The sequence below is a fragment of the Felis catus genome, chromosome D1 (genome assembly GCF_018350175.1).
Source record: "Felis catus isolate Fca126 chromosome D1, F.catus_Fca126_mat1.0, whole genome shotgun sequence".
NCBI classification, from domain to species: Eukaryota; Metazoa; Chordata; class Mammalia; order Carnivora; family Felidae; genus Felis; species Felis catus.
Window position 1 is genome coordinate 61,282,801 of NC_058377.1, and position 119,884 is coordinate 61,402,684.

At 37.7% G+C, this 119,884-nt stretch overlaps 5 protein-coding genes, 1 long non-coding RNA gene and 4 pseudogenes across 11 annotated transcripts; 2 read left to right on the plus strand and 8 right to left on the minus strand.

Moving 5' to 3' along the window:
- Positions 1–3,387: 3,387 nt before the first annotated feature.
- LOC123380269 lies at positions 3,388–13,379 on the minus strand. Its single transcript, XR_006585799.1, has 3 exons — positions 13,294–13,379; positions 4,613–4,703; positions 3,388–4,236 (listed from the first exon to the last, which is right to left on the minus strand). It is a non-coding gene; the product is annotated as an uncharacterized LOC123380269 (long non-coding RNA).
- A 2,320-nt stretch (positions 13,380–15,699) lies between these two features.
- LOC101089545 (olfactory receptor 52Z1-like) lies at positions 15,700–118,042 on the plus strand. 6 transcript variants are annotated; one of them, XM_045038824.1, is made up of 4 exons: positions 15,700–17,000; positions 65,430–65,521; positions 107,896–108,035; positions 117,049–118,042. In XM_045038824.1, exon 4 carries the CDS (start codon positions 117,077–117,079, stop codon positions 118,031–118,033), a length of 957 nt encoding a protein of 318 aa, XP_044894759.1. In that variant the 5' UTR covers positions 15,700–17,000; positions 65,430–65,521; positions 107,896–108,035; positions 117,049–117,076; the 3' UTR covers positions 118,034–118,042. The 6 variants fall into 6 exon arrangements, with proteins under 6 accessions (XP_044894759.1, XP_019667487.2, XP_044894761.1 ...); XM_045038825.1 differs by lacking the exons at positions 15,700–17,000; positions 65,430–65,521 and adding exons at positions 36,225–36,353; positions 109,015–109,118; XM_019811928.2 differs by lacking the exon at positions 65,430–65,521.
- LOC101087521 lies at positions 21,745–22,676 on the minus strand (annotated as a pseudogene).
- LOC101088026 (olfactory receptor 51V1-like) lies at positions 35,704–36,752 on the minus strand. Its single transcript, XM_003992850.4, has one exon. It carries the CDS (start codon positions 36,663–36,665, stop codon positions 35,724–35,726), a length of 942 nt encoding a protein of 313 aa, XP_003992899.4. The 5' UTR covers positions 36,666–36,752; the 3' UTR covers positions 35,704–35,723.
- LOC101088271 lies at positions 42,441–43,495 on the minus strand (annotated as a pseudogene).
- Positions 51,135–52,076, minus strand: LOC101088517 (annotated as a pseudogene).
- Positions 62,277–66,194, minus strand: LOC101088781 (olfactory receptor 51G2-like). Its single transcript, XM_011286579.4, has 2 exons — positions 66,188–66,194; positions 62,277–63,271 (listed from the first exon to the last, which is right to left on the minus strand). The coding sequence occupies exons 1-2, from the start codon at positions 66,192–66,194 to the stop codon at positions 62,277–62,279; spliced, it is 1,002 nt and encodes a 333-aa protein (XP_011284881.3).
- On the plus strand, positions 77,575–80,416 carry LOC101089041 (olfactory receptor 51I1-like). Its single transcript, XM_019812937.3, has one exon. It carries the CDS (start codon positions 78,096–78,098, stop codon positions 79,050–79,052), a length of 957 nt encoding a protein of 318 aa, XP_019668496.1. The 5' UTR covers positions 77,575–78,095; the 3' UTR covers positions 79,053–80,416.
- Positions 82,738–83,652, minus strand: LOC101089294 (annotated as a pseudogene).
- On the minus strand, positions 99,102–100,055 carry LOC101094129 (olfactory receptor 51A4-like). Its single transcript, XM_003992806.1, has one exon. It carries the CDS (start codon positions 100,053–100,055, stop codon positions 99,102–99,104), a length of 954 nt encoding a protein of 317 aa, XP_003992855.1.
- Positions 118,043–119,884: the final 1,842 nt, after the last annotated feature.

A 119,884-nucleotide genomic window follows, 5' to 3' on the forward strand; every position in this document is an offset into this window, starting at 1 on the left:
TGAATGGTTGTTTTGGAGGTATAACCACAACTTTAATTAGCCTGGTAAGATTGAGGCTTTGCTTCTTTTATCTGGTTGTTTCCCAGCAGTGCCTGGCTTTGCCATGTAGCAGTCACACAGAAAATGTCAGCATATTTAAATAGAAGACATATCACATTTCAGCACAGGGATGGACAATATGGCAGTAATGGTAAAAATAATAATTATATAGATGTATTAATGCTTACCATGTGCTAAGCATTTTCTTAAAACTCATTCTAATCACTTTACATAGATTATCCATTTTAATGGTGACAACTACTATATGAATAACTATTGTTAGTACCTAATTTTACACAGAAGGGAACTCAGGTACTCAAGGACTTTCCCAAGGTCACATCACTAAGGACTATGTAAATCCTGTTTCAAAACAGGATCTAATTGCAGCACCCACAGTATTAACCACTAAACTATGCTAACTTACCTTTTAGATACATGAGTTTTCTAAATCATTGGGAACATAAAAATGCAGATCTTGAATTTCCTCTTAGCACTGTCCACAGTGGTATTCTTAGGTCTTAAGTAAAAACATCATGTCTAGCTTATAGAGATTTAGAGAACATGTGTATACATATATATACCACCTGCATTTTACATAGATATCTATAACAACAATTGAAATCACCTCGGGACCAAGAAGTCTTTTGGGTATTTTACCTGATGCGTGATTGTTTTTGCACCTGAGACCCATAGTTTGTATATGGAGTAGCTGATTAAACAACCTTTCACACTTGTGAAGTTATATTTCCCAATTTTGAAATGCATTGTGTAATTTTCCATCTCAAACCAAGTACCTGAGCAACATCTCTGCACTTTTTTGCTAGTTCAGTATGTAGTCCTTGAGGGATACTATTGCCTGACTATTCTGGAATAAGGATATCTTTTTTGATAAAGACCAACTATTGAGGCTATTTTAATACATGTCCCTACATGGCTCGGTCTCCTTTAGTGAGACATTTTGAGGTTATTCCAAAGGAAAAGCACGTCGGAATATTTGAATGTTTGAAATATTCAAAATAATTGGAATATTTTAAGCATTGAAGATTTAAATGTATATAATTACATATATATATATATATATATATATATATATTACTTATAAAGCAGTTTTAAGTTTATGGAAAAATTAATCAGAAAGTACAGAGTCCACACATAATCCTTTCACTACAACCCACCTGGTTTCTCCTGTTATTAACACATCACATAGGTGTGATCCAACAGTTAAAACTTATAAGCCAATATTGCCACATTTTTGTTAGTTAAAAACAATAGTTACATGAGACCTCACTCCTTAAGGTGTACATTTTATGGTTTTGACCATTTGTCAAATGATGACATGTATCCCCTGTTACGGCATTGTACACCACAGTTTCACTGCTCTACAAATCTCTTCTATTCTACATGTTTACCCATCCTTCCTTCCAAGCCCTTTGACAACCACTGATCGGTCTCTATAGTTTTATTTTTTTCACACTGTCATATAGTTGGAAACATGCAGTATTGGTGCCCTTTCAGATTGGGTTCTTTCCCTTAGCAATAAGCATTTAATTTCCTCTGTGCCTTCTCGTGGCTTAATAACTCATTTATTTTTACTGGTGAATAATATTCCATTGTGTGGAAGTGCTACAGTTTATGCATTAACCTATTGAAGGACATCTTGGTTGCCTTCAAGTTTTGATCATTATAAGTAAAGCTTCTATAAATATGTTGGTACCAGTTTTTGTGTGTAAAATAAGTTTTCACCTCATCTAGGCCAATACAAAGGAGTGTCATCACTGGCACCTATGGTAAGATTATATTTACTTTTGTAAGAGCAGCCAAATTGCCTTCCAAAGCGATTTTAGTGATACAGTAACTCTCAAAACAGATATTCCTCCACCTGCATTTTAAAGGATGGAGGGCAGTCTGACAGGAAAATACTCAAGTGAAATCCACAATATATCAGAAATAAGAGGCTTTTGGGATCAATATTACCATAGTTTATTTGTTCCCAAGGATACATGATCTGGGACCCATTTTCTCCATCTTCTAGCTGGCCATCAACTTGTGTGTCACAAACTGGCCCCATACATTGAGGGCAGGAAAAAAAGAAAGAGGCAGACCACTCTAGACAGATAAGTGGCAGGTTTAATAAGCAAGGGAACTTGCTTATGAGGCTTATCTTGGGTGGCCACAAGATGAGTAACTCCCTACACCAGCCCACCAGAATCTTAAAAGTTCATATAGAGGCCCTCATTGAATTTGGTCATGTATAGCCTCCAGGCAGTCTCAGCAACATGTTACTCTCTCAAGGCTGTGTCCTTGGAACAGGTCCTAGTCAGAAATGGTAGGCAGAATGCATATTCCAAAGACAGTGGAGTGGGCGAGAAGCCAGCAATTGCCTGGGTCTAGCTTGTGGGTTAACAAGCCCTCAAGTTCTCTTGATGACCTCCTTCAAAAATGTGAACACAACATTGATAATAAAACAACTATGTGTTTCATCTTCCTTGAACTACATCTTCCAGAATTATTCTATATCATTTCATTATGTTTCAATAAATATTATGTGTGGTTTATCTATCAAAAAAACCTCCCCTAGATTATTTACAAACATGCCTGAATCCTACATTCTTGTCTTGTGCATTTAGGCATATTTTTATGCAGCTTCCTGAGAAAGGGAAGACTAGAGGAAGAACAAGATTGTGGAGATTGGAGTTCAAGAATTCTAATTTAGAAGTATTAAGTTGAAATTCATATTATATACTATATGGAGATGTCAAGTTGTATGAGTAAAGAAATATAGGGCAGGGATGGTGATATGCACTTGGAAATTATCAGCACATATTATTTGTGGTCATAGGAATAAATGTGGTCATAGAAGGAAAGACTATGAATATGAAGAAGGTAAAGGCAGAACAAGAAATAGGGGCCCTACAGATCAGGAGAAAATGGGAAGATATGTAAGGAGGTAGATAATATGAAGTATCTCCACTGATTCCCTTTTTCCTACCTTCTACATTCATTTCAACAGACAGCTTTATTTATTCTACCTTTAATTGATCTCAAATTTCATTTTTAAGTTTATTTTGAGATTTTGAGAGAGAGTGAAAGAGTGTGCATATGTGTGCATATGTGTGCATGTGTGTGTGTGTGTGTGTGTGTGTGTGTATACATAAGCTGGGGAGGGGCAGAGAGAAAGGGAGAGAGAAAATGCCAAGCAGACTACCCCCTGTCAGTGCAGAGCTGGATGCAGGGCTCGATCTCACAACTGTAAGATCATGACCTGAGTTGAAATCCAGAGTTGGCAGATAAGTGATTAAGCCACACAGGCACCCCCTGAAATATTATTTTGAATTTTTTTATTGTTGATTTCTTCCCCTTCAACAGATGTTTCTCACATCAAGGGCTTTGTCTGCTTTGTTTATTACACTGCCGTTTGTTAGAATATTCCCCTATTACCTAGTGCTACAAAATAGTTGATTTAATGAATGAAAGAGCTGATTTAATGAGTAAATGCAGGAATGTGAAAAAATTCCATGTGCATGGTGGTGGAATAAGAGATCTTAAAACTTCTTTGCAGGGTAGTGTTCAGAGCAATAGATATGTGTAGTTTTGTCTTCCTTTTTTCTATATTTCTGATACATTCCTATCATATTTTCATAAAGAATTGATCTTCATATCTTTTCTTAATCATTATAACAATAAAAATAAGACATATATCTAAGAACTGGAAAATGGCTAAATGAAGTATAAAACATGAAATTAATGAACTGTTTTGCGACCTTTAATATTGTAATTCCAAAAACTGTAGCATTAAAAGCAGTCTTTACTGCATAATATTTTCTCATTGGAAATCAGGAATTAGGTTATGTGCAACCATGTAAAAAATTATTATGTAAAGCCAATGTGATTACCAATTTGAAAGAATTTAGTGTGAGAAACAGATCTGTAAAGTATTTTTGACCAACAAATACACCCCCACTGAAAATAGTTTTATCGTGAGACAAATTCTACTAAAGAAATCATCTGTTTTCTTTCCCTTTTCATGGGCCATTAATAAAAAATAGTGGGAGAATAACTCTGAGGATTTGGTGCTATCTTCTGTTCAAGAGTCTCTGCTCCAGCATAGTTGGGTTCCACAGGGAATGCATGCACAGCTGGGCCACTTTCTTGGCTTCCCTGAGGCAGTTCCAGAACTATTAATATAGTTGTGGTTAGCTGAAAAGGCAGTAGATTATAATAAAGTCAGGTCAGTGGCTTCTGATGATACAGGACAAGTAAGATCAAGGATAACACAACCACTTCAGTGTCTCACTTCATCACTAAAAGTATGGAACATGAGACACCGAACACTTCATCAATGTCAGCAGGGTCAGAGAACAAAATAGCATTGAAGATTCAAATGTTCTCTAAGGCAATAGGAGGGAGGAAATAATGGGATGCTGATTAGTATCTTCTATGAAGGAAATTCCTCATAAAATTGACAAGATGCCATAAAATTGTGGGGTTTTTTGTTTTGTTTGTTTTGTTTATTTGTTTTGTATCTTTCTCCTTAATTCTATCAATGCAGGTCCTGAGTGCCACAACACCTTACCTCTCTTTAGAATTTCCTTTTCTCCAGAAGCTTTACACTATTCCCATCTGATCTTGTCTCTAGGAAAGGCAGGCAACCCAGCTGAGGTTTTCTGAGGATAAATAATGGCAGTGAAAACAAAAGACATGAAAGTAGCAGCCCCTTGACCTCCTATTTAGTCAAATCCTAGGGCAAAGCATAGACATCAACATTGTTATGTACAACAGAATCAAGGATAACCCAAGTTATTTAAAATTTTTTTAATCAAAGATCTGATAGTGAGGAATTCTAGGCTGTGATACAGAAACACCTGGAAAGAGAGGGGTTGTATCAGTTTACTCTCTTTATCCAATTCTGTATCCTCAGGAAGGCTACCCGCATGTCATATCTGCAGTGCATAATTATTGTTGAAGTGAGAAGCAGGGACTTTGTGATCTATTGAAAAAAAGTCAGTTCCTATAGTGCCACAGTGACACAGAGAAAACTATTCCAAGCAAGTATTGTACCATGTGGCTTCTGGGGAAATGGACTAGATGACAATGTCCCAAATAGAATCCAGGCTGCCTGCCTACTTCATGTTCTTACACCTTACTACAAAAAACTCTAAGGGCATCTGAATTGCTCATTCAGGCCCTCATCACTAAGCCTCCAGAAGAAAAAGAACACCAAAGAATGGTGAGACCAAGGGTTGATGAGTATGGAAAGATAATCTACACAAAAGAATACCCTCCTGGCAGCAGAGCTAGTGGGCCAAATAATTCTCTAATGTGAAATGTTATGTGTAATTTCATGGTAAATATTTTAATTGCTACTTTGCATTTGTAAATTTGCTTAATTATCCATTTAGTTTTTCTTAACTTTGACAGAATCTTATCAGATTTTGCCCTGTTTTAAATAGTATGCTCTTATTTTTTTTAACTGTCCTGCCAGATTCCACTTTTTAAAAACTTTCATTGTTTTCTTATTCCTATTTTTCTAGAGATTATTGTTGGTGTTATTTTGAAATTCTCAATTTAATACTTCTTTATTTATTTCTCTTTTTTATCATTTATATAATAAAACCAAAGAAGTCTATGATTTTACTACAAACTAAAAATCGGAATTGGCCATCCAGATGACAATGTTCTCATATTTTACAATTTCATAGGACTGTATTTTGAACTTGATTTACTCTTTCATTGAAGAGCTGCTCTGAAAAGCAAATTTAATTGCACAATGATGGGTGTGCTTTACTTACCCTTTACATACTTCTGTCTCCTTTCTAAACTATTGTATTTGCTGAAGTAAAACTAATATTCAAAATACATATTGAACTGTATATATTCAGCCAATTTCCAATTTCATTACCAAGTAATTTGAGATTTCCTTTTTTGTCTGTTGTCTTATTCATTCTCAGAGAGAAAGATCAGCCTATTCTCAGTAGTTGCTAACTCCAAAATTGAGTGATATATTTATTGTCCCCCCACCCCTCTCTCTCTGCCATCCTCCAGGCTTCAGGAGTATTAATTCTATTAATTCTCTGAGCTGCACTCAAAGCAAGTGTTGAGGAACAGAGCTCTGAGAAGCCATGAAATTTCTATGTATTTCCTATCAAAGATGGACTTTTTTGCTTGATCACCCTTTTGGTCATATTAGACCTGGCATAGAAAGTTTTAAGGTCACTCTTCTAGCTCTCATTCCTTGGAAAAGGAATCTAGAATACATAAAATTAATATTATTTATTAATATATGCTAATTATATGTAGCATAGTGAACAATCAAGTGAAAGTTAAGAAACAATCTCCTGTCCTTTTTATTCTACAGTTTAATTGCCATTTAAATAAATTTTAGAAACATTTCTGGACAAGTGAATGCCACATTGGGATGAAACTATTAAAATTAGTGTTCTGCAGTGATAATTCCAAAGTAATAGCAATTACCTTTGAAGCCACCTTCCCATATTTGAAAAATAATAATATTCTTCTAAGTACCCTGTGACTCAAGGAATTAAAAAAAAAACTTAGGAAGTAGTTTGAAGTGAAATAAAATGAAAATAAAACATCTTAGAATTAGTGAGAAACCACTGATGCATTACATTTTTTTTCAAAAAGGAAAATAATCTTGTTTGTTATACAACTTCTTTCAAACCAAGGGTTGTTCTAAAGAAGTGATATTTTGTTTGTATCTTCCTGGATGTATAACTCCCAATCTCTGATAACAGATTGGTTAGTAATGTTTCAGACTTTTCACTATGTGGAGATGGTATACAAAGGATATGTTTTAGGCAACCACCTTATGCAGAATACATAGAACATTTCTTTTATCAATTAACAGTGTACCATGATGACTTCATCCTTGTGTTTGATAAAACAAGGAGACAGTCGTAGAAAAAAGCTTAGGTCTCAAACAACTACTCCAGCTTCACCTATGTACAAACAAAAGAAGATTCCTTAATATTCTCAGTGGAAGCACTGATGTTTCTGATTGTGAACTTCATTGTGGTTATAATTTTCTCCTAATTTTAAAGGTCCAATATGCTTCAGAACCAAGATTGCTCTTCAGTCCTCAACCCTTCATGCTTCACTGGCTTCCTTACTGCAGAACTACTATCATCCCTCACACTTACTGTGAATTTATGGCTCTGAATTAGCTAGCTTGTGCGGCGACAAGGATGTGCAGAATCTACAACCTGACTGCTGCCTTCCTCACAGGAGGTTTAGATTTCATATTAATCTTATGTTCCTATGTTATCATCCTTTACACTGTCTTTGATCTTCCATCCAAGGCTGCTCGGCTCAAGACCTTGAGCACTTGTGGATCCCATGTGTGTGTGATCTTAGTGGCCTACGCTCTAGCCTTTTTCTCCTTCCTCACTCACAGATTTGGTCACCCTATGGCTCCTCATATTCACATCTTTGTGGCTAACATCTACCTTCTTGTTCCACCCATGGTGAACCCAATGATCTCTATGGTGTAAGAACCAAGAGGCTCAGAGATCGATTCCTCCAGACTTTTGCTTCTCACAAATTCTGAAGCAAGCAACTCCCAACTCTTCCCTTAAGAAGTTTCTTTGGCTTATGGAAAAAAAAAAGAAAAAGAAAAGAAAAAGAATGAACTTCTTTCTAGAATTCTGAATTCCTACATCTTCCATTTTTAATATTCAAAGTATTAGTTTAAATTGACTAGATTTTGTTTTCCTCAGATAATTTGCCAAGGAGATGGTTGACTTAGATTACTTATTCTTAATATATTTGCATGACAGTGCAATATCTCCACTATTATTTGTTCCTATATGCTATGTTTGCTCCCAGGAGACTATCCAATCGTTCAGTCTTATTGCCTTTGTCAGAGGTGTTTTTTTATTGACTCATTATCTCTTATTTTCAGTAAGAAGCTGTAAATTTGTATATATGAGTTAATGGGATTGTTTGTATCTCCTGAACTGTAAGTCTGAAAGCATTTTAAATATGTAATCTTGGAAGTTGGGATGGTTCTAGCAAAATATTTTTTCAACACATAAATGAGGAAACTGTCACGATATGCTTTCCAGAGGCCTTCCTGAAATCTTTTTGAGACATATTCTTACTTTACTCTAGCTAAAATCTTTCTAAAATTTCTAAATAACATTTCCCACATACACTCCTCCAAAAATCTTAATGGTATGCAGAATTGTCCTACCATTTTTTCTTTTTCTCTTCCCTCAGTGTGGTTCAAGTTGACTCAGTTGATACTTTGAATATATCTATAGGGGTGCCTGGGTGGCTCAGTTGGTTAAGCGTCCAACTTCAGCTCAGGTCATGATCTCGCAATTTGTAAGTTCGAGCCCCATGTCGGGCTCTGTGCTGACAGCTCAGAGCCTGGAGCTTGCTTCAGATTCTGTGTCTGCCCCTCTCTCTGCCCCTCCCATGCTCATGCTATGTCTCTCTCTGTCTCAAAGTAATTAATAAATGTTTAAAAAAAGATTTAAAAAAAGGTATTTATAGCTCCCTCTCCCATTCTTTGATGGCCTTGCATATTCTAATTCTATATGCTCCCAATCTATAATATAAAATAGATAAATACTCTTTTCTGGCATTTCCTTATAATTCATCTTTCTAGTTACTCTTGATTGCAATATTGCCCCTTCATTTTCCTTTTTGGAAGTTCAATGATTCACATTTGTATGGAATATCAGGTAGGATAAGTCACTGTGGGTATATAATATAAAGATTATGGTTTCTCTAAGATCTATATTATTCCTAATAATGTCCAAAATAGTTTTGTCATTAGACCCTAGTAGCATATTTTATCAAGTTCTTCTGCAGCTAGAGTACCTCTCTCAATGTGAAGTTATTCAGGATCATGAGAGTTTTTCCCTTGGTTGTTTTATTTCTTTTTTCCAAACAAGTGGGTTGTCAGGTGTCGGGAACTACATGACCACTTTTTGTTGGCTGACATGTGATTTTGTACCTTCTCCTTTGAAAGTACCGTTAACTGTTTGCTCATATTTCTGATTGTCTAAATGTATTTTATTGTCCTATACATCACACTGTCTTGGTGCAGATGGAATATCTTAGCATATGGAAAATTCTAAGACAGGCAATAAATGGTCCCGTTTAAGACAACTACTCTCAAGTCATACTGCTCAGTTTTGAATCCTAAAACTACAATCTGTGTTGCCCCTCAGGTTATGGCGCTTCTTTGCCTCAGTTTCCTTAGAGGCAAAATGGAGATATTGACTGTAGCAATTTCAGAAAATAATTCTGACATTTAAAAAAAATTCCCTGCATGCGATTAGGTTCCCCTGGTGTTAACTTATGAGGAGCTTGAAAAGTTAAAGCATAGAATTAAAAACAATTATCCAGCAGCAATGTTTAAATTGGAATCCAGAACAGTAAACTGAAGATAATTTGACCATTTTGGTGTCTGTTTTTATTCATTTTGATGAAAAATGCTAAAAATTTGAGTGAGCATAGAAAAGAAAAGGCTTCAAGAAATAGGAAAAGAGCGCTTAGAAAAGCTGGACTGATATTCTCAGAATCATCTTCCTCATCATGTTTTCACTGAGTATACACAGGCCTACTTCAGATGCAAGTCATGACTTTGGTTCATGGTCCCACTCTCCCTGGTAAAGTTGTGTGTTTTTTTTTCTTTTTGAGTGTGAATTTTGGTAATATTTAAGAAGCAGCTTCAATTACTTCTAGATCAATAGCAACACTTATTCTGCAGTAGTCAGGAGCCTAGGTTACCCATCACACAATAGGTCAACCAGTTTCTCAATTAAAGATTCATTCAAAGAATGCACACCAGAATTCCATTCTGCTGCAGGCACAATAGTAAGTGCTGAGGATTCAGTAATAAACAAGGCTGATATGAAGCAGATATAATTGCTTCATATAATGTGTTTCTGATGGGGAGGGGGCATTTGGGAAATTGCATAAAATTATTTAACATGTAAGTTGAGCAAAGAATTTCACATTCTGATAATGCGATAAAAAATGGATGCAGTGCTCTGAGAAAACACAGAATGAGGACTACTTTAGATAGTGTGATCAGATTATCTATAAGCAGAGATCTGAAATATAATGGCAACAGTTTTGAAAAGGTGGGGAAGGAAAATTTCACGCAAAGGAAAGAGTAAGTAAAAAATCCTGGAGGCAGAGAGAAAAGCTCAAGTTGTTTAAGGACAATTAGAAAAACAGTCTTAGGAACAACATAGACAAAGGAGAGAATCTTAACAATGCATTTGGAGAAGGCCCCACAAACCAAACACACTAATCATAATCCTTAGGAACACAGAATTGTATGTCCGTGCTGGGGGCCACTGATATAATGGAGAAAGACAGTGAAATGAGACAGCAAAGTGACCATTACTAAGCACTAGTTTATTGTAAACCTGGAAAGTTGGAGGACCTCCTTAGAAGAATGCAATTGACCCTCATTTACCACACGGGAGAGAGAAGAGAACATTTAAGAGTAGAGAAGCTCCAGGGAAGATACAATTCTTAAAACTCATAAGCCTTCTATGTCAAGTTCAGGGTCATATTTGGGAAAGAGTGGAACACTGAAATACAGAATGGAGATATTTGAGGAGGCATACCTGAAACTTTTGATAACTCAACTTAAAAAACAAAAGAAAACAAAATGACAATGACAACAATTGGAAGAATGAACTAAAAGTCAGTTTAGGGGGTGTCTGTGTGGCTCAGTGAGTTAAGTGTCCAACTCTTGATTTTGGCTCAGGTCACGATCTCACGGTTCCTGAGACTGAGCTCCACATTGGGCTCTGCACTGTCAGTACTTGGGATTCTCTCTCTCCCCTCTCTCTGCCCCTTCCCCACTCTCTCAATCTCTCTCAAAATAAATAAATAAACATTATTTTTAAAAAGTCAGTTTGTAAAAAGCTTATGGATAATGAAGCAATCCCCTATTACAGAAGATTTAACTTCTTTGCAAAAACCTGGGAAATGGTGCTAATATTGGCTACTTTGGCCCTTGGAAGCTTCGAATAATGATGTTCCACACTGAAAGAAATAAAAATGTTAGAAAGCCATCTTACATGATACATAAATGTATGAAAATGCTCAGAGAGAGGGCATGTTAGAATAAGCAGATTCTAAAATGCCAATAAACCACTAACCAATTATGTTCCATGGAAGATACTAGAGAAAGTTTTATTAAGTGAAGCCAGAATGCATGCAGAAGAGAGGTGCCAGCTTCACTGAGAAGTCCAATGATGACTGGCCTCCATACACTAGATGAAAGGTAGCAGGTTCTGTTATAGAATTGGGAAGTAGAAGATACAAAAATAAAATGAGCAGGTGGCAGTACTTAGTCATTTGAAACAAGGTGTGGGATTTTTTTTTTTTTTTTTTTTTGTAATGAATGTCAAGACCAGTGTAACGGCCAAGGAGCCTGATGCAGAAAGAGACATGGAGATGCTTAATACAGTATGACATAACTAGGCTGATATATGTATTTCTCAAACTATACAACCAAAAGAAACCAAAGACAGGTCATCAGGAGACTGAGGGCAGCTACTTCAAGATAAATGTCACCATAATTTGCTCAGTTTCTAACATGAGGCAGTTTCCAGATCCAGAATCCACTGACTAATTGATATGCACTAACCAAGAGGAAGAATATTGCAATAGTGTCGCAAGTACATTTGGAAATACATGTCCCAGTTTTCTACAAAGATGCAAAGATATCACAAAGACTTGTGTTCTGCATTGACATAATCTCAGATTCAAAGCATCATGATAAACTCTTATAATGAGAGCAAATGGAGGAAAGTTTAAAATAGAAGCCTGTTGCAACTTTGACTCACAGCAGATTAGCAAAATTGAATCATTATTTGCATGCTTCCCAAAAGTGTAATTGTACAGGACATACATAACCCTTAACAGAAACTGCCACTCATTCTTAGCCAAAGTATAAGAGTTATTATAGAAGAGAAAGTTAAGGAGGAGACTTTGCAACTGCCTTTACCCCCCTCCAGATAGTAAATAAAACAATATTGCTTCTTTTGGGGAACGGCAGAGATTAATACAACCATTAAAAAACCTAAGCATTACAGGGGTGCCTGGGTGGCTCATTTGGTTAAGCATCTTACTCTAGATTTCAGCTCAGGTCTTGATCTCAAGGTTGGAAGTTCAAGCCCTATGTTGGACTCCATGCTAGGTATGGAGCCTCCTTAAAAAAAATTAAAGGTTGCAGAGCCATTTACCCCTTTCATATCCTCATTTAATTCACCAATCTGGCTCCTACACAAGTATAACATAGCTATTAGTATTGTCCCCGTTTAAGCAAACATAAAAGTTGGACAATGGGTTAGTGGACTATTGAAAACACAAGCAATTAATGGCACCAATTGCAACTGTTGTGCCAGAAGTTGGCTTTTGTTGGATTTCTCAGATACATGATATGTAGATATTGATATCACAGATGTATTATTTTTCAGTTCTATCAGGAAGAAAATTCATTAAGAAATCACACTCACATGGAAAATAATATCACATAAATACAATCATGCCAGGATTTTCAATTCTCCTAATGCCCTGATATAGTTCAATAATCCATACATTCTGGAGAATGTCCTCTTGGTTCATTTTAATAAGACTAGTTGAGCCATAAGTGAAGAGTTTGTCGGAGGTCTTAATAAAACAGGTGTTCCAAAGAGTGGGAAATAAACCTTCTGAATATTAAGTGGCCTATCCCAATAGCAAGGTTTTTGTTTTGTTTTGTTTTGTTTTGTTTTGTTTTGTTTTGTTTTGTTTAGAGGCTGTCTCAGACATGTTCCAAAATGAAGAATGAATGTTTGCATCTTACACCTTTCACCACAAAAATGAAGCACAATTCATGGTGTACTTTCTCATGTACTAGAGACAACATATTTCACACGTGGAATGACATCTGCAAAACCATCTATAAGTCACACAAAACACTTTAACCTTCAGTTAGGTTCAACGCAAGAAAGAGTTAGGAAGCAGGTCTTGGCCGCAGGGTACGCAGCCCAACGGTTTTGGCCATGGGCCTATAAGTCTCTATGCTATTAGAATATGAGCGGTGGAAAGATACCAGGTGTAAATTATGGTTAATTCCAAAAAAAGAAAAAAAGAGAAAAGAAAAGAATCACATTGCAGACCTCTGTAATATTGAGAAAAGCCATGTCATGTGCAGAAAAAAATATACATCATTAAAACTAACAAAACCCAGTAGCAGCGGCAGTTTCTGAAGCCAACCTGAGTTTCCAGGGACAGGGCATCCTCCCCTGAGAAGAATAGAGGACTCCACTCAGGTGCTTCTTCCGGCCCCAGGCCAACAGAATTTACCGAGGCGGGAGGGGCGAGAGCGCTTCCAGTCTGGCCAATCACATATCCTCAGCCTGGGATTGAGGGGTGGAGTCAGGTGTTCGGGCGAATGATTGGCTGGGAAATGGTCCTCTCCACCAATGGGAGGGGCGGCAGAAGGAGGGGCGAGGCCTGACTGCCTTAGCGCTTCCTGGAAGTCTCTGGCTGGAAAGATTCCAGAGGCAGGGAAGGGGTGCCTGGAAACAGCGGAGAGACAGCGGTGGCGGTGCAGTCCCGGATCCTGCAGGCAAGTGAGGGTGGATTGAGGGATCTCGAAGCCAAGAATCGGGTCCTCTCTGTCCACTCTGAGGCAAGCCCTTCTTGGCCGACCCTGCTATCCCCGGCTGACCGCGTGGCCCTGTCTCCCTGTGTGGGCCGGTGTTGGATGTAGCCCTGGTCCTCATCCCTGGCCCTCAGCGTCTGACCCAGTGAGAAGCCCCAGGAAGGCGGGAAGTTGGAAGGAAGTAAGGCAGAGAGGGACGAAAAAGAAATGGGACTCAGTTTTATAGCAAGGCAGGTTTCCTGTAGCTGTCTTGGAAAGTAGCCCGGGGCTATAGCACAGGTTCACAATTGTTTTGTGCCATGAGTCAAACTGCAGGCCCCGTGAAGCTAGGCATTGGTGAAGTCCAAGTTGTCCTAGTGCAAGAAACACTCATGTTTAGGGGGAAAATAGTTCCCTTTTATTCTTGAGCCACTCCTTTTCTGGCTCTGGCCTTGTCTGTGTTGTCACTCTCTTGTCCTTACCTGTTGCACTCACCCCCACCGTTTCCTTTCACGTCTGTGCCAGCCTCCTGTCTCTCCAGAAACTCTTTCTGGCCACCATTCTTAGAGCTGTTTCTCCTGCCAGGAGCCTCCTGTTGTTCCCTTTCCCGACCCTACTTCATTGTCTATAATCCCCAGTAAAGGGAGGAGGAGTCCCGGGAGAGTTGACGGTGTTTGGACTCTCCTTTTAGTAGTGTATGAAAGGATTTCCCCCAAAGCAGTCCTTTGATGAGCTATTCCCCCCAGCTATGGCCCCTTTTATTTCCACAGGCCTTGGGCTATCAGCTTGCTTTCCAAGACCTTCCTTACACTCTCTCAGCAAAGATACAATGTTGCAGTATTTATGTTGAGGGTCAATAAGGAAACTTACTATGCTATGTTCATGCAAGGCATTGAACATCTCTAAAACAGGTGATAGAAAATGGGCACCAAGGAGGATAAGCAGTATGAGTTGCATGTTCCTGCCCCCAAATGAGGTGTTAGTGTGCCAGCACACCCTCAGTCCTGGGCATGGTGGGGATCTGCTCTCTGAAGCCATCCTGAGGAGAAGTGGTTGAGCTTTGGGAGCTACATGCCTGAGGCCTGTGAGCTCCAACTCTGTTCGTGGTCTTTCCCTGTGGTTCACAGTCTAGCAAGGACCTAGCATGTGCAGCAGCATTTACTGCAGGCAACATTCTCCAACCTGCAAGAGACCACCTGCCCTTCCTACTCATCCCATCCAACTGGGATCTTCTTCCTCTAGTTTGCTGTACTTTAGATACCATTAGGATTTACCAGGTTTCAGTGAGTTCTACTACCGAGGCTGATGCATTTTTAGGAATCTTAGATGAGTTGGCAAAGTTTCATGTTTAAATATGTTAATTACTGGACAGTGTAGAGAATGGGTTAGACGGGATATGGGTTGCTGGGATCCTTGTTCACTTTTTCATGGTTTTTTTTTTTTTTTTTTTTTTTTTTAGTAGTAGAGAAACAAGGTTTCTAGCTTATGTTTTCCCTTACCCACTTATTGAAATATATATTTTTTATGTTTATCTCCTTTGAGAGAGGAGAGAGGACTCGCATGAGTGAGGGAGGGCCAGAGAGAGAAGAAGAGAGAGAGAATCTCAAACAGGTTCTGTACTGTCAGTGCAAAGCCCAGTGCAGGGCTGGAATCCATGAACTGTGAGATCATGACCAAGATTTCAACATTCAGCATGGCTTGACATGAACCATGAGATCATGTCAAGGTTTCAGTATTCAACCAACCGAGTCACCCAGGCACCCGTTAATGAAATAATGTATTAAATATGTTCCTTTGTCTTCCCTCCACAATAAGTCACTGAGAGCCTTAAGAAGGTATTTCGCCTGTAATATCAAGGAGGAAATTCTCTCTTCCCATGTACTTTATTTTGGAAACAGACACTATTTTCTTATTCATCTAAAGAAACTTCTGAGCTTATCTGGAAATGAATATAAATAGTAATTCTTAGGCAAATAAAAACAAACAAAAAATTAACAATTTTTTTTGTTGTTATTTTACTTGACCCTGGTAGGTACAGAGATACAGAACACCAGCCCATGAAACAAAATGTGACTATTTGGCCAGACTACCTATGATTCCCCAAATTCTGTGAGATCAAGAAAATTATGTGGTCCATCCCAGTTCATTATAAGATGGGAATCATTTACCTTGGATCAGGGACAAGTGGGCCAGAAGACACAAGCACAAGCCAGTGTTCCAGGTCGCCACATCGACTATCACTCCTAATACCTCCACTTCTCCCTCAAGTCACATCTGTTGTCCGATAATAGTTACTTATGACCGGCTAAAGGAGAAAGAAATACGTCTAGACTGATTGAGTAAAACAGACTGCCTCTACACTACAGTAGCACTCAGGAGTGTCCTTGGCAGATAAAAGTGAAGGGAAACGCACCTGAGATTTGGAACTTCCAGCAAAAGCAAATGTGCCCAATAGTTACAGCTTCAGGAGGTGTACCCGATCATCCTTTGGTGTTTAAAAAGAAGTGACCTGCGGTAAGAATATATGTAGACTCCCAGAAATTTATGAAAGACTAATTGTTCAGGAGGTTGGACAGAGAAGTAATGAAACACTGGAGGAAAGTGTTCTGTAGAAGAGACATACATCTGACCCAAAGCAGAGGACACCCGCGTGAACGTGTTTGTGTTTACAGTTAATGTCCACCGGAGAGCTTCAAGCATGGAAGGAGGAAGCAGAATGGTGTGGCCAGAAGTCATCCTCTGTCATCGGTCACCCTCAGTGTTGGAACGAGTGTGAAACGTATGCAGTAGACATGAGGGTAGAGATGGAAGTTGTGCATGAATCCAACTGTGTGGGTCCCCACACACCAGGGCTACTGTCATCGTTGCTGCTGAATGTGCAGCCTTCCAGAAACAGAGCTGATGTGGACACCAACCAGCCACTTAGTGTCAGGTTAATTACAATGGACCTCTTTTGCCCTGAAAGAGTCAGCAATTCATCATGATTGGAGTTGATTGTATTCAGTCAGTTACTTTATGGAATTGCCTTCTCTGTTTTTAGGACCTCAGCAAACAAAAGTAACTGAAGGTTTACAAAGCAATTGATCCTCCCAGATAGGATCTCATCCAACTTTGTAGCCTGGAGGTGCAGCTCTGGGCTAGTGGTCATGGCACCTGTTAGTCTTCTTACATATCACATGACCCAGAAGCTGTAGGCCTACAAGCAATGGAACAGCCTTGGAAGGTGCTGCTGAATTGCTAGTTAGGAGGTGATACCAGCGGAGATTGGATGGCTTCCTCCAGGAGACGGCAAATGCCCTAAATCAGCGGATGGAGGTCTGCAGTGCCCCCAGATCAGGTAGGATTTTTTTTTGCTTTTGAACGAAACGTTCTTTTCTTGCCTCAAAATATCCTTTTCTTTGCTCCGAATATGCGGTCACATAAGAGGCAGAATCAGGCACTTGTGAAGTTACATTTTATTAATTTCAAAAATGGTTTCATTCTTAGCCATATCTTGATATGCTAAATATACTAATGATCTCAAAAGTCATACTTTTAGGTTTAATTATTAAATCTACCTTGTAAAACTTCTAAATAACTGTTTCTAAAGTTATTTTTATTGTTTTGGTTTCATCTATTTTGATCAGCATTTGTTCCTTCTCTAGCTTTTAACGTCTTGAAATCTGGTATTGTATTTTTATTTCTTCTTTTAAAAAAAGTTTAGGTACTTAAGACCATAATTCTGATGGGGAAAAATATATCTAATTGAAAGCCATATATATTCATATGTCAATTTCAGTTTCATGAAACACATTAATTGATCTTTGCTTTTCCAAATATATGAGGAAGCAGACTCCAAGCTCTGACCTGTCAACACAGAGCCCGATTCAGAGCTCAGCCCGTGAACTGGGAGATCATGACCTGAGCCAAAGTCAGATGCTTAACGGACTGAGCCACCCAGGCACCCCGGGAATTTTATTTTTTAATAGATATGTAGAGAAAAGAAAACATACCTGGTTTGGGCACTAATCTAATAAAAATTTACTCATTAGTTTCAGCATGTTTCTGTGTAAAAATAATGAACTCTATAATGGAGAAACGGGTGTGATATTCATAACTCTTTGCTTAAGAACTAATAGTCCTTTGAGACTTAATTTCTTCTTATCTAAATTGGGAATGATAAACCATATCTATTTGGGGCCATATTTAAGCAAGATAATGAATCTAAAGCACTTAGCAAAGTGAGCTACTACATCTTAGGCACTTAGCAAACACAATGCAGCTTTGTGTTTTCTAACCCTCCCCTATATTCTAGCAAGCTGTGTTTCTTTGTCCTGGGGCTTGGTAACCTCATAGCAGGCAGTTAAGTCAAGGCATGTGCTTCAGATTCTGTGTCTCCCCCACTCTCTGTTCTTCTATTGCTTGCACTCTGTCTCTCTCTTTCAAAAAAATAAATAAAAACTTAAAAATTTCAGAAAAAAAGGGGTGCCTGGGTGGCCTGTAGGCCAAGCATCAGACTTTGGTTCAGGTCATGATCTTGCAGTTCGTGAGTTCAAGTCCTGCATCGGGTCTGTGCTGTCAGCCTAGGGCCTGGAGCCTGCCTCGGATTCTGTGTGTGTGTGTCTCTCTGGCCCTCTTCTGCTCACACTTTGTCTCTCTCTCTTTCTTTCTCTCTCTGTAAAAAATAAATAAACATAAAAAAAAAAGAAGGCAGGGCAGTAGTGGACTTTGTAAAAGGGCAAATGATGACCCTACTATGGAAAGAGATCTTTGCCAGGGTATTTGGAAGAACCTCAGATAGAAGAAGCTTGCCTTTGCGAACTATGCACAATTTGGCCTTGACCACAAACCATCTCAGAGGCTTTTATTTGTTGGTTGAGGTGATGATCCCAGTTACTGTGTTCATTCAGAGCAGAGCAAAAGGAAAAGGTTCCTTTGCTTTTGACACTTAATTCCAAGGTATTTTCCAAATTCAATTTAATGTAACATTAATAATGTAGTGATTTTGCCCATTTTTTAAAAATATTGTTTAAGTTTATTTATTGTTGAGGGAGATAGTGCAAGTGGGGGAGGGGCAGAGAGAGAGAGAGAGAGAGAGAGAGAGAGAGAGAGAGAGAGAGAGAGAATTCCAAGCCGGTCCTGCACTGTCAGTGTGCAACCTGATGCAGGGCTCGAACCCACAACTGTGAGATCATGACCTGAGCCAAAATCAGGAGTCTGATGCTTAACCTAGTGAGACATCCAGGCGCCCCTGATTTTGCCCATTTTATTCACATTGCTCTATCCCAGTGTTTTTACTGTGTCTGGTAGTAAGAGGTGAATAAATATTGAATGAGAGTTATTAATTTGCATAATATAAAATGAATTAGTTTCTCCTTTCTTTGGAGATCTTGCAGTAAAGGTCATGTAGAACAATTTTACATCTGAAGAAAGACATAGCACAAGTTCAATTTTAATGAAATTCAGGATGAGTTCTTACCATTGCTATTGGAGAATTAATAGAATTTGTTCAGTGGTAGGTATCTTTATTTACAATCAGATTGTTAATCTTTTAGGAAATTGGCTTTTTGAATTATTGATTCTATAGCACAGTATATATAGACACACTTCCTCTTCCAGATTTTCTTATACTTTATTGTTTGGCCTTTTGGATTAAAATTGAAAATAAATCTGCAGTCTAATTTTTGTATATGGTGTGATGTTGGCATTAAGATACACTTAGGAGTATTTTTTCTCCATACAAATATCCAGTTTACTCAACAACATATGTTAAAAATAGAGAACATTATTCTCTATTGCACTGTGTGGCACTTTGACATATCTAGACAATTGTCCATTCTAGATTTCGTGTTTATCACATTGGCCATTTTCAGAATCTTTGCATCAATACCACTTTGACAAAATGGATACAGACTTTTGTGTGAAGCACAGTGAAGCCTAGTAGGAGTACAGAGGTTGGCTTTAGTCATTTGAGGACCTGGAGGTATATTACAGAGTAAGGGAATAACTATGTACAAAACAAATGTCCTCATACTGAAAACACAGAACACTTGCTTCAGTTAAAAATCTCCTAAGGACATGACATAATTTATATTAGTGTGTCTGTTCTTCTTAGTTGCTACAACTCATCAGGGGTCTTTATTGGCATCCTCTGTGCAACCTCTGTTTGAGAAGTTCAGAGAAGATAGAATTTACACCTAGGACTAAGTGTTTCTTTATGGGGAGTCATGGAACATTCTGGCTAACATGATTATCTTCAATTTGCTTATATTACTGTTGTAAAGTTAATTGCATTTCAAAGGGATTTTTGGAGATATGATAATGTTCTACAACCCTTTGAACACTGACCAGAGTTATAGATTGACCTGGCAAAGTGGCTGGCTTAGAGGAAGAAATCAGATGAATAAATTTAGGGAAAGAACATTCCAGTTCTAGAGGGTTAAAGCATCCATCTCATGTTCAGGTTCTACTGTGAGAGTACTAGGAAAAAAGATAACTTGATTAGGCAGTTAAAGCAAGTGATTATCTGGTTGCAGCAGTAATGACAGCTTTATTGTTCACGAGTCAGTACTGAGCAGTACTGTGCACCATGGTATGTAGATCTGCAGTTGGACAGCTGACTCCGCTGTTTAATTGGGAAAGATGGCTTGGGCACAGTTTCCCTCACCTGTTACTACTCACATCTAAGGACCCAAATTCAAAGAATGGATTATGACAGGTAGAATGAAAGTAAATTTGAACTGAGACTTACCCTCTCCACTTATGGACCATAAAAAGGTACTAGACACGGGACGCCTGGGTGGCTCAGTCGGTTAAGCTTCCGACTTCAGCTCAAATCGTGATCTCACGGTTTGTGAGTTTGAGCCCCGCGTCGGGCTCTGTGCTGACAACTCAGAGCCTGGAACCTGCTTCAGATTCTGTCTCCTTCTCTCTCTGCCCCTCCCCCACTTGTGCTCTGTCTCTCTCTGTCTCTCAAAAATAAACAAATGTAAAAAAAAATTTAAATGTTACTGGACATATCTGAGATAATGTGAGTGATAATGCCATTGGGGTGAATGATGATTACTGGCCAAACCAAGCCACATCACCTGGCTAACATTGGGAAGATGTACCTGCAAGTCCATATACCAAAAGGCCAACAGGTTTTGGATTTATTAATACTAGATTAGTGTGAGGTTCCCTGCCAGGAGATGGGACAAATATTAAAGCTAAATGTCAGATCACAATGCTAGTCAGGGATGTAGGAAACGAAACTGAGCACTTAGTGCTGCAGTGACTTAGAAACAGCTCAATGGCAGAGCTGTGGGTTGTCACTCACTCCACTAGAGCTCCAGCTCACGGAGAATCACCTAGGAACTTCTGTATATCTGTCTGAGGGCTGCAGTTTTGGTAGAACAGCCAGACTCCTTGGCCAGATGCAACAATGATGGTGCCATTTTGACCTGGGTGGTGTTCTAGAGGCAACAAGGGTAATGTCAGAGTCATCACTGTGCAGTTGGATAGCAGCTTTTATAGTGGTGACTGTTACACCAGGATATCTATCCTAGAGCCTAACCAGCATTCTCTGCTTTTATCTGGTAAGGGATATTGGAAATGGCGGCCTACAAAGCTCCCCAAAATGAGAGACACTGACTTGGCACGTTTAAAGTTAAAGCTGGGAAGTTATGAATGACGGTTTCTTACTTTGTTACTGGAAGATGACTGAGCTTTAGGGAAAAATGTCAGTAACTGTGACATGCAGCGAAAGCAGGAGTTGAAGAGAAACCTCAAGCTTAAAATGCAAATATCCCAAAAGATGTAAGTTCAAAAATCAGTAAGCTTTCGTATCAAGAAGTGAAAGAATGGCAAGTTAAGTAAATAAAAGGAAGAATGTGATAAAGTTAAAACTAGAGTTAAAATGAATGAATAGAGCTAATATCAGTCTTAACCTAAAGATATTTTATTTCATTCTAGCTACGGTTTACGAAATTAAATGTCTTTAAGTGTGCACGTATTGAAGTGAAGCTCCCAACAATGACCACAGAGTTCAACCTGTCTCCATGTTTATGAGGCAGAAGCATTTTCTCCATTAACTATTTCTCCACTGTTAACCATTTAATAGTTTATTGCTGGGATTGATGATTCAGAAAAAAAATCTCTGCCACACACTTACGAATCACCTTATTTTTTATACCATAGACAACAGGGTTGAGTGTAGGTGGTACAAGGAGGTACATGGTAGACAGGAGAATGTGGGTAGGGGGAGCTACATGTCCAAAATGGTGGCTAACGAAGGAGAAGGAGGCAAGAATATAAAACTCAAGGAAAATAAAAATATGAGTTTTACATGTATTAAATACTTTGAGCCATGCCTTCTATTGATGCAGATGAAAAATGGCTTGGAAAATAAGGGTATGGGAATTGAGGGAAAAATCATGTAAAATCCCAGAATTGTAAAACCAGAAAGAGACCACATGTTTTATTGACTCAGATGTCCTCTGCAGCTATCTTGACCATGACTATGTTCTCACAGTAAGAGTGGGCAGTTACAGTGGGAAGGAAAAGACGTAGTCTTTTGATTAAAATTGTAACATGCCAATGAGCACTATTGCCCGAATTGCCACAGCCAGCAACATAGTGACCAGGACGATAGGTGTGAGGATGGATGTGTGCCTTAGCAGATCACAGATGGCAACATAGCTGTCAAAGGCTATGGCCAACAGGATGCCAGATCTCATGCCCTGCTAGGTATGGATGGGAAAACACACACACACACACACACACACACACACACACACACACACACACATGCACACACACACCTGGGCTAAGCAAGTGTCAAAAGCCTTGGAGCACTAGCCAAACTAGAAGATGGCCACCATCTCGGGAGCAATGGTTACACAGAGCCCTACATCTGTGGTTTCCCAGGCCTGCCAAGAAAATGTCCATGGGCTGACACAGGCTGTGTTTTTCCAGGATGATGATCAGTAAAATGATGTTTTTCAGGAGAGCCACCAGGCAGAATGCAAAGAAACCCCAACCCGAAATTGCACATACTGTAGTCCAGTGATACCAATCAGCATCAGTATTGTGGGTTCCAGATATGGCAGATGCCATGGAAGTTGTGATCTTTCTCTTCACCAGTAATTCTCATACCTAGAGAAAGAGAATGGGAATGGGAATGGGAAAGGACACAGACCTATCATTCAGAGACATCGAGCATTGAAGAAATAAGTTCAGTGCTTTGGATGACAGTTTGGCCAGATTATTTAGAGGTTTTATGCTATATGGCAAGACAGAAGAAGCAAACAGTCCTACAGAACTTCTGTTAGAGTCACATGTGAACAGCAGAAAGTATCAGGATTTCTGATGTATTCTTTGTGGAAATAGAAACCATGAGTTTGAGAACACTGATATTTGCATTTCCCATGATCTCTAGGCTGGGCTGTTTGAAACACCATCAGTAGGCTTTCCTTCTCTATTTACTTTTAGATGCCTGAGATTTTTCTCTCTTAGCTTCTGTCATTTCTTACAACTCACATTCATAACTATTAGCAATATCCTCCACACATTCCATCATCTCTCCCACCACATACAGACATCAAAGGCATTTTTTTCATAATATTTACTGCCTTAATCCATATCTTGTGTCTATTTTGACTACATTATTCTCATTAATATTGTAGCAGGATCACAAGCAAAGAGAGCTTAGTGCCCCCTATTAATTATTTTTCATTAATGTAAGAATTACTGCACTAAAAGTTCCTATGATACCTCCACACATGTGCTTTAAGTGACGATGAAACAGCTCTTTGTATGACTGTTTTCAAGAGACTGCCTCAGAGAGAAAGAGAGACTTCCCCTGCTATATGTAAAAGGCTCTATTTTCCAGGGTGTATGGATGTGACCAGTTCAAAGGAAATCTCTTTGTGGGACTGATTTCAATCAGTGTTTTGACATGGAAAGACTGGACTAAAATGTGACCTAGTTTAAAAATAAGAGAATGATTAATGAAACACACACTATTGGGAAATAAAAATGAATTTCTTAAATGTGAAATCTGGTTCCTATTGAAGAGAGCTCAGATCAATGCTGTAAAAAGTATAAAACCAGGGAGATGTAAGATTAGCTCATTATATTCAAAGTGCTTCAGGATTCAAATAACAGTTAATTATCATAGTATGGTATATAGAATCTTTTTTTTTTTTTCAACGTTTATTTATTTTTGGGACAGAGAGAGACAGAGCATGAACGGGGGAGGGGCAGAGAGAGAGGGAGACCCAGAATCGGAAACAGGCTCCAGGCTCCGAGCCATCAGCCCAGAGCCTGACACGGGGCTCGAACTCACGGACCGCTAGATCGTGACCTGGCTGAAGTCGGACGCTTAACCGACTGCGCCACCCAGGCGCCCCAAAGAATCTTAATACAGAGTCACAGTATAGTGTAAAGTTATTAAGAAGAAAGTAGTATCCCCATTGTGGAAACCAGAAGGAGGTGCAACTTTACCAAGTGCTCTAACGACATGTAACTTGTGGGATGAAAACATGCGCATCCAGCAGTGTGGTATCTCTAAACGGGATAGGCTCTGCTTTTGACTACATACTATCTTATTTTGAGTTGTTACTGTTTTTAAAACATTTCTCTGCATTCTTCTTCTGATTTCCTAAGCCCCTCTGTAAAACACATCCTCCATATTCCACCCTTCCTTCTCCACTCAGCAAATCTCCTTTACACCTAAGTGAACTTAACCCATTCAGAGAATGAACCATCCTTGGCTGCCTTTGAAAACAGACTACCTTCTTCAAATTTCCTCTAAGGGCCACACGTGACCTCCTGTCAAACAATGATTTGTTCAATATTTTTATATGAACACTGAGTGAATGTAAGACAGCTATATGCTCTCCTACCAATCCCCATTGGAGACCCAATGCTGCAGACTCAGGGGTATATAACTTGCTTCCTGGGACCAGGAGTAGTATTGGTTGAGGGTGAAGGGCTCTCGTAAGCTATGTACTCACCCACATGGAGCAACAGAAATGGGGTTCTTCCAGGTCCACAAGATGCCCAAAGGGAATCTACACTTGCAGCAATACGATAGCTGTTTCATGGTCACCTAAAGCACATGTGTGGAGGTATCGTAGGAACTTTTAGTGCAGCAATTCTTACATTAATGAAAAATAATCGATAGAGGGACACTAAGGTCTCTTTGCTTGTGATCCTGCCACAATAGTAATGAGCAGAATTTAGTCAAAATAGACACAAGATATGGATTAAGGCAATAAATATTATGAAAAAATTCCTTTGATGTCTGTATCTGTATGTGGTGGGAGAGATGATGGAATGTGTGGAGGATGTTGCTAATAGTTATGAATGTGAGTTGTAAGAAATGAGAGACACTAAGAGAAAAAATCTCAAAATCTTGATAAATTAGTAGGTCGTAAATAATCATTCAATAACAGGCTGATATTGTAAAGGCAAAGATAAATATACTTAGCTGCACCCACTTGATGATAATGTCTTTATCAGATTATTTATCTAGTAATCAGCAAGCAGTTAAAATCAAGGGTTTCAAATTCTGAGAGATGATCATTACCTCCCCCTGCCCGCCCCCCCCCCCGCGCCACACACACACACACACACACACATTTACCTTTTATAGAATCTTGCCAAAGTAGTTTACATACCACCCACAGTTTACCCATCTGTAAATTAAGTACAGAACCCTTAGTATCAACCTAAGAAGGTGATGTCCTAACCAGTTTATGGATTTCTGACAGTTAAAAAATTTCACACGATTTTGAAAAAATCTTGTAGCAATTATTATTTATAGAATTTGTTTTAATATGGATAAATGAAGCAAGCCCAGTGCACCTGAATTAAATTAAATACAATTCTTATGAGAACAACAAGGACATGAATTTGATGACTCTTAGTTCTCAAAATAACCTAATGCTAACATAAAAGGGATTGGCCCATTCTTAGTTACTGAATAGAAGAGAAAGAAAAGGTTTTTAATAGATCATCTCCAACAAAGGCAAGAGGTCAGAAAGGAGGTCAGGGTATCCTTTGCGCCATCACAGAAAGGACTAAGATGCTGTGTAAATGGATCAGAGATACTGAAGCTTTTTGTGGCTTAAAATTTTCCTATATTTCTCTTTCCTTCTATATCATTCAAACACTCACATCTCCATTGACATAGGTGGTTGGTCGACTCATCCTTTTATATTTTTAGTAAACTTGAGAACCTTAGAGTTAGAAGGCATCCAGGTGACGAGAATCCAGAATCATGAAAAATACTTTGCATGTATCATAAATTATTCAAAGGCCACATGTATAAGAATATGGGATGAAACTATCTGCAAAATTATTTCAAATCTAAATTATATTAGATATACATCAATCTTCCTCACTCCCAATCCTTTTAGTGATGAAAAATTCTAAACACAGAGAATGGAAATAACATGGCAACGGACAGAAAAATGAATGACTAAAGCAGGATTTTAAATGTTAGTCTTATCTGTTCTCTCCTAAAATAGACACCCACTACAAGCCCCTTGTTCACTGCCAGTTCCCAAATGTAGGGGCAGAACCTTACCTGGATAGAGCTGAGGATGATTTGTGTTGTGCATAGGCTAGCTGCATCTTTGTTTCCAGCAAACTTTCCAGCAGCGGTAGATATTAAAGGAAAGGATGCTAGGCCTTCCTGAGTGCCTGAGCTGATCCCAGAGCATCATTACCTTTCTGATTCCCCTAGAGTGTCATTATCCTTCTTCCCACTCTTCCTTCACAGGAATGAGTTGATCTGGCTCCACAACATATGGTCAGAGATTTCTCTGACTTCTAAAAGGAAGAAGTCAGCCTGGAGTAAGAATTGGGAGCTCTCTGATCTTGAATTAAGTTCAGAGAAAGTTGAGCATAAGCTCGCGAGGAGTTAGGTCACTAGAATGTGAGAAATAAAGATTTCATAAGATGTAGCAACAAAGCGTAACTATGTTTTCTATCCTCTGATCTGGCAGGGCATGTAGATGAAGTAGCCTGGTAGATACTCTTGTGCTGATAAATATTATAGTAATCTTGCTCCACCTGCTTCTCCTTTATGTGCTACTGCGATTCTACTGCTATCCTGTTACTCCTATTTCTTCTTCACCTCCTCCTCTTCCTGCTGATCCTCCTACAGAGAATGTTACTCTTGTTGCCTTGTATTTCATAGTAATTTTCAAGTGGACTTTAAGTACTTTGGTTTTCAAGGAAAACATTCTCCAAGCTTTCCCTAGTCATTAAGATATTTAATGAATCATTATTCTCTTCTCTTCTCTTCTCTTCTCTTCTCTTCTCTTCTCTTCTCTTCTCTTCTCTTCTCTTCTCTTCTCCTCTTCTCTTCTCAAAAGAGTGGGCACTAACTTCAATGACACCATTTTTACTGTGTCACAGTAAAACCCCAAGATGAAAAGTTTTATAGGTTATTGTTAGCAATAAGTTACTCCTCTCGGAAAGTTGAGGATGTTTCAAATGTCAGCTGCTCTGATCCGGAGTTTTAGTTCAGTCACTTGACATAGAAAATTATTAATTAACTGATTGCAATATGAATGTGACAAACTTCCTGTCTGTGGCTATCTTGCCACAGATCTGGCTTTTAGATCATAGTGCCCCAAATGCAGGGATTTCCACGTAGGTAACTTTATTCTGAGTGAGGCTCAACTGTCTGACACTCCATTAGTATTAATATTACTCTAACATTATGTTATAAATATTAACTGCATTCTGCAATTCTTTATTATGATGAAAAACTGAATTATTTTCTCTCACATCTGCTTGGTTTTTACCACGTAGACAATGAGGTTCATCATGATGGGAACAAGGGGATACCTGTTGGGCATGGTGACACAGATGTGTGAGGGAAGCCTCCAGCCAACCTGGTACAGAATAGCGACAGTATCATGGTTGTGAAACAGAGGACCACAGAAAAAGGTTGGGGAATACAAGTGTTAAGGCACTTACGCAGCAATCAGAAGACACAATCCTTGGCACAGGTTTCAGGATCAGTATGTAATAAATAAGAATAAGGGAAGAATTGAGTCCCAAGTGGAGAGTATCACCAATAGTTCAAATATGTCATTGATTCTGGTGTTAGAGCAAGGGAGCTTCATGATATTGGGATGCAGGGAATTAGAACAAAACATACATTAGACTGACAGAAGCACAAGCTTCTCAATAGTATAGGGAGGGATATCTCTACTGTATACAGTTCATGTTTGCCCAGTAATGGTCAAACTGACTCTGACCATTAAACTGTTGGTAAAGATGGATAGATGAATAGTGCATTGGATGCGTAATGACCACATAGTGGTCGAGAGTCATTGCCAGAATGACAACATACTGAAAAAAAAAGTGTGAATGAAGAACATTTGGGTGAGGAAAGCAAGGAAGAAACAAGAAAAGCCCAGATAAACAATTTAACCTTACACATAAGAGAACTAGAAAAAAAAAAAAAAAAAAAAGAACAAAGTGCAAGATGAGCAGAAGGATGGAAATAATAAAGACCAGAGTAGAATAAATGATATAGAGACTTAAAAGAAACAGAAAAATTCAAACTAAGAAATAGCTCTTTGAAAAGGTAAATAAAATTGCTAAATTCTTACACAGACCTATCAAGAAAAAAAGAGAAAGGACCCAAATGAAATCATAAGTGAGAGGAGAAAGAACAACTGACATCACAGAAATACAAAGGATTATAAGAGAATGTAATGAAAAACTATATGCCAAAAAATTGGACAACGTATAAGAAATGGATAAATTCCTAGAAGCATGCAATCTTCCAAAACTGAACCAGGTAGAAATAGAAAATCTGAACAGATTACAAGTAATGAAATTGAATCAGTAATCAAAATAACTACTAACAAGTAAAAGTCCAGGACCAGATGGATTCACAAGTGAATTCTACCAAACACTTAAAGAAGAGCTAATACCTATTCTGCTCAAATTGTTCTAAGAACTAGAAGAAGGAAAGCTTCCAAATACATTCTATGAGGCCAGCATTACTCTGATACCAAAACCAAAGACATAACAAAAAACTATAGGCCAATATCCCTGATGAATATAGATTCAAAAATCTTCAACAAAATGTTAGCAAAACACATACAATACATTGAAAAGATCATTCATTATGATCAATTGGGATTTATTCAGGATGGTTCAATATTTACAAATTAATCAGTGTAATACACTACCTCAACAAAAGGAAGGATAAAAATTATATGATCATCTCAATGAATGCCAAAAAAGCATTTGACAACATTCAACATACATTCATGATAAAAATTAACAAAATTATACACTTCAATATAATAAAGACCACATATGAAAAACATACAGTTAACATCATACTCAATGGTGAAAAATTGAGAGCTCTTTCTCCAACATCAGGAACGAAGGATGTCCACTCATAGTTCTGGAAGTCCTAGCCACATCAATTAGACAGTAAAAAGAAATAAAGTGTGTCCATATTGGCAAGAAGAATTTCAGGTGTCACTGTTTGCAGACGACATGATACTATACATAGAAAATCCTACAGACTCCACCAAAAAACTGCTAGAGGTGGTAAATGAATTCAGTAAATTGCAGGATACAAAATTAATACACCAAAATTAGTAGTATTTATACTATATACTAATAATAAAGTAATATACTAATAACAAAGTAGCACAGCGAGAAATTAAGAAAACCACATTATTTATAATAGTACCAAAAGAATAAAATCCTAGGAATAAACTGAACCAAAGAGGTGAGAGGCTTGTACTCTGAAAATTATAAAACACTGGTGAAAGGAATTGACTACACAAAGAAATGGAAAGATATCCCATGCTCATGGATTGGCAGAACTTATTTTTTTAAATGTCCATATTACCCAAAGAAATACACAGATTCAGTTCAATCCCAATCAAAATACCAACAGTATTTTTCATAGAACTAGGACAGATAATCCTAAAATTGGTATGAAACCACAAAACACCCAAAAAGTCAAAGCAATCTTCAGAAAGAAAAGCAAGCTGGAGGTATCACAATTCCAGATTTCAAGATACACTATAAAACTGTAGCAATAAAAGTATATGATACTGGCATACAATAGGCACATAGATCAATTGAATAGAATAGAGAGCCTAGAAACAAATCCATAATGATATGGTCAATTAATCTATAGCAAAGGAGAAAATATATAATGAGGAAAAATAGTCTCTTCAATGAATGGTTCTGGGAAAACTGGGCAGCTACATGTAAAAGAAACTGAACAACTTTGTAACATCACACATAAAAATAAATCCAAAATGAATTAAATGCCTAAATGTGAGACCTGAAACTGTAAAAATCCTAGAACAGGACTTGATCTTTTTTCTAAGGAAAACATGCAGATTGGCCAACAAATGCATGGAAAGATGCTCAGCATCACCAATCCTCAAGAAAATGCAAATTAAAACTATTCCCTTATACCTGTTAGAAAAGCTAAAATCAAAAGGACAAGAAACAATAAGTGTTGGCAAGGATGTGGAGAAAAAGAAGCCCTCATACACTATTGGTGGGATTGTAAATTGGAAAACAGTACAATTGCTTCTCGGCCTTTTGGCTAAGATCAAGTGTGGAAAACTGTACATAGGTTCCTAAAAAAAAAAAAAAATTAAAAACAAAACCATGTAGTCCAATAATTCTATTAGGTATTTACCCAAAGAAAACAAAAACACTGATTTTAAAAGATAAAATCCACCCCTATATTTATTACAGTAGTATTTACCTTAGCCAAGATATGGAAGCAACCTAGCGTCCATTGATAGACAAGTGGATAAGGAAGGGGTAGTATGTATACACAACAGAATGTTACTCAGCCTTAAAAAAAAAAAAAAGGATGAGATTGTGCCATTTGAGACAACATGAATGGACCTAGAGGGTATTATGCTAAGTGAAATAAGTCAGACTGAGAAAGACAAGTACCATGTGATTTCACGCAGATATGGGATCTAAAAATACAACCCAAATGAATAAACAAACCAAAAGCATAATCAGACCCATACATATAGAAAACAAAGTGATGGCTGACAGAGGGGAAGGGGGTAGGGGATGGACAAAATAGGTGAAGCGGAGGGGGAGATACAGGATTCCATTTATGGAATGAGTAAGTTAGGGGGATAAAAGGCACAGGATAAGGAGTATGTAGATGATATTGTAATAGCGTTGTTTGGTGACAGATGGTGGCTACACTTGTGGTGAGCACAGCAGAATGTATAAACTTGTTGAATTGCTGTGTTGTAGAAGTGAAACTAATGTAACACTGTTAACTACAAAATTTTTAAAAATGTGCACCTAGCACCTTGAGGGAAAAATATGGGTTAAATTTTCATTGTGAAAGTGACATTGGTACTGTGTAATGCTCTAGTAAAGCTCTAGGCAGGCAATTGTTACCCCATGGAAGTATTGAGTATATGTCCTCAAACCCTCAACTGTCTGGAGAAGTGGTTTCCTTCTTAAAATAGATGTATCTTATTCTGAGTGTGGGAATCTGACTGTGTAATTAGGAGAAATCTCCTTCATTGACTGATAATTCAGCCTGAGCTGGGTCTCAGTTGATAAAAGAGCAGCCTCAGGGTTTTCCCTGAGAGGAAGTTAGTGGCTGAAGGCAGTGTTCCTCTTTTAGAGAGAACACATCTCTTGAGAAGTGGAAATACTTTCCCAGCAAAGAAACTGCTGCTCCAAAATTTCCATTACTGATTCAGTATTCAATTCCAGTTTCTGTGTCAGGTGCTGCTGTGGAAAAGACTGTCAGTGTCATGAGTATTCTGCAGACTGCTTAATACAGCAGGTTATGCATGAAGGCAGTGTTAAATAAGTTTGAACTTAAAAAGTAAAGAAAGAAAGGAAAGAAAGAAAAAGAAAGAGAAAGGAAGGAAGGAAGGAAGGAAGGAAGGAAGGAAGGAAGGAAGGAAGGAAGGAAAGAAGGAAGGTAGGAGGGAGGGAGGGAATGAGGGAAGGAAGGAAGGAAGATCACGTAAGCATCCATCCAGAGGCCCTCAGCATTGAGGAGATGGTGAAGAGAGACAGAGCCAGATTAGAGGCAGCTAGCATGTCCAGGAAGAGGTACATAGGAACATTTGCCTGCTGGATACCATCATGATGATCACGTTGTCTACCATTGAACAGAAGGGTACGGTGATCCAAATGTGCACAGCCTCCAGTACAAGCCTGCCTGTTATCAAAAAGGTGGAAAATATGGAGTTTGTACTCCTGAGAGGAAACATGACTTCACAGGGCTACCTGACTTGCTTGGAATGAAATGCAGTGTCTGGAGCACAGACTAATATTTCATCTAACATAGGTTTTTTATAATTTAGAAGTAAATATCTGGGTCTTAAATGACTGCTAGTCTTGCTGATGCTTTTCCCTTCAACTCACCCTGATTGTATGGATAATGTAAATAAATCATTTCCTAAGATTATACCTTCTTTAAATCTACACTAAAGGAAGCTGTGTTTATTTTGATTGTTTTCCCCAAAATAACATGGCTCCCGTTATTTTTAAAACTCCATTTTATTAACTTTATTTTAAAATTGGTGTTTTAGGGGTGCCTGGGTGGCTCAGATGGTTAAGTGTCCAACTTTGGCTCAGGTCGTGATCTCCCTGTTGGTGGGTTCGAGCCCTGCATCAGGCTCTGTGCTGACAGATCAGAGCCTGGAGTCTTCTTCGGATTCTGTGTCTCCCTCTCTCACAGCCCCGCCTCTGCTTGCGTTCTGTCTCTCTCTCAAAATAAATAAACACTTAAAAAAATTAAAATTGGTCTTTTAAATATTTTAAAAGACTTTTTGAATAGTTTTAGATTAGAGAAAAATTGAGACTATAATTCCCATATATTCCTCACACTCAGTGAAATTTGCTACATTAATGAACCAGTATGAAAATATTAACTAAAAATTAAAATTACTCCTGGGGCACCTGGATGGCTCAGTCGATTAAGTGTCCGACTTCGGCTCAGGTCATGATCTTATGGTTCGTGGGTTTGAGCCCCACGTCAGGCTCTGTGCTGACAGTTCAGAGCCTGGAGCCTGTTTCGGGTTTTGTGTCTCCCTCTCTCTCTGCCCCTCCCCTGCTCATACTCTGTCTCTCTCTCTCTCTTTCTCTCTCTCAAAAATAAATAAACATTAAAAAATAAAAAAGCACTAAAACATTAAAAAAATACTATGTCTTTACTTTTTACCTAATGTACTTCTTCTCTTCTAGGGTCTCATCCAGGGTAACACATTGTGTTTACTTGCCATGTCTCCTTAGTCTCTTGGCTGTTTCTCACACTTACCTTGTTTTTGTGGACTTGAGTAGTCACGAAGATTAGTGGTTAGGAATATTGTGAAATAGCTCTCAATTGGAACTTGTCTGATTTTGTCCTCATGATGAGAGTGGGGTTGTGGATTTTTTGGAGGATGATTACAGATAAAAGAGATCACTTTTATCACATTGTATGAGGGACTTACATTGTCATCATGTTTTCTGACTGGTGATGTTAACCTTGATCACCCCACTCATGTCAGTTTTGAAGGTTTCTCTGTTGCCACCTTCACACACTGTTCATGGCAAATGTTTCTTTGTTCTTCTAAATTTAAAGAATACTTCTCAGTACTCAGTGTAAGACACTGTCACACAAGTTTGCCACACTTGTTTCCCTCTTTAAAACACTTTTCCAGGGGTGCCTGGGCAGCTCAGTCTGTTGAACGTCCAACTGTTGATTTCGACTTGGGTCATGACCTCATAGTTCATGAAATCCAGGCCCGGGGCAGGCTCTGCATTGACAGCACGGAGCCTACTTGGGATTCTTTTTCTCCCTCTCTCTCTGCTCCTGTCTCTCCTTCTCAAAATAAATAAATAAACATTAAAATTGGGGAGGAGCCTGGGTGGCTCAGTTAAGCATCTGACTCTTGATTTCAGCTCAGGTCATGATCTCAGGGTCCAGGAGTTCGAGCGCCACATAGGGCTCTGCTCTGACAGCGTGGAGCCTGCTTGGGATTCTCTATCTCCCTCTCAAAAACAAATAAATAAACAACAAAAAACAAAACACTTTTCCATTTGGATTCATTGACATCATACTTCCTTAATCCTTTTATTGCTTCCTTTTCAGGCTATTTTTGGGGATTCAACTGCACCCTGTTTTAATGTTCAGGATTTTTATTTAGCATACTTATATTATGTCCTTTACTTACTCAAGTTGTCTGCTCTCATAATCTCAAACACCATGTTTATGACCATGATTTGCAAATTCAGTATCCAGCTCTACTCTTCTCATCTGATACCTGATACCTGTATCAAACCCCAGGCTGGATATCTCTCCTTAAATGTACCTTGGGCGGATCACATACGTAAAAAAGAATATTTCTAACACAAATGCTATTCACCCACACCTTCCTTATAACAGGACATGGCTATAGGATCTCTGTAGTTTCTCATTCCAAAAACCTCAACGTGATTGCCACTTCCATTTCTCTTATCCCTGACAACCACCAACCTTATGACCCCACCCATTAAACACATTTTATATACACTCACTTCTTGCAACTCCTGGAACTGACCCTTGCTCAGTCACTACTCTGTCCTTTTATTGAGACTCTTTTATCTTGTCTTCTGCTGTCAAGTCTTGGCCTTCTCATTACTCGGTACAGGACTAATGTTCTTAACATAAATGATTGATGATTTCACCATTCTAATTGCAATACATTTGTAGTCACATGTTGCCCTAAGGATTAAAACTAAATTACAATCTCATCTTTTCTAACCTCGTATCTGTCTGCTATTCAGTTTTTACAGCTGAATCTCTTAGTCATTTATTCACCTGTTTTTCATACAGTCCGGTGTATTCACAATTTTGTTTTTCTCTTTGTTTTGCCTGAAAATTATTTTTCTTATATTCCTCAGGTAATTTATCATCAATTTTCAAGCCTCAATTACATATTACTTCCTCAGGGGAGTCTTTACTCAAGTCCTTGTATTAGGTTACCATCCCCTGTCAGGCTGCCTGTGCACTCTTCATTTCTGAATAGCATTTCTCAGGATGTTAATGTCAAAGTTTGCTTAATTATTTTTGTCTGTGTCACCTGTTAAACTGAAGGCGAAGTACTGATTTTGCTCTCGACTGTTTTCCTGTACCTGAGCAGTGTCGTGTCTAGCATTGTGTATGTGACAATTGGGAGTACTTACTAAACTCAGTATTTTCAATGGATATTTATCCAAGTTCCAGAGATATCTCAAATGCAGTGTGTTCAACATAGCTTCCACCATCGTATCACATAAGTAATATTCTTTTTTTGTCACCATCTCATTGAACAACACACCATTGACTTGACTTCACAAACCAGAAACTTGAGCATCAACTATGAAACCACTCTGGTCGCCAAGCCATAAACAATTATTAGGTATGCTCATATATCCTAAATATTCTCATACCCCTTATCATATTTCAGTTCTCACAGGCACCATCAGTTCTTAGTTGTGCTTTTGCTATAGTTTCTAAACTGTTCTCTTTAAAGATTTATAAAGAATTTAAAATGCCATGAAGAAATGCTAATGATAGAATGGTACAAAACAATGTAAAATGAAAAGTTTATATGCACTAAGGTCATGTCTTCATGGCATGGACAGACTCTAAGAAATAAACATTTGGAATAGAGGGATTATATATCTTTTAATTCCAAAATTCTTTAATGGGCTTGCAGTAAGTCACTAATGGGGAAAAAAATAATAAAAGTGGGGGAAGACTCAGCATCATAGTTTTAGATGTTCCTCGGGTCACCTCTAGGAATGAAGAAAGTCCAATTTCATTGTGTCCTGTATTTTGATATAATGACCAATTGACAGAATAAACTAAACAATAGTCATGATTCCAAAATTTTAGGTAGACACGTGTCTAAATGGATGGACATGTGTCTAATGCATTAGAAAGCCTCTTGAGTTCTTTAATAATCAGGTATCATAAAAGACCATAAAGTTACGACATTATTATTCAACTTGTAAGTTGTTGCACACATGGGAAGTAGCATTACTCTTCTTAAAACATTCTTGCTGATCAAACCTGAGGGTTTTACTACATTTTCAGGGAACACCACTTCTTCATCCTGCTTCGGATCTGCTGGGTCTTTACACTGTAGATGATTGGATTCATCAGGGGTGGAAAGAGAATATAGATGTTGCCCATGAGGACATGAACCGAAGGGGAGAGATGCTTTCCAAAGCGATGCACCATGGTGAGGCCAGTGATGGGGATGTAAAAGACCAGGACAGCACAGATGTGGGACACACAGGTCTGCAAGGACTTGAGCCTCTCCTCGCGGGATGCAATTGCCAGCACTGTGTGCAAGATGAAAACGTAGGAGATGAGAATCAGCACAGCGTCTAACAACAAGGTACAGATCACCAGAGCCAAGGCATAGAGGCTGTTGAAGCGGATGTCAGAGCAGGCGAGCCGGAGCAGGTCCTGGTGCAGGCAGAAAGAGTGGGAGAGGATGTGAGGGCGGCAGTAATGGAAGAGCTTCAGGCGAATGATGACAGGGAGAATGGACAAAGCTGCCCTCATCAAAATGGCCACCATGAAGTGAATGACTCTACTGTTAGTCAGGAGGGATGTGTATCTCAGAGGATTGCAGATTGCAGTGAAGCGATCAAAGGCCATGGCAAGAAGGACCCCAGACTCTATGGAGGACAGACCATGGATAAAGTAAGTTTGGGCAATGCAAGCATCTTGACTAACTTCTTGGTTGAGCCCCCACAGGACCCCCAGCACCGTGTGCACTGTGGACAGCCCCATGCACAGGTCAGTGAGAGCCAGCATGGCCAGGAAGTAGAACATGGGCTGGTGCAGACTGGGCTCTGTCCGGATCACATGCAGCACCATGCAGTTTCCCAGAAAAACCAAGGCATAGATGGAGGAGAAGGGAATGGAAAACCAGGGATAGTAGTGGTCCAGGCCAGGGAACCCCGTGAGAATGAATATTGAGGTATTGATAATGGAAGCAGAAGAAGCAGGCATGATTATTTGAAGATGATGTTCAAGATGAGATCAATATTTACTGACAGTTTTGTCAAAGTGTCTGCTGTGTGGGAGCAGTTGAGTCTAATACAGGTCCTCACACTGTAGCACAGGTCCTCTACAGTACAGGATGGTCTCACAGGGAAGCTCCTTGGTATCAGGTCTCAGGTTATGGGAGCAAATCAATGTCCTGACTGTTGTGAGCAAATCAGATCATGCCCTTCATTTGCTTTTAGTCCCTCTGAGCCGCTTGCAGGACACACAGCAGGTGACAGTGGCAAAGCCATTGAGAGCATAGGGCTGCTCCTGCTCTGCTGTCCCGAGGAAGCCTCTGCATGCTATCCTGTGGCCAGTGCTTGTGACACAAGGAGTCAGAAGGCTCCGGTTTATGAGGAAGGAATGAGAGGATTGTGTGGGCCGGGTGGACCCAGGCTCCTGGGAGGCACTCTTCCCTCTTGGTGGCTGATGCAAGTGGAAGATTCCACCTGGTCACTGCAGGCTAGTGGCTCTCTGGGATTGAGAGGACTGGGTAAATGGCAGAATTTTCCAGATCTTTGTCAGGGAGAGAGATTCACTGGGTCGACAGAAAATTCAATATCTACTCTGAAGGAGATGGAATGAGGTAAACAATCAGGGAGAAAGGGTGTATCAGTATACCAAATAATTTTGAGTCTCCATATCTATCTGAATCAATAAAAATGTTTATATAAGGCTTATTTATTTCTTCCCCAAATTTCACCTTTATTTTTCACTGAATCCTTAGTAAACATTTCTCCATTTTCTGAGCCCCTCAGAAAGGGTAACAATTGTGAAATATACCTAGAGGACTCTGTATAACATAGACCAGTGATTTTGAGGAAAAAGACTGCCTCAACCTTATCCCAATTGAGGGAAAGGAATACTCTTTGGTCCAGCTGCCTCAGAATTCCTGTCTCATCTAAGGACAACAGGGACCACCATTCAAAGATTGTGCATCCTCAGCCAGAGAGGGCAAAAAAGGAGCCTGGTGGTGGTAGAGGGGGAGGAAGACCACTGTGGAAATCCTTGTGGAGGTCACTCCTCTGAGAAACAGACCCAGTAAAATCTTAGATGCACTAAGATGTAGTCAGAAGATTATTGTATGCTTGCCTTCTCCATCTAAGGTCCCTTATCAGCAACCCAACAGTGGTCCAATAAAATAACATTTGATCACAGCTAAAAGATCTGTAAAATACAGATTTTCTCTAAGGAGGAATATATTGGAAAAATTAATGTCACAAGGGGTATGAAGAATGGGGACAACAGCTTCTCTATAGCTACAATAAACACAGCTCAGCTTCTAGCTGCTACAAACCTTCAGTTTGTAAAACACACATTACCTGCAAAGTACAATCAAGAGAAGTACAATAAAAAGAGGTATGCCTGTATATTGGTCTATATTATCCTTTTCTTGTAATGTCTTTGTCTGGCTTTGGTAGGAGGGTAATGCCGTTTCATAGAATGAGTAATAAAGTGTGCCCTCCTCTTCAGTGTTTGAAGAGTTTGAAAGGATTGGGCAATATAATTTTTAAGAGTATCAAATTCAGTTTCAAACTGACCTCATTACAAATCCCAGTTGTGCCACTTTCTAACAATGTGATCAATTACTAAATATCTCTAAGCTTCAGTTTTCACCTAAGAATAAAAAGTATTAGATTTTCATTATTTGAAAAATATAAGAAATATTTATAAATTACTTAGTATATTTTTGCCATTTATTTAATTGCTCAATAATTGATTAGTTGTCAGAATTTTGTCATGCAATTTATGTGACAGGCAATTCAGAAATATACCACTCATTATTTAATTTGTCACCTCAACAATTTATTCCTAATTTTTTATATTCCAAGCACAGGGAATGAAGCAATGGCCATGTTCTTAATATATCTTCTCTAACCCTTCTGTTCCATCTAATTAAAATTTAAAAATGTATATTTATGTTGAATGTTTTCTCTGTCCATTTAAGCACAATTTGGGTCATTAGTCAACTAAATATGCTTAATTAAGTTTTAAAATAATTGCTTTTTAAATAATTTTTAAAAAAATTTCCAACAAGCAAATATGTCTTCAGTCACCTTACATACTTGCTTTTCTGAGTTTAGTTATTATCCTCAGCTTTCTAATATTTTATGCCTAAGGATGCTTCATGGCTCTTACCATATGAAATTTCACACTTGTCCTGTGCCCATATGAAAGTGGAGGAAAGGAGAAGTATAAAAGTTTTGCAAAGCAACTATTATTTTTTGGGGAAGGTAGCCAGTTTGTCTCAGACTAAAGAGAGAGAAGTATTATCCTCTTGTCTGGTACTTCTGTAGAGCTCCTTTCTGCTCTCATTCTCTATCTGCTTTCTTACAAAGGGTGGCTCATGGCACACCTTCCTGAAGGAAAACTCAAAAAGTCTCAGCAATTGCCTCACTTGGTGAGTTTAGGTAGCTTTTATCAGTGTGCCTTGGGCTCCTTTTGGTACTTTTTTAATGTATTCAGAGACAAAGAGAATATATGCTAATTCTTAATCTACCTGGAGGGAATTATCTGAAAACTTTTTGCAATATACCTTTGAGAGAAATCTAAATATCCGCACCATATAGGTCTACTGTTCTTGTTATAGAGATTTGGGAAGGGAATTTTTATTTCCATACACTCTGACTTCAATTACAGAATGACTGTTACTACATTGTGTTTTCTTATATCTGTCTATCTATCATCTATCTATCTATCTATCTATCTATCTATCTATCTATCTATCAAACAGATCCTTCCTTTCCTCACATGAATCTCACTTCTCTGCCTCCCATTTTCAGTTTCAATAATGACTAATCACCCCAGATCAGAGTCCATGACATGGAAGTGTGCTTTGCTATTGGGTGATTTCCAGTTATAATCAACTATTTGAGCCATGAATATTGTTCCAATGGTCTCCGCATTGTCCAGCTATTTGACTGTAGAAAATTAGTTTCTGAGACTTTTTCTGCATGGCTAAGCAGACACTTAGCTATTGGACCAGCAATGAGGCCCTTAAGGCAGCAAGGGACCATTCTATGGACAGGATTCTGTAATTCAGGGTAGTGTGCTGATAGGAACATATACCCGCATTAGCATGACTACTACTACTTTTGCATTTGAAGTAGTTGAACTGAGCTTACCTTATTTAAACTATCTGTTATGAGCCTTGTGAAGGAACAATCTCTTCACTCCCTTATCCTTCTTGGAGTCCATTAAAAGCTAAATACTTTCTCATTGACTTAATCTTGATTTCTTCAGTGTTTTATTCTCTGGCCACTGCTTATTCTTCCTTCCCTTGAAATCCTTGGGCAATAAAGTCCTTGTCATTGTTTTAGCTATCACCTACATACTAATTATTAACACATCTGTATTTGAAGTTCTGACTCTTCCCTGAGCTCTAGTTCAGAGCTATATATTAAGCTATTTTCTGTACATAATTGTTTAATTACCTGCAGAAAACTCACACTAAACAATGCAGAATAGAACTCTTCATCTTTTTTTTTAATTTATTCACTCTGTGTGTGGGGGGGAGTGCGTTATTTACTTTGTGGGGAGGGGGTGAGACAGAGTACATGGGAGGGGCAGAGAGAGAGGGAAGGAGAGAATCTTAAGCAGGCTCCACTCAATACAGAGCAATGCGGGGCTAGAACTCAACAAACCATGAGATCATGACCTGAATCAAAATCGAGTCCGATGCTTAACTGACTGAGCCACCCAGGTGCCCCTGAACTCTTCATCTTCTCATCCATCTTTATTTATAGTGCCAGTAAAATATGCTATCATCTATGGTGAGGAAGCATAAGGCAAGCTGACACCCTGCAATCCACTCCCCACCCCCAGGTGGGATAAGTGTGATATTCTTCAGGCACTCCTGGCTGCCCAAGAACAAAGGAAATGACAAAAACAAATGGTTAAACTGATAAAGTCTCCATCAGTTTACAAATATTTTAGTAAATTACAAGAAAAAGGCGATCTTATCGATAGCCTAATCTCCGGAATCTCCCTACTGCTAGAGAGAAAAACAACCTTAGCTTGACAATAGCTAGGCCTCCAGTAATCTGTGAGTCTTCTTTAATGGAAATCCCTTTAAGAAACATCCTCTTGGGGCACCTGGTGGCTCAGTCAACTAAGTGTCCCACTTCACATCAGGTCGTGATCTCATGGCTGGGCTTGAGAGTTAGAGCCCTGCCTTGGACTCTGTGCTGACAGCTCAGAGCCTGGAGCCTACTTCAGATTCTGTTATCCCTCTCTCTACCCCTCCCCCACTCACGCACTCTCTCTCTCTCTCTCTCTCTCTCTCTGTTTGTGTCTCTCTCTCAAATAAAATAAACATTAAAAAAAGAAAAGAAACATCCTCTTGACTTCACTTCCTCCAACTCCAGGGTATATAAACAGTCACTCTTCACAACCCCAGTGCGGCTCTTTCTGCCCAAAATTATAATTTTGTTGTTTTGTTTTGTTTTGTGTTGTAACATCCATCCACTTACTACTTCCATCCCCCACTGTATCTCTAAGTTTCCCTCTTAAGCTATTGTCAGTGCAAAAGCTAAAAGGGAAGGTTTTACAAAGTATGCACAAAGAAGTAGCCACAGCATTCAGTACACAGGCTATAGCAATGAAATTCACACGTTTTATTTTCAAAACATCCTTCATTTATAGTTACGTTCAAAACTGATGAGATTTTTAGAAAAAGCCTACAGAGAAGATAATTTTGCTTGAAATTTTTTTCATTCTTGGTATTTAAAAATATGTGTTGAAAAAAATATGTGTTGGTAACTGTGACCAGTTTAAGAGTTAGATAACCTTACCATTCTTGAAATTTCTATTGAGATGAGACAAACAGCAAAATCCTAAAATTCCCTAAAAGCAAAATTAAGAAGTCCTCGTAAGTTTGATTCTCACATATCTGCAATTACATTCATTGCCTGTGAACATTTCACCCTTGCAAATGATACAGGCTGGCTTTGTCAGAGGACTCAGAGAGTGGGTCCCACAGTACCAGCGAAAAGGGTCGTTGGCTTTGCACGGGATAGAAATCAAATGTGAGCCGGTAGGAAGTGAGAACAGTTTATTGAAGACAGAGAGAGTGCAGATACAGACAGAACTTCTGGGAGACTCAAAAAGGAAACGAAAGTGAGTCTCCTTTTTGCTTCGGGTGTGGGTTTTTATTGAGGGCTGTGGTTTGGTGCAAGTGTCTTCTCAGGCATCCGGAGTGCTTAGGAGTACCTTTTTGTAGAGTGCTTTTTGTGGAGTCCTTTTGGTTTGCCTGTTTCACAAATGTAGCTCCCCCCCAATCATTTATTTATTCAGCAAATACTAACCAAGTACCTAATGTATAGGAAAGGGCTACCTTCAGGAAAAAGGATGCAATCTTTAGCAAGAGAGAATGAATGCCTTTCTTCGTGGGGATTATTTTTAGTGGGGATTTTCCAGAATGCTTCTAATATAACTGAATTCCAAATATACCCATCACTCTATTTGTCAAAAATTCTTTCTCCTAAACTCTGAGGCAAAGCCCTCATGTGCATTTTTATGCATTTGTAAAGTTCCTAAGTTGTTCTTTCAAACGTTTTCTATTTAAATTGGTAGTCCCCTTCATGAGTCTTAGATATCATGAGGTTTTCCTCTAAAACAGTGGCTGTATCTTAAGTTTCATTTGTATTTCCAAGGTCAACAATAGTGTATTTTACAGAGTAGGTGCTCAGTGAATTTTTGTTTTATTAGAAATAAGTAAAGGAGAATGTGGTTATTTTTTTCCCATGAGTGAGAACTTCATAAAAAGACGATGCTGTCTCCTTGTTACATTCTTCTCCTCACAATGGTAGTTTATATTAAATGGCTCATTACACAACAACTATGACTTTCCCTCTCTACCAAAGATTTAATGAGCCTGAGGGTCTCTGATGCCAGCCCCACCCAGCCAGAAGAGGCTTAGCATCCTCAGCCGGATCTGCTTGGTCTTAATGGTGTAGACATTGACACCGGAGGCGTGAGAAAATGAAGACAGGAGAGCAGCACACGGCTGGAAGGGGAAGCCCCCTTCCCAAATCTGTGGATCACGGACAGGCCAATCATAGGCGTGTAGAAGAGCAACACAGCACAGACATAGGCGACACAAGTGTTGAGGGCTTTGAGGCGCTCAACATTGGAAGCAATGGATAGCATTGTTTGGAGATCAGCCCATAGTAGAGCACAATGAGCACCACAAAGAGACCATAGGCACTGTTGATGTGGGTGTCCGCACAGGCCAGCTTCATGACATCTGGGTGTAGACAGTAAGAGGGGGAAAGCAGGTGATTCTGGCAGTAAGGCAGCTCCTTCAGCATGATGGGGGCCGGGATGTGGAGCCCGAAGCTGTGCACCACACTGGCCAGGCCCAAGCTGGCAATGTGGGAGCTGGTGAGCATGGTGCTGTAACGCAGGGGGTTGCTAATGGCCACAAAATGGTCAAAGGCCATGGTCAGCAGCACAGAGGACTCCATGAGGGAGAAAGTGTGGATGAAGAAGAGCTGGGCCAGGCACATATCCACCGCCACCTGTCTGAGACCCAGCATGTAGAAGGGGAGCATGGTGGAGGGGAGCGTGGAGGCAGACAGGCCCAGGTCAGTCGCTGTCAGCATCGACAGGAAGTAGTACATGGGCTGGTGCAGAGTGGGCTCTGACTTCACCACCCACAGGATCAGGCTGTTCCCTGCCAGAGAGGCCACATACATGGCACACAGAGGGATGGAGAGCCAGCTGTGCACAGCCTCAAGGCCTGGGAGCCCTGCTAGGAGGAAGGAACTACCAGTGTGGTTGGAGTCTGACATGGTGACCCAGCAGGCAGAGTTCCAGGCAGAGTTCCAGGCCATATGATTTTCAATAGTGAGTTTAGGTGAAAGCTCTCTGAAGAAGGGAGAATTGTAGACAGGGCAAAACAGAAAGAGGGAGCAAAACTGTACCTGTCCGGGTGAGTGAGTTCTGATTGGCAGGGAATGTATGAAGGTACATCACTAGAAACCTGAAGTTGTTAGCACACAAGTTAACTATGAGATAGGTATTTGTTAAAGCTGGAATTGTGATAGAAATAGGAGAAGTTAAGATAATAGAGATAACCTTCCAGAACCAACACGATTACTTAAGAAAACTACATTTCACTTGACTGGGAGTGGGGAGGTATTTTCTTCTGTGCTTCAGCACATACACCTAGTGGCTCTGACAGTGTGGACTCTGGGCTGGTGGCATCAGCAGCACAGGACAGCTTGTAATAAATACAAATCATTAGATTCCACCCCCAACCTACATGCCCATCAGGATATCTCCAGTTGAAGTCCAGCATTTGGTGTTTTAACAAACTCTCCAGGTGATTCTGATGCAAACCAAAGCCTGAGAAACACTGAGGCACATCGTTAGTTATAGTATTTTTTTTTGCAAGCAGATGAGTGCTGTTGGAAAAGCAAGGAAGCGGGAGAGAAGCAGAGGTTATGAATTAACAGAAAAGGGACATTCTTAGACAAAGAAAGAAACCTTGTTCCCCAGTGCTAAGAAAATCTTCAGTCTGCTAAATTCTGCTGCTGTTGGAAGCTGAACAGGGTGCTTTAGCTCTCTATATACAGATGTATGAATTCCTAGTCAGTTACTGACAGAGGAGCGAGCGTGAAATAAGACAGAGATTTTTGAGGACACTGGGAAGAATTGTGTGTTCAAATTAAGTGTTTGAATGCCACGTATGAATTCTTCATCCTGTGTTCATGCTGCACTGTTTCTTTAAAATTAGAAAACAATCTTTAAGATTTTTTTTTTAACAGACTGAGAGTTCTCTCCCTTAACCCATAGATTTCAAATGTGGAGATAGAAACAAAATGAATGGACATAGTGCAAGCATAGTCATAACTTCTGGACATTATTTCACTTAGCATTTGAGAAAATGGACTTACTAGAAAAGGTCCCGAGGTGCTCATATATGTGGAACATATTATTTTTGTATATTGCATTAAGCTGACTGTGCAGAAGAAGAAGAGTTTGGTGAATTCGTGTGTGTGTGTGTGTGTGTGTGTGTGTGTGTGTGTGTGAGATAGTTTTTCTTAATTTTTAAGAAATACTTGTGGAATGAAAGGATTTTGTGATAAGAAACAGAAAAATATAGGTGAAAAGGCAGGGCAACTGGTTTCTGGTCCTGGCTTCAGCACGAAACACTGGAAAACAAAAACCAAACAAACTTGAGCAAACTTAGACTTAAGCAACAGCTATTTATCCAAAAGTAAGAATGCACTACGAGAGGGGTGCTAGGGTGGCTTGTCCGTTAAGCGTCTGACTCTTGATTTTGCCTCAAGTCATGATCTCACAGTTCATGAGATCAAGCCCTGTGTGGGGTTGTGTGATGACAGTACAGAGCCTGCTTGGGATTCTCTCTCTCCCTGTCTCTCTCTCTACCCCTCCCCTGCTCCTGCACACATGCTGTCTCTCAAAATAAGTAAATAAACTTGGGGGAAGAAAAAGACTGTGCTGTGACCTCCTTTACAGAAACGGTTCCTTTTGGCTTGCCAGCAGGTTTTCAATCAGGTATCAGCCTGCAGCATCATGGAATAAAGTGGGGAACTATGGGATAAAGTGGTGGTTCCTAACACCAATGTGTTTTCTTCTGGAGTCACATTTGGATTCAGATTAATATTAAGTGTTAACAGCCAATATTCTGCAATGCCATTAATAAGAAATAAGAGAATAGATGTACACAAAGGATTCTCCTCTCATATCATATATCTACACTTACATATACAATGCTGATTTCACTTTTCCTATTGTCTAGATAATGGAATAGGGTGAATTGTACCAATTCTCACAGCATACCAATCTCGTAGGTTTCTCTGATGATAAACTAAGACTGGGTGGATGAGTTCCTAGTATTCTGTACAGCACTTAGAAAATAAATAATCATTGTTAATATGTGTGTTTTCTTTAGTTTTTCCTACCTTTACTTAGGTAGGAATTCAAGGAGCTCAGAATTCTTAGCTCAGAATTCAAGGAGCTTTTCCAAATAGGATTCTTCAAAGATTTGGAAGTAATTGCAATTAACCTTGATCATTCTGGATTTGTCTGTTCACATCATCATTCTGTTACCTTCCATCATATAAATAGAAACAGACTGCCTTTTCAAACTGTCTTCACAAACGAAATTTCCATTCCTTTCTGCTCCTCAAACTTTTCCTCATCTCAGCATGTCTCCCTTAAGGGGCATAGAATCCATCTGCCTAAAGCCTTAGGAAAACATAAATCAGGCTATATTTAAGGCATTGAAGATGTATGCTCGTTACCAGCTCATCTCCTAATTTTCAGCCGATCTCCTAATTTCCCATTTATTTGGTTTTATCTATTGTGACAGCACATTTGAGGAAACTTATCCAGTAGCTCCCAGATGGTACCCAAAGATAAAGAATATTTTTTCTCCACCCAAATCTTTAATACTGTACTTTTTCAGGGTCTTAAAACATATTAATTCTGTTCTTAGATGAGCACTAATAAGGAACCTTGGCAAATGGCTATACCCCTTTCCTCCCAAGCCCCATGTTCCTGGCTCACCCACAAGGAGGACATAAGAGCTGAAGACATTTCTCACCCTCCCCCAGGGTACATTCCTGGATATCATCCCTTGATGAACACAGTGGGCAGCATGGGCTTTGGGGCACAAATACCTTTAACCACGTCACTGCCAAAGAAGTTTTGCATTGCCTGTAAAGAAACTCCGTCGTGATTGGAAACTCTTTGGTCCATCCAAGTCTGTCTCAGTTTCTGACTCTACTTGTATTGTGATTAAAAAGTAATTAGCTGCTCGAGAGTGCAGGCTTCAACATCAGAAAGACCTGAATTGAACCTCTCAGTTTCCTTACCTGTGAAATTGAAATAGTGAAAGAAACTAATGTACAATGTGGTTGTGAGGATTAAATCAGGTACTCCCTTAGAAAATTTACAACAATGTTTCTCAATACTCAAATAATTACCTATTATTTTATCATTATTTTTCCATAATAACATTGTGGGTATTTAATATGATAGTATATGCGAACCATCCGCTATCATTCCTAAAAAAAAACAAAACAAAAAACAAAACAAAAAACAAAAAAAACCCCGCACATTAAGCACTTGATAAATGTGGTGATGCTGATGTTGATGTACATACAAATACAACAAAGAAATTTTCTCTTGTTGCCACAGAAATAATAAGAATTGAATGCAATGAAGGACTTTCTATCTTTGAGGAAAATAGAAATAGAAAATAGAAATAAACAGAACAGAAATAGGTTTAGCCACAGCATTGAAAACCAAGGCAGACAATTCATACTTGCCCCAAAAAAATGTTTTGTAAAATTCTTTGTTTCACGATACAAGTGCAAAACAAAAAATTGCAGCTCGTTGTGAGCACATTTGTCAAACCTTTGAGTATGAATGAAAGAAAATCGTGAGGCTCCCAAGGCTTTCAAACTCAACGTTATAGGTCATAAAGAAGAACTGGATGTTGAACATATTCCAACAAATAAACAACTGTAACTCTGGGCAAGATATATAAATATGTCAGGCATTGTAAAACAGTGTAGAGCTGTGGTTCCTTGAGATAAAGGAAACAGGAAGTGAGCTAGATATCCATGCGGGTTCTCTGCCAGATGGTGCTTTATAAGCTCAGCCAAGGAAGTTGAATGCAAATTGAGGGCAGCTCTCTATCTACTGGAGGGAGAAGACCAAAGTGATTTTAGAGAGTGTGAGGGGTCAAAATTTGGGGCACCTACTGGATATAAAGAAGTTGAAGAAGGAAGGAGTCCTAGAAATCTACTTAGGTATCTGTTTGAGGTTTTCACCAAGTACTAAGCTGCAAATTCATGGGTCAAGATTCCAAAAAGCTTGGCAGAGAACATCTCTGAGACAGAGTGGGCTGTAAGTTGCATGGAAATTCTGGAGGTCATTCAGTATTGGGACAACTGGAGTTCCAAAAAGGGAGAGTGGACAGAGCTCTTTGAACACCTTGGACATTGACATGAAATCCTAGAAGGGCCATACCATAGGAATAGGAGTATATGGTATGGTTTCTGATTTCATGAAATTGATTCACTATCATGTGCTCCTTTGACATCTGAAACTGGGAGTGCATCTAAAAGCCTAACAATAGCTGCCCTGCTCTTCCCAGATATGCCCCACATCCAGTGGACAAGGGGCCCCTCCCAGCTCATTCCCCTAACAATCAAATATGCTGCACTCCAACTAATGGCTTTCACTTGCCTGTAAACCCATGAAATTATTCAAACAAACCACTCACATTCTCCTTTGGGAATGAGAGGAGTAACCCAATCTAGCTGTTACTATCGAGCCTGCCTCTCATGGCCCTTTGTTTGTTTGCTTTGTCCCCAAGTATAACCCAGGTGTGCCCCTTGCCTGGTGTGCAGTTTCCTCCTTCCCCTAGTCTATGAGTATCTATGTCTAATAAACAATCAATCCTATCTTTCCAGCATCAAGTACCATGCTTTCATCTATTTCCATAACCCTACAGTAGAAATCCCTTTCTCACCAACAAGGTGAGTAGGAGGAAATTAGGAGAGAATACTGTAACCAAAGAGTGAGGGCTAATTAGCATCAACCCTAATAAGGCATAAAGTCAAGATGCAAAAACATTAACATGATCCTGCCTGCCAGCTCAAATCAGATTCTCTTTATATAGGATAATGTGACCCATATTCTCAATAACATAGCATTTGCAATGCCTATGGGCACATTAAAACAAGGCAAATAAAAAGCAAAAAGATAATCAGAATAAAGTAAAACAGCTAATAAGAGATTCAGGATGAACAGAGATTCTAGAATTGGGAGAAAAGAGCCTTAATAATTTTGAAACTAAATTTATGTGTATGAGGGATGAAATGATGAAAAAAATAAATTATAGATAATGGTATCCAGATTTCTCACTGCCAGAGAAAGAAATTAACATATAAGAAATCATATTTTTAAAGTCATATAGGAAAAAAATCCTTGAAATTTACAATTCTAATCTAGTAAAATTTTAGAGTAAATGTTAAACATTTTCAGGCTGAAAGGAAATGATGACAGGTATAAATTTGCACATATGCTAAGGGATACAGAGTATTACATGTGGCAAATGCGAAGGGAAGTATATGCAAATTGTGGTATATCCACAGTGAAATATTATTCAGCAATAAAATGGAATAATATAAAAACAACTCAAATAGAACTCAATATACTTATGCGGAGAGAAAAAAGCCAGACTGCTAGCAAAAAAGCATATACTTTATGAATACATTGATGTAAAATTTTAGAAAGATGTACACTAATCTGTAATAACAAAATCATCTCAGCCTTTGTCGGGTTGAGTGGAAAAATGTACCGGGGAAGAACAACAACAGGAAACTTGGGAGTAGTGTGTATGTTCATTATCTTGAGTTTGGTGATGATTTCATGGGTGTGTATGTATATTAAATTTATCAAATTGTATACTGTAAATATGTGCAATTTCTTGTATGTCAATTATTCCTCAATAAAGACATGCATGTGATATTACCAGATTTTGAGGAAGGTTACCCAACATAACAGAAAATGTGGTGGTATGCTAACAAAAGGCATCTTCAGGGGCGCCTGGGTGGGTCAGTTGGTTGAGCATTAGACTCTTGATTTCTGCTCAGGTCATGATCTCAGGGTCATGGGATTGAGCCCTGAGTTGGGCTCGCTGCTGTGCATGGGACCTACTTAATATTCTCTCTCTCTCTCTCTCTCTCTCTCTCTCTCTCTCTCTCTCTCTCCCTCTCCCCCCACCCCCCCCCCCCGCCTCTGCCACCCCTCTCTACCATTCACTCTCTCTCAAATTAAAAAAAAAAGTGTCTTCAGTACCTTGACAATAGAGCTATATGTGTGGGGTGGGAGCAGTAGAGTGGTAGCAGAAGAGGAAGAGCTTTGGATGTTGCGATCAGAGTTACAAAATGAAGTAACAGTCAGATGCCAGGAACGGCCAAGTGTTCATTAAGCACTTCAACTTTTACTGTGTTTCTGGAATGCAGGATCTGTTGAGAGATGAAGTCAAATCACAAGGGCTTTGTATGTTGTGCTTATATATTTCATCTTTCCAGTCCCCACTTAAAATTCGTAAGTTCAAAGAGGTATCCTAAAATTTCCATCATTCAAATGGACCCATCCTTCTTGTGTCCTCACCGGAAGCTGTGCTGTCTGTTGTCAGAGCACCTGTGACTCAATGGGGAATTATATGCTTACAATTCAATTTTCCCTGATGATTTAAACTTTTCACACTGAGCTAGAAATATTCTATTTTGTTTTCTTTATATTTTGAATAGGAAGTGGCCTAGTATAGATGAATAAATAATGTTGAAATGAATGACTCTGTAGGAGAGAAATAAAATACTGGTAGTATGTTTCTTTTCTTTTCATCTCAACATTATAAATAACTTTACAAGGTGTTCTGATCCTAAATACTAGCACTTAGGTAAAAGTCTTAGTTGACTTAGCACTGGTTATGTTTTTAACAGGGCAATTCTATCAGAGAGGTTAGCTGAAGATTTAATCCAGAAAGAAAAAGACCATGATAAAGCGAACAGATCAGTTTCTCTAGCTTTGACTTGTTTATGAAAGCCTAGTCAGTTCTTTTAAGAATCATCTTCCAGGAGGTCTACTTTGCTTATTTTTTCTAAAATTCCCTGAAAGATTGAGAAAAAAATTAAGTTCTACATGATACCTATCATTCAAAAATTATAGCATGCCATGGTAAGTTTATGAAAGCACAGAATATCTCTTGTATTTATTAGGAAGTGAGGAACAGCTTTCACTTCATTCAGAGAGCTGAAGAATATTGGAAGCTGTGTCCGCCTTTCATGTATCATGGAGCTTAAAAAAAACCCTGAACCGCCAAATAGTCACATTGTAATACATTTTATTATGGTAATTCAGGTATTTGTTTCTTTAAATGTATTTAAAAGTTCTGTAGCTCATTTGGGGTGTATTTTCCAGTGTAGCACACATCTAAAGTTATTATGTAATTCATAGAAAACATATTTTGATTTTAATATTTGCCAAATTTTCAGAAACTATACAAAGTAAAGCCCTCTTGAGCTAAAGTTTATAAACCTCTAGATTTTTAGTTGGAGGATATTTTAGATGTCTTTGAATTCCACTCTTCTAATCTGCTTGCTTTTTCATGTAAATGATACTCTTTCAAGTGGCTGACAGTTTCTTCTGTAATAATTTGAGTCTTTCACAGGCTGATACTGATATTTGCAGAATGAGCAACATGTTTTTCTCATTAAATAGGTACTGTTCTAAATGGTATATATTTAAATACATAATATATTTCAGTCAGTTTTTTTAATAATTAATCAACATCAGATGGAAGCTGTATACTCTGTTTCCTCTCAGAGATGTGTTCAGTCAGCAGGCTGATTATCAAAACCAGTATTTTATCTCTGTGATTCAGAGTTTTTTTAGGTGGAGCGTCTTCAGAATGCATGCCCGAATCTCTTTGGTTTTAACACCGTAGACAATTGGGTTGAGCATTAGAGGAACAAGAAAGTGTAGATAGGAGAGAAACATGTATATACCTGAGCTGGTAGCTTCTTTTTCCCAAAGTGATGGATCATCGACAGGCTGACCAGTGGGGTATAAAATAGTAATACAGCACAGCTGTGGGAAATGCAGGTGTTAAAGGCTTGGAGCCCCTCAGTGTTAGAAGAAATGCTCAATACTGTCCTCAAGATTAGCATGTAGGAGAGGAGAATGAGTACAGCATCCAAAGCCAGTGTGGAGAGCATGACAAAGAGCCCAAAGCCACTGTCCACAAGAGTGCTAGAACTGGCTAGCCTTAAAACATCAGGATGAACACAATATGAATGAGACAGAGCATTCATAGGCTGAAATTGCCGTCTTCCAAGGATCAAGAACAGGGGCAGATGGAGAGCAGCACTACGTATCACAATGGCCAGCCCAATGGCCCCAATGCGCTTGGTTGTGAGAATGGTGGCATAGCATAAAAGCTCTCGAATAGCCACATGGTGGTCAAAAGCCATGGCCAAGAGTACAGATGATTCAATAACTGAGAAAGTATGGATGAAGAAGAGTTGTGTAAAGCAGGTTGCATCTCCCACCTCTCTCTGGCCCAGGGGAAAGACAGCTGTCATTGAAGGCAGGGTGGAAGCTGAGAGGCCCAGGTCTGCCATTGAAAGCATGGACAGGAAGAGGTACCTAGGTGTGTGGAGGCTAGGGACAGGCTTGACAATGTACATTATGGTGATGTTGCCCAGCAAAGACACAACATAGATAGAGCAGATAGGAATAGCTGTCCAGCAATGAGAGGTCTCCAGTCCTCTTCAGTATGAAGATGAAGCTGCTGGCATTATTGTTGTTAAGAACTGCCATAACTTTGGGAAGAGCTTGCCCTGGAAAAATTATGGAGGAGGCAAAAAGTTATTCTTTCGCAGCATTTTCCTAGCATCTCATCCCACAACGCCCATGACCCATGCTTGCAGAGTAATATCACTCTCCTCCTCTTTTTACAGCTCTAAATCCCATTCCTTTAGAAGTTCCTCTAGAGTACAATGCTGGCTCTTTTCTTGGCTGCCACGAAGCCTAGTTTTCAGAGGCTTTTTGTGCCTTTCATTGACAGAAAATTCCTTCCTCATTTGAAGATATGTCAACTTTTGAAAAATGGAAAGGGAAACTCTGTGGTGAGAGTGCGCGGTACAGATGCATAAACTAGATTAGTTTTAATACCAGAAAATCGGGCTCTAAAGAAACCTAGGTAAGGATAATTGTATTTAATGGCTACCTGGGAGTTAGAAAGTAAAGTGTAAGAATATTAATACTGACTCTGAACTCCTGATGTCACCAGAAATATCTTTTTGTCTGAAAGGGATTCAAAAGTAATATATGTGACCAGAAGACCAGCCCAAGGGTTTGGGCTTAATGTGTATGTCTCCGGGGTTAAATCCCTTCTCAATCTTTGTTATCACTCTGAAAAAGTGTTTGGATAGCTGGTTCAGATGTATGAGACGAAGAAGATGAAGACTAGATAATATTTGCAGCTAGAAATACGTGTATTCTCAATGGCATCACACATTTACTGAGCTCCTACTACTTCCTTTAAATAATATGGGGCGCCTGGGTGGCGCAGTCGGTTAAGCGTCCGACTTCAGCCAGGTCACAATCTCGCAGTCCGTGAGTTCGAGCCCCGCGTCGGGCTCTGGGCTGATGGCTCAGAGCCTGGAGCCTGTTTCCGATTCTGTGTCTCCCTCTCTCTCTGCCCCCCCCCCCCCCCGTTCATGCTCTGTCTCTCTCTGTCCCAAAAATAAATAAACGTTGAAAAAAAATTAAAAAAAATAATATAATGACAGGCAATCTATAACTTATGCCTTTGAAGGTCTAGTAATCCACTGGCCAACACAGAACATATCCATGAGGGCAATGACCATGGGACAGCTAAACATCCCCTCTGAGAATCTACACTCTCCACAACTCACCTTTTTTCATTTTTTTAAAAAACTTTATTCAGTTTTGAGAGACAGAGAGAGACAGAGCATGAGCGGGAAAGGGGCAGAGAGAGGGAGATGCAGAATCCAAAGCAGGCTCCAGGCTCTGAGCTGTCAGCACAGAGCCGGACGTGGGGCTGGAACTCACGAACTGTGAGATCATGACCAGAGCCAAAGTTGGATGCTCAACTGACTGAGCCATGCAGGTGCCCCAACCACAACTCACCTTTTTAAAGAATGATCCTGGTACCTTCAAAGACAATTATTAAAGAAAGGAATACAGTGTGAAAACTGAGTACATAGAGTTCAAAAGAAACCTTGGTCACATATATGAAGTTCACACTGAATGATGATTTTCTTTGCTAATACCTTAGGAAAATTCTCTTAACAAGGGAATTTTCAACATGCTCTGGGCAGTCATGACCAGTAGGGGGCAGCCGTGACCAGTAGAACAATCTTCATTGTATTCCACGTTTTCAGACGCTAATTATAATGTTGCCCATAAAGTCATGAAGAATACTTTCAACATGCTAACCATTAGTCTAAGGAAAACCTAGAGAAAAAATTCTGTGAAGAGTGAACAACGTGTCAGAATCAAAACAACATGGCATTTGAACAGTAAACAAATATTGGCAATTATTATAGGGCAAGTTGTGGAGGAGGAAGTGTATAACCACGCATAAGAAAGGCAAAAAGCAGAGGCAGGCCTATCAGATTTGAGAAAGGATCTGCAATGAAAAGAGGAGGACTGAGTTTCTGTGTGTTTATACCCATGGAGAAGTAAGGGTAGCTGAGTTCTAGTAGTCATCTTTGTTCTAATAAAAACTCCCTCTGGTTCCAGAGGGCAAGGTGTGCAATGCATACACTTGGTATTCATTAACTTGCCTCAACAGTTTTTCTTATAAGCTGTTAATCGCAGTGTATTTTCAAAAGAAAAGAAAAGCATCCCCCTCCCAAAGTCATATACTAAAATTCTCATGAATGCAGAGAAGTTATAATTATTAATCAAAATAAAACATCTGGGATTCAGCATTAATATTCCTGGGAGAATATTTAACAAGCTGCTATAAATAAAACAGCAAATCCATTACTGAACCATGACGAGTAGGAAAGAGGACAATTTTATATCCAGAAGACTAGATAGTATGTGACTAACCAGTGATCAATTCACAAGTAGGAAAGGTCTCAGGGGCTACTTGGAAGTCTTTGCCTTGACTCTACCTTCTAAGAATGTCGGGAAAGAAAGGTTGCTACTATCAGGCTCTAAAGCATGGTGTATGGATTCTATCTATGTGTCTCATTCTGTCCAGAATAGGTATTGAGCTGTGTAGGAACCAGTCATGTCAGGAATGCAAGCTTCCACCCTCCAAGGATTGTGGATCCTCGCCAAATATAAAGCTGAATGGGAAGAATCAAGGGCACTAGGGATTTGGGAAATTGCCTGAGACAGGAAAGCAGAGAAAGAAAATAGTACCAGACACTCTATTCTGTGAATAGTATGAAGTAATTGTTTTCAGTATATTTCGATGTGTATTATGTGTCAGGCACATTACTTTGCAGAGAGGTAATGGTGTATACAAAACCTAATTCTGATAGAGAGTAATTATCCAAAGAGTATCATTTCATCTGAAATAGTTGTGGCAATCAGTGAGGAGAAGAGGGAGAGGTGTTTCTGACAGGCCCAGTCATGATGTCAAATGTTTAAGGACCAAGGAGATATAATCAAGCAGAAGTTAGAAGCATGTATTTCTCTGCTTATTTCTCCTCGCTGTCCACTTCTGAGTATGAGCATATGGGAGAATTAACCCTCCCACATGAACATTTGACAGGATGTTTATGGTCACAAAGTGAGCAGCAAAAATGCTATCTTCTTTATTTGAGCTTTACCAGGAAAAAAAAGAGAGAGAGAGAGAGAGAGAGAGAGAGAGAGAGAGAGAGAGAGAGAAACTTTGAAGATTTTTCAAAGTCATCTTGTCCAATTCCTGCTAAATTGTTACTGCAATATCCATAAAATAAATGTGAAACTCTGTCTCAGAAAGTAATCCATTCTATAGTGGTATTTAAGTAACTCACGAAAGACATCTTTCTGTGCTGCCTTTTGTGCGAATTGGAGACGTGTTCTAAGCCCTTACTTAGTAATTGACAGTCTAGATTGTACCCGATGAAATGAGCCACCTGGATTTCCTTTACTCCCATAGTCTGAAAGGATTTCTGTATTTAATATTTAGTAAGGAGTAACTATACAATGTTGTTATTCTTTTACTCATAGAGAACGGGTGCATATACAACTCCCTGGATTTGGACTCACAAAGAAATGCTAAAATGACAGGAATTAACAAGGACTGTTAATTTTTTACCTCTGGATAAAGGCTATGACTTGCATTGCAAGCCAATGTTATGCTTGTCTCTTTTTTTTATTTTGTTTGTTTAATTTTTTACAGTTTATTTATTTATTTTGAAAGGGAGGAGGGGCAGAGAGAGAAAAAAAGAGAGAGAGAGAGAGAGAGAGAGAGAGAGAGAGAGAGACAGAGACAGAGAATCCCAAGCAGGCTCCACACTGTCAACATGGAGCCTGACTTGGACTTGAACCCACAAACCATGAGATCATGCTTTGAGCCAAACTTGGACACTTAACTGACTGAGCCACCCACTGAGCCACCCAGACTCCCCGGTTATGCTTCTCTCTGGACACAATTCACTCCTCAGTTTCTTCCCTAAGTGTCTCATCATTATAAACTGAGGGGCGTTGACATTTTGTTGAATAGTGCCTAATATTCGTAGAAGATAGTGGAAATTTGAATTCCAAAAATCTTGTCTCAAAAATATACAACTTTCTGAGAAACACTGCTGTATTGCCCATACCCTATGGGGCTCTTTGGCTTTACAGACTTTCAAGTTGTTAATGCTGCTTCAAAGCACTAGATGGACAAAGATGGAGTCCTGGAACTGTTTGCACCTGCCCTGAGAAACACTACGTGAACTAAGTCACATCAGTTCTTCAGGGAGGAAAACCAAGAAACAGACTCTTAACCACAGAGAACAAACTGATAGTTACCAGAGGGGAGGTGGGGGGGGGGGTGAAATGGGTGAAACAGGTGTTAGGGATTAAGGAGGGCACTTGCGATGAGGATCTGGTGATGTATGGAAAGGTTGAAACTATATATATTGTACCCATGAAACTAATATTACACTGTGTGTTAACTAAGTGGAATTTCAATAAAAACTTAAAACACCCCAGCATGAATGCAGAGTTATTATCCTTTTTAAAAAAATCTCATAGCCTAGGTTCCATTTTATCAATCCTTTAACTCATTTCTTTTAAGACAAGAACTCTACATAGCTTTTCATCCTGGGAGACTTATTAGTAAATATTTGGTGTTGCCTCTGTTATAATATTGTGTGAGAATTATGAATCATATTTTCAGCTTTCCAGTTTCCCTCCTTCCCTCCTTTGCTTACCTCTTCCCTCTTGTCTTTCTTACCTAAATTATTTATCAATTATCTAATACGTGTCTTACATAAATGATGTTTGGGTTGGTAGTTGATCTTAAACTTTACGGGAAATAATTGAGTGATTGTTGGGTAAGGAAAGGGGGCCAGGGATTATTCCCCAAAACTATAGAATATATCATATAAGAGGATTAGAGGCACTGTATACCTCCAGCAAATGTTTTTCTTGTCTCAGAGATCCTCACACAGAGTTTACAACCATATCTAGGATAGCCCATGACTTTTCTTGACTTCCATCCCAAGTATGCATACAACATTTAAGGTAAGCTAATGTCGTTCGAGGAGTTTCTATCACTCACCAGACCCCAGGGCAGGGACACAAGCTTTGTGGATTGTCATGCAGCTAGGGGCTCATGAGGCCCCCTGCCTTGAGCATAGTGCCAAGTAAGCAAGTTTATAAAGCATTGGTTCTGGAGGCTCACAACCAATCCCAGTGAGACTCACACCCAATCCTTGTGGTATAGGATCTCAACAAGCATCAGATGTTCATGTGCTAATCTTAGTGTGTCTTTGCCAGGCCTCTAGGTGAGGTATGATTACACAGTAGAACATGGAGCCAGTCCTTCTTTGAACTTCCTTTCTTCTTTTCCCACTCTAAGACATCCTTAGCCCCTTATGAGATATTTTTTTAATGTTTATTTTTGAGAGAGACAGAGAGAGACAGAGCATGAGATGGGGAGGAGCACAGAGAGAGAGAGAGAGAGGAAGACACAGAATCAAAACAGGCTCCAAGCTCTGTGTTGTCAGAACAGAGCCTGATGTGGGGCTCGAACTCCCCAACTGAACCGTGAGATCATGACCTGAGCCAAAGTCGATCGCTCAACTGACTGAACCACCCATGTGTCTTAGCCCCTTAGAAGTAGAAGTTATCACATTGATCCTAGCTTTTTTTTGGTCATGGAAACATCTTGTGTCATATTCTGATCTCCAGGACATACAATCTTTATATCCTCCCTGATCCCCCAATTCAGCAGGTTTTTTTCCCTTCAATTGTATATATCTTGGGTGGTGAGAGTTGAATATCTGCAGCACTATTTTCATGAATGATAACATGACCAAGATTATTTTGCACTGATCGGTCTTTGTTACAATAACATACAGCTAACTTTTCCCTAGTGCTGCCCCCTTTCCTCCTCCCTACTTCCTCAAAGTGAGTTTTCAAACTTACTGAGGAATGGGTGAAGGAGATTAAAAAGGATTCACCAGGAACATACGAAAGGGTCCTGGATTTTGTTTTGAAGGTAAAAAGAAGAGTGATATAAGATGCAAAGTTTGGTCATAGTAGGCATGGAGCTGGGCAGGAGTGGCCTGGGAAATTGAAGTAGGGACCAAACTGGGCATGAGGCAGAGGAAACATCCAGGGGTACCACAACCACTTGCTAGTTCAGTGGTTCACCAAAGCACTCATACAATTCAACAGAAAGTTATACTCACAGCTAAGATTTGACATAGCAAAGGACACTGTGCAGGAACAGCAGGAAAAAGGTGTCCATTGTGACGTCAAGAGAGGCCACATACAGGCTTCCAACTGTTTCTTCTCTTTCTGCAAGGGTCACTGTAGCCACAAACCTCAGGGACACATGAGAGATGCCTCTGTCCAGAGAAGCCTGCTTGAGTTATGGAGTCCAGTGTTATTAAAGCAAGCCAGTTACATAGGTACATATCTGTTGCATGACCAGTGTGTGTAGACCCCAAACCAGGCAACAGGACACATAATAAATTCTATATTTGTCTAACATATGCTACCAACCTGGTTCATATTGAACTACTGCTTTGGCATACATAATAACACTACTACTCAGTAACTATGTGAACATTCCAGAGAATTATTTTTAGAGTTTGGTCAAGGACCACTCATCAACATGTCTACAGAGATATGCAAGAACTGAGTAAAATGGATCTGTTGCATTAACTCTTTTCTTGCAGGGATCTTCTGTGCATTTGCAGGAGTATGTTGTGACCATGACCACACTGAACATGGGTTGGAAATGTTTTCATTCAGCATGTGTGAAATATGAATAACTTTTAATGTGACCCAAACATAATTCTAATCCTAGATGACAAAATACAAAAAAGACTAGAAATATTAAATCAAAACTAGGTGGATTCCCATTGTGGATCCTTAAGTGACAAGGAGGATATTTAAGGAAGAGAATGTAGCTGGAACAATTGTAATAATTTGCTAGAGAGACAGCAGGTGGTTAAGTAAGAAGGTCATTTATTTTAGGGCATGGAGCATATAATCAGTGACAAAAATTTTGAGCTAGAAAATTATCAAAAAATAATAGTGGTAGCTGTGAGTAAAGACTAACCTGCAAGTGAAGAGGAGCAATGGAAAAGTTTAAATGAGTGCGCAACATAATCTTTAGATTTTGAGAGCTATTTTCAGTTCTGCTTGGAGTTGTTTGAGAATGAAGACAGGGAAGCCAACTAGCAGGATGGCTAAATGATCTACTTAATCATTAAGGTCTAAACTGAGGCAGGAGGAGTGGAAATGTAAAAGTGGTGAAAAATATTAAGAGAGTGAAATCTACAATATTGATAAGGGATTGGAAATTACAAGTGAGGGAAGGTGAGAACCATGTGTGGCACTTGGTCTGCATTTTTGGCTAGAGTGAGGGAGTAAAGGGAAATGCCACCCACATACATGGAGAACACAAAAGTGGAAGCAGGAAGAAGTAGCAATCGAGGTTGGAGCAGAATGAGTCAGTTCTTCTTTGGCCTTGTTGAGTTTAAGATTTCCATGTAGCATACAAACGGAATTATCCCAGAGTGACGTGTGAACGTATCTGAAATTCAGGAGGGACGCTGAGTTTGAGATTGATATGGCAACATTCGTATTCAGGGGGTTAGCAAAAGAAGTGAAAACAGAAAATGCAAGGAGTCAAATTATTCAGAGAGATCAGAAAATAAGCAGAAATGAGGGGTGTTAGAGAAGCCAAAAAGTACAGATATTGAATAACAAGTGAGTGGTCAACAGTGTCAATAATTGATGAGAGGTCCAGGGCTGAAAAGACAGATTTGAAATACGTTATTTGATTTGTTATTTAGATTTCTTGATGACTTTTGCCCAAGCAATTTCAATAGAATTGTAGAGGCAAAATTTTGTTATAATGGCGTTGAAGAGGAAATGATTTCTACTTCAGTTAAATTGTTGGCAACTATGTTGTTTGAGGATGCATACTCTATATAGTGAGGATGCCCCACTATAAAGAAAAACAGTGAAATGAACAGTACAAAAGTCAGCATACTGGTTTAATGCGCTGACAGTGGTGAGGTTATGTTCAGGAAAGGCTGCAGAGAAAATTTAGGTGTTGATAATTTATTATTTCATTCCTTAGGTGATATTTATACAGATGCTCATTTAATAAAAATTTATTGAATTGCACATTTATTTCAATGCAACTTTCTATATGTACTTTATATTCCACCATAAAATATATTTAAATTTGACAAGGGGAAGAAAATTAAGACAATTAATGCATATTTTTTCAAGTAGCTTATTTATGCCAAAAAAACTTATTGAAGTGAATTTTATTGAAGTGAATTTTATTGAATGGAAGTCAAGGGATGAGATAAGAGTCTTATATAAATAAGGATAGCATGTATAATGAAATTACCCCAGAAGGTTTCTTACAGAGATTGGGGCTGAGTCTGACAATGTTATGGAGATGGGAAGTATTTGCAGAATTCTAGAAACCCCTGCAATACTATTAATGATAATATGTAGGTAAAGCAAGAGGCAGAATTACCTGGAGGAACTGAATCTCTGGAGCTCCCTTTTATCTCCTAAACAACACAGGAATCTTTACATCAGTGAAAATAAATATATCCAAATAACATGTAACTATATGGGCAAATCTCAAAAGCATACATTTGTGACAAAGAATAGTGATTTTTTTTTTTTGGAGAAGATTTAAAACAGTGCTATAAAGCACATACATGCTTATCACATACACTTTTGTGTATGCTTGTTATATACACACACATCCATTTAACATAATAAAACATGGAAAAGAAAGATAAGGAACAGAGTAAAATTGTATGATTACTTTTGGATATTGAGTTTAACATCTATGATTCAGAGAGATGCAAAGAAATTTTGCCTTTATTGTAATTTGTTTTACTTAAAAAATTCTGACTCAATTGAGGCAAAATATTATAATTCAATAGAACCATATAGAAATTGTATGGCTTCTGTATGTTTTTTGTATTATTGTTTGCATCTTTTCATCCTTGAAGCATTTCATAATAATCATAATCATAATATAAACAAAAGGGGAAAGAGAGTAAGGTGGATGGCAAAATGGAGTGTTTCAGATAATATTAAAAGAAACACATTTAGAGATGGACATGTTCGACCATCTTTGAATAAAAGAGATTACATTCTTTTTCTAATATTGGAAGGAAGAATTTTGATGGCATTTCTAGATATAGATTCTTTTATGTATGGGAAAGTGAAGAAAGGGTCTGGTGTGAAGCATAAGTGACTGGAAGAAAGTGGCAGGTATTTGAAATGGCAAGTGTGGATCATGAAAAATGTCACCGAGGGTTTCAAAAATATGCATCCAGACACTGAAAAACCAAATGAATTGAAGATCATTAAGTTGTAGCCATTACAGTATGAAAACTCTAGTGTCATTCTTAGGGAGAACTCAAAAGCACAGATGTGAGACTAGAAAATACAAAATATTTAAATTGATTCCAAAGTTAAGTTTACAGTTGAAAAGTATTAAAAGAAAAAAAAATGAGTGCTGATGGAGCTTTTCCTGGAATATGTGTGGTCCATAGTGAATAGGAAAGTCAATGATAAAATGATGGCTGTCCTGGACTTAGAGAAGGTGAGGGATTTGGGACTAAAGATCTCAAGCCCAAAGTCCAAATGCGGTGAAGTCAAGGAGTGAACATTCTTGAAAGACGGAATATGATACTACAGATTGACATACTGGATTTAAACATTATACTTTTTCCAAATGATGATGATTTTTAGAGTGTGGCAAGAGAAGTTTCGTACGTCCAATCTAGGTAGAGATTGTTGGTATTGTAAATTTCATGATTTTATAGTTTTTTTAGTAGCAATATTAGATATTCACTTGTTTGCTTCTTTCCTTTACTCCCTACTTCAACAACAATATCATCAATAAAACAAAGCACTATGCAAGCAAGAACTTTGCTTAATTCATATTATATCTTCAGCTCCTCAAAAAGTCAAGGATAAAGTAGGTATTCACTAAAAAGTTAACACCATGTCAAGGTATAGATACAGATGATAAGACCAAGTACTTTGTTCACTCTGTCCAAGATGAACTATAAGACTATAAACTTCTCTGACTAAAATATATGAACCAGTGGACAAAGAAATAATGCAAATAGTTCATTATTTCAGATTTTTATTTCCTGAATAAATTTTATTGTTCAATGTACATTTGTTCAAATCATAGAATAGAAACAGTTTTAAAAGTTACCCAAACCAATATACTGTATAATTCAGAAGAGTCAAACAGAATCTTTGTGGGCTTTTAGAATATCAGCAGCTCTTTGCTTTCATGAAGCATTCTTTCTCTCTTAGGATCGTGCTCATTTATGTTATAAGTGTGACTTGGGATTCTCCTGGTCTTCTTTTGGTGAAGAGTTTCTGAATTTTATCTCGTATCTGCTTGGTTTTCGCTACATACACAACAGGGTTCATCACAGGGGGAATGAGAAAATGCATGTTAGCCATGGTCACGTAGATACATGAGGGAAGTTTGGGGCCGAAGCGGTGCAGTATGGACAGGCAGATCATGGGTGTGAAAAAGAGAATCACAGCACAGATGTGGGAAATGCAGGTGTTGAGAGCCTTGAGACGGCCACCATAGGATGCAATGCTCAGTACAGTTTTCAGTATCAGGACATATGAAAAGAGGATGAAGAGAAAATCAAGTCCCATAGTGGATAGCACCACAAACAGTCCAAAGATGCTGTTGATCCTGGTGTTGGAACAAGAGAGCTTTATGATATCAGGATGCAGGCAGTAGGAATGAGATAGTACATTGGAATCACAGAAGCACAGCGTCCTCAAGAGGATGGGGAGAGGCACCTGCACAGTGAATGTTCGCACTATAATGGCCAAACCTATCCTGGCAATTACACCGTTGGTGAGAATGGAAGAATAGTGCAATGGACGAGAAATGGCCACATAGCGGTCAAAGGCCATTGCCAGTATGATAGCTGACTCAAAATCCTGGAAGGTGTGAATAAAAAACATTTGGGTGAAGCAAGCAGAGAAGGTGAGCTCTCGAGCATCCAGCCAGAAGATCCCCAGCATTGTGGGGAAAGTGAAAAGGGACAGACCCAGATCAGAGACAGCTAGCATGGCCAGGAAGAGATACACAGGCACATGGAGGGTCTGGTCCTTGCAGATAACTGTTATGATGGTCATGTTGCTCACCAAGGTAATGAAGAACATGGCACAGAAGGGTATGGAGATCCAGATGTGCACAGCCTCCAGCCCAGGTATGCCTGTCACCACAAAGGTGGAGACTATGGATGTGGTGCTATTGGTGGGCAATATAATGCCAGAGGTGCATGCCTTTCCTAGAACAAAATTTATTGACTCAGTCACAGATGTTAAAATTTGACTTGAACCTTTGACAACTCATAATACACCTTACTTTAAATTGACCATGAGTTGTCTCTAATATGAGATTAAATGCTGTTTCCCGACACAGAGCATCTAAGCCTCTAGACTAACAAACGAGACCTGCTTTTTTTGATCAAATTCCCTAGATATTGTAGCTTTATGAAGGAAAAATGAGGAAAAAAAAGTATCATTGGTATTTAGTTTATCTAAGTACTTTAACTGATATAATATTTGTTATAAATAAATAAATAATAAAAAATCCAAAGTATATGATATGTTCAAGTAAATTTCTTTTAAAAATCCATGCAAATTCATACTTGTTACTGTAATTACAGTGGTACATCATTCCTGGGTATTTCTTACTGCCTTAGACTACCTTGATCCGTATTAGATAGAGCTACTTAAACTGTAGTTCTTGGCACATTTTGATATCCTATTATTTCTCCAGTGAGATGAGTGCAGAAATTTAAATAAACCTTTAATTTAAAGGTTTAATTTAAAGCCTGGGTGGCTCAGTCGGTTAAGCATCTGACTTCAACTCAGGTCATGATCTCTCAGTTTGTGAGTTCGAGTGCTGCAGTGGGCTCTGTGCTGACCGCTCAGAGCTTGGAGCCTGCTTTGGATTCTGTGTCTCCCTCTCTCTCTGCCTCTCCCTGCTCCCTATCTGTCTCAAAAATAAATAATAATTTAAAAAATTAAAAATAATAAAAAAGTAAAATAAATCTTTAGAAACTTTTGCATTAATTGACATAATGTATCTATGCTTTAATTTAAATAATTTAATTTAATAATACTAATTATTATTAGTATATAATAATAGGGTTATTATTGCATGTATTTTTCATTTCATTTCCATTAAACATAATTTTAGTTATATTTATGAAAGTATTTGGTGATTGCAAAATTTTAAGTATACCTTCACTCCATAGGTTATGAAGCACTGTTTCATGATAATTCATTGTTGAATATAAATGTGTTTTTTTTCAATTGAACATGAACAAAAACAGCAAGAATTTAGTTATATATATTTAAAAATAATAAAATTTTGAACAAATTGTTTAATTTTTTTAATGTTTATTTATTTTTGAGAGAGAGACAGAGTGCAATCCGGGGAGGGTCAGAGAGAGAGAGGGAGAAGCAGAATCTGAAGCAGGCTCCAGGCTCTGAGCCGTCAGCACAGAGCCTGATGAGGGGCTTGAACTCACGAACTGTGACATCATAACCGGAGCCGAAGTCGAAGTGATTGAGCCACCCTGGTGTCCCTAGATTGCTTAATTAAAAAAAAAATCATGTTCATGGTTATGTTTGACCATGTTTGACCAAAGTATTGTAAATATTTTGAATTTTAATTAAAAAGATCTAGAGATATTTTGCATAGTTACTATGTACTTGTGTAAGCAAACAGTTCATTTTTAATGATGATAACAAAATGTTATACAATGCCTATTTTATTGACTTAATTCAATATGGGTATGGTTATTTATTCATCCAAATATTCAATAAATATCAATTATTTTTCTCCATATTCTTATTGGCTCTAAGCTTGAAGATTATAACAAAGATCTAAGAAAGTAAAATTAGCAACTTCTTTGAAGAAGTGACAAGCTTATTTAATAATCAACAAAATGCACAGTATGTCAGAGATGAGACCGTTTTCATAGTCTTCATTACCAAAACTTATTTATTTAAATAAAACAATGAATCTTGTGATACACTGAATCTCTTTCCCACAGACAGCAAGGTACACATTTTTATGAGTTCACCTCTCACCAGATTCTGTTTTTATGGAACTACATAGACATTGCATTTATATTTATATACCTTCCTATCATAGCAGTCATCTCACAATGACAATAAGCCATACAAATATTTGCACGTATACCTTTCCCAACCCCTCGTCTACCCTCACTCACCAATGTCATCCTTGGTATCATTTGTGGGCCTTTGTAGAGATGTGCACTTCTAAATCATCATTCCCTGGGTGGAGCTGATGGGCCTTAGCTGTGGTGGCCTGAGTATTTCCCAGCTGTTCCTATTTGAATTCTCCCTTAAGTCTAATCTTTGGTCAGATTAAGAGTCTCAGATAAAATAATAATGGTTTTTTTTTTAAAGTTTTTCTATAAAGTCTGACTACCTAACTTGGTTGGCATTGTGGATAAGAAGCTGGAAGATCCAGCCCATTTGTCTCTGCTTCCATTTGACAGGTTAGTGAATTTTTCAAAATCTTAATTCATGTCAATTTGGATCAGACTTTTAGAAATACTAACAAGGGAATCACTATATTTCTATGCATTGTGTTTAAAAATTACAAAAATTGGAATTATCTTCAAGAGGCTTTATTAGTATTTTTTTTAATCTGGAGTTTTGTTGTAAAAGATAGAGAATGGAGGTAGAATGGCTAGAAAAGTCACTCTTTGTTGGATAAAACTCATTCTGCTTAGTCAAATCATTGCACCTTCCAACATTAAGGGTCTGGTGCCATGTTTATTCACAATGCCTTTTATTATGCATGGGTTTTACAAAGCATTTTCAGAATCCAGAGTTTACACTTGTTGTTTTCAAAGGATGTCCATGTTTAGATATGAGGCTGAATCTCATGGTTGGTGTAAACACAGGCATGGGTAGTTATGCACTTCTCTAGTTCAGGAATACGTTAAACCCACTCACTTTTCTTTGGCTCAGTAGCATTGTCCAACTGTTTCAGGTTCTTGAGGGAAAACAAATTAGAGATACTTTCACAGAAAGAAACACCTCTAGATTCCTGTAGTTCCTCGTATTACAGGCTAGAGTGTCTCTACTCACTAATTTATCCATAGTCTCTTTGTTCTTAGTCTTTTCCAAATGCAAGTAAACAATATCTTCTCTCTTACCTGACATCTCAAGGTAAAGTGTTTGCTAAAGTCCTGCAGGGGCAGCTTTCTCTTCCATGTCCAAAATCAAGAGTCCTATGACCTGGTTTGAGCTTCTTTATTATTCATGCAGCTATCTCACGAGGATATAATCTCCTAGGAAGCCCCAGTCTCTTCTTGATTTATTTACTTTGAAAGTTTTAATTTATTTATTTTAAGAGAGAGGGAGCACGCACACATGGGAAGTGCAGAGAGAGAGACGGAGAGAGAAAATCCAAAGCAGGCTCCACACTGTCAGCACAGAGCCCGATGCAGGCTTGAACCCACGAAATGTGAGATCATGATCTGAGCCATAATCAAGAGTCTGACAGTCAGTTGACTGAGCCACCAGGTGCCACTTTTCTTGATTTAAAGTCCATTCTTCATTGTTTCCTAGGGAAGCTCCAGAAATAGCCCAAGTACTGGGTACTTTTTTTGCATCAGGTTAATTGAAAGCCTCTCATTAAGTCTTGGTGTCATCTCATTTCACTCTGAAGCGAATTGTTTTAATGTAGTATCTACATCTTGGGATTGTTCATGTCTTCTACAATATATTTTGAGATTTCTCAAAATTTAATTGCTTCACAGACATCTGTTTGAATTCTGCTATTGTTCCATTTATACTGTATGTTTCAGAAACCCTATAGAAAATATGTAGAAATTACCTTGGAATTCTGAAATTATAAACTATATAAACTTTCCCATCATCATTCCACACTGTACCCCTACACACACCATGCACCTTACACATAACTGCATGTCAAGGACCTTTTTTTGTCATGTAGTTTCACATAAACATATGGACTTTCAGGCTAGCAGAATGCACAGATTCAATGGCATTCAACAGGAGTAGTCAAATTTCCACAAATTCCACAAAATAGCATTAGACCCTCCTTGTGACGAATCATGTTAAGGAATTAAAAAAAAAAACACTTTTATGTGTCTTTTATTATTTACTTTCTCACATAAAAAGCCATATATTCTCCTCATTTCAATTAGCAAATCATGTTCAGTTTGAACAAGCTGAAATTCAAATATATTAATTTATCAAACCCCCCGTCAGACAACTAATATGTAGCCAATCTAGGATTCAAAGGTAATTCATGGTCCCCAGCATGTTCTCCCTTTATCAAAATATACTTCAAAAATAACATCAAAGTTACAATTTTTATAAACCTGACTTGTATTGATAAAGTATCTTTTCTCTGATGAAAAATGTTTATTTCCCCTTCTATGGAGGAAAAGCAATCATAATGGAAATCACTTAAGTGCAAAATTGGTTGATCAGCTATCTCCACTGATTCTTCTTGTCCTGAGGCTTTCTATATTCATAATAATGCTGTGAATTGAAGCCACTAATATATATAAATAAAATACCACTGAGAATGATATATTACCCAAAGTAGCTTCCTATTTCCCTGGGTGTTTTTGTCATTATTATTTTTTTAATTTAAAGATAGAAATATTGAAATATAGATCATAATTAATAATCCTTTACTCATTAAAATTTTTTGTGTGACTTAGATTAAAATAAAATAGGTAGTTTCCTGTCTACTCAAAGTTGTGAAGACCTATGACCTTTGAGAAAAAGTATAAGTTAAATGTGGGACTGGGAACCAGAGAAAGAGGTCTTGCATAAATGATTCCTAACATGTGAGGACAGATTCTTAGATGAGGTGTTCAAACTGAAAGTTCAGTCACCTCCAGGAAAAAGAATATTTCTTTTTTTGTATTCTCCTGTTGATTTGTCAGATATATCAAGGCCCAACACAGAGAAGGAGTTACATAAATGTTACATTAGTATTAACAGATCCAGCAATATGCTATTTATTGAAGATATGTATTGAACAACTTTGTGTGTTAATGTGTTAATGACGGTAGCTGTATTCTTGAGATATAGCTGTGAGAAATGACTATATAAAATGGCATTATGGAATTCATCAATTTAACCTCTCAGGAGCCTTTGAAAATAACTAAAGATAATACATAAAGATGTGTAGAATCTCAGAGTACTAGGTAGTATACACCATTTAACTCCAGCTTTACTAAATGTAAAAATTCCTACTATTCCTATCAGTGAAATGGCAAACAGAACCAAGAACACCTGAATAAACACAGAACATATCCAGACTGTGAACTGAGAATACTTATGTCAACTCTCTTACTTGTGCAGGAACACTTACTTGTACACAAGGAATTAAAGATGTAAAACAGCAAATAAACCCATCCTTTGTTTTATTAAATTCCTGAAAATAAATTTATTCAAATAATCAATAGGCAATCTGGGCAAATGGAAATTATTTGAGAGAAATAGATTGCTCACATAGAAAAACAGCTTAGGTCCTTTATCAAACAACAGTTTATTTATCAAGATGGCTTTCACTTTCCATACCACATTATTTCTACCCTAAAGTATTATGCCATGAGATTTATATATTGCCATTCAGTTCCAACCTTCAAAAAGATATCTCAGATCTTGGGTCCGGATCCCAAAACCCTAGAAATATCCCAACCTGACCACTTTCTTCTGAAGTACTACTGGAAATATGTCAAAGTAGTGTTCTCTATTAGTTCAATTAGTAAGTTATGGATCTAGTTTATACTTGGTGTCCTACCATGGCTCAAGACCCCATAATTCATGAATCTCCTGCTTGGAGATATCCAAGATGCAACATGAGGTAAACCTCATGTTGTGCCTGGTCTCTGACTTCTTAACACCGAGTTTCAAATTACTGAGATTATATTTCATCGTGAATAAGGAACGCTTGTTTTTATGCAATCCTTTCACATTTGCTTCCATTGGTGCAAATTTGCCTTATTAATAGACATATTTTTGTTTGTCTTTCTGTTATTATTGCTAATTTGTGTGTTTAAGAAGTTTCACGTGGGTGAAGGCAAATCCACAACTGATAAGTCTGTCCTTGAGATGGCTGCAAGGACTGATGAAGACAGAAGGCCTCCACAGTACAGCAGACTTAAAGGAGCAATTTTGCCTTGAGTGACCAAAAGGATTAGGAGAACTTGTGTCAGCTCTTTTCCTATTTACCATGGGAATCTGGTTGGGGGAGAGAGAGCTCTTCTTTTAATGTTCTATCTGCCAGGAATTGCATATTTATTAAATCTTCAGTTTAGATAGCCAGTAACTAAGGACCCAAGACACCAGGTGCATGAACAATTTAATTTCCCAAGTATTATCAGGCATGTATTGATTTGTCTCATTCCAAGTGTTTTCCTCTCCATGACAGATTATGCATCTTAACTGTAGCTGTGCTAAAACTCTCATTAGTGCGCCTGTCTTTTCAAATGGCATATTTATACCAAATATAATTTATAATGACTTTGGCCTCTTTGGGAAAGTCTCAGTGTGAAGAATTGTCTATTTGAGAAGTGCCCTAAAATAAAAAAGAAGTAAAATGTGAACTTGTGACTTGTTTAAGGAAACTTCCAAAAGGAATTCAGGCAGGATTGTTAGACTAGGTTATTAGCATAAATAAGTAGACAAAATTTTACAGAGAACTTTAGTTTATGAAAATATGATCTAGTACTCCCATATACATCAATCAGTTGATATATTGGTAGAAATTACAGTTGAAAAATTTGATTTTGAAAAAATTGAGTTTTACTGTCTAATATTACCCAGAATAATCTTAGATGCAAATATTTTGACACAGTGAAGGCAGAATCACAGTGGAGGCAGGACAAGGATATAAAGACATGAAAAGGTTTTGAGGGTAACTCTGAATGGGGTCCTGGTTTAGAAATTTGGATTTAATGATGTTCCCCAATCAAGTGCCTACATGGACTCAAATTTTCTGAAAAATAGTTTGCCTTTATTTTAAATATAAAGATAGAACTGAGATAATAGGGACTCTAAAAGTATCTATTTGAATATTTTGAAATACGAATTTAAGTAATTTACCAAAGAATTTGCACACATGTCCAATAATACATAACAAAGATTATACCTCACTAATAATCAATATAACAATACAAATTAAGGGAATAACAATACACTTTTTTTTCCCATTTGGTCTAGTATGTTAGGAAATTTAAGAGATTGGCAAGTGTGAAGGAAAAGAAGTCAAATCTTTATACTTCTCTGGATGTATATTTATTTAACATTTTTGAAAGGAAGCTAAACAGGAATTAAATATGTACTAAGATGGTATAATTATTAATATTTGTGAAACATAAGCAGTCTAAAAATCGGAGAGGTGCTTAATATATTACATTCTTATTGTGCAGTATTAAGTACCATTTATTTATTTATTTTTTAAGGAGGCTTCATGCCCAGCATGGAACCCAGTGTAGGGCTTAAACTCATGACCCTGAGATCAAGACTTGAGCTGAGATCAAGAGTGTGACATTTAACCTACTAAGCCACCCAGGGTCCCCAATATGAACTATGTTTTAAAACTCAGAGGGACATTTTTTGTACTGTCATGGAAATATGCCTTTGATAAATCCTTGAGAAAAAAAAAAAAAAACACAAGATATAGAAAGATACAGTCTGAAGTCATTTACTAAATAACTTTAATATATTTTCTTTTTTTAATGTTTCTTTTCTTTTTTTAATGTTTATTTATTTTTGAGAGAGAGAGAGAGAACTTGTCCATGTGAGCACACAAGTGGAGAAGGGGCAGAAAGAGATTGGGCAGAGGACCCGAAGCAGAAGCCTGATGCGGGGCTCGTGAACTTAGAAATCCTTACCTGAGTTTAACTTGGATGTTTAACTGACTGAGACACCCAGGCATCCCGAAATTTATTTTATTTTTTATGCAGAAAGATAAAGTTAGACAGTTTTGTTTTGTTAACTCTGGGGAAAATAGTTGTTGTAATAAATTACATGGAAAAAAGTTTTGACAGCATGCAAGTATTTATTTGCATTAAATACTTTTTAAAAAAAATAGTTTATTTATTTTGAGAAAGAGATAGAGAAAGGCAAAGAGAGAGAAAGAGAGAGGGAAGGGAGAGAATCCCAAGCAGGCTCCATGCTGTCAGTGCAGAGCCCGATGTGGGGCTCAGGAACCCATGAACTGTGAGGTCATGACCTGAGTCAAAATCAAGAGTCAGATGCTGAACTGACTGAGCCACCCAGGAGCCTCTGTATTAAATACTTTTAAGTAGTTATTATTCTATTTGCTAAGAAGCTTAACATTTCCTAAACAGCTGATCTTGTTTAAACATAGTTCTGGTTTACATGTTCTCACTCCAGCTTGCTTTTCATATAACAAAGGAAGAAATTGCTCAGATCCACTGTGTTCAAATAAAAATGAAAGCTTTTGGTTTCTCCAGTACAAAAAGATGCTCTATGGTATATAATATCTAAAAGATGCTTCCTCCTTTCTCAGATCCCTTGGGGTGAAAATAAATTTAAGCTTCTTAGCTAGGGGTTGGGAGCCCACAGTGCCTTTTAAATCTCAGCAGAGCTTTCTGGGTACTTGGGAGACCTTCTCTTGTTGGCCTGTAAGCTACCATTAAAGGACCAAGCCTTTGAAGTAAAACTGCTTCCGCACACAGAGCTGTGGGGTTTTGTGTCTTCCAGGGAGGGACAGTCCTGCCAACAGACACATGGGAAAGTGAAAAGGCCATTTGCCGTGTAGTAAGTGAAGTATTTCAGAGATAAATAATAGCAACTACCATTGTAAATGTCCTTTCAAGTAAATTGGTTATAATGTTCTTTCAAGTAAACTTATATAATAATAACCAGTTTTCCAGGGTAAAGGGACCCATAGGAATGGCTAGTGTTGAGTGAGGGTATGTGAGATTTGGGGATTAAATTGTTCAGAGAATCCTGTGTTTGATAACCAAACATTTTAAAGTTAAATGTAAAGTTAAAGTCACATGCTTGTTTGAATTTCATCTGTATTTTCTTCTGAGTACTAATTGGTGTAGTCATGATCAATTTAAAGAGTATCTGTTAATGCTACCTGTGCATATTGTGGTTACACAGCTAGTATTAGATTCCCAAATTACATGGACTGCATTTCTTGATTTGATAGCTTTCCCTGGAATCCTGAAACCTGTGTCTCAGGAATATATTTTGCAACATGAGTTAGATTTGACTCAATCAGCATGTTCTGTTTTTAGGTGCTGTTTTTAGGTTCATGGAGAGATCAAATGCTTTTGCAAATTTTGGGACTTTTCTCCCCACCTTGTTTAGCAAAAGTGCTTTTCCCAATATAAATGTTGAGTTCATGCCTACTGGTAATGATAGTCATCTTCTTTACAAGTTTCAAGATGAGGATTTGTGTTTTGGGAAAATGACCATTTAAAACCAAACTTAGGTGTTCAGATAAAATATAAACTTGACCTGGGTGAAGAGCTGTTCTGCTAATATTTAGAGACTTGTCAGTCTGCAACGTCAACGCTGTACTGATAATACTAAGCTGCCATAATATTCCTGATCTCGGTTCTGTGTAAAGTCACTATAATTTTGCAGAATTACACAAGGAAGGTTGTTCCTTTGCACAGGAAACATATTTGCTTTTACCTAACTGATGCTTCTTTAGAATCCTCCTTAAATTCAGCTGATCATTGGAACCATCTGCAATATCCCTAAGTTAAAATTTATACAGAGTGAAGTAGATATGGATATAAATTTGATATATACCTCTCAATCAGACCTCAACACAGTACTACACAGTGACTTTTGCAAGTTTTGTTTTTCAATTCTGTCAGCATTATAATAAGCTCTTTTACTGTTTTCTGTTTAATCTTTCTAAATACCCATTAAGAGGTATGATTACCCATATCTTGACTGCAAGGAATATTAGTTCTTCGAAAGGTAAAATGACCGTTGAGATTACATAAGAGGGAAAAGACAAAGCCAATTTTTAAACCATAATAATTTAGTTTCTTTCGTAATGCTGTTTTACTTTAATGCTTTACTCCAATGCTTGGAATGATACCTGACAAACAACATTCTTGTTAAAATGTACATAATTGATATAAGGTAGTATGACATGACATGACATGACATGACATGACATGACATGACATGATGTGACATGACATAAAATGACATAGTGTAACTTCAAAGGGGAAGCAGGTAAAATAAAATTTTCCTTTCAGCAGCTGATATAAGAATGGATTTAGAGCTAGATCTTTTCTTACTTTAAGTTCATTTATTTTTTGAGAGAGAGAGAGATCATGAGCTGGGGAGAGGCAGAGAGAGAGAGGGAGAGAGAGTACCAAGCAGCTCAGAGCCCCATGTGGAGCTCGAACCCATGAACCATGCGATCATGACCAGAACTGAAATCAAGAGTCGGACTCAGTTTAACTGACTGAGACACCCAGGCACCCCAAGCCATATCATTTCTTTAACCAAAAAAATATTTATTATATTCATATATAACATATTATAATATGTAATGTATAGTTACATTATAAATGCATTTATATTTAAATATATATTTGAATAATTATTTATATTATATAATTACCTATGTAAAATATTATAAATAATATTTACATATATGATATATTTATATGTAAAAATAATAATCAAAGAAACAGGGCTAATGGGATGGAATCGAATGAATTATATTCAATTTGTTGTTTGAAGCTGGAGTTATAGTAAAACAAGAAGCTTTTATGCTAGTAACTAAGATGCATTCATAACAGATACATGTATGTGAATGACTATGTTTATGTATGTGTAATTGCAGGATATTTTTATAATCAGATGTGTTATGTGTTTTTAGCCCACTGCTACCAGGGGCATTTCTCATTTATACATGTTTAAGATAGAGCCTTTAGTAAATCAAAGTGAAACTTTTTTAGAAATTTGTGTAAGAACATAGCTTTTGGTTGGACTTTGAAGGAAAAATACCCACACACACACATACACACACACATATGTATAACACACTCAATATCCGTATATTATTTTGGTGAATTAATATTTATATTAATTAGTTTGTTTTCTTATAGAAATTCAAGTACTAGGATCCAGAAAATGTATATTGACTTCACCACTAGTATTTGAAGATGGGCCAGGTATCAGCTATTCTTTAATTTTTTCTAGAATTCTCTTTCTTTTATTCTTTCCTCCCTCTCTTCCTCTTTTTCTCTTCCCTTCTTCTTTCCCTGTGTACCACTGTCTTTTTCTGCCTTTCCATCTCTGTTTCTGTTGCCTCTTTTCTTTCTCCAACACATATTTAAGCTCCTCATTGACCTGGAATACTGGTTTGATCAACTTGACCTTACTTTTTTTTTATAATGTATTCAAAAATATAAATAACACATGGGAGAGGTTTGATAGACACACTAGATAGATACTTTGACCTATATGTATATATAACAGCTTATAGATACATATCACTTCTCTCATATACTTTGATTTTTAATAAAATCCATTCATGGTTTTAATATGAAATCTTAGAGTAAAAGAATGTGAGAGTATATTATTTTGTAGAAATATTTTAATATTTCCTAACAATCAGTGTCCTAGCGAAGTTAATAAGGATTTTTATAATGTTTGCAATTCACTTAGACATACATTTGTATTGAATTGAGTATGATAAAGGCCAAGAAACAAATGTTGATTGGTAAGGTTTTAGGCAGTGAGTGTGCAGTGTGCTTTTGCTCTGTCTCACACATTTAATCCTCACAGAATTACTTAATGAAGTATCATTAATACAAATTTACTGAAAAAAAAACCCTGAAATTTAGTGAAATCAAGCAATTTATCTCAATCCTTATTAATCAAGTCAGCCATTTACCTATACAAATTGTTTATCATAATATATAAGGTTTTTCAGGTAAAAAATCTCATTTAGAGAAATAACCTGTAATCTCAAGTACTTGTAGATTAGTTGACAGGGCAGAAAAATAATAAAAAATTCAAAAGTTTATGGGTGTAATGATAGAAACATTAAAAGGTACCAAAGAAGGAAGTTTGTTCAATTATTTTGAAAGGGGTCAGGGAATACTTTTTGGACAAGATAAATTTGAGATTTATTTTTAAGACTGAAGAGAAGTTCATGAGGTATGTAAGAAAGATGGATATTTCTGGAGAAAGCACAAGAAAAAGTTGTAAGCATCGATAAGGGTTAAATTAGCCCTTATACTTAGGGTACACATTTGAATTTCCTTTGAAGCATATGGGTAGAGATATCTATGGGTCAGCTGAATATATATTCAGAAAAGGTATGTGGGTTGGATATGGAAATTTGGGAGTTAACTAAAGCCTTGAGAGTACTCAAGTTGCCCATAAATTTTATATAAATCTGAAAAGAAGAGAAGAAGATAAGTAAATCAATTTGAACTAGAGAAGCCAGGCCTTTTGTTCAAAGCCACCTTTAGATTTCTAAGAGATAGGATGCACGTAGGGTGTTATAGTTCTTTAAAATGGAGAAAAAATGAAAGACACTGTTGACAAAAATATTAAAAGAGGACATAGAGATTTTTTTTTTCAGCATGGATGTGCACCATTTAGATCAGAGTCAAATAGGTAAATGTGTAAAAAATATAACTTGGCACTCATCCTAGATACAATAAATTTCTAGTAGTGGGGTCAAGTAATTTCACAGACTACAGTGACATTTTCTTTATGAATGAGTTGAAAGGAAGGATTTGCAGAAGATATCCTGAAGAGATACATTTTGATGAAGTACAGAATTAGAATAATTTAAAAGCTATTTCTTAGACAAAAATCTTGTGTTTTTGGTTAGCTTTATGGAGGTGAAAACTACCTAGAATAAAATTTACCCATTTTAATAGTACAATATGATGAATTAAAAAAATATATATATATATACACACACCATTCAATCAGTACATTAGCCATGGTATGGGCATTTTCTTTAAAAAATTTTTTTTAAATGTTTATTCATTTTTGAGAGAGACAGACAGACATACAGAGCAGGGGAGGGGCAAAGAGAGGAGACACAGAATCTGAAGCAGGATCCAGGCTCTGAGCTGTCAGCACAGAGCCCGACATGGGATTATGACCTGAGATGAAGTCGGACGCTCAACTGACTGAGCCACCCAGGCACCCCAGTATGGGACATTTTCATCTCCCAAAAAGACAGTTCTGCCTGTTTGCAGCCAATCTCTTCACATTCCCTGTTCATCTCTCAAACCTCTGAGCAAATATCACTATGACATTGTGTTTTCTAGAATTTCATATAAATGAGGTCATACATCTTTGATCTTTTATTTTTGCCTTCTTTCACATAGCATTAGTGATCCATTCATTCTGTTGCATCTATCAGTAATCTCTTCCTTTTTTAAAAAAAGTTTATGTATTTATTTTGAGAGAGAGAGAAGGAGAGAGAGGGTGAGAGAGAATCCCAACTAAGCTCTGCACTGTCAGTGCAGAGCCTGACACAGGGCTCAAATTCACGAACCACAAGATCATGACCAAAATCAAGAGTCAGATACTCAACTAACTGAGCCACTCAGGCACCCCCCTCTTTGATTTAAATTGTGTGGATTTGTCACAGTTTGTTTATTCATTCAACAGTGGTTGTATATTTGGTTTTTTTCTGGGTTTTTTGCTAGTATGAATAAAAATATCATGGATAAATGTGTACAAGTCTTTGTGTGAACATGAGTTTTCATTTCTCTTGGGCCAACTTTTTTTTTTAATGTATTTTTTTTAATTTACACCCAAATAAGTTAGCATATAGTGTAACAATGATTTCAAGAGTAGATTCCCTAATGCCCGCTACCCATTTAGCCCATCCCCCCTCCCCACAACCCTTCTAGTAACCCTCTGTTTGTTCTCCATATTTAAGAGTCTCTTATGTTTTGTCCCCCTCCCTGTTTTTATATTATTTTTGCTTCCCTTCCCTTATGTTCATCTATTTTGTGTCTTAAAGCCCTCATACGAGTGAAGACATATGATATTTGTCTTCTCTGACTAATTTCACTTAGCATAATACCCTCTAGTTCCATCCATGTTGTTGCAAATGGCAAGATTTCATTCATTTTGATTGCTGAATAATACTCCATTGTATATATGTACCACATCTTCTTTATCCATTCATCCATCAGTGGACATTTGGGCTCTTTCCATACCTTGGCTATTGTTGATAGTGCTGCTATAAACATGGGGGTGCATGTGCCCCTTCGAAACAGCATATCTGTATCCCTTGGATAAGTATCTAGTAGTGTAATTGCTGGGTCATAGGGTAGTTCTATTTTTAATTTTTTGAGGAACCTCCATACTGTTTTCCAGAGTGGCTGCACCAGTTTGCATTCCCACCAGCAGTGCAAAAGAGATCCTCTTTCTCCGCATCCTTGCTAACATCTGTTGTTGTCTGAGTTGTTAATGTTAGCCATTCTCACAGGTGTGAGGTGGTATCTCACTGTGGTTTTGATTTGTATTTCCCTGATGATGAATGACGTTGAGAATTTTTTTCATGTGTTGTGGCCATCTGGATGTCTTCTTTGGAGAAGCGTCTATTCATGTCTTTTGACTCTTGGGCCAACTTTTAAGAGTGAAATTTCTGGGTAATGCTAACTGTATGACAAGTGTATGTATAACTTTATAAGAAACTGCCAAACTGTGTTCCAAAGAAGTTGTACCACTTACATTCCAGGAGAGAGAGTTCCAGCTGTTCATATCCTCATCAACACATGGCATTTTCAGTCTTTTTAATTCTAGCCATTCTAATGGTATCCTATTGTATTTATTTACATTCACCTAATAAATAATGATGTTCTACATCTTTTCATGTACTTAGTTGCCATCCACATATCAAAATAGTTATGAAGCTAAAAATAGAAACTCAATTTTTCAGTTCTCCATATTTTAATTTTATATTCTGTGCATCAATAACCTATTTACTTTAAATTTGGCTTTCACATTTCCTGACACATGGTTTCTCTTTTATAGGTTTGCAAGTATCTTGAACTACAGTCCTATGTGCATCTTACTATGTTGGCTTTTAATAACACTTTCTTTAATTGGCCCACTTTCTCCTTCATTGGTATTCCTGGTCTGGAAGCTGCACATATATGGATCTCCATCCCCTTCTGTGTCCTGTACCTCATAGCCCTTGTGGGTAATGCTGTTCTTCTTATCCTAGTTAGAGCAGAGAAGAACCTTCATGAACCTCAGTTCTATTTTTTGGCTATGCTAGCCCTTACTGATCTAGGCCTTTCATTGTCAACAATGCCTAGTGTCTTGGCTATCTTCTGGTTTGATGTCCGTGACATTGGCCTTAATGCCTGCCTAACCCAGATGTTCTTCATCCACACCCTCTCCTCAGTAGAATCAGGTGTCCTGGTGGCCATGGCTTTTGACCGTTTGGTAGCTATCTGTGCTCCACTAAACTATACCAAGATCCTTACCCACTACACCGTTGCCTGCCTTAGTGGAGCTGCCCTCATACGAGGTGCCACTCTGCTGGCTCCTCTGCCTTTTTTCCTTAGGACTTTTCCTTTCTGTGGGGCCAATATCCTGTCACACTCCTATTGCTACTACCCAGATATGCTGAACTTAGCCTGTGGGGACATTACCTTCAGCAGTGCCTATGGATTGGTTTTTGTTCTCTGCACATTTGCAGTGGATGTTGTCTTCATCTTAGCTTCATACATGAAGATCTTGGACACCATTATGAAGCTGGAGACTCAAGACAGAAACTGGAGGTCACTGCACACCTGTGCCTGTCACCTATGCATGGTGCTTGTGTTCTACCTGCCCCTAATCAGCTTGGCAGTGCTACATCGTTATACCCAGGACACTTCCCCAATTCTGTATACCACCATGAGTAATGCCTACCTCCTCATGACACCACTGCTCAACCCTCTCGTCTATAGTCTCAAATCCCGGCAGATCCAGGCTGCCTTGCGCAAGCGATTTTGGGTGCAACGTGTCATTGCTGGGGAATGATATTTTCTCTATATTAGAAGAGATAACCAATTTAAAAACTGCTATTCAGGATCTACTGTGTGCCAAGTAGTATGTTAGGCACCATGAATTCAAAACAATAAAATACTTAGGTTTTCTCAAGAAATATTTAATCTAACTAATGAGGGAAAGGGAGGCAGAACGCTTAGATAAAAGATCATAACTGTGATCATGAATGATGACTTTGGTAGTGGTAAGGAGAAATGACAACAGGAAGCCAAGCTCAATGTGTTTGGTGTGTGAGTTGGAGGAAAATCACATCGCTCCAGGTGCTAAACTGAGGAGTCCAACTCTGGATTGTAAAAGATCAATGAGGGATTAATTTTATAGAGAAAACAAAATGTCTCCTAATTCTTGACTGGCAATGTTGTTTAAGCTGAAGCATGAAAATTCAAAATTGATGATAAATTTATGACGGTATGTTTATTATTTCTGACTACTTCTTATAGTTGGATACTAGCTAATGTCTGAACCTTCTGACTTTTAACAAAAAGTAAAGGAGCTTTCTGAAAAGAATAATATATAAAGATCTGAGAAATAGTTATTCTTACTCATTTTGCTACTTCATTCAGAATTAATGCTTTATTTGGATATTGTTTTATTTCACATTTCATACTGAGGGTAGATAGGGTTATATTCTGCCTGTTAAAGCAAGGCTACATCTTTTTTTTTTTCTCCTAACTTTCCAAGAGGAAAAACATTCATTTATTCTCTTCTAGGGTCAGCTCTTGAAGTTAGAGTAAGCAAAGGAAGAATTGTCCTGCTAGGATCAGCATAGGAAGCAAGTAAAGAGAGAGACTTAATTGTCCATGGGAATGAATAAACATGCAGTTATCATTAGCAAGAATTTCAAACAACTTTAAGAGAGCTTTGAATGAATTTCTAAAGGATAGCTCAAGCAATCAACTGGAAAATATTTTAATGTCTGACATATTCAGTAGACACCAGAATCATATAAAAGACATAGATTTAATATTCATATAGCTTACATTCTACCCATGGAAATCAGGAAATAGCAGCAAAACCATGTTACATAATGTAATTAGTAAGGCTGAGACTTGCTTTGAATTGTTAATATGAATTCAGAGGAAAGTAAGCTAGTGAGGACAGGGGTTGCCAAGAACTTCGGCCTGCAAGACAGAGAAGATCAAGAGAAGAAGTATTATGGAAGCTGGAAATCTATCTCAATTCCAAAAGCATTCAGTAAGCTCTATCTGTTAGGTATTAACAAGATAAAGGGAGTTATTTTTTTTTTAAGTATGGTCTTTACCTTTATGGAGAGATTATTTGAGAAGTATAATTAAGACGCTGAAAAAATTAAATAAAATTCTAATTCTTAAACTGTTTCTTCATCTTTTAAGGCCTGATTTAATCATTTTCTTTATTGTGAGTCTGGCCAAAAGCCTCCTAACTCTGACTTCCCTGAGCATGAGTAGAGGGAACTGGGGATCATTTTTCAGCAACTGTTTCATTGTCTTAAAACACTGCACAATTTTCCTTTGAGGAAATACTTACTTGTCTGTAGAGTTTGAATGAGACCAATAATAACAAAATTCTACCATATCCCTCCTCTGATCTTTCAGCTATAGATATTAACAACTGAGGAAAGAAAATCTCCTTCATGTTTTATGCTAGAGTTAGCGTGAAAGAGTCTCCTTTCTGGAAGGAGATCACATCACATGTGGTCATCATGTTCCATAGCTTTGTGGAAGCCATACCTGTCTACATTAGGAGAGCATGAGTATGGAGGAGAAAAGAAGCAGATATAAGAGGATGCCCCAGAGAGGAAAAGTGACATGACAGTGTTGAGTCCTTAAGCTTGAGTCCCTGAGATCCTTCCTTTGAATCTGTGACCTTTCCTGGTAATTTTGCTTTACATTTCTTCACCTATAAATTAAATGATGAGGTAACTTAATGGCATATTCTGTCTGTTATGAAGTGGATTGGATACTTTATTTGATTCTGTCTTAAAGTATGCCAATGTATTCCTGTCTTGTCTCACTAAGTGGTACTTCCCTGAATGATGGCATTTTTGCCTGATTCATCTGTCCCATACAGTGTGGTATATAGTGAACCCCAGAATGGTTGTGTGAAGATGTAAAATAAGGAGTCACAAAGGACAAAGGGTGAAAATAAAAGAATTAAATATTATTATTGAATCAATAAATTAATGAACCATGAATTCATGTTCACATAACTTGATTAAAAAAGGGTGAAGTAATAGGGCACCTGGGTGGCTCAGTTGGTTAAATGTCTGACTTGATTCTGGCTCAGGCCATGATCTCAAGGTTCATGAGATAGAGTCTCACATTGGGCTCTGTGCTGACAGCATGGAGCCTGCTTGGGATTCTCTCTCTCCCTCTCTCTTGGCCCCTCCCCCTGCTCTCTCTCTCTCTCAAAGTAAATAAATAAACATGAAAAAATTTTAAATGGATGAAGTAATAATGTCTAGCTCTGCTGTATTATAGTTAATTTAGAGGCATCACTAGTATATATAAAGAATTTGGTGCCTGTCTCTGATCTGCAATGATAATATTGGGCATATAAATATGATATACACAAATATGAAATATATAAACCTGGTCTGAATCATTTTACATATTTGCAAACAAACATTTTATAAAATATATATAAAAAGAGAACTCTAAATATGTCTTTGAACAAACTGTATTATCCTCTGGTCACCTTTGATATCACCATCTGAATGACAGAAGCCTTTTATTCATTTGTATTTATTTTTAAATCCTGGCTTGGCCTTTGTCCTCTACCATATTTTTGGTTTATAATAAAATGATTCATATTCACTGAACATTTGCAATATACTTTTCATTGTTACAGACATATTACATAACTTATCACATTTCTTCTTACAGTGTCCTTACAGAGTAGATACCATTATTAACTCATTTTCACTGATAGAGACACTGAAGCACAGAAATCAGGGTCATCATGTTCCCTGGATACATAACAGATAAGTTTCAGAGTCTTGATTTTAGCTTAAGCAGTATATATTTATATCTTCAACTAAATATGAAATCTAAATTAATACAACCTGAGAAAATCAAGGATACATTACATAAATGGCAGATTTTAGGTACACTGCTTTGTTATATTTTCATTTTAATCTCTCACTGAATTTTCATGTTATATGAGGCTTAGATTGAGATGGTTTCAGCAAAGGAATCATAAAACATAAACATATTTAAAAAAAATTATGAAAATGAAAATAAGCCTTCTTTTCTCTCATTTGGAATATTCCCCTCTATAATATCTCAAACTCCCAAAAGATAGTATATGTCTGTATAACAATGTAAATATTTTATTTTAAATAATATTTCAGCCATATAGCTATACATGTGGGAGTCTCAGATAGAAGTATCTGTAGGACTCTTTAGATTGAAATGGGCTCATAGGTAAGTGCTGTAAACACCAGGAATGAAAAATATAAGTGAAGGTGAAAGGGGTTTTGGGCATCTTTCTTGATCAAATATTTAAAACCAGAGAGGAATACTATATTTATAGAAAAATTACAATAAAACCATACAGAGATGTACTAAAGGAAGTACCTCAGCACACAGCAAAATAATGTCTGTCGGTTCTTCTTTTTTCAATATCCCTGGTAACTTTTAGTCAGTCCCTCAAAGGGATCCTACTCTGTTCCATCAACCTAGTTAAGTGCAAACAGTCTACATTTTGGACTTCTAATTTGTTTTCTTTTCACACTAGAAACAAAAGAGTTGAGGACAGGTGTGAGGAAAAGGATAATGTTGGACATAGTGATGTGGGGTAAAGGGGAGTTGTATCTGCCTGTCCTGTGGATCAGAACTAAGCCAATAAGTGGGTCCTAGACAATGAGGACCATGACAATGTGGTAGACATGTGTGTTGAGTTCCTTAAGTCATCCTTCCCCAGAAGCAATGCCAAGAACTGTCTTCAAGATCAAAGCATAAGACAGAAACAATAAAGACAGAGTCAACACCAAAGGTGCAGAGAACCAATGCCAACCCATGGGTGATGTTCACATGAATGGACACACAAGCTAGCTTCATCACTTCAGGGTGGAAGCAGAATGAGTGGGATAGGATGATGTTCTTACAGAAGGGAAGCCATTTGAGCTGGATGAGTAAGAAGGCCATCAGTGCCACTCCTCGAGCCATAGCAGCCAATCCCACCTGAGTAATGCGGGAATGGGTCAGGACCACAGTGTAGCATAGCGGGTTGCATATGGCAACAAAGCAATCAAAAGCCATGGCTTACAGGAGGGCTGACTCCACAGAAGAGAAGTGTGGATGAAGAACGTCGGAGCTAGGCAACCATGGAACTCAATCCTGTGGTTAAGGAGAAACATATTAGGTATAGTAGGCAGTGTAGATGCTGACATGCCTGTGTCGGTGGCTGCCAACATGGATAAGAATACATACTGAGGCTCATGAAGGCTGGGATTCTTGTGTATTATGGTAATTATGATGCGGTTCTCCAGGATGGCAATTATATACGTGATGCTCAGTTGGATCTCAGATATGAGTCTTCCTGAAATAAGGAAGAAGGGTGGCTGGTAGTAGGTGCCATTGAACATAAGCATGATGCTAAACCTAAAAAAGAGAACACGTGTAGGAAAATCAAATGGTAAATGAATTCAAGTTCATTCAGTGGTTGAAGAGAGAGTCTAGAGGCAGAAACAAACTAAATATCTGTTGCATGCCGAGCAAACTGAATAGAGTAGAATGTAGTTTAATTCAAAAAGCCTATATGAGTAATTTTTAGGTGATTTGTAACTGCTATCCTGTGGGCAATTTTGTGGATGCAATGGTAGCCTTCAAAAACACTACCAGATAAACTAAGGAAGTTTTGAACAGAAACATTCACAGAACAAAGTAATATTCACAAATCACATGATTAACTTAGTTAATTTAAAACACACAGTGAGAAGCAGGAGGACAGAGATGGGGTTGTGTTAATACACATAGAATTGCATCCAAGTAGGAAGGAAGGCCCACAGTATCTGAATGCTAGATTATGAAATATTTCTCTGTTCTGTTTCTCTGCTGATCATGTTAGAAAGATCACCAGAGTTGAGGTTTCAGCAAAGGGAATCCTACAGATGAAAGGTACCTGGGGTCAACTCACACTTTATCAGGCACACAGCATAATGCATGCATGACCACAGCTGTAGCTCAACAATAAGACTGCGGAATATCTCTGAATTTTACCTGTATTTCTTATGCTGAGAGCATGTGGGACCAGGACAAAACCACAACGGATGTCATTAATAGGTGACTGATTTAGGTATCACACAGCCGCCATTCTAGACATGGCATTATCATGCCTTATGACTTTTTTTCTATTCTTCTTATCTATAAATAAAATTTTTGTTTATCATAGATTCCATATGTTTTATCTTTAACATATTGTTTAATAGCTCCTATAACTTACCTACTATCCATATTTACCATAATTGATGAATGATGCCTATATCTTAGTCATATGATATCTTCTAAGCTACTTATAAATTTACTCCCTATCTATGTTTAATGTATCTCATGAGTTTAATCTATACTCCATTTATCATCTTGTTTTTTGGACTCAAGTTAAATATTCTTAAGTAATACAAAAAATATACATTACCACTTCTGGGGATACAAAATTTACTAAGATATGATTTCTGCCTACATATAGGCTACTGTTTGGTGGTGTGACATACAGATACGAACAAATAAGCAAATACATATGTAACACAGTAAGAGTGATATAAAATATATCTGTAAATAAAACAAAAACTTAATATATGAATTATAATTATAATGAATTGATTGTGTGGGACAGACCACAATCAACACAGGACACGCTAGGCTAAAATAAACCACACAGGGGCGCGTCGGTGACTCAGTCGCTTGAGCATCTGACTTCGGCTCAGTTTATGATCTCATGGTTCATGAGTTCGAGCCCTGCATTGGGCTCTGTGCTGACAGCTCAGAGCCCAGAGCCTGCTTTGGATCCTGTGTCTCCCTCTCTCTCTGCCCCTCCCCCACTCTCACTTTGTCTCACTCTGTCTCTCAAAAATAAATAAATGTAAAAAAAAAATGTTAAATAAACCACACAAACTTGGCACCCAGGACACCAAGCTACCTTAACACATTTCTGTTGTAAGCACAGCCATGAGAATGCTTTCATAGCATTTTGGGGGAAAGTGTGTCTGTATAAAACCAACAGTTGCTGTGCAACGAGTTGCTGGGCAGGATTATCTCACATAAGTCTATTGCCTTAATGGCTATGGCCACTGGCTATTTATAGCTCCCAAACAAGCATTTATCTCCAGTACCTTAGAAGCAAAACAGAGTTCCCTGTCACTTTAGAGGCATAGGAAGTAGAAGTCACTTATTTAAGAATCAATTGCTAGCGGCTAAGAATCATTTTCAAACCATGTGTCCTACATCAATATATATTACATCAAACTTCCTGCTTAAAAAATAGAAGTAGAATGTTAAATAAAGGAAACAATAGTAGAAGATTAATGTAATTAATAAAAGGAGTTAAAAAAGAGGAAATATATATTTTTTTCAATATATGAAATTTATTGTCAAATTGGTTTCCATACAACACCCAGTGCTCATCCCAAAAGGTGCCCTCCTCAATACCCATCACCCACCCTCTCCTCCCTCCCACCCCCCATCAACCCTCAGTTTGTTCTCAGTTTTTAACAGTCTCTTATGCTTTGGCTCTCTCCCACTCTAACCTCTTTTTTTTTTTTTTTTCCTTCCCCTCCTCCATGGGTTTCTGTTAAGTTTCTCAGGATCCACATAAGAGTGAAAACATATGGTATCTGTCTTTCACTGTATGACTTATTTCACTTAGCATCACACTCTCCAGTTCCATCCACGTTGCTACAAAGGGCCATATTTCATTCTTTCTCATTGCCACGTAGTACTCCATTGTGTATATAAACCACAATTTCTTTATCCACTCATCAGTTGATGGACATTTAGGCTCTTTCCATAATTTGGCTATTGTTGAGAGTGCTGCTGTAAACATTGGGGTACAAGTGCCCCTATGCATCAGTACTAAAAAAGAGGAAATTTATAAAGGACAACTGAAGAATGCCAATTATTGTGACCCAGACTCTTGTACAAGTGCAATGAGAGACAGAACAATAGAAAACTGTGAGACACAGTTGCCAAATATTATTGAACCCTTAATATGTACCACATATTGTTCCATGATTTGCAGTTGATAACAGATGCTATGCAACTTATGATCCCTGTTCTAAAGTTCCTGATGGAGTACAATATATTTGGTGGAAAGCACATCAGTTCAAAACTATGAACGAGGAAAGGTATTGTATAATGGACTCTCACAATGAATAGAACTTCACTATCTTTTTCTCAAACATTATTTTATTTGGTTATAATTTCACCCCAGCAAGGAGGAAGCCAGCCTTACCATATCCAAACCAAAATTGGGGCACCAGGGTGGCTCAGTTGGTTAAGTGTCTGACTTTAGCTCTGGTCATGACCTGCGGTTCATGAGTTTGACCCCTGCATCAGGCTCTGTGCTGACAGCTCAGAGCCCGGAGCCTGCTTCAGATTCTGTGTCTCCCTCTCTCTCTGCCCCTCCCCCACTCACACTCTCTCTCTGAAAAATAAATAAACATTAAAAAAATTTAAAAAAACACAATCAAAATAAACAAAACAAAGAAAACAAAGAGAAACAAAAACCAAAAGTACACTAAACCTTAAATTAGGCTTGGAAGGGTAAATAATTCCTAAGGTCACATGACTTTCAGTCAGCCCTTAGAAAAGCCTAATTTTTCTGTCCTATTGTGCTCTTTCAACAACACTCCTCTGTTAAATTATATAAAACAAATATGCAAATAGCAGGCATACATTGAAAGAGAAGTAAATGAGGACTTGAAAAGCCATAGAAGGATTCAAGGAGAGAATGAAATGTAACTTGTCATTGGCTGATGAAGAACTTTAATTGGAAGAGGCAAAATCAGAAATAATTGCAGGCTGATTGACTTCAAGAGCAAAGGTGTGGAAATCAGAATAAGGCTTATAAGGGAAGAGCACCGAGAATATCCTCCTGAATAGAATGAAGAGTTGTAAAAAGAGGGAAAGTTAAATAAGATAGAATAGGTAGAATGGAGTCTTGTTGGAAACCATAAGGTCGTGGTAAAGAGGATGCGGTATGCATAATGAGGCTTCTACCAAGTATCAGAACCCAAAACACATTAGTATGTAAGGCTGTGTGGTCTCAGGACAAACCCCTCGGCAATTCTTATAATCATTAAAAGGTCAAGTGGTAAAAACCTAAATAAGAATATTTGATTCACTAGGGAGAAATGGAGGCAAGGGTGTTTTTTGGGGGAAAAAAACAACCAAACAGGATTTAGTTAACTAGATGTGTAGCAAGAAGTCCTCCACTCTCATTTTATGCTAAGATTTTGAGTCTGAGTTCTTGGCTTAGAGATTGACAGGAAAAGGTATTTCAGTTCGTTTATAGCTATACTTTGGAATAGATGATGTCTGTAATGGGAAGGATGGCCAAAAGGTGTAGAGCTAATGAGGTTTAGTTGATGTCCATACTCAGGAACTTGGAGGAGGGAAACAAGCAAGAAAGCACAGGATACACAAGAGTATATTAAGAAAAAAAAGAGAGCGGAAGAGTGGACTGTCCTGGAAATAAAATAATGAGAAGGTTTCAACAAATAGTCAAAGGAAGTAAATAAATGTTCTGTAATGGAAACACGAGAACTGAAAAATCCCCTATGTTGTTCTTGGTGATTAGAGAGGTTGTTGTTAAAAGTGGTTCTAGAAGAACAGAACGCCAAAGGTGTGTGGGTGGCTTAGGTGGTCAAACATCTGACTTCGGCTCAGGTCATGATCTCACAGTGTGTGAGTTCGAGCCCCACATCTGGCTCACTGCTGTCAGCACAGAGCCCACTTCAGATTCTCTGGCCCTCTCTCTCTGGCCCTCCCCCTCTCCCCCTATCTGTCGCAAAATCAATCAATCAATCAATCAATCACCAGAAAGCAAGACTGACAGGAAGCATCTAGGAGTGAATGGGTAATGAGAAACTGGTTGTGGAAAAATATAAACTATATGTTTATACTTATAAAATCTATAAAAATATAAGTTACACAAACATAGCATAAGATTTTTCACAAAATAACAGAGGTGAGAAAGACGATTTAAAATGGGGTTTAAGACCTTACGCTCTGGAGTCAGAGAGACTCAAATCAGAATCCTGCTACCACCTCCCCTCCAATTTACTAGATTTGTGATCTTGGACCAATTGCTTAACCTTTCTGTTCGTCAATATTCTGTTCTGTAGAATGGATTAACTACCATCTATCACACTGCCTTTGATGGAGAAACTTCAAAATAAAAGGACAACAGAGTGTGCACCGGTGGAAGAAGGGAACTCTAAGAAAGGAGTGAGGTGGATAGGTCTTAAGAAAATCAGGTGGGGGTGGGGGATTTGGAAAGAGAGCACCTACCTTTCAAAGATCAAAGTCTGCACATCCTTTCAACTGTAGAACGGCATTATTTTTTAAATGTTTATTTATTTATTTATTTATTTATTTATTTATTTAGGGGAGGGGTGGACAGAGAGAGAGAGAGAGAGAGAGTGAAAGACGGAGAGAGACAGAATCCCCAGCAGGCTCCGCACTGTCAGCATAGAGCCCAAGGTAGGGCTGGATCCTGTTGAACCCTGAGATCCTGACCTGGGCCTAAATCAAGAGTTGGTCACTGGACTGACTGAAGCACCCAGGTACCCTTGTAGAATTGCATTATTAAAGTTACACACTGTTTTTCATCACTCTGCATGATACATATACAAAGAACTTTCAGAAACTGCCAGGTGGATCATATGCTCACTGTGAGAGAGTCTGGCAAGGAAGGAGCTGCTCAGGTACGGAATCTTCTTTTTTTGCAAGTCAGTTGAGGGCTGTGGAACAATAGTCTCTCTTAATTACTCCTGGGTTGAGGTGGGAGGATGCTTTGCTAGTTGTTAAAAGACTCCACAGATCAGGTGTGAGGAGCAATAAGAAAAAATTATCTAGTAACGCTCATCCCATATGTTCTCTTCAAATATTCCAACAAAATAAAGTAGGTTAGTTTCTGTTCTAGTTTCACAAAAGAGGATAAATCATACTATTGTAAACTATGTATGACATTGACCATTTAGATCATTTAGTAAAATGATTTAACTCAGTAAAGACTTAACTATCAGAAAAAAATTGTTTGAGAAAGAGAAAATGGATAATGAGTATGTGGAAAGGAATGAAAAGTAAAGGCTAACACTGATAAACAAAAGAGAGAATTAGCAATCTTAATGGTTTGGTTGCCTTAAATTCAGCCACTATTAGAGTGTTTTCATTTCCAGTGTTAACCAACCTGTACCCATCTTGAGCTGTAGTAACTTCTGCTTTCAGGTCTCCATACATAAAGTCTAGTCAGAAAAGTCCTTGGTCACATTTGGGACCAAGGCACCTAGGAAAGACAGTAGCATCTGTTGGACCATGCATAATACTTGGGGCATTTTTCCCTCTTTCAGGTGGAATAGCTAAAAGGCAGTAAAAGGTCTTCTGTCTCTTCCACTTCCTTTGAGGATTGACCAGGCCTGTGATGTCCTAGATCACAGAATCCCTAAGGGAATAAGGTCAGGAAGTAAGTAGTGAAAAAACAAAACAAAAAAGCTCAGCAAAATGTCCCTTCATTGTCCTTGTACAGAGTCATTTGTAGCAAAAACCACTTTTGTGAGTAAATAATGGAAGTAGCTAGATCCATAGTGAGATTTTTGTGAAAGATGAGATAAAATGGGGCAACTTATGTCAGGGGTTTTGAAAATTGAGGCAGGAGGCCATTGAGGAGGTAGGTGGACCTTATGCACGTTCTCACCCACTGGAACCTCGAACTTTTGAACTGGGCCAAACCAAAATATTCCAGTGCCACAGTAATGGACTTTTGCTTTCTGATAGCCTTAGCACCCAATTGTTTAGCAGAGATTAGTTTTCTCCTCCCAACAACAACAAAAATTCTTTAACAATGTATAAGGGCATTGCCTTTTGTCTTAAAAAAAAAAAACCCTGGACTTTGGTTCCCTGAATTGGAATTCTGAGACCCCCCAAATAAATGCTTTCATTTTATTTCAGTTCTGTGTCTTTTCTCTGTTGAAAATTTAGTGTCATGTCTGAGCGTGTGTGTGTGTGTGTGTGCATGTGTGTGTGTGTGTGAATTATTAGAAGAATATAAGGACAAGGGATTGGAATTTATTATTTTTAGTTAAAAAATTGTTTTTTAACTTTCAAAATGTCAATCTGAATCATACTCATCATGGTTGCCTTAAATTCAACCACTATAAGAGTGTTTTTATTTCCAGTGTTAACCAACCTGTACCCATCTTGAGCTGTAGTAACTTACTGTTTTCAGGTCTCCATACATAATGTCCTTGTTCACATTTGGGGCCTAGGCACCTAGGAAAGACAGAAAAACGCTGTCACCTATTTGAGAGAACACAAGTACACAGATGTTAGCCCAGCCAGACCAATTCTGAGACGAAATTTAAAGCATATTGTTATAGTTTTGGATAAATGAAAAGACTGCAAGATTATTGAAAGAACACTTCCCCACAAAAACAAATAAATAATATGTCAATTCAGTTGTTGATAGTCCCTTCCTCATAGATGCTGGAATAAAAAGGGATTATAAAGACCATCCTGATACATTATTTTATAGATGGGAGACACTGAGCAGGGGTGTGAATTGTCCAGGTTCATCCAACATGTTTATACAGAAATTAAAAATGTAATTTCAGGGTGCCTGGGTGCCTCAGTCGGTTAGGCATCCAACTTCAGCTCAGGTCATGATCTCACGGTCCATGAGTTTGAGCCCCAAGACGGGCTCTGTGTTGACAGTTTGGAGCCTGGAGCCTGCAGCCTGCTTCAGATTCTGTGTCTGTCTCTCTTTCTGCCCCTCCTCTGCTCGTGCTCTCTCTCTCTTCCTCTCTCCCTATCAAAAATAAATAAAACATCAAAAAAATTAAAAAATGTAATTCCAAGTGTTTTTTTTTACTGTATTTAAGCTTAAGGGTCACTGAATGTGAAGATTAAAAGGTTCTGCAGTCAGAATGCCTGGAGACAAAGCTCCACTGGACTTGGCCACTCACCTTTGGTGTCCTTTAACAAATGGCTAAAGCTCAGTGTGCCTTTATTTGCATGCTTATGAAATGGGTATTTGTATTAATGCATCAAACATATAAAGAAAATAACACAATTGACAATGTTGAGCTGTACCTGAGCCCCTGTCATCCTGGAAAACAAATGATCAAGCTACCCCACACCCTTTGTATTTGGGAAAACTGCTTTCTGCAAGCAACCTCCCTTCCCCATATGACAGAGATGAGACTCATGAATGCCCCCCTTTTTACCCATAACAAGACCAGACAAAGACCACTCATATTCCCCTTGTCCATTTTTTTTTTTTTTTGCTTCATATATATTTAGCTAAACTGCTTTGTCCCCACCGAACAATCAGAGCATATTAATGCTTGTTCAACAAATGGTGGTTAAGCTGATCTCCTCCCCCAGGCCTCTGAGTTTTGATAGCCCCCCTGGAGAATACGTGGGCCTCAGGGTAAAACACTTTCTGATTCCCTATCCAATCACACCACATTTTCATCGGCACTTCCCCATACTTCGGTCTTCCTAGTCTAGCTCACTCCTCTCTATAAAAGAAAATGTATTGGGGCATCTGGGTGGCTCAGTCAGTTAAGCATCTGATGTGGGCTCAGGTCATGACGTTATGGGTTCATGAGTTCCAGCCCAGCATCAGGCTCTGTGCTGACACCTCAGAGCCTGGAGCCTGCTTCGGATTCTGTGTCTCCTCTCTCTCTACCCCACCCCCAACTCGTGCTCTCTCTCTCTCTCTCTCTCTCTCTCTCTCTCTCTCTCTCTCTTTCTCAAATAAATAAACATTAAAAAAAAAAGAAAAGTAAATGTATTCTTGGGGCATTTGGGTGGCTCAGTCTGTTAAGTGAAGGACTCTTGATTTATGCTCAGGTCATGATCTCATGGTTCCTGAGATGGAGCCCAATGTCTGGCTCTGCTCTAACAGCATGGAGCCTGCTTGGGATTCTGTGTCCCCCTCTCTCTCTGCCCCTCCCTGACTCCTTCTCTCTCTTTCTCTCAAAATAGATAAATATTCTCTTTTTTAAAAAAAGAGAATATATTGCCTAATCCTTGAGATGCTTGCAGTTTTAGTCACAGCCCTCTCCCTCTTGCAACAGTCTGCTCCTCCCTTTGCAATAATCTTTTAAAATAAATTCCTTACTAAGCTCGAATTTGTTTTGTATCTGAAAATTTCATTGCAGGTATTAAGCACTATAAAGTCATTACTTATTACAATTTTTACTATGTGATATTTTATTAGAAAAAATGAAATTTTGTAAACTAGTTTCATGGACTTTTAACCTAAGCTATTTAATGTAAAATAAGAAATTTTATGGAATATTTAAATTATTTAAAATAGCATAACATAAAATTTTAGATAGAAAATAATGAAAAAATACACGGGCATATCTTGGAGATACTGTAGATTTGGTTCCAGACCACTGCAATAAATTGAATATTGAAATAAGGTGAGTCAAGAGAATTTTTGCTTTCCCAGTGCACAAACAGGTTATGTTTATACTGTACCTTAGTCTTTGTAGTATGCAATAGCATTGTGTTTAAAAAAATGTACACACATTATTTTAGAATATTTTATTATTAAAAAGTGCTGACCATTATCTGAGTGTCAGCAGGTGGTCATCTTTTTGCTGGTGGAGGTTCTTGCAAATATTGATGACCTTTGTTGTAATTTTAGGTGTAGAATGTGGATATAGAATGAAATGGTACAAATTATAGCCTTTATAAATAAAGATATAAATTAGATAGTCATAATATACTATGCGTTCCCACTTCTTCCTTCACATGTGGTTTCAAACATCTTGAGAAGAAAACGGGGACAGATGAAGGATCCTTGGACAGTGTTCATGACAACCCCACTGTCACAGGCAAGCCTAGTATTCTTCCACTTCCAAATGCAGTTTCTAACTCAGCAAGTTTGTGAGAAGTCCAAAGAATTTGACAAATCCCCCGCCCTATTCTCTAACTTTCTAGTTTATCTCTCTTCTTTCCACTATGTTTTATTAATTTCATTTTATTTTTTTGTCTTCCTTGTCTCCTGCACTGAAATCTCCTTGAGAATATTTATATCTGCTACACTACTTTAACTGTGTCAAATTGCCAAGTTCCTGAATCATAGCAGTAAGTTCATAGATAATTTTTTTTTTTATTGCTCATTTACCCAAGCATTGGCTCAATTCAAGAAAACTCTTCCCATTCCCCCTAATATGTGAAAATCCAGGCTCTGCAGAGAAGGACGTTTGTCCTGGTTTCCAATAGATTCTACTATTTTTAGTTTATATATTGCTTTTAACATAATTACTGAATACATTTTATTAATCATTTTGAGAAGTTTTCCACTTCTTTTTCATCTCCAGATAAGCGTATGTACGTCGATATGTTCCTCATGGCAGCAATGTTCAAATTCATGAACTTCTGCTCCAAATCTTTCTTTCTTTTAAATTCCCTTTGTACATAAATTGGAAGTTTTATTTTGTTATAGAGAAAATAATGATCCTATTATCTCTCTATAGTCCTCTTACATTTACCCACACTTAATTTTCATTAATTTCATTCACTCTACCACCTAAATATATGTTAAATGGGTTTATATATCTATTATCTCTGTAGTTTTCACTAATTCAAGCTTTTTTTTTATCTCTTTATTTATCTATTGCAATAGCTGGGTTTTCTTCATGTAATGTTACTCCATGCCTCAACTATTTACACTGCTGTATAAACTTTGTAAAGCAAATACTGTCATGTTGACTGTTTACTTAGAATTTTTGCAATACAATCCAGCTTTGATATGATAAACTTAATCTAATGTATATGATATGCTAGGCTTCCCTTGACTTGTCTACCTTTTCTGGTACAATAGTCTATGAAACTAGTTTCAATATTCTGAATACTATATGTTAGTTCAAAAATGCTTTTGACTTGCCAATACCTATACCTGATGTAAGCTTTTCATCCTTAACTGAGAAAATCCTTGCTTATCTTTTAATAACTAGATAATGATTTCCTATATTATACCTTCTATAACATCAAAAAATTCAATGAATCCAGTTTTTCTATTGGCTTATTGACTCCTAAGCTTAGCTCTACTATGACATCCTCTCAGTCATCCAAGTGGGTCAATTTTGGTTCACGTTTTCTTCCTTATTATATAGGCTGCATCTCCCTTCTTTGTATGTCTGATATTTATTTAATTAAATGCTACACATTGTAAATCTGGTTACTGTATATTTTTGCATTCCTAGGAATGTTTTTAGGGTTTGCTCTGGGATATAGTTTAGTTACTTGGTAAAGATCAACTCTAAGTTAGAGATTAAAAAGCCTTGCTCTGTTGCAATAGCAGAAGCAATAAAAAGAGATTTTATCGTGAATGGGATGTGCAAGGTGAAAAATGGTGGAGTTTAATGATGACTTTAGGAATGTGCAATCTTCTTTACTCCAACTATTTTATTGTGTATGCATTTACCAGTAGTACAAGAGGGATCTGGAGTCTAAAACAGAGATATGTGCATGCAGTACTGATACACAAGCACGCACACAGGCAGCAACAAGAAATCATCATGTTTTGGCCTCTGAATTGTATGGATGGAACTGAGGGCTATCTCGTTGGAAGAAACTACAGAAAAATGAAATAGAGAAAACCTAAGGCAGGAATCAACTGATAGACTTCATATAAAAAAGCTCTATGTTGATGAAAGGAAATGCAATTGAAGAAATCACCTGTATAATACAAAGGAAAATTATCAGTTAAGTGCAGTGTGTAGATGAAATTAAGACACAGCTTCTCTCTCAAACTGTCTGAAATCACCCAGTCCGATTTTGCCAAAAAAAAAGGTGTTTTACATTTATTACTCACCACTTAACACTGTCTAAAACAAAGGGAGTGCAGAATATTGATATAAACATTTACAGTGTTCACCCACCTCCCATTTTGCATACATCTATTTTTCCAAATACAATGCATAGAAATAAGCAGTAATAGGTCGTGGAATGCAGTGGCCATACTGAAACTAAAGAATTCCTATTTGGGAGCATGGTGTCATGGTGTATGTGTGTGTGTGTGTGTGTGTGTGTGTGTGTGTGTGTGTGTATGTGGAGGTGGGGGTTTATGAAAGATAACAGGAAAAAATAACTACATGAAATCCTATCCATTTCAAGGCAAGGGGCCTAACAGTGGGAACTCTAATAATTGTTAAATAATTTCAAAAAGATGTATGAGAAATTATTTCCTAACAAATCACCAGCGTGACCTTGGTTATGGTGAAAATAGTCTGAGGGTATCAGTCTATCCCAAGCAGAGCATTTCAATGCCCTGGAAAAATATAGAATCAGCTAATAAAATAGATACTCTTAATTAATTATTAGAATTAATATGTTAATATATCAGTTAACATTACATTGCCATATTGCCCTTTGTCACCCTTGCTCCAGAGTATCTCCTTTGGTTACACTGTACTACTTGCATTTCCTCTAAGCAAAATGTTTTGTCTTACTACCATGTGTTTGTACATTCTGTGAACTTTGCCCAAAATACCTGATCTACTTTCCTCTGACTGAATGTTGTTTGTTGTCATTTATACCCGTTTTCTCATCTCAACCTCTGCAGTAACCTTCTCTTGACCCTTAAATCCTAGGCTAGTTGCTTTTTTTATATAATCCACAGGACTCTGACCTTACCCCTATCATGATATACACTATATCAATTTACATTTCTGTTTATTCCCAATAGACTCTCTCCAAATCATAAGTAATTGGCTGGATTATCGTTATACTCTTAAATCCCTGCAAATGTGAAATATATTGATTAGAAGAACAAATAATACATGACTCCACTTATATCAGGATTCTAAAATACACTCAGAGAAGCAGAAAGTAGAATGGTAGTTTGTCAAGGGCTAGGGGAATAGCCTGCTTGGGATTTTATCTCTTTCTCTCTCTCTTTCTCTCTCTCTCAGTATGAATAAATAAACTCTAAAAAAAGAAAAAAAAAAGAAAAGAGAGCCAGGTGTTTGAAGGATATGTATTGACTCATGACTCTCTGCCTGTCAGAACTATCTTCTTGTTTAGTCTATTCCAGTGAGCAAAATTCCATATTTTATCGTTCCATTCCTAAATGATGGGGTTTTTTTTCAAATATAAACACTTTTTTTTTAAGGACACTGACCCAGACTCTCTTTGGACATTAACATATCAATTGAATTTGGTCTAGGGGATAATTTTTTCCTTTTTTCTTTTTATTGAAATGAAATTCACATACATAAATTCAACCATTTAAAAGTGTACAACTCAACAGTATTTAGTACATTCATAATCTTGTACGTTCATCACTTCTACCTGGTGCCAGAATATATTCATCACTCCAAAATAAACCCTCATATCCACTAAGCAGTTAATCAACATTCTCATCTTCCTCCAGCCCCTCACAAACACCAATCTACTTCATGTCTTTATGCTTTTACCTGTTCTGAATATGTCATGTAAATGAAATAATACAATATGTGACACTTTGTGTTTGGTTTCTTTCACCTAGAATAATGTTTCTGAGGAGCATCTGTGCTACAGTGTGTCAATACTTCATTTTTATGGCTGAATAATATTCCATTGTATGCATATACTACAATGCGTTTCATCCATTGATCAACTCTCAACAGAATGATCAACTTCTATAGCAGAGACAACTTTCAAATTCTGATGTCTAATGAACACTAAAAGAAGCCCTTCCTTAATTATCAGATGTTTCACTTGTGTTCGTGAATGATTCTTTTCATAGATAAGTAGAAATTCGTAAGAACAAGATAATTTTTCCATTGTGTTAGCTAATTGTAGTTAATTTATGTTTTACAGAAGATGATTGTTAATTGCCTCGTCCATCTGTCTTTCAAATAGAATATCCCAATGTTTCTTTAAAAAGAGAGCAAATAAAAATATACACACATTGACCTCCACATACACTCACATTTCACAATGTGGTAAGGCTATACATTTTGGCAATTTTCTTCTTAGACTTCAGTATGTGGTGAAGTTGAGAGCATGATGTTTGAAGGAACACGGACGTGAGTTTAAGTCCTACTTCTACAGTGGGCAGCTTTCTTGGGCACTGTATGCTTTATGCAGACCTAGTGTGACAAGAAAAATAGTGTATTTTTGAACAAGACAGGGTTTGCTGGAATCAGGAAATTTGTAGTGTCTAATGTAAGTGAACATTAATACAGATAAAATTAGGTTAACATACTGCAATTAAATACATGGGTCTCAATGACACCTATGTGTCTACATATCTTTAAATCTTATATAGGGCAAAAAACACTAGGATATGGCAGGATTTATGTGTTATTTTACATAATATGTGGTCGTTTTTAATTCTGACTCCAATAATTTTTGATTGGGGAGATACTGAAATATTATTTAGTATCTTTTAACTGTCTCCTTTCCTTTAAAATGGAGCTAATAAAATTTACTTCCTTTGGTTTAAACGAGGCTAATTTTTGTAATGTAATTAAACGTTTGGAGTTTGAAGTAGAAATCCAATAACTCAATTTCTTGTCTTCTTTCAATAATACATCATTTTAAAGATTTCCCTCACTTGTTTTATAGTTACATTTTAATGTGTAAATGTCATACCTTTATAAGTACAACAAAATACCAATGACATCTCTAATTGACATATTTATTAGTTTATGTATTAGTATGCATTCATTGTATACAATATTACATATATTCCACTATGTACTGAAGATACAATGACAGAAACAACAAACATGGCCCCTGACTGTTTAGAAGGGGAGGGTAATTAAACAGTAGTTATGTTAGCAGGTAAGAGTCATGATTGCCAAATGCAATTACTTATGCTCACAGAGATTCATTCATTTATTAAAGAAAACAATTGAGATTTACTGGTATATACACTTGGTATATACACTGGTACATACACTAAATAGGTATATACCAGAGATTTAGAATAAAGCAACACAATGCCTTCCCACAACAATTCTTAATTAATTGGGGACGATAGACATGAAGATGTAAGTAAAATTGTACTGTATTATAATAAAATTATTAGTGGGTTATATTGAGAGGAAAAGAGAAATGACAATTCTATAAAATGTTAGAAAAACTCATCACAGAAAAAAATTTAAGATTATTTATTTATTTTGAGAGAGAGAGAGAGATCATGAACAGGGCAGCAGAGAGAGAGAGAGAGGAAGAGAGAGAATCCCAAGCAGGCCCCATGCTGCCAGCATGGAGTCCAATGTGGGGCTTGTGAGGTCATGACCCAAGCCAAAACCAAGAGTCAGATGTTCAACTGACTGGGCCACCCAGGTGCCCCAGAAAATTTTTTGTTTAATATTGGTGTTACAATTTCAAGCCAAGCAAATTGGTAAATGCTTAGAGTCTTGGGAAGGTTGGTGTATATGTATAAAAATACATTGAATCATCCAGTTTGAAAAAAAATGGCAATGTGTAGTCAGAGGCTGGAGAGAAAGGTGGGGATAAGAAAATGGAAAACTTTCTAAAATATGTTAATAACTTGACCTTTATTTTATACCTAATTGTAAATCACTTAATTATTTAAACTCAAATATTTAAGTAGAAGAGAGATATAAAAATTATTTCAGTAAGATCTTTCACACAATACTTTTATGGATGATAAATTAGATAAAAATAGTAAATAATAAATTGCATCAAGACAGTAACCAAAATAATACCATCCACTTGGCAGACAAAAAGAAAATACTTCCACTCTCACAAAACCATCCTTGAAATGATGATGTATTTCCCAGAGGGAAACAGACAGATGAAAGGTAAAGAGAGAGTCAGGATGTCACTTTCACTAAGCCAAACTTGACTACTTCAGCAAGTTTCTCCTGGCCCTGAGTACCTTGTGTACTGCAGACCTTATCTGTTTGGTTTTTAGGCTATAAACCAAGGGATTAAGGACTGGGGTCAAGAAGAGAAAGAGATTGGCCATGGTGACATGGAGAAGAGGAGATGTGAATGTACCAAACCTATGAATTAGAGCCAGGACAATGAGTGGCACATAAAAGATGCAGACAGTGAAAATGTGGGAAATGCAAGTATTAAGCGCTCTGAGCTGACCATCTTCTGAAGCAATACCCAGCACTGTTTTCAAAATAAGGATGTATGAAATGACAATGAACACAGAGTCAACTCCAAAGGAGCAGAGCACAAGAGACAGTCCATAGATGATATTGACTCTGACAGGGCCACAGGCCAGCTTCATAACATCAGGGTGGTAGCAGTAACAATGTGATAGGATAACATCCCTGCAGAAAGACAATCGCTTGAGCAGGATTGGCAAGGGTACCATCAACACCACAGCCCTAACCATGGCTGCAATTCCCATCCCCATGATCCGAGGAGAGGTTAAGACCACAGTGTAGTGCAATGGGTTGCAAATAGCTACAAATCGGTCAAAGGCCATGGCCAACAGGATGGCTGACTCCATGGAGGAGAAGGTATGGATGAAGAACATTTGTGTCAGACAAGAATGGAACTCAATTTCTCTGTGATTCAAGAGGAAGACACTGAGTACCGTAGGTAGAGTTGATAAAGACAGACCCACATCTGTGGTTGCCAGCATCGATAGGAAGATGTATTGAGGGTCATGAAGGCTGGAGGTGGTTTTGATAACAAAGAGGATGATGCAGTTCCCCAGGAGAGCAATTAGATACATGACACACAGTGGGATAGAGATCCATATTTGTACAGCCTCCAGTCCAGGAATGCCTGTTAGGAGAAGAGTGGGTGGCTGGAACCAGCTACTGTTTATAGGACCCATAAGGATATTTCTTGGGATCCAGCCCAAATGAGCTTCTAGGCATTTCTCTTAGGAGAAAAACACAGATTTTAAGATAGGAGGACATAGCGTACCTAACTCCCCTGGGGCAGCACTAATCCTAGAAATCCTTATCTACCAAAGAATTGATCCTTAAAATGTTTCCAAATTTATCTGAATAACTACCTGGAGTTAGGGCAATGGATAACTGCTAGTAAAAGGTAAGAGCTACTAGAGTTCCTTTGGCCTAGAACACTCCAACATGGATCAAGTGACAATGAAAATTTCTTGAAATTTCTTTAAAGAAAATAATTTTCTTTTTTATCTCAGTGCTTAGAAAAATTATTGTGAGGACTCTATTTCTTAATTTATTTAATTATGCTTGCTTCCATTTTTATTTTCAATCACCTTAATTGAAACTCTGAAAGAAATTCCTGCACTTTCTCCACATCAACATCATACCTATTCAGGCATCTGGAAATCTGGTCATTTTTCCTGTTCGTTTTACCTATAGAGATAAAGCATAGGATATTTCAATAACCCACATAAACCTCAAACCATTAAAAAAAATTCATGTGACATCCTGACATCCTTCATTTTTACAATTAATTCATATGTTGATTTTTCGAAATATGAGTGATAAAATCATTAAAGTGGATACTGTTATTATATCTTAGCTCGTGCTAGAATAGTTTCAAATATTAACAAATAATTTATTGAATAAAATTTGAAATACATCTATTTAAAAACATAGATATCGTTTACTAGGAAGTAAATAACAATACTTCAGTAAATATCTTAAAAATGGCGTAATTGATGTGGAATTTGTAAAAGAAAGTAATAAACAAAAAAGCAGAATGAGACCTATAAATACAGAGAACAAACTAATGGCAGAGGGAGTTGGAGGTTTGGGAAACGTGGGTGAAGGGGAGGGGGAGATATAGGCTTCCAGTCATGGAATGAATAAGTCATGGGAATAAAAGGTATAACATAGGGAATCCAGTCAATGGTATTGTAATAGTGTTGTATGGTGACAGAGAGGAGCTACGCTTGTGGTGAGTGTAGAATAACGCATAGAATTATTGAACCACTGTGTATTATGCCTGAAACTAATGTAACACTGTCTGTCAACTATGCTCAAACAAAAAATAGCATAATTGGAGGAAATGAGGTTAGCACTTATGTATTTATCTTACAAAGAAGGGTAGGAAGAGATTACAAATAATTGGTTGAATACACTTAGATTTAAGGTTTTTGTTTACGATTGCAAGCGGAAACAAAACAGTGATGTAACTGCATTCGGATATGTGAGATTGGGGAAGAAGGGAGGTAATATAACTGACCTGAAAGAGCATGAAATCAAAACACAATGTCTTTTGTGAAATTATATCATTTAAAAGTATGCCCCAAAATTGAAAAACCAGAAGAAAAATTAAACAGAGATTGATGAAGGATTCCTTTTCAGGAAAAAAGCTAGAGATGGGGAATATTAGCATAAGAGACATTTTTTTTTTCCCTCAGCCAAAACTGTGCTGTTTTAAAAGCATGTCAATGTAAGCAAAGTTATCTTTTTATAGATATAAACATATTTTCAAGGAGCAGATCCCAAATGAATCACAATATATACATATATACATTTCCATGCATTGATGTATAGACCTATGCGTGTTCAGTCCCCTACTCTCATATTCTTGGTAGTGAATGTCTACTCTATCCTACTATATTCTTTCATAGAGTGTCTATTAAAAAGAGTTTCACAGGGGCGCTTGGGTGGCTCAGTCGATTAAGCTGCAGACTTCGGCTCAGGTCATGATCTCGCGGTCCGTGAGTTCGAGCCCCGCGTCGGGCTCTGTGCTGACAGCTCGGAGCCTGGAGCCTGTTTCAGATTCTGTGTCTCCCTCTCTCTGACCCTCCCCCGTTCATGCCTTGTCTCTCTCTGTCTCAAAAATAAATAAACGTTAAAAAATTAAAAAAAAAAAAGTTTCACGAAGCATGTCGTTTTAGCTGAGGGAGTGAATCAGCACCTCATAAGGAGGGCCGCTAATAAGAAGACTGACTTTAGGCAATTAGAATACTGAACTTTATATATTATAAATTATATATAAATATTATACAGAAAAGATTAATATTAAAATATTATTTTTATTTTTATTTATTTTTATTTATTTTTATTTTTAATTTGATTTTTACTTATTTTATTTATTTATTATTATTTTTGTTATATATATATATATATATATATATATATATATATATATAAGCTGTATACGTGAAATATCTCAGTCTTCCTTGACATGAGTCAAGAAGGAGAAGGAAGAGAAGGAGGAGGAACAGGAGGAGGGGGATGAAGAAAGTCATAGTTCATAATAGAGAGGGCATCTGAACATACCACACACCCACAGTTACTCAACACACTGCATCCCACCACACTAAGAGCTGGAAGAGACATAAAATTCTGACCCACCACAATACACAATGTACCTCATTTAAGCACACAGAAATACATATACTACAGGTTCATATATACACATAACCATCTTTCCTCCCTTTGCTTTATTTCCCAATATACCTTGGAATTCATTCTTCTCTCTTTTATACTCATTTCCCCCTTCTGTTTTGGTCACTGAGCCATGAAGCACTACCAGCACACGCATCCATACACCAGGGACATCACTGCACCAGCAATGTGAAACTCAAGCATATATTCAGTCATATTGTTAGTGTTTCAATTTTTTTTAGCCGTTACAAGTTTAATACTTTTTGTGGTGTGCCTAGCCTTGTTTCATGAGAATGTCTTTTATTTCAACTAATCTTATTTTTTTTTCTTGTCACTCTCCACTCTAGTCCGATTGGTTGCTTAATTCCACCACATACAACTTTCTCATTCCAACATCAGAATATTTGTACACTTTCTGATGGGATCCTAAATGTGATCATGCTCTATCTCCACTGATGGTGATTAAATTAATTGATTGAAAGCCATGGGGCACCTGGGTGGCTCAGTCAGTTAAGTGTCCGACTTCGGCTCAGGTCATGATCTCATGATTTGTGGGTTCTAGCCCCGTGTTGAGCTCTGTACTGACAGCTCAGACCCTGGAGCCTGCTTCAGATTCTGTGTCTCCCTCTCTCTCAACCCCTCCCCCACTCACACTCTGTCTCTCTCTCAAACATAAATAAACATTTTTAAAAAATTAAAATAAATAAAATAAAAAAATAAAAGTCAGTCTATATCCAGAATTCTATAAAATCCTCTCATGCTATTTCATATTATAAGAATTCCTCAAGCCATTAAATCCATACAGAATGTACTTTTCCCCCAATAGATGGCATTTATGACATATAATTTCATATTGTCTTCCAGCCGAAACCTAAAGGAGTTTTCCTTATGCAGTTTGATTTTAAATACCTTTAAGATTGGGATTTTACCCTTCACATATTGCAGTCCAATACTGTTTGGACACAGAAAGTTCATAGTAAATTTTGTTTAAACAAATAAATTACTTGTTTAGAGGTTCCTACTGTAGTATAAATTTGCTAACCCCTAGCGAAGATTTAAAACTCACAAGAAATCCAGGCTCCTTTTTACTTGTTATTATTTTTTAAGTGTTTATTTATTTATTTTGAGAGAAAGCATGTGTGGAGGAGGGGCAGAGAGAGAGAGAGAGAGAGAGAGAGAAAATCCCAAGCAGAGTCCATGCCTAGCATGGAGCCCAATGCAGGACTCTATTCCACAACCCTGAGACCTTGACCTGAACTGCAATCGAGTCTGATGCTCATCTGACTGAGCCACCCAGGTGTCCTGAGCTCCCTTTTAAAAACCGATGTAGAAAAAGGTTTTGGGGTCATCCTCCTCACTGAGGCTCGTTTAGAACTGAAGAGTAGATGCCACTAAATTAGAAGCAGAGAAGGAGGTGACAATCAGATGAAGAATATTCATTCTTGTATTTATCAACCTGCTCGATTTCCAGTTATCCTTGTGCTAGAGTTCCATTTAACTCTGGTAGATTGCTCATCCTAGCCAGAGAGATATCTTGCTGGCTGTTCCTGGAGAGCCAGACATTTAAATACCATCTCCATAAGCCCTCCTTCCAAGCTCCTAAAAAATTCCTTTTAAGATGTATGTATCACTCCTGGAGTCTTCCTCCAGAGCCCACAACAAAACCCTGCTCTCTCACTTATGTACTATGAATCCCCATCTGTTAACCTTGAATTACAGAACACACTTTGGCTCCTCAATTAGGTGTCTTTATTCTCATCATTTCCCAACTCCCTTTTGGTTTCTTTTTTAAAGGCACTGATCTTCCATGACTTTCATTTTGAATCTATGGAAAATTTCAATGAAGCAGCTCCTAAAGAGGGTTCGCCATCTTTTTTTCTTTTGTTTTTTTAAGATTTATTTTTTTAGGTAATCTTTATATCCCAGCTGGGGCTTGAACGCATGACCCTGAGATCAAGACTCACATGCTCCTCTGACTGAGCAAGTCAGGTGCCCCTCATCTTTGTTCTTTTAAAGAATATACTTTCAACAGTTCTTTTTATGTGCCAGGCAACCTCCTTACTATGCAACCTGCATCCTCAGCATGGGTTGGCAGGTGAGCTCAGCAGCGCAGTTCTCTTGGACTCACCTTCCTTGGCATAGATGGAGAATGGATGGGCTCTTAGAAGATGCTAGAAACCACTGATAGAGATATTTGCCCAGCAGCCAGAGTTATTTATTGCCACAAGTAGAAAATCTTAGACACAAGGTGCCAGAGGGAGATTATCAAAATATTCTCCTGAGATAGTGGTTTTATCGTGCTACATATGAGATGTCACAGAAAACAAAGTCTTTGGAAGCAAGGACATGCCAAGCCTGCTTTTCTCAATGCTCCAGAGTCCCTGTAATTAATCACACATTCCAGCATGAAACCAGTTGTATCTCTACTGTTCACCACAAACATGTGATACACCTTTTTTTCAAGAAGTGATTTTTCCTGATAAGTGACCTTTAGGTATCCATACTTAGCTTGGATCATTTTCTGAGGTGAATAATTTTGAACTGTAATCTAATGTTTTTGAGAAGCTGAGGTTTGGACACTTTCTTTCACTATCATTGTTATAAATATCCATTATTATATTATTTCTCAACATTGTACTGCGATAGTTTTTTCTGAGAGGTATAGGACCACTTATATTAGTATGAGTTAGCAGGATTTTATTTAAACTTCTGGGTTTTCCTTCCTTTTCTTACTGCAAAGCTGTTAGTTGTTAGACACTTTCTCTCTTTTTAAAGTTTTATTATGTCTTTCCTGTGATTGTAACATTTTCCTCTCCTTTTAAAGTTCTAATCTTTATTTCCTACTTCATTCACAATGCTTAGAATGATACCTATCATATAGAGGCATTCAATATATTCTTGATCAATGAAAAATAAATGATGATGAAGACTACTTTTGGCAAAAATGGAGTAAGAGCAATTGAATTCATCTTCTACTCTCAACCAAAATAATTAGAAAAAAATGTATGAAGTAACAGTTTTTAAGACAATGAATCTCTGGCAACAAAGGACTATAATCTATGAGAGTCAGGAAACATACAAAATGAATCCCACAGGGATGCCTGGGTGGCCCAGTCTGTTAAACATCTGACTCTTGATTTTGGCTCTGGTCATGGCCTCATGTTTATGAGATCAAGCCCCGTGTCTTGCTCCCTGCTGTGCAGCTCAGACTCTGGTTGGGATTCTTTCTCTCCTCTCTTTCTGCCTTCCCCTCTCAAAATAAATAAATAAACATTTAAAAATAAATAAATAAATCCTACAATGGCCCTAGCTCACTGCTTTGAGAGAGTTTCCAGGCAGAAACCTAGACAGAGCCTATGAACTTCCTGAGTTGAGGAACCATTGCTGAGAATCCAAGAAGACAAAATTGTTTATAGAGTTCATGAGACAGAGTAACAAAGAGGAGACAACTACCAAAGGTAGAGCCTTGAAGATCTGCAGAGGGTTCCCTCAAATACTTATCAGAGTCCTGATTGGTGCATATGTGTAAAGAAGTGGCCTTTACCTGAGGCCAAAGAAACAACTCTCTAAGAGGAAAATGAAATAAGTTTAATAACCCACACACGGCCTGAGTAAGTGCCTGTTCCCAGCCACACTGGAAGAACTCATAGTCCACAGGTCATTGGGCAGAATACTTAGAAAAATAATGTCCAATCAGTGGGGGTAATGAACAATTCATTCTAGGTTAAAAGCTCACTTGTCATGCCCGATAAATCTTAAGCATAAGAACTTAAGGATCAAACTTAAATTCCAGATAATTTAAAAATCATATCAAAGCAAAGCTTAAGAATATTTATAGGTATATAAATAAATTTTAGGAATATAAACTTTAATATAAAATTTATATATAATTTTTAGTAAATATAAATTCTACTTACACACAACAAGGTAAAATTCATAGTATCTGAAATCCAATTAAAACATGCTTGCCGGGGTGCCTGGGTTGTTAAGTTGGTTAAGTTGGTTAAGTGGTTAAGTTGGTTAAGTTGGTTAAGTTGGTTAAGTGTATGACTCTTGATTTTGGCTCAGGTCATGATCTCAGGGTTGTCAGATCCAGCCCTGCATTGGACTCTGCACTGAATGTGGAGCCCACTTAAGATTCTCTCTTTTCCCCTCTTTCTCTCTACCCCTTCCCCACTTGCATGTACACACACCCTCTCTCTAAAAATGTAAAAAAATAAAAAATAAAAAAAAATACAAAGAAGCAAGAAAATATGACTCACTAAGAAAGAGAAAAAAATTAGTCTAAAGAAACTGATCCAGAATTGACAGATTTTGGAAATAGACAAGGGCATTAAAACAGTTGTTATAACTCTATTCCACATATCAAAAGATAAAATAGAGACATGGAATTAATGTTCAGTCTGAAATATATATATATATATATATATATATATATATATATATATATGTGTATATATATATATATATGAAGACAGATGGAGAAGTACATTTGGTAACTATATTTGTATTTAGCTTAGGAAAGATTTTGGTTGGAGGTATAGATATGAGTAATCAGATGGGAAATACACAGAATGAGAATAATGTATCACACACAGAAAAAATCAATAAGAATTATCTTGAGTGAATATGTGTGTGGTGGATGTGGATGTGTATCTGTATATGTATATGTGCATATAGTAGGGGAGTCCATAAAGGAGGAGCAGATTCAGAGCAGACAGAGTAGCACACTGAGTTGAGGTGACAAGGCACATTTACTCAAAGACATTGAAGACTTAATTCCATCAGAGATATAACGGCTGGGAATGAAACTTATCTACCATTAACACAGAAATCGTAACTTGCAAAGGGTTGAAATTTCATTAGAGAGCGAGCAGATCCCTCAAAGACATAGTGTGATGAAGGAAGTGAAGGAGCTGATGTTGGAACAAAGAGAAACATTTCCGTGTAAGAGACACGACAAAGAAGAAAATGCTTTAGAAATTGTTTGAAGGAAAAGATTCCTGACTGTTGGGAACAATATTGCTGAAAGCCCAATAATATATAGTCATTGAAAAAAATTTTTAAGGGTTAGATTAAGTGAGCAAATAAAATAAGGAAATCATACAAGACATCTGATTTTCTAATGCAGAAAGCAATTTTATGAAGATCATGGCACAATATTTCTGGGGATTAAGACAGGCTTGTGAAGAGAAATGAATGTTTTATAAGGTTAAAAAGAATTTTGCATTTATGAAAAGATCTATATTAGTATCTGTATTTGCTAACCAAAAGAAATATGAAAAGGATTTTCACTTTTATGGAAAAAGGTGAAGAGTGAAGTAATGTCCAGTGTTTGTGTTGCAGCGAGTCATTGTAGAGGCAGCTCACACCCTGAGCAGCGAGAGCGGCCTGGCCAGGCTCCTTCCTCAGGAAGCACACTCAGCCTCTCAACATCAAGACATTGTGGCTTTGAATTGTGCTTCTGAGTATCTGTGCAACCTAAGGTATCAGAATAGTTTAAGAGGGGTTATTTTTTGGATGTGGGAATATTAAAATTTTTTCACATGAAATTAGTAGTAATGCTTTTTTGCTTTATACCATTTGGCTTCCAAAAGTTTTCATAAGAATGCTCTAATTTTAATTTTTTTGTGTTTATTTTTGAGAGAGACAGAGTGTGAGCAGGTTAGGGGCAGAGAGAGAGGGAGACACAGAATCTGAAGCAGGCTTCAGGCTTTGAGCTATCAGTACAGTGCCCAATGTGGGGGTTCAACCCCACGAGCCATGAGATCATGACCTGAGCCGAAGTCAGACACTTAACCAACTGAGCCACCCAGGTGGCCCTCTAACTTTCAGATGGGAAGACACTTGTAGTTGTCAAGAATGTAAGACAGAGCTTCAGAGCTTTCTCTGAACTTTCGCTAACTAGACCTTAATCTGACTTCTCAACATCCTTATCTCATTTCTGCAGGGCATGAACTAAGCATATTACATCATTGTATCTAACCTTACTGTATGGAAGAAGTATACTGTCCAGAGAATTTATGGTTCTCACTAGAGGCTGGTATGAACCCCGTAACTGTGGGTTCCCTAAGGGTCACTATCAAGTTATGAAAGACCATTGAAAGTATATTTTATTGGTGTGGAGCCCTGTCCACATAAACAATTTGATTCTACAATGCAATACAAATTCCATGGATCCATATAACGTACAGTGAAGATTTAGAATAATGGGTAGAGAAAAAACACTTATATATTATTTATCCTCCAAATCAGTGAATGTGGACATTCTCCATCGTGTTTAAGCTCTGTATTTTTCTGTTCAGATCCAAGAACTATCTCTTCCTTGATAATTTCCTATCTTTCACTGTGACAGAAAGGAAAGGTAGCAACAAAATTAACTTGACATGTCATGACTCTTAAAGAGTCTCTTTGTATTGATGTACTCTAGCTCTTGTTGCCTTTTCCGCTCCCTAAAACCACTAGCAAATGTCGGTTGAATCATCGCTCATGACTGAATGATCCACTGTGTTGCCGGAGTGTATTGGATTCCTGGACAAACAGCATGTGGGCATCAGAAAGAACAAGGGGTAAGGTTATGGTATGGGGCAGGGACAATCTCTGTCCAATAATCCCTGAGTGATGCTACACAGTGTCACATAGCTATATGGGTGTACAGATAGATCCATTTTCACACTGATTTGTCCCATTCTTTTCTTTTTAAACTGATTTTTTAAAAGTTTTTATGTAATTATTTTGAGAGAGAGAGAGAGAGAGAGAGAGAGCACAGACAGGAGAGGGCAGAGAGAAGAAGAGAGAGAAAATCCCAAGCAAGCTCCACATTTTCAACACAGAGCCCTGTGTGGGGCTCAAACTCATGAACCACGAGATCATGACCTGAGCCAAAATCAAGAGTTGGACACAACCGACTGAGTCATCCAGGTGCCCCTATCCCACTCTTTTCAATCAGGGGTGATTTTTAATCTTATAATTATGTATTAGGTGGGTGTATAATCTTTGCCACATAGTGTAAATATAATCCATACAGGACTATACTATTCACATAGTATTTCACATACAAAAAATAAATTACACTGAACAGCTTCTAATGTAGCTTCTAATGAATAGTTTTAATTCTGTTGGAGAAGTACTTCTTTTACTTGATCACTCTAAATTTGTATTAATAACAGAGTGTTATCTAAGAAGAGCATGATATTTGGCAAGGAGAGCCTGACTTAATTTTCAGTTTTATTTCTTACTATATGTGTAGGTAAACCAAGTGACTAAACTTTTTGGACTTCAATATCCTCATCTTGCCAACAGTAAAATAATACCAGATATTTTTGTGGTTTTAAAAGAATTGTTATAGGGGTGCCTGGGTGGTTCAGTCAGTCAGTTGAGCATCTTCCTCTTGATTTCGGCTCAGGTCATGATCCCAGGGTTGTGGGATCAAGCCCCACATCAGGCTCTGCACTGAAGCAGAGCCTGATTAAGATTCTCTCTCACTCTGCCCCTTTCCCCTGTTTGTGCACCTTCTCTATCTTTCTAAAATTAATTTAAAAAATTAAAAACAAAAAAAACAACAAAACAGAAGAATTGTTATATCAGAAATTTGTGTTAAACTTGGCAAGTTTTATGGCAATGGTAGTGATATTAAAGACCACTTTTCCCCACATACATATCTCCCTTCCTACACTAGACAGCAGGGGTTGCAGGTTTTATATTAATTTATATACTTGTGTTTGATACAGATGTAATACAGGACAAAAATGGTTTTCAAAATATTTCATGATAAATTGCTCAATCCCCCCCCCCATGGATCTTATGCTATTTTTCAGGAGGTGGAAGATTCCTAAGGAACACATTATCATGACACTAAAAAATAGACCCTCTGCTCTGACAATCACACTCTCACAGAAATTCATGCATTTGACAAGTTGAAACCTCAACAACTTCTGTATTTCTATAACTTGTTCATGTCTATGAAGGCAATCTCACTGTGGACTACTGCCCCTGATAGAGCCATCATTAACTCCCCAAGAATGTCTAAGAAGGATGCTTTTCCTATAAGCCTACTTATTCCATAATTGGTTCTTTCTTAGCCTTACTAAAGGATAAAGAGCTCAGAAAACCACAGATGCTTTATTAGATTCCCCATGTCTCCTGGGTTTTAGGTCTCCCAGGATAGAGAAAGCTATAGAACCAGATTCCGAACCTCAGAGTGTTAGGAGGTCGGGACCTTGACCAAGAACATCCAGCTTATCTTGCAGGGCCTTGGAAGTCTGCAATTTCTGAACAAAGGAGGTAGTAAGCTTCTGATATCCCATATTGGACAGTAAGTGACTGCTGTGTTCTGAAGGCATGTCCTGTGAATCTCAGGTTTTAGATTAGGTATACTCCTGGTAGAGAAAAGGATATGCGACTTTTTTCTTGCCATATATGCCCATGTACAGCATCTGCCCCAGGATCATGGCCTAAGAAGATCTATGGTAGTGGTGGAGGCATATCCAATACCTGTGAAATGATACTTGTCATTGATATGAATATCTGACTACCTCGCTGGACCATGCTCTTTCAAGCTAATGAAGAGTTCATTGAAGGCTGGTTTATGGCTCTTGAAACAGCCAATCTCTGTGAGGAAGAATTATTTCAGAATATGAAAGTTGGGTTAATTCCAAAACCCATTCCAAAATGGGTTTCTTCCAACAGAAGAAAAAGGCTTGGGGCTTTGTTGCCCCAGCTGTAGTCATCACAGATAAGATTCCTTTATAAGATAGATCCCTTGATTTTTTAGGTTCTATACCAAAGGCTTCTGTTTTGGTTCTTTAGTTACTTTCAGATTTCTGGTTAAAACTCTTTTGGAACAATTTAGTGCAGAAAGAGTTTGTCTCATTTCATCCAAAACAGAAAAGGAGTTGAGACACAAGTCTAGCTGTAGTGGGTGTGGAAGCCAGTTTCACAGGACAGTAAGAGCTGTAGCTCAGAAGGGTCTCTGATGGCAGCTTTTGCTTACTGGGTTTTATTGATATTTTTGTGGGGGGGGGAGAGTCTTATCTATATATTTGGGGTAAAGAAGAATTAAGGTGGTAAATAAAATTGAAATGCTAAAGTATGACATAAATCAGAAGTAAAGGGTATGAGAAAGATATAGATGGTTTGGAAGAAGGAATGGAAAAAAAGGAGAACATTTACGAGAACCATCCTTCTTGGTAAATAACAAACCCATGAGCCCCATTGGACTGCATGCGTCTGATAAAGTTCTGGCTAGCTCTGAGAAAAGGGTTACAAGTTTCTCAGATCAGTTGGCTCACTGTGGCCTCTCCTGCCATCGTCTGTGGGTACGTTCCTTCAGCGACAGCAGTATGTTAGCTTTGAGTGAGGTAAGCAGTGAGTATTAGAAAGGGAAATTATGTGAGTTATAATAGGAGATACTGGGTTTCCGGATGATTCTTGGAACATAACTGAATGGCTGAAAGTGATAAAGGAAGCCTCAGCCAAAGACTATGAGGGCCATGCCATCTCTGCTTATCTTATGAACTGTGGTTGAGTTGGTATCTAAGCTGGTTTTCAAAATCAGCACATTTCTGTGTATTTATGGGATTGATTTTAATCTATTAGTACACATTCATTTAAAATGTGGTATCGGGGGCGCCTGGGTGGCGCAGTCGGTTAAGCGTCCGACTTCAGCCAGGTCACGATCTCGCGGTCCGTGAGTTCGAGCCCCGCGTCAGGCTCCGGGCTGATGGCTCGGAGCCTGGACCCTGTTTCCGATTCTGTGTCTCCCTCTCTCTCTGCCCCTCCCCCGTTCATGCTCTGTCTCTCTCTGTCCCAAAAATAAATAAAAAACGTTGAAAAAAATAAAAAAAAAAATGTGGTATCCTAGAGGTGTCTGGGTGACTCAGTTAGTTAAGGACCTGACTCTTGGTTTCAGCTCAGGTCATGATCTAAGGCCTGAATCAGGCTCCACGCTGACATTGCAGAGCCTGCTTGGAATTCTCTCTCTCATCTTTCTCTTCACCTCTCCCCTGCTTGCATGCTCTGTCTATCTCTCTATCTCTAAGATAAATAAATAAACTTTAAAAAATGTTGTATCCTCAGTACTTCTGAAAGAAAAGTGATAGAATGGGAACAAGAGAAGAAGATATGAATGGGGAAGGTCACTGCAGACCTGGGTTCAGAGAGGAAAGAGTTGGAAGGTTGACTAGCATCAGATGAAGCAGGCAACAATTCCCTCTGACCAAACCTGATCTTTCTTGGTTCCTTGGCATGTCACTAGTCTTTGTGAACAACTTGTTCTTTCAGTCATCATTTCCTTCAACTGCTGGACAACTTTGCCCTTCCTGTCATTTGATCCCATGCCTCTGAGTATTCTTGATCATGAAATTTGAACTTTCCTGGTGAAAAATCAGTTGAGCCTCTGTTCCTGTATGGCTGCTTCTGCCAGGAGACCCTTAATTCTACTATAAAATCTTTCTTTATTCTCACTTTGCTAGCCTTCACTACTGTTGGGCAATTGTTTTTTCATTCTTATTTTCTGTTCTCCACATCTTTTTTAAATAGTATCTCTTCCATATTTCTCCTTTTTTTCCCACATGAGCTTTGGCATTAACTCGAATAATTATTGCTTTTTATTTTATTGCAAAGATCTGGATCAAATGTGAGTCTTTTGAAAATCTTCCATATATCCCTTAATATTTTTCTGACTACTTTTTGCCTCAGTGGAAGAAGCAGAACACCTATATAATAACTGATTGAATTATCTTTTGTAATCATGGGGGCTTAATCCCCAAAATTGTTCACTTTCTTGCTTCAAATTCTTCTTTACTACCAAACTCCTCTGACATAAACTGCCATTTTCGTCTCTTATGTTCCAAAGAACATTTCCCAATACCTTTTGCTCCTTCCAGTTACTGTTTTCCTTTCCTTTAGTGCCTACCTTCTTAACAGTTGTTCATAACTGGTATTCTCAGCTATTTTATACCCAGTGCCTTTCAATCTGGAATCAGACTTCACACTCATCAATTCCTTGAAATTGTACTAGACACTAATGAAAGTCTAATATTTTTCACTAGATGCTAGTGAAGGTCTAACATTTTTTAATGTTTATTCTTATTATTTTTAAGAGAAAGTAAGTGAGGTAGGGGCAGAGAGAGGGGACAGAGGATCCGAAGCAGGCTGTACACTGATAGGCTGAAAGCAGTGAGCCTGATGTGGGGCTCAAACTCACGAACCACAAGATCATGACCTGAGCCGAAGTTGGGCACTCAACCAACTGAGCCACCTAGGTGTCCCAAAGTCTAATACTTTTATTCTACATCCTACTCTCAACACAACAACTGGGAAGTGGCAATAAATCATGATCATGATCATCATCACCACCACCACCACCAAACTGGAAATAATAAAAAAAAAATAGCATTGAAAAAATGACTCAGAACTGTGAAAATTATAGTAGGTGGACAGGACTGTAATGAAATCAAGGCAAATGAATGAGAAGAAAGCTTGAAGAAGGGATTGCTCACTAGTGGCAAATGAAACAATGTGTTAAAAACATGGGTTTTTTAAGCAAGAGAATTTGAGTTTGAATCTCTAATTGGTTAGATACTAGCTTAGAAAAATTATTCAAACCACTCATGCCATAGTGTCCTAAAGTGTGAAGTGGACCATACTAGTTGTCATTCTGTTGGGTTCTTATTGCAATTGAATGGTATTTTGTGACCATTAAATTATAGATAAGTGGTTAACACAGGATAGAACTCATGGTAAATACTCAAAATTAGTTGAACAGTATAAATAATGTGGGGACTAAAATGTGTTATTTGAGGGCTGTCACTGTGATTAAATAAACTACATGTTGGAGATACAGTTAGGGAAGAGATTTAATACCAGAACTTCTCTTCTTAGGTCTTTCTTTTTTAAAACTAATAGAATAACTTATAGTAAACTAAACTGAAATATACAGCTTGATATGTATGTATTTTTGCTTTGAGGTCCAGGTCCATGATTGGATGTTAGTCTTTTGTATCTAGAAGAGAAGTAGCTATGAGCTAGTTCCATTCCAACCTATAGGGACAGAGAATTTGGAGTGATGAAATTCTTCTACCAAGGTCCCAGTTGCTTCATGGCATAGCTGAGACTACAGTTCAGTTCAGGCTAGAACCTCATGCTTCGTCCACTTTTCTTTCCCTTGCACTATACAGGTTTGAGATAGTCTGCCAGATTTATTTCCTTAGTGGTTCCATAGACATGCCATAAACTAATATAATTTAAAACAATTGTTTTAACTTTCTCTGAAAAAGAAATCTCCTCCTCTATTCCTTATGTTGATTAGTGGCATCACATTTTTCTAGACAGTGTGTCTCAAAATGTCCTATTGCCTTTCATTTTGCCTCATATAACTTATCACCTGGAATTCTCTTTTATTTATTTATTTTTAAACACATTTTTTCAAGGTGCCTGGGTTGCTCAGTTGTTTGAGAGTCTGACTCTTGATTTCGGCTCAGGTCATGATCTCACAGTTCGTGGAATGGAACCTTAAGTTGGGCTCTGTGCTAACGGCATGAAGCCTGCTTGGGATTCTCTCTCTCTCTCTCTCTCTCTCTCTCTCTCTCTCTCTCTCTTTCTGCATCTCTCCTGCTCTTACTCACTTTCTCTTTCTCAAAATAAACAAATAAACATTTAAAAGCCCCACACTTCTTCTCCATCCCCTTTTTTCACTGTTTAAACTATGTTCCGAGTTCTACTTTGTTGGAAAAGCTTCCTACAGTAAATCAGGTAAATCCTCCACCTCATCAATCTATCTTTCTGCCTTTTAAACCATATTTACTCAACAAAAATATATTATGTTAGATGTTGAATATATACTCATAGCCATCACGAAACTTAAGAAAGATTGGTGAAAAATATTACAAACTATTCATTAGGAATTGTATCGGTGTGCTATTGGGAAGTAGAGAATAAAAAATAAGCATATTGTCCATCAGCAAAGACCTCTCTGAAAGGGTAAATCTTAAATTTTTATCCCATTATGTTCTCCTTAAAACTGTGGTAAAATATTAGAGATTCAGTAAGTATTGTTGAATAAGAAATCAATTCTCAGTATAAGAGACCTAAACCTAAAGTCTTTAGCTTGACTTTTAAAACTTTGAATCTTCAAGACACAATTTATTTGTCCGGTCATATTTCTCATGTCTCTAAGCCTTTGATACACTACATAATTTGATTTTTATAGTGACTTACAGTCCTTGTTTTAGGTTTTTACTTGTCTTGGTTCTTTTTTTCCAATGATAGTCTCTTGAAAGCCAAAGGCTTTCTGATAAACACATCTACTGACAACACTTCAATGAATCTTTGTATCATCCCCTAGTTAATGTCTCTTTCACATTATACACACGTGACTGCATGTCTCCCGTCATTCTTATCTTGATCTGCTTTGAGAGGATGCTTACTTGTGTCTATGTCCCATGATCCTCACAAGGGTAGGAGATCCTTGAAATAGAGGATATGTATAGTTTATATTTAATTCCTTCTTTAGCATAGTATTAATCACAGAATGAACTTAAAGAAATATTCATTAACTTATTTAAATCTTGCATGTGTCTGCAACTCATTTTTTATTATTGTGGTTATTTCATTACCTATGAGATGCCTTTCTCTTTTCTCCAGTAATGGTATGCAAGTTTGAGCAGAAAAAGAAAAAAAAGAAGGGAAGGAAAAGGCAAATATTTGAACACAAGCTGAAAGGAATAAATTGGAGAAAAAGGCAGTGGAGACTAGAGAGAATGAAGGGAGGAATATAACATATGTGGAAGATAGGACACATGGTCTGCTGAGTTAGAATGATGTTATATGAGTCCTTGCTTTGCACAGTGCTGTATTAATACTGTGCATGTTGGAAGAACATGTTTTCAATATGCACAGTATTGAGTTAATACAGCACTACGCAAAGCAAGGACTCCCTAGACTTCTCTTTCTCTCCAAGTTATTTTCACTTGGTGATGAAAAAGCTAAAGTCTTTAAATTACAGAAACAATGGTCGTTACAGATTTGAATTCTCAAAAGGTCATACCAATATTCTGGACACTTTGTTACTGGAGTGTGCAATTAATCACCAGAAAGAAACTGTGATTAACACTGGAAATGACCAGTCATATAAGAAGGAAAACCATGATGTGCAAGAGCATATAAGAGGCTTTCATGTATGATGCTAAGTCAATAAGTACAATGTATCTGCCACAGTGTCTAGACAAAATTATAAACCTATAAAATGTTTATTATCATTACTGTTGTTGTTGTTCTTATAGTTATAGTTAAAACCATTAGCATTACCAGTAGCATCAGTTCTATAAGATCATGGTAACTTTCATGTCAATGAAGCCTATCTGGCTTGTCATCTTTGAACCATTACTTACTATCAATCCTTTCTTAAAGCAACAACTGTATTGCAATGCCAAGATTCATACTCAAACCAGATGAAATAACTATGATTTTTCACTCCGTCTCTCTCTTTTTCCATTCCAGTGTCCAGTGTCAGAGGACAGAGTAAAAGATGACAATCTCTTCAAACCACACCAACCTTAGAGATATTTGGTATACCATGACTGGGATCCCAGGACTGGAATATGCACACATATGGATCTCCATTCCCATCTGTTTCATGTACATAGTTTCTGTTTTAGGCAACACCTTCTTATTATTCCTGATCTTCACTGAACGCAGTCTTCATGAACCCATGTACCTTTTCTTGTCCATGTTATCCCTGGCAGATATCTTTCTCTCCACAGTCACCACACCAAAGATGCTAGCAATCTTCTGGTTCCAAGATGGGGGTATTTCTTTTGGTTGCTGTGTGTCCCAAATGTTTTTTCTCCACTTCATCTTTGTGGCAGAGTCTGCCATATTGCTGGCCATGGCATTTGACCGCTATGTAGCCATCTGCCATCCACTAAGATATACTACAATTCTAACCCCCTCAGTCATTGGAAAAATGGGCATTGCCTCTGTGATCAGGAGTTTCTTCATCTGCTTCCCCTTGGTTTTTCTGGTTTATCGGCTTGCTTACTGTGGGAGGAATATTATTCATCACTCATATTGTGAACATATGGGCATTGCCAGGCTAGCCTGTGATAGCATCAAAATCAACATCTACTATGGGGTGATTGTGGCCCTATTTTCTACATGCCTGGATGTGGTGTTTATCATTGTTTCCTATGCCCTTATACTCTGTACTGTTTTTAGAATTCCTTCCCAAGATGCCCGACTCAAGACTCTGGGTACTTGTGGCTCCCATGTCTGTGTTATCCTGCTGTTCTATACTCCAGCCTTTTTTTCATTCTTTGCTCACCGATTTGGGGGCCACCATATACCACTCCATGTACATATCCTCCTTGCCAATCTTTATGTGGTGGTACCACCCACTCTCAATCCCATCATTTATGGAGTTAAGACCAAGAAAGTTCAGGAGAAGTTTGTCCATGTCTTTTCTGTGAGCAATAAATTCTGCTGATGTAGACTATCCAGCTCAATTTTTCATTTTTCTATGTAACTAATTGAAGAGTACTTAAAATTATATCAGACATCTTATATCATGCCAGCATTAGGGTAGAATGATAACAGTAAATTTTTGAGATAATTTTACATCATAATTAATTAATTAATTGCTGCTTTTGTTCAGGACAGTATCAGACCAAGGGCATTTTAGATTCTGTGTAAGTGTGAGTTCAGTTACAACAGACTTAAAACACAATAACTCAATAGTTATCTTCAATTTCATATTGGTACAGAAAAACAGGAAAAGTAAAAACACAACCCACCCACTAAAAAATAGAAAAAACAAATTGCTAAATCAACTTAACAGGTTTTCAGCCTATTTTCCCATATTATCTTTGTATTTCAGAGAAAATAATACTTATATATTTAGCACTGTGATCTATCAGTTGAGTAGTTGGGCTCTACGCTCAAGATTTGAATTTTAGATGTCTCATCTTTGTAAAGAGTATTTACCCTTTCTGGGCTTCTTTAGCTTTATATTGAGCTTAAAATATTTCATATTTTATAAGGTTGTTGAAAGTATTAAATAAGATGATTTACACAAAGCTTCTAAACTGTGCATAACACACATTGAAATATATCCCATATGTCTATATATATATATGTCTATATATATATATATATATATATATATATATATATATACATGAAATACCACAAAAATTCCTTTTGAAAACTATAGATTTTTATTTTCTTCCACTAGAGTCTACTGTCACTAAATGCTTCTGTTAAAAAGTACCAGTAGAACATGGTAAGGAAGAAGGAGGTTCGACTGCAGAGCAAGTTCCTTTTAGAAACAAAAAAGGAGTAGCAGAACCCCTTCCAGCATGAGATGGGGGAGAGACACAGATAGGAATGGAGAAAAAGGAAGATACAGTCCAAGTTTCAGCTGCACATTCTCGGTATTCATTCAAAGTATCAGGGCATACAAAATAAAAAGATAGAAACCCAATGAATTTAGAGAAGAAAGTGAAAAGCAGTGGAAGAGGAATACCTTATTTCCTACTTAAGTATCTGAGGGAGATTTCTTAACAAATTGTCTCATGCCACATGGGAGAACAGCATTAGAGTAAAAATGACCATGTGGCATGTTCAGTCAGTGAACTGGTTTCCTCTCGTTCCACAAGAGCAACAGATGAATGTAGGAGTTCCTTACGGCACTGTGGGGAACACAAAGATCATGGTGAATGCTGACTCATGAAGTTGAAAAGGGAGAGGCTTTGGCTAAGAGAAAAGTGGCTCCATAGCCAAGAGCCACAGACACAAATGTTAGAGTCAGCAAAGTAAGAGAAAATGGGTCAGGTTTCAAGGCTTGTTGATTAGATCCAACATTTCAGATGCCTCATTAAGTGGGATCCAAGAGACAATAATCAAATTTCAGCAAAGGCTGCGGAAAGGATAGAGGCCTACACAGAGTGAAGAGGTAGGATAAGGTTCATTCAACAAGGCTCAGCTAAGTACACAGACATAGACCAGGGGCCCATCCAGTTCTCACATCCAGTCCCTCAGTGTTGTCTGGATTGTTGACTTCCCCTTGAAAACAGATGATAAGAGAATTGTGTGGGAGAATATCAATTTCAAATTGACAGAAAAGTTACTGACAGATTACATGATGCCACAGAAAGCATATTTCTTAAACTCAAAAACTTTAATTGACCTGTAAGTGGGAAGTTGGAGTTTCAGATAACCATTGGACTTTTTGAGTATAAAGTACAAAGCCTATTGCATAAGATTTTGTGTATCAAAACTGGCTGAGAAAAGAACAGCCTATTAAATAATTGTTTCAACTGGTAAATTGTTTGAAAAC

Bases quoted from the DNA above. Each gene is read 5' to 3' on its own strand.
- LOC101088026 (XM_003992850.4), bottom strand. From the start codon at position 36,665: ATGCCTGCTTCTTCTGCTTCCATTATCAATACCTCAATATTCATTCTC.
- LOC101089041 (XM_019812937.3), top strand. From the start codon at position 78,096: ATGTTGGCTTTTAATAACACTTTCTTTAATTGGCCCACTTTCTCCTTC.
- LOC101094129 (XM_003992806.1), bottom strand. From the start codon at position 100,055: ATGGGTCCTATAAACAGTAGCTGGTTCCAGCCACCCACTCTTCTCCTA.
- LOC101089545 (XM_045038824.1), top strand. From the start codon at position 117,077: ATGACAATCTCTTCAAACCACACCAACCTTAGAGATATTTGGTATACC.